Source organism: Spinacia oleracea, chromosome 3 (assembly GCF_020520425.1).
Source record: "Spinacia oleracea cultivar Varoflay chromosome 3, BTI_SOV_V1, whole genome shotgun sequence".
NCBI lineage: Eukaryota > Viridiplantae > Streptophyta > Magnoliopsida > Caryophyllales > Amaranthaceae > Spinacia > Spinacia oleracea.
In genome coordinates this window covers 14,882,275-15,000,500 of record NC_079489.1, presented here as the reverse complement: position 1 = coordinate 15,000,500, position 118,226 = coordinate 14,882,275, and the positions used below count along the sequence as shown (strand labels likewise).

The window sequence follows — 118,226 nt, the reverse complement described above, 5'->3', positions numbered from 1 at the left end:
GGAATCGGGTGACGTGGTAGGACCTTCAGATCTTGAGTGTGGAGGCGTTCCTGCAAGATGAAACTCGAATCCGGGGAGGTTCCCCGGATCGGGGCCTCCGACGCTTAACATTAGTACTGATATATTGAGGGTTACCCTTTTGCTAATATGCTTTAGATCTTTTACTTTGTGGATTATTCATGGGATATTCTGGCTTTTATACAACTGTTGGTTGTTTATTAATTTCATTTCATGTTACTTTTATTGTTTAGGTAAATTAGTTACTTAGGCTTTCGTGTTTATATCGCAAGGAATTGAAGTACATGTCTTAATATCTTTTAATATAGGGATTTGTTGAGGCCCTTCCTAAGAAAGATATCTTATGGTATTTATGCTAACTTGTATACACCCAGTAGGATGTTCATCACTTCATGTGTAACTTATATTGAACAGGATGCTTATACTCTAATTATTGATATACTAAGTTGTGTTGCTAAACTATTCAGTGTGCCAATCAAGTTCTAATTAATTTGTTTGTAGTACGTATGAGCTTAGTATTCTTAGTTTGTGCTTCTAACTCGTCTTTCAAGTTCTTAAGATATTTAATACTTCCTCCGTTCCACAATAGATATTTAACTTTTGGACTAAGCATATAGATTTATTATCATAACTGACAACTATGTTAAACAAGGGGGTGATGAGAGACTATTTTAAATTTTTGGAAAATGGTTTCAGTTATGAGATACTATTTTCTACAATTTTAGACAGCAAAATTTTGATTCATCTTTGGTGAAACTATTCTTTTGCGGGCTTAAATTGGCATTCTCTTGGTAAATATATACATTCGTAAGTAGATTGCCGTTATTATTTCATTGAAACATTATAATAGCAGCTTGTGCAATTGTTCATAATTTAACTTATCATTTGTTTGAAAAATTGTAGTTTCTCCCTAAAAAAAATAGTTTCAAGTATCAAGTGAGTAAAAACCTGTGCAAAGAACGGGCCCAAAAGCTAGTTTGATATTAAAAAAACAAGATCCTAAGGTCTTGTTAGGATTCGAAAACGGGTGATTAATGAAGATTATAATTAGACAGCATTCAAGTAACCAATGTGACAAAGGGTACACGTCAAAATCGCAATACAAATTTATATGTCTTTTACTTCAAATATTTATTCTTTTAAAAATAAATGATCCCATAAACTATGTACGGATTTTTAAAAACCATTTTTCTTATGTTAATGTCAGGATTCGAACATATGTTGCGCGCATACAGATAAAGCTCAAATAGTGTTGCAATGACCATCATGACAAGGGGGTATCAGCATGTCTATAATTGCAACATAATTTTTTTTTATCTATTTCTTTTAATCATATATATTTTTTAATTTTGATGGTATCAATTAACAAACCACCCTTTCGTATAATACAATAAAATAAGAAAATAACTTCATCACGAATGAATTAAGTCGTGAAAGCTTTCACTTAAAAAATGAATTAACTTCATCACGAGAGTCTTCACCACATCGAATTATGAACTCAAGTTGATTCCTGATGCACAAAGGATAATTCGGATAAATTTGTTTTATTTTTATTTTTTGGCGGATAAGTTCAACAAACACGAGTTTAGTTTTTGACGGAGTGTTTTAGTTGTGATATATCTTGTTATTAGTAAATTTTGCATTTGAGAAGATTGTGTTTAATTTTTGGAATCATTACATGTATATTGAAATCGGAATACATAGTGTTTGTTAACTTCATTAGCTATCGTGTCTTATATAAAATTTTAGGTAACGCATTATGATGTGCTGATACCCCCGTTAAATTGGTTACTTGATTACCCTTACACTAGCTAAACCCGTGTTCGAACCTACGTGGTTGTTGAAAAAGAATATATTTTTGCCCTATTCAATTTTTTTAAAAAAAATATTTAATGAGTATTTTTTATACAATTTCTACAACCAAAACACATTTAGGAGTATCGTCTATACAATTTCTAGAATCAAAAAACATAACTTAATCAAACAGGTTTATTGCTATACAAAAGCTTCAACATTGTCACTTCCAATTCATCATCTCCAGTTTCGTAGAAAGACAAATAATAGTTACATCCATTACAATATTAACTATCTTTTCCAGCCATTGCATTAGGTCCAACTTTTGTTACTTCCAATTCATCATTTCCAGTATGTCGCAACTGAAACACTATAATAAATATGTTTGAAACTCTCTTAGTAATTTCATCAAACAGGTTATATGCATCACTAAAATCATGGAAGCTCTTTTAATGGAAGACTTTTAAATGCTTCGGAAAAAAAAATTATAACTCATTTATATAGTTATGACATTCGAAAATGGCGGAAAATAGAATGAGAAATAGAAATTCAGAGGGTGGGAAAAATGAATCACATACTTTTGCAGTTGCTTTAGCAATATAAACCAGAAAAAATGGCTCTTCGTAGTTTCTCTTATTATTAGTGGAGGTGAAAGATGAAAATTTGAGGTGAAGGAATGTTTTGGCGCAAAGATGAAATTGGGAAATTTGGCGCAATTAAATCCCGCTCAAATGGTATGCATGGCGCAAATAGCTGAAAATATTTGCCGCCCAAAAAATATATTTCAGCAAGCTTTTTCCTCTATTTTTTTAGTGGGATTTGTGAAATGGCATTTTGTAGTTGGTGGTGTGCAAGATACCTTTGCACACCAAGTGTATCCCTAACCTTTTCCGATCTTTATCTAAGGATTATCCAATTTGATTACCCAATACTAGTCAACAGTTTTGTACCAGCCTAGACAAGAAGACTCGTCGTATTGTACATGATGGTAGGGAAAAGAATAGGAATTTCACCATATCTATGCATGTAAATGCTTTTCCAATTTCCGCAATTCCGCGCAAGGAGACAGTACATTTCCAATTTCCGCAATTCCGTGCAAGGAGACAATACATTTACAATGAGATTGAAGCTGTCTTCTATTCAACTTATTTAATCTGAACTTATCTTAACTTATCTGATCTGAATTTATTTAAATTTATATGAACTAATTAAAACTTATTAAAATTTATCTGAATTTATTGGAACTTATTAAAACTTATTAGACCAAAAACTTTTTTTTTTAAGGTAAACAGAACGTCCCCTGAGTTGAACGGCGTATGATATTACACCACCCCCATTCCATATCTCTTATCCAAACCAAGGACAATGGCTTCTCTCAGCGCAATCAATCTTTTATACAAGGTTGTTTTTATTTACTCCCATTGTCCAAATTTAATTACTCCATATCATTTTTGACTTTTTATTGTGCTTGAAGCAAAATTTGGATCATAATACTTCCTCGACACAATTTGACTTTTGGCACTATTTATTTAATTTACTTTAATTATTAATTGTGATATATTTATACTTAAGAAAAAATATAGTCATGTCGGATTTTTTAAAACCATCTCATTGTATATATTCATAATATCAACTTTTTATACTTTTACTCATTAATAACTAAAGATGTTAATTAATGAAATATACATTGACATACGTGATAAATGTATACTTCGTATATGTGTCAACTAAAAAAAAACGGAACAAATAATTTATTATGTATTGCTAAAAAAAATTTAAAAAAAAAAAAAAGTTAACGTTTCCAAAATACTACATAGACAATATCACAATTGACAATGTTTTTTTTATTGTATATCACTTTGAAAAAATCAAATACGACAGTTAATTAATTACGGACGAGAAATAGGCAAGGTTATCTTCTTCAATCGTAAATTTTTAATATTTTTATTGTAAAAGGGGTTTAAGAGATGTACTTTTACGCCGCGTTTACTAATCTTGTGTGATTTGGGGTAATTACTGATTCTGTATTGTAATTTCGAGTGCCTTGTATAGTAATTATCTTCGGTTGTTCTGTTGTTCATCGTAAAAACATAAGGGGCATTTGGTATTGGATAATTGGGAAAGGGAAAAAGAATGACAACAATTAGTTTCCTTTAATTTTATTTGTAATTGCATTTCAATCATTTCCTTTACCTCTAAAGCCCTCTACACTTTGGACGATATATGTGGAATTGATGAAATACAGTGACTTGAAAATTCTAACTTTCCACACAACCAACACATAAAGTTAAAGATGTCTTTTTGTTGAACTTCATTCAAAGAGGAAGATTCAAAGAGTAAGATATGGTTATTGTTTAAGCACATCTGTAAAAATGAATGTAGACCTCATTATTTAATTTCCAAGGCAAAGAAGAGACAAAGACTTAGACTTAAGTGACCTGGAGGCTAGCTGGAGGTAAAGACATTGACTTGAATCGTTTGTATAAGTCGAGTCAAGCAGAAATAGTTAAAGAACGTCTCTCTCACTCTCTCAGTGTTTAAGGACTCGGTCTTTAAAGATTCACAATTATTTTTACTTTATTTTTGGCAAGTAAAGATTCACATTGAATTTATTTATATAAGGTCGTCTTACATAAAAGACCACTTTCGTGTCATATAAGTTAATCAATGGAACCAATTAGTTAAGCAATTGAATCAATTAGTTAAGCACTGGAATCAATTAGTTAAGCACTGGAATCAATTAGTTAAGCACTGTAACCAATTAGTAAACAATGAAACCAATTAGTTAAGCAATGAAACCAATTAGTTAAGCAATGAAACCAATTAGTTAAGCAATCAAAGTGGTCTTTTCGGTAACACGGTCTTACACAAAAGTTACCGGAAAAAAAAACTTGCGTGTTAGACGTGGTACATAGGGAAAAAAAAGGTTTGCCATGTTACAAAATGGTACAATATAGTAGTAACAGCGCGTCTTCTGTGAGACCAGTCACACCATCAACTTGATGGTGTGACGAGCGCGAAACCAATAGCGTACCTACCCTAAAACTATATATATATATAAAAATAAAAAATAAAAAAAAGTAACTTATCTAAACTATAGAAGTAACATACCTAAACTAAAAAAAATACCTAAAGTTATATAAAAAAAAAAGTAACATGTCTAAACCATAGAAGTAACATACCTAAACTAAAAATGTAACTCCCCTAAAACTATTCCGTATAAAAAAAAAGTAACATGTCTAAACTATAGAAGTAACATACCTAAACTAAAAAAAATACCTCTAAAATTATTTTTAAAAAAAAGTAACATGTCTAAACTATAGAAGTAACATACCTAAACTAAGAAGTAAAACTACTCCGTATAAAAAAAGTAACATGTATATATAAACTATAGAAGTAACATACCTAAACTAAAAAAAAGTACTTCCTCTAAAATTATAAAAAAAAAAAGTAAAAAATGTCTAAACTATAGAAGTAACATACCTAAACTAAGAAGGTATCTCCCCTAAAACTACTCCGTATAAAAAAAAAAAAAAGTAACATGTATAAACTATAGAAGTAACATACCTAAACTAAAAAAAGTACCTCCTCTAAAATTATAAAAAAAAAGGAACATGTCTAAACTATAGAAATAACATACCTAAATTCGCAAGTGTGAACTGGTCTCACCATCATTTAATGGTGAGGACAGGTTCGTATAAGAATTTGGGTAGTAGTAATATAGTCTCGTATGATGTAAACTTATAACTGGTAGGTGTTTGAAAGTTCTTGCGGGGGTATACAACTTCCGTCTTAACCTACTTTGAAAATTCTTAACAATTAAATTTGTTTTACTTTATTTTTGGCATGCTATCTTTACTATATTACTCAGTATCACTCTTACCCCCAAAACATGTACTTCAAGGCCATGTACTTCTAAGTTTTATTTGGATGAACCGTATTGAATTGAATTGAATTGAATGGAATTGTACTGAACTGAACGAAATTGAATGAATAGTAAATAATACTTCGTAGATAATAAATAAAATACGAGTAATATATAATAATAACAATAATAATAAATTAATTATGAACATTATAATATAATAATAGTAATTTTTAACATTATAATAATAAGCAAAATAAGATTATTAAGGACGAAAAGGAAAACAACGTCGACGTCGTTCTTTTAAACTGAACTGAATGAAGCTGAATTGAACTGGACTGGATTTAATTAATTAAACGGAACTGAACTGAAATTAATTCCAAAAGAATATGCCCTAAGTCTATAGCTTTTAACCGTAAATCTTACTTATTCCATATTTTCTCTTACCCTCACTCACCAGAATCACAACATAGATCAACATTGTCTTAATATTTGTGCAAATAGTAAATATTTAAAACATATAAAAACTGATAGAAATTTGAAGGCGCACGCGGAAGTTTTGATGGACCTCAATTGTATAACAAAATTGTATTGATAAAATTGATTACATTAATAAGAATTGTACAACACTATTTGCTTTGGTAGAACACTTGTTTCTACCCCTCGTATTTTGTGGGAGCTCTCTTAATTGGCTCACCCCTCACTCATACACATATAACATATTTATAGTTGTACATAATTCTCTAGAATTTTCTAACTCTAGATTTTTCTAAAAACTTATCTAGATATTTCTTAGGTAAATTCTAGATATTATTTTATCTAGATTTTTCCACACACTAATATCCTTCATTTCCTCAATATTAAATATTACGGAGTAAAAGTCACTACATATATAAAAAAAAGAGTTACAGAGTATTGTAAGTCGATCGCAATTCGACAATAATAGCATTTTATCTTAGGTTAATGAGAATTTATGGTCAAAATTGTTAAAATCTTACCTAAACAACTGTTAATTAACTTAATTAAATTAGTAATATTACTAAGTATGACATAAATTATTCGCCAGATAATTTCTTAATACTTTTACAAGAACCCATTTCTTAGTACTCCAGTTTTTTTGACATAGACACTAGTTTACTATTCGTGTAGTTTATGGTCAAGGTTTTTAAAATCTACTCCTATATAAAGAAATGTGCATTGATGATAATTATCACCTCACAAAAAAAAAAAAAAACCTGCAATTATTACCAAGACGGAAAACAAAAAACACAAAAGCATACAAAATGAAGCCAAACAGCCCTCTGCTTTTCGTAGCCTCATCACTTTCCTTGTTGATTTTTGTATTATTAGCAACACAGATTCTTATTTACAATGGGTGTACAATAAATATTATAATTGGAGTAAAAGTTAACCCAAAATGCTTAAAAGTTAAGCATATATATGTAAAAGTTATCTATTTTTAAGTGATAAAATTTTTCATTTTAGTAAAACTTATTTCTTCAAAATCACTAATAATGTATAAAATTAATAATTTAACCTTTTAAAATATTAATCTATCAATTTTTTTTAATAATATAAAAGTTAAGCAAAACTAAGTTAAAGTTACAAAAAAAATAGTTAAAGTTATTTTGGTGTACAATAAATTTATTGTACACCTTGTGCGCGCAAGACCTTTTGTATTAGCAATGCAACCATTAAGAACTGTTGATTCCCTCGCTAGCATTCATTATCGAGGGAACGAAACCGACTATGTTGCATTGTTGGCCATCAAGAGTAAACTTATCGATAATCATCCTGATGGTGTTTTGAGCTCATGGAATCACTCCCTTCACCATTGTTCTTGGGAGGGTGTCATTTGTGGGCCCAAACATAACCGAGTGATTGTTTTAAATTTGTATTCGAGAGGTTTGGCAGGAACCATATCTCCCTTCATTGGAAACCTGAGCTTCTTGAGAACAATTTGGCTTGCCAATAATAATGGTGTGTATGGCCAAATACCACCTGAAATTGGTCGTTTGTCAAGGCTAAAAACACTCTAGCTATCTCCACAACAACTCTCTAATTGGGGAAATTCCGGCCAATATATCAGGTTGCATCAACCTCGGAAATCTTTCTCTTAGTTTAAACAATTTAGAGGGAGAACTTCCAATGGGGTTAGGAGCATTGTCCAACCTTGAATGGCTATGGCTGAACTCCAATAAACTTTCTGGACCTCTCTTCCAAGTCATACAAAATCTTACTTCCTTGAAAGACATAAATGCCAACTTTAATTCTTTTACGGGAAGTATTCCAGATAGCATTTCTAGGATGTCCAACCTCATTATTTTATGGATTTCCTCTTGTTCCGGGTACGGAACTGGGGGAATGGTCTAAATGTACCTTGCCCTGTCAAGCAGAGCAAACGTAAGCTAACCTCGGGGGTTTTACCGAGGAAACCCCCTCCGATGCTTAAGTCAGTATCATGTATTATTTAGAGAGAGAAAGTAGAGAAAAGGTGGAGCAAGTACCGAGAATAATGTCCCCTCTCATAAATGAGGTGGGGGTATTTATAGGCGTCCTATTCAGTACTTTGGCTTATTTAGATGTCGCCACGTGTATGACGATGATGTACAGATTTGGTCTGCCTGTGAGATTGGTCTGCCCTTATAGGTTTGGTCTGCCTGGAGATATGGGCATCCATGGTAGGTTTGCTCTGCCTCATGGTCTTTGTCTGCCCTGGTAGGTTTGGCCTTCCCGGAGATTGGTCTGCCCTTATAGGTTTGGTCTGCCTGGAGATTTGGCCAGCCATGGTAGGTTTGCTCTGCCTCATGGTCTTCGGTGTTCCCTGGTAGGTTTGGTCTGGACTCACTTATACGATCCCGTACAACTAGTTCCTCAAGAGTTGGCTTGACCTTAGGGTTAAGCCTGCTCTTTGGTGCTCTTCATCTTTTTCCTGCTGTTCATGCCTACTCTTGATGGTGATGCATATTAGACCACGTACAACTAGTCCCTCAAGAGTTGGCTTGACCTTAGGGTTAAGCCTGCTCTTTGATGCTCTTCATCTGTGTCCTGTCCTTCATGCCTACTCTTGATGGTGATGCATATTAGACCGCATACAACTAGTCCTTCAACAGTTGGCTTCACCTTAGGGTTAAGCCTGCTCTTTGATGCTCTTCATCTTTGCCATGTCGTTCATGCCTACTTTGGATGGTGATGCATATTAGACTATGTACAACTAGTCCCTCAAGAGTTGGCTTGACTTGAGGTTAAGCCCACTCTTCCCTTTCTTCCCAGTGCCCGTGTACTCGTAGGAGATGGCATGTCTTCTCTATTTTATTTTTTTTTGGTGGTCTTCTAGACTTGTGGGGGTAAGTTTTTCCATAAAAGGTGTGTCCTGGGGGCTCTTTTTGGTACTACTATATTGCCCTTTTGGTCTTTCCATAGTGCTCATTTTTTGACTCATTTGCCGCTTAGGTTTCAATTTTGCTCTCGGAGCAAATTTAGATATTTATTTGTCTCTGAACTTTTTGGTCGCTTACCTTTTTGTTTGCTCTGGGAGCAACATGGAAATTTATCTTCAACTACGACTTTTTTTTTTTTTTTGACCGCTTAGATTTTAATTTGCTCTGGAAGAAAATATATCTTCAACTCCGACCTTTTTGGTCGCTTAGATTTTAATTTGCTCTGGGAGAAAATATGGAAATCTATGTACAACTCCGACCTTTTTGATCACTTATATTTTAATTTTCTTTGGGAGCAAATCTATCTTCAACTTCGACCTTTTTTGCCGCTTAGATTTTAACTTGTTTAGAAATCTATCTTCAACTCCGACCTTTTTGGTCGCTTAGATTTTAATTTGCTCTGGGAGCAAATTTGAAATCTATCTTCAACTCCGACCTTTTTGGCCGCTTAGATTTTAATTTGCTTTGGGAGAAAATTTAGAAATCTATCTTCAACTCCGACCTTTTTGGCCGCTTAGATTTTAATTTGCTCTGGGAGCAAATTTAGAAATCTATCTTCCGCTCCGACCTTTTTGGCCGCTTAGATTTTAATTTGCTCCGGGAGCAAATCTATCTTCAATTCCGACCTTTTTGGCAGCTTAGATTTTAATTTGCTCCGGGAGAAAATCTATCTTCAATTCCGACCTTTTTGGCCGCTTAGATTTTAATTTGCTCCGGGAGCAAATTTGGAAATCTATGTTCAACTCCGACCTTTTTGGCCGCTTAGATTTTAATTTGCTTTGTGAGCAAATCTATCTTCAACTCCGACCTTTTTAGCCGCTTAGATTTTAATTTGCTCTGGGAGCAACTTTAGAAATCTATCTTCAACTCCGACCTTTTTGGCCGCTTAGATTTTAATTTGCTCTAGGAGCAAATTTAGAAATCTATCTCCAGCTCCGACCTTTTTGGCCGCTTAGATTTTAATTTGCCCTGGGAGCAAATATGGAAATCTATGTTCAACTCCGACCTTTTTGGTCGCTTATATTTTAATTTGCTCTGGGAGCAAATCTATCTTCAACTCCGACCTTTTTGGCCGCTTAGATTTTAATTTGCTTTGGAAGCAAATTTTGAAGTCTATCTTCCACTCCGACCTTTTTGGCCGCTTAGATTTTAATTTGCTCTGGGAGCAAATTTAGAAATTTATCTTCAACTCCGACCTTTTTGGCCGCTTAGATTTTAATTTGCTCTGGGTTTTCATAACCAGAGAAACTCATGATTATTTCTTCAGTTCCAACTTCTTCTTTTCTTTTCTTTTTTTTCCTTTTTTTTAAAAAAAAAAAATAAAATAAAATAAAATTTTGATACTTTGTCAAGATCATATCTGAATATAGGCTAGCTAGGCCTTTTATATTCATAATAATAAGTAATGACCAATCATATTGCTAGGTAATGTACATATAGATATGTATAACTCTGTAAAACAATAACATTAATATGCATTTCAACATTTTTTCTTTGTTCTGCTAATTTTAGCATTTAACATGCATGCTTACCAGTAAAATCTTCCTATTGGATTACTCTTGCTCTATCATGCTTCCATACTCCTTTTCATGTGTTCTTGTCTCGAGTCCTAACTTTGATACGTGTGTGTGTATTCCTCTTCGCACCACCTTATTCTGGCCTCAATTCAATTTCTCATTTTATCGCTATGAGCCTTGAGCTGACGTAATGTACGTGGTCTACCTCTGTAGTCTTGATCTGCCTCATGGTCTTCTGTCTACTAGGCCAACTTTGCCTAGCCTCAATGCTTTGACTCCTCTTGTCGCATTATCTTTGCTCTGGATTCATGGCCTTTGCTCTGCCACCTAAGGTCTGGTCAGAGTATGACCATGAAATTAGATACGCTAGGAACGATGTGATTCCACTTGGGAATTTGATCGAGCACATGGCATGCTCTGAGTCATTACTCATGATAAGAGTCACAGAGTACAGTGCACCTTTTAGAGCTCAATAGAATATGAAAAACCATATTCATATACAAAGACTAAATAATTGATTTAACTCCGTCATTTTTGTTTACTTATAAATCGTTGGTGAAGCATGCATTTGGTAGTTATCGCAACATGCTTAGTCAAATATGTAAATACTGATTGATTTCATTGATGCATTTTTACAAACAGTTGGTGTGCACAGATGATTTCAGCCGTTTGCAAAATCTATAAATTCACGACATCATCCACCAATTGTAGTCTATGTTTTGACACTTGAAAGAAATTTCAGACTGTATTATTAATAAGAAAAAGAGAGAGAAAGCTTAGCTTGGTGTGAATAAGTCCCTTGGAATTGCCTCCTTGTATAAATGCCAAGTTATTTGTCTTTTCCTATTTTCTTGAATTCTTTCATCTAGAAATCCATTTCGGTAGCCTGTTGAATTAATCATATTCATGGTGGTCGTTCACCATGGTTTAGGGGGTTTCACTCACATTTCACCCAGAGGTTCGGGGACAATGGTACGTTATTTGAAGTAAATTGTTCTGCTTGAACTGCTATCTTCGAGCACTGCCTTCCAGAGCAAGGTTTTAGAGATTCCCCCTCCTTCTAGCGCCACTTGTTCCGGGTACGGAACTGGGGGAATGGTCTAAATGTACCTTGCCCTGTCAAGCAGAGCAAACGTAAGCTAACCTCGGGGGTTTTACCGAGGAAACCCCCTCCGATGCTTAAGTCAGTATCATGTATTATTTAGAGAGAGAAAGTAGAGAGAAGGTGGAGCAAGTACCGAGAATAATGTCCCCTCTCATAAATGAGGTGGGGGTATTTATAGGCGTCCTATTCAGTACTTTGGCTTATTTAGATGTCGCCACGTGTATGACGATGATGTACAGATTTGGTCTGCCTGTGAGATTGGTCTGCCCTTATAGGTTTGGTCTGCCTGGAGATATGGGCATCCATGGTAGGTTTGCTCTGCCTCATGGTCTTTGTCTGCCCTGGTAGGTTTGGCCTTCCCGGAGATTGGTCTGCCCTTATAGGTTTGGTCTGCCTGGAGATTTGGCCAGCCATGGTAGGTTTGCTCTGCCTCATGGTCTTCGGTGTTCCCTGGTAGGTTTGGTCTGGACTCACTTATACGATCCCGTACACCTCTAATTTAATAAACTATCAGGTACTATTCCCCCTGAAATTGGTCATCTGTCAAGGCTACAATCACTGAATATGTACAACAATTTTCTAATTGGGGAAATTCCGGCCAATATATATATCAGGTTGCATCAACCTCCGAGATCTTTTCCTCGATTTCAACAATCTAGTGGGGGAACTTCCGAAGGGGTTAGGAGCATTGTCCAAGCTCGAAGGGTTTTGGTTTTCCTCCAATAAATTCTCTGGACCTCTTTTCCAAGTTATACAAAATCTTACATCCTTGAAATACATTAATGGGTTCTCCAATGCTTTTACTGGAACTATTCCTGACAGCATTTCTAGGTTGCAACACCTAACTGAAGTGGAAATCTCATCAAATAAGCTTTCAGGTATAATTCCCCCATCCATCTCTAACTGTTCCTCTCTTGAATATCTGGACTTGTTTAATAATCAACTACATGGTGAACTTCCAAGGACACTAGGAGCATTGTCCAACCTTCATCTCCTTTGGGTTCACATTAATGTACTCTCGGGTACGATTCCCCCATCCATCTCTAACCTTTCCTCACTTCAAAAATTGGTGTTGTCTAATAATCAACTACAAGGGGAACTTCCAAGGAGATTAGGAGCATTATACAACCTTCAATACCTTTGGGTTTCCGTAAATTTACTCTCGGGTACGATTCCCTCATCCATCTCTAACATCTCTTCTCTTCAAAGTGTGAACTTGGCTAGTAACCAACTACAAGGGGAACTTCCAAGGAGCTTAGGAACATTGTCCAACCTTCAATTCCTTTGGGTTCCCTCAAATGTACTCTCGGGTACGATTCCTCCATCCATCTCTAACCTCTCCTCTATTCAATCTTTGATCTTGATGGAAAACCAACTACATGGAGAACTTCCAGTGGAATTAGGGGCATTACGTAGCCTCGAGTGGCTTCAAGTTTCCTCTAATAGTTTAAGTGGTACAATTCCCCCATCCATCTTCAACCTCTCCTCCCTTCAAACATTGCAGTTGTCTTACAACCAATTACAAGGAAGTATTCCATCAGATATAGCCTTCACACTTCCTCAATTACAAGCTCTAATCCTTTATAATAATCATTTGTCCGGACTAGTACCAATATCCTTACTAAATCTCACAAACCTTCAAAATATTGAGTTGGAGAATAACAACTTCACAGGCAACATCCCAACTCATTTTGGACAACTCCATAACCTACAATACCTTGGACTTGAGCAAAATAATCTAGTGGGTGACATCAACGCTATAATATACTACTGGAAAACTTGAGCTTGGGAGGGAATTACTTTACAGGAATATTCCCCAAAGTTGTTGTCAATCTTTCCACCAATTTAAAACGTCTTTCTATTTTCGGAAATCGATTAAGCGGAGGAATTCCTGTGGGTATTAGTAATCTCGTCAACCTGGAGTATATATACATGGGTGGATGTGGATTTTCGGGATCCATCCCTCGAGATCTTGGGAAGCTTCAAAATCTAGGATTGCTATCCCTCGTCTCCAGTAGACTAACGGGAGAAATTCCTGATTCATTCGGAAATTTATCCCGTTTGACCTATCTTTATCTATATGATAATCAGTTGCATGGAAGAATACCTCCGAACCTTGGCAATTGTGTAAACTTGTTATACAACAGGTATGATGGGCTCCAAGGAGAAAGCAACAACCAACTTCTATCCGAAGCTCTCGATCTACTGGACGAAGCTCGGAACGATGCAAGGACACTCAACGCAGCCTATTTGCAGAGGGTCAACAAGCATTACAACCGAAGAGTCAACGCCAGACCCCTAAAAGTCGGTGATCTAGTACTCAGAAACGCCGCCTCGGTTCAGAAAGGACGGATCCATGGCAAACTCTCAGCCACTTGGGAGGGACCATACATCATCCATTCCGAAAAAAGGCCATGCACGTTTATGCTGAAACAGTTAGATGGAACAATTTTGAAGAACCATTGGAATACCGATGTTCTCAAGAAATATTTTGTATGATCTCTGTCTGTAAACCAAGTAAGTTGTTTAATGAGAAGAGGAAAGCCATTGGCACCATGAGTTTCATTAAACTTATCTCTATATTTATTGTCCCTTTATATATACATGCAGCCTCGGATCTGATCAATCCGAGACTAAAAACAGGATTGACTTTGCCCATTCCTTGATAAAATGCAAGAAATGACCAAATCATACACTTCAGAGAATCGTCCAGAATCCTCGGATTCGCGGTACCCTAATAAAATTTGTTCGCAACAAACAGTCGCTCGAATCAAGTTATAAAACTCCGGCTCAGATCCACGGATCGCCGAAGGCATAACTAAGAGGCAGACTAGCGATCTCCTTGCCCAGGTTTCCGAACCACAAGGGATCGGAAGAACAATCCAAACCTCTGAGCAGATCGACGGATTTGAAGAGTCTGGAAACTAAAGAGTCTCTTAGCAGATCTACGGATTTGAAGAACTCGCAAAATTAAAAAGTCTCTTAACAGATCTACGGATTTAAAGAGCTCGCAAGATCAAAAGGTTTTTAGCAAGTCTACAGAAAGAGGAGCTCGAGAAATCTACGGATTTAAGGACCTAAAATTGCGAAAGTACAAGTTGAAAAGAAGCAGCCAAGTAACAAACATTCATTTTTTATTCAATATTTGGGGGGAGTACAAATACATTGAAAACCTCAAAAATTGAAAACAAAATGAAACAGTTAAAATCGGCAGCCATCAACAGACAATACCGGCCTACCGAAGTACTAAAGAAAACAAAAAGAAATGAGTACAACGCAGCGCCGAGGCAAAAGGGGGGAAAGGCAAGCACATGTTCGGAAGTCCTCAACTGGAACCGACCGACTCTGAAGAAGACGACTGCCCGAATCCCTAACTCTTGGGGGTCTCGGGAGCAGCCCCTAGGGGAGCGTCCTTCGAAGAACCCCCAGCAGTAGTGTCACCTTCGGAAGACGCCTTCTGGGCCCGAGCCTCTGCAAGAGCAGCTTGACGTTCAGCTTCAGCTTCGTCTCGATCGGCCTGGCACTCCACCAAGTGATCCTGGGCCCTCATCCAGAGCGGAACCTTCTCATTCCAAGGGAAATGAGGCATGTGCTTCGCAAACATGCGCCGAGCGCCCAGGATGCCATTCCAATATTGCTCTCTACACTGATCAGCAGTGTAGAGGTCAACTCTCTCTTGCTCCAACTTCCGGATGGCCGCGTCCTTCTCTCGGATCTTCAGCTGGAGAACGGGCACCTTGTCAGCTTGATTCTGAACAATCTCCCGATGCTTGATAAACTGCTGAAGCCTCGCCTCCGCTTCCTGGCTCTGCTTAATGACCGCCTCAAATTTAGACGTCATCTCCTTGAGAAGACTGTCTTTTTCTTGTGTCCCGTTGCTTCGTAGACCCTCTTCTGGGGTTGCTCATGTTGTTTGCCACTGGCGGCTTTTTCTTTTTCCTCCCTTCGGTCTAACAAGTACTGTTTCAGGTAGCCTCGACGAACGAGATCCTCAATGTTGTCTTTCAGCGAGTTGCATTCCTCGGTGTGGTGACCGAAGTCATCATGAAACTCGCACCACTTGTTCTTGTTTCTCCGAGCTGGGTTGGACTTGAGCTTCCCCGGTAGTTTCCACTTTTCGTCATTTCTGTTGAGGCTAAAGATCTCTTTTCGGGGCAGAGCTAGTGGAGTGTAGTTAGTGTATTTGGGTTGAAGTTCACCCCTTCTCCCGTCTTTCTTCGGGCTCATCTCTCTAGCTCCTACTTTCTCCTTCCCCTTCCTTGAGCTGCCCTCGGGCTTGCTCTGGGTATTCTTTGTGTCTCTCGGATCCGACGATCCTTTCAATCTTGCAGCGGCCTTGTTGAACTCTTCGGTTCTGATGAACGCATCGGCCATTTGGAGCACGTCAGCTATTCTGGAGGGGTTCTTCATTGAGAGTTCGTCACGGAACTTCCCTTCCTGGAGCGCGTGCTTCAAAGCGAAGATGGCCACGTCTGGCTGCAAGTTTGGTATGTTTGTTGATTCCTTCATGAATCTGGCCATGAATTCTCTTAGACTTTCGTCTCTTTCTTGTTGGATTGAGGTCAGTTCTGCTGTGGTTCGCTCGGGGCGATTGTTGCTCACGAACTGTGTGCAGAATCTCTTTTTCAGCTTTTTCCAGCTCTTGATTGATCCCTTCGGCAGCGATCTGAACCACTCTCCCGCCACTCCGGTTAGCGTGGTTGGGAAATATTTACACCAACATGCTTCGGAGTAGGGACTCAAGAACATTTGCTGCTCGTAGGAGATGACATGATCCCTCGGATCTGTGATTCCGTTGTAGGTTAGGTGCGCTGGCAGTCTTACCTTCGGTATTTCTTCCATGATCAGCTCGTCCGAGAAAGGGGATGACGTGGGAGTCATGATTCTTTTCCCGAGTCTAGCCCTGATGCCTTCGTTTGCCGAGGTTCTGTGATTAGAACGTTCGGGCGTACGATGGGGGCTAGGGGTTCGATCATGCCTCCTGTCTCTTCTTCTTTCTCGGCTACTGACCTCGGGTCGTTCGCCAGATCTGCTCGACTCACCTACCCCGAGTCTCGTATGGATCGAAGGTCTTAACCTTGAGTGGACCGAGGGCCTCAACCTGCTGAGCACCGAGCTTCGGATCCGAGTGTTACGAGTAGTCGATTCGCTTTGGAGAGCTGTTGGAGTAGGCGATGGTCTCGCAAACCAATCTGGTTGCTGTTGTGCCCTTTTTTGGGTGTCCCACGTGCTTTCCATCCATCTCGACGTCAAGTGTGTACCTGTCAAGGGAAGGAGTTCTCGTTCGGGTCTGGACACTTCTACACTGGGTGGCTCGTTCAGCCTTCGCCTGGTCCTCCTCTCTTCTCTGCGGTCCTTTGCCAATCCTTGCTGCTTCTCATTGAAGAGGAAGTTTTGCATGATGGTCATGGCCGCAGTGAGCTCTTCCCTAGTCGGAATCGGAGGTCCTGCGTTTGTGGCGGTCGTTGCTCTGCTTGGCTGTGACCTCGCCATCGATTGAGGGTGCTCCTCTTGGTCAGATTCTGAATCTGACCGCACCATCATATCGTCGTCATTGTTGTTAACAACATCATTAACCATTTTCGCGGAAAGAGGTGATTGATGTCTTTCAAAGGCTTTGAAGTGTTCTTCCCCACAGACGGCGCCAAATTGTTCCGGTGTTGTAAAGATGGAAACAATGGGCTTCGAATGAAGGTCCTTTTGTATGTGTTGAAGATCTTGCTTGTTTGAATGAGTAGAGTCCGAATTCACCTGCACAAGAGCAAAGTCACTGGCCTCGGGGGTGTTTCCGAGGAAAGCCCCTCCGATGCCTAAGTAAGAACGATGCTCGGATTCTAGAGAGAAGTTCTCTAGAAGAGTAGTCTTAAGGCGATAAATTGGACGTCCCTTGAGGTGTGAGCCTTGGCGGCCTATTTATAGTGTTTGCATAGTAAATGCCCATAGGTCATTTATTGCTTTTGGGCCTTGCGCCTTGATAGATGGCTGACTAGCCATTGGTAGGTTTGATGCTGTTTGTTTAGAGCCATTGGGCTTTGGACTTAGTGGCCCAATTGAGAATCAATTGGGAGCCCAAACATCATCTAATAAATTCAATGGAACCTTGTCCAACGAGCTCTTTGGAAAAACTAATTTTCTTGAAATTCATTTGGCTCAAAATCATTTAGAAGGCCCGGTACCTATGGAGATTAGCAAACAAATACATTTGGTATATTTTAACGCGTGTCCAAGAATAAATTTTCTGGAAATATTCCAAATATCTTTAGCAGCTTAACCTCTCTTGAAGAAGTGTACATGAGTGATAATTATTTCAATGGTCCAAATCCTTCGTCTTTCGCCTCTTTGAAAAGCCTTTTAAAAGTTGATTTTTCCAAGAACAATCTTTTCGGCCTTGTTCCAGGATGTTTTTCTACCCTCCACTTGATATATCTTAACTTATCTTACAATGATTTTGAGGGAAGAATTTCAACAGAAGGAGTTTTTGCAAATGCGAGTGCAATATTCCTTATTGGAAATAAGAGGCTTTGTGGAGGAATCCGTGAGCTGCAATTGCCAATTGCCAAGATGTGTAGAAAGAAAAAAGAATGCCTCATGTTGTTAAGTTGACAATTATAATGTTCTGTGCATTTGTTGGGGTACTCGCCATGGCGACATGCATATGGTTGTACATGAAAGGTCATAGCAAGAAAAGGAAATCTACTCCATCAATCGCACTGGTGAACGAGTCATTTTTTAAAGTGTCCTATGGCATGCTACTAAAAGCAACTGACGGGTTTTCTTCGAGAAATCTACTCGGTTCGGGTTCTTTTGGTTCTGTATATAGAGCGGTCTTGGATGGAAAGATGGTTGCCGTAAAAGTACTCAACTTGCAACAACGAGGTGGGTCTAAGAGTTTTATGGCAGAGTGTGAGACATTGAAGAATATTCGTCATCGAAATTTGGTTGGGATACTAACTGCTTGCTCAAGTATGGATTTCAAAAGAGGCGAGTTCAAAGCTCTTGTTTATGAGTTCATGCCCAATGGAAGTGTTGAGCCTTCTCCAAAGGGTGGATTTAGCCATTGATGTGGCTCATGCACTCAACTATCTCCATCATGAGTGTGGTAACCTGATTGTGCACTGCGACCTTAAACCAAGCAACATATTATTGGATAATGACATGGTTGCCCGTGTAGCTGACTTTGGGTTATCAAAGATTCTTCCTCAGCCGCTACACCCAAATCAAAGCAGTTCGATTGGTGTTAGAGGAACGTACTATTGGCTATGTTGCTCCAGGTAACAACTTTACGTTGTCACTAACAATATCTCTTTTTAAAAGAAATTAAATAGTGTGTTAGATAAAAACTAATAATCACTTTATTATCTAGCAAGAAAATGAGCATTGATATCTGTATAAGATTTTTGTGTACATAATTAATTCCTGGATATAAAATGAAACTTAACTACAAATCAAACGAAGTAATATACATGAAGTATTAGATAAGCATGTAAATTAAGCATATAGGTAGGACACATAATATTATGTTGAGTTTAACTTTTTTTGTTGGACATTCTTTGTGGTCAAGAGTACGGCGTGGGAAATGGAGCATCTCCTGAGGCTGATATCTACAGTTACGGAATTCTACTGCTTGAGCTCATCACAAGAAAGAGACCCACCGACGATATGTTCAAGGAAGGCTTCAACCTCCATATGTATGCAAAGGCTGCATTACCAGACCAAGTGTTGCAGATTGTTGACTCGACACTTATGGAGGATGAAAGTGACGACGAAGCTGGTGAAACGGAACCAAGGACCCAAGCAATGCTTCGAAAAAGAGAAGAGTGCATGATGTTAATGGTAAAGATTGGAGTTGCTTGCTCAAGTCATTTAATTTGCCACACGACCGAATGAAGATAACTGAAGCTTTGAGTGAGCTACTCAAAGCTAGAAACATGCTTTGCAATCCCAGACATAGGCGTACCTTTCCAAGGGGTAAATAAATTTAAAAATCTCTATTAATTCTTATTAGTTTTGCAAATAACAATTATTGTCATTCTTCTCACTTCGTAATTTTCATATATGATCTGCAGGAGTATGATAGAATTGAGCATTACACAAGATAGCAAAGGGTGCTGAGGACACATATTTGCACTCTAGACTCTATCTAAAGTATCATTATAGATTTCGACAAGATTACATATAGGTTTTGCTAATTTCGATTTCATGTAGCTCTATAATTTCATGTATTTTAACATTACAGTATGTATTTCGAAAGTAATTGTTGTAATTGAAAAATAAGGTGAAATTTTACAAATTTGACTTTGAAAAGCCAAATGTTGCACTTGAAATGGGACGTTTGATTTTAAAACTCATGGTGCAAATCACGCATGCAAGTCACTTGTGTATCAGATTATCCGGTGAATATAGGAGTTGCATGCTCAAATCAAATTCTACGTAAATGAATGAATATGAGAAAGTATTGAATATAGTTGCCTGATCAAGTGTTGCAGATTGTTGACAAGACACTCGTAGTACATGACAGTGAAGAGGTAGATGATAGTGTACTTACCGAATCCACAGTTCAGCAACAAGTAGAGTGTATGTTGCCTGTAATGAAGATTGGAGTTTCTTGCTCAGGTCTATGCACACATGCATTATGTGAGCTATTTGACTAATTCCATTCAGCAATCAGCAAGTCATGAACTTTTTGTAACTAATGACCTGTTACAAGATTAACAAAAAATAAATGACATGTTACAAACATGCCAACTGAGAAGAACTTTAAAATGTACCAGACGTTTTTTCCTCTTTTATTTTTTCAAATAATAAACAAGTTGCAGATCATCTTCTACAGTTCTATTTCGAGTTCCAAAGACAGCATCGGAGCTCAATCAAAAGGTAAAAGTAGTCTTCATTATAATAAATAAACATCAATGTTGATTACAACATGTCATTAGTTTACCAAAATGCAAACTAGTGGTGGAGGGGAAGTTGGCCTCTAAAGACAACCTTATAAACAAGTATGAAATACAGTTGCAGAAAAATAAAAGTGTAAAATGTTCTGCTGACTGCAGATAATGACCTGAAAAGAACGGACAAACATGAGAGGAACTATACAACGTAGGATCCTTTTTCTTCTTTTTATCTTTGGGAAAAAATCTTACAGTTCCGGGAGTGGGATTCTAAAATTAATCCTATAAAATTAATCTTACAGTATGAATTTCACATTTTAGGTACAACACGACAACACCTACTGGGCATACCTGGTCACACCCCAACAAATCTTCTACCTTGATATTGTACTTCATCGATTCTGTCCTTAGACTCCTTACTGGGTTACACAGTCTGAAGCAGGAGAATTTCACTAAAATTAAAGACGTAGACAGATAAATACAATAGAAAGAAGATATCTGAATCTAGGACCAAACCTTACCAATACCGGAATCTTGTATGATTTCCTGCAATGCTAAAATGTAAATTCTCACAAAAGTCGTTTGGGACTTTGGGCACCCAACCAGGGGACTTTGCATCTGCCATCCCTACTGGTATCATGTATCTTCTAGTGCTATATCTTCAATACATGAGAACGTTTGTCAACACATAATTCTGAGAGTATTAATCAATAATCAGAAGAGCTCAATCTACTCACGAGTAAAATTCTTTGGCATAATAATCATATAGAGTTAACCCATTTGATAAATTGAAACTTCTACTTTGACAAGAAGTCCTAGCTAACAGGGTTTTTGCATCTGGCCTTTGTTCAGAAACTGTTGCAGCTGACTTATTCATAGATCATATTTTGTTATTTTCACCTGTATATGCTAAGTTAGGTAAGCAATACTGTCAAATGAAGTACTCTGCTTATTAAGACTACTCACAAGTAAACTACAAATATATTTGTTCTAATTGCTATATCAGAAAACCAATAATATATTAGACTTAACTGTTTGCTAACCAAAGATCGGGTATTAATCAATGAGATGGCCTTAAAGATTTTCTTGACTGGCATCCTTCCCTCTTGATGGTCTAGCCATATCAAGGCAAAGCTATTGAACCATGTCTCTGCATTATCAAGGGAGTAGTATCCAAGCTGAGGTAGATAAGTGGACTGCGCCAGATGAAAGGTTTCAGTCCCTGGTTAGCTGGACAGATCCTAGAGCAACTGCAGTGTTGGTACCTTCTGTATTTATACTTCTATACTACAGTATTTCATAGAATTCAGGGTCATTGCAGTTGTGCTCGGCTTTTACCTGCTCAGACACCCATGGCTCTACATTATCAAGTTTCATCAAGCAGTAATCAACTTCTTCACAAGGTTGCATCCTAAGGCTGACTACATGTTGAATAAGTATGCTGAACTGCTGATACAGCATTTTTCTTAAAAGTTCATTACGCAGGGTATTTCACTGCGATATAATACGTAGCAGGTGCACTGGTCTGATCTTCTCTTTCTATTATAGCTAAACGTAGCCTCGATTTCAATGTATGATTATATAACTTCTTCATCTTACTCAGTCCATCCCATATTTTAGAGTCCTAGGCTAGTTTTTATTTATAATGCACTTCGCCTCGTGTCTATCCTAATAATATTACTCCTATTAAATATGTTCTCTAAGAAACAAAGAGAGTATCACCACTCACAACTCCGCAAGTGTCCAGCAGGTACACCATACATAACAGGAAAAATCACTTTCCCTTCACTAGAATCCGTATTTAGTACGAGCTTAGACGCTCAGCCCAAGCCTTGTGGGCTGGTATCATACTCAACTTGACTTAGTCATTAACCCTAATTACAACTACCAGATAACAACATTGATGATTCACAAATGACAAGCTCGTGAGATTGATCTTTTGAGTAAACAAGCAATCAAAGAACTGGTCAAGGGTTATATAGGCTAACTAAAAACAACAATCTGAACAATTTCTATTTTTCGAATTTCTCAAAAACTGAAAACCCCAATTCGCTTCTGGTAAGACCAAAATTCTCAATGAGCAACGCTAAAATTGAACAATACTCCGTAATCCGTATATGCCAGAAACACCAAATTAGTATCTTTTACTTAATGTTCTGGTTTAAATATAATCATACTACAATGTAAGTTAATTGCAAAGATGATAATCAAGCAATTTAAGAGAAAACGAAATTGAAGTTTTACAGGAAAACAAACTCAAGATTTCAACCATTAAATAAAGAAAAAATAACTGAGCCAATTTAAATTGGTCTTGTAGAATTCTCGCCATATGATGTTAAGAAAAACGAGACTATGAGAGAGAAGAAAGAGCGCGATGACAACCAATTGTTACATAACAGGATTGATAAATTAGTGTCATAGCAAAGTTCGTAAACGGGTCATTCAGGTCGGGTAAAGCTCAGTTCATTTGGGTTGTGTCGAATCTGGGTCAATTTGTAATTTGATTAATCGGGGAAACTAATCTATTTTTACGGTTCCATTTCACACACACCCCTCACTTTTTTGTTCTTTTTTTTTTTGGTTAAACAGAGTTACTTCATTAATCTAGGGAGTTTCCAAAATACGGAGTATACATTATCATCACCATTAGAGTTGTTTGGATAGATGCTTCATCAGTTTTAGTTACTAGGATAAGAAGTTGGTTGTTTTAAAGACTATTGTTGACATCTCGAAAAGTACAGATTTTTTTTTGGACAGATTAGATCGGATCGGAGGAAGTATGATACTCCTTCCGTTTCACAATAAGTGCAATAATTTTTTTTTCATGAAGCTTTTTCACACACAGAGTAGAGAAATGAAATCTAAATGTAGTGGAGTAAGTGGGAGGAAAGAGAAATAATAAAAGAATAAGACGTGGGGTAAACAAGACAGAAAGAATAAATATTAGTTAAAAGTTGTCAAAAATGGAAAGTGTTGCACTTATTCTGAAACGCCTGGACAAGTGTTGCAATTATTATGAAACGGAGGGAATATAATATGGTATATAAAATAGATACATCAAGGCTACAAGCACGCAGTGTGTTGTGTTTGTGCTTTGTACTTCAAATGTTTTGCTATTCATAGCAGTCACTTGTAAACTTCTATTATCTTTCATTCGGCAACATGACATACCTTAAACAAGTATTCAAATTGCTGAGTTAATACCTTCCGTAAAACTTTTAAAAATAATATTTTAAAGGTTTCTTAACTATAATAACCCTTTAAGGAACGGCTCCGTAAAACTTTTAAAAATAATATTTTAAAGGTTTCTTAACTATAATAACCCTTTAAGGAACGGTAACATTTGTGTAAGACCGCCTTACCGGAAAGACCACTTTGATTGCTTAACTAATTGGTTCAATTTCTTAACTAATTGGTTACATTACTTAATTAATTGATTCAATTGCTTAACTAATTAATTCATTTGCTTAACTAATTGGTTTCAATACTTAACTTATTAGTTCAAGTGCTTAACTAATTGGTTCCATTGCTTAACTTATATGATACCAAGGTGGTCTTTTGTGTAAGACCGCCTTATAAAAAAGTTTGTATTTAAGGAATAACCTCATTAGACCTTTAATTAAGAGAAATTCTACATGGTGACCTCGTGTTTCAGGGTTTTCTACTTGACAAGTTGGCAGCAACTTATTTTTGACTTTCCAAATTGGCCCTCTGTTTTCCCTAAACAATACTCCGTATTTATGAGCTTTATTTTGTTAAAAAAATGATGAAACAATCCAAAAATAATTTTGAAAGAGGAAACACCATTGTTTGAAAAAATAACCCATCGACCCCACCCCCTCCTTTATCAAGAATATATATCCGACCGCCACCACGCACCCCTGCCCCACCTCTCCACCATCTCCAACTATCCTATTTGTCGTCCCCAACGGAAAATGCTTTTACTCCAACCTGCTCCCAAGTCCCAATAACACCTCCTGGGTTCCTAGCCTGAACTCGTCCAAAAACCGGCCAAACCCATAATTTGAAGCCGTATGGTGATTGGAGTTGCCAATTTTTAGCATAACCCTAAATACTATCATTAGACCAAAAAATAGAACACCATAAAAGGAACTCTATAATTGATTTCCACAAGTTCTACTTAAAAGGTGACTATTGAAAATGTTTGAATTTGTTAACAGGTTTTTCCGTCAAACTATTCAACACGTAAACAAAATAAACATGGTTTAAAGATGAATAATTTAAGGATACACAGTGAGCTTGTACGGATTTCCTATAAACTGCCAAATTGAAGAATGGGTTTGAAGTAAAATCTAAGGACTATTAGTTAACCCGTATGAACTCATTAGCCTATATGGCATATAAACTTGCAATACAACCTAGATCATATATGCAGTTAGAGATAAGGCTTTTTGATAAAAAATACTATCGGTGGAAAGTGTAGTAACCACTTGATACAAAATTTTCGGAGCCATGAGCAAAATTTTCATAGCATTGGCATAAGACGCAACAAAATATAGGTCTTGCACCAAATTTATGATATTATGAAGTACAAAATTAAAACAAATAGCAATTCCAAACAGGGACAGAGGACCGCAATACATACCTCGCCGTAGTAAGGATCTGTTCTTTTTGGCTTAATTTCAGTTTCATGACTTAGTTCGCAGTTCAGTTCAGTTAAGTTAAGTTCAGTTTAATTTAATTCAATTCAACTTAATAATAATAATAATATTATTATTAATATTTTTTTTTTTATTATTATTATCAGTATTATTATTTTTTATATTATTATTATTATTATATATAACTAATTATTTATTATTAATTAATATAATTTCATTTATTATTATTTTTATGTAGTTAATTAGTTATTAATTATTAATTATGAACTATTATTATTATTATTATTTATCATTTATTATAAATATTTAGTAATTAATTACAGATTATTTTTATTTATTTATTTAGTTACTAATTATTAATTATTCTTTAGTTACTACCTCCGTTCCTAAAAGTTCTTTACGCTTTCCGTTTTAGTCCGTTCCTGAAAGTTCTTTACACTCCTACTTTATTCCATTTTTACTCCTATTTGGCCCACCATAAATTACCCACTCACAATACTTTAATATTAGTTTCCACCCACTCACATTGTTGGACAATTTATAGCCACTCATTTTTCATTTGTTACCCCATCATCACATGTTCACCAAAATTCCTTAATTACCGTGTAAATAGTAACCGTAAAGATCATTTAGGAACGGAGGTAGTATTAATTAACAGTTTTTATTATTATTTTGTAATTAACTAGAGTTTATTATTATTAATAATTAATTATTTATTACTAATTATTAATTATTTATTATTAATTATAAATCATTTATTATTTTATTATTTGTTATTTTATTATTTATTATTTATTTCAGTAATATTCTGTTAAATTAAGTTCACTTAAGTTAAGTTCAGTTACCTTAGTGAGCATAGTCAATTCTTACCTCTGGTGGAGGATGTTTGGAGCTCTACTGAAGTTAGGGGTTCCTACATGTACAAGCTATGGTACAAATTGAAGATAGTCAAGTCAAAACTGAAATGTTTGCATAGAGAGGAATTTGCTGGTGTGAAAGAGAGAGTTGACAAGGCCAGAGTTCATCTTGATAATGTGCAAAATGCTTTACAAACTGCCCCAACTGCTGTTTTTTTGAGCATGAAAAAGTTTGCATTGCAAATCTGAAGAAATGGCTCAGAGTGGATGAGATTGCTTTGAGACAGAAATCTAGGATACAGCAAGTGGGTGATTCTAACCACCAATTTTTCTTTTCTGCTATGAAGGAGAGAAACAGGCAGAACAAGATTTCAGTGCTTTATGATGAGAACAATAATATTGATGAGAACTGGTGGAACCAGATGCATTTCAGGGTGAGATTGTAGGTTTCTACAAAACATTGTTGGGATCAGCTGCTAGCTCTCTTCCTGCTATCCACATCCCTACTGTAAGAAATGGCACTAAACTTAGTAACTCTGCCAAGAATTGGCTAACTAGAGAAGTTACTACTCTTGAAATTGATCAAGCTCTTAAGGGTATTGGTGATGATAAAGCACCTGGTCTAGATGGACTTAATGTTGTTTTCTTCAAAAAGACTTGGCACATTATCAAGATGGATGTCTACAAAGCAGTTTTGGAGGTGTTTACTACCAACACTATGCTGTCCCAGTATAATTGTACCTCTGTTACTCTTGTTCCAAAGGTGGCTAATCCTACTAAAGTCAAAGACTTTAGGCCTACTGCCTGTTGCAATGTAGTATACAAGCTTGTCTCTAAAATTCTCACTACAAGAATGCAGCATATAATTGGTGATGTTGTTAGTGATGCTCAATCTAGCTTCATTCCTGAGAGACAGATTTCTGACAACATCTTGCTTGCTACTGAATTGATTAAAGGCTACACCAGGGCCCATATCTCTCCTAGATGCCTTCTTAAAGTGGATCTAAAAAAGGCCTATGACTCTATTGAGTGGAGTTTTCTCAAAGAGGTGATGATTGAACTAGGCTTCCCTGACAGATTTGTGACTCGAGTGTTTAGCTGCATCACAACTGTTTCCTATAGCATTCTTATTAATGGCAAACCCACTAAGCCTTTCAGTGCAAAGAAAGGGCTAAGGCAGGGGGATCCTATGTCCCCTTTCCTTTTTGCAATTGGCATGGAATATCTTATTAGGCATCTTCAGCAGCTCCAAACAATTGGCATGGAATATCTTACTAGGCATCTTCAGCAGCTCCAAACTCAAACTCCTTTCAACTTTCACCCCAAGTGTAAAAAACTTGCTATTACTCATCTCATGTTTGCTGATGATCTGCTTATGTTCTCCAGAGCAGACATTCAATCTGTGCAGATGCTGCTTTCTGCTTTCCATCAGTTCTCTGTTGCTTCTGGCCTTGAGGCTAATCTTGATAAAAGTAACATCTATCTTGGTGGGATCTCTTCCACTGAGAAAGCTGCAATCTTATCTGCTATTCACATCCCTGAAGGGTCCTTCCCATTTAGGTATCTTGGTGTGCCCCTTGCTACAAAAAAGCTAGCTTATAATCAATGCAGGCCTTTGATTGAGAAAGTAGTTGCTAGAGCCAAAACTTGGACAGCTAGGAATCTCACTTATGCTAGTAGGCTGCAACTGGTGCAAACTATTTTTCATCTTGCCTAAGAAGGTAATTAAGGAGATCCAAAACTTCTGTAGAATTTTCTTGTGGACTGGTCACACTGGTCCATCAAGGAAGTCTTTAGTTGCTTGGTTCAATTTGTGCCTCCCTAAAACTGCAGGGGGATGGAATATTAAAGAAATGAGTCTTTGGAACAAAGCTGCAGTAGCTAAGCTATTATGGGCCTTGACACACAAAAAAGATAAGTTGTGGTGTAGGTGGGTGCACACCTACTATATTAAGGGAAGATCTCTTGATACTAAGTGCATGGCATGCTGCTATGTCTTGGCCACTTAAGAATATTCTATCTTCTGTTCGTATGATTGAAGATGTGGGAGGTTGGGTTACAGTTTGCAGGAATGGCAAATTTTCTATCAAAAAGGTGTATCAGTGTCTTCTTGGTGATCATGTGAAAGTTCCATGGAGAAGGATTGTGTGCAATAACAAAGAATCCCCTAAGAGCTTGTTTATTACTTGGCTTGCTCTTTGGAATAGAATCCCTACTAGGGACAGGTTGGTGGCTTGGAAGATCACTACTGTGGAGGATTGCCCCTTGTGTACCACAAAGAAAGAATCTGCAGCACATTTGTTCTTTGAGTAAGATTATTCTGCTGCAGTCTGGAATATATTCATATATTCTGCATAGCCTAAAATTTAGCAGGAAAGCTTCTTCTTTTGATCAAGAGTTAGCATGGATTCTGAAAGCTACCAAGAGAACTGGGGATAGATACAAGCTGCTTGTTATGTATTTTGCTGAGTGCCTTTACAGCATCTGGCTGCAAAGGAATGAAATGGTGTTTAACCACAAATGTAGAAGGCCTGCTGATATTGTTCCAGACATCATGTTTAGAGTGGCTTGTAGGGCAACCGCTAGCCAACATATGTTTCTGCTTAGTTAGCCTTTGTTGTAGTTGATTAGTTGTTGGTTGTTGCTTTGCTGTTGATAATGTTGTACTGGTGGTCTGGCTTAACTGCTTCCTAGTTTTGACTAGGTGTAATTCCCTCTTTTGGTAATAAAATATCTTTATTTGCCAAAAAAAAAAAAAAAAAAAAAATAAGTTCAGTTAATTTCAGTTCAGTTCATCTCTAAAGAACCGGGCCTAAACATCTAATGCCATTAACGTTTAAAAAAAACCATCAAACACATCTTAAGTACCTTGCAACAGAGAAAAGACAGCACCTCTCCCACAATCACAAGCCTTGCGGTAGTTGTCTAGGGCCAATATAGTTTCTACGACGTCTTGAGTTTCAATTAATACAATATGTTGCATTATTTCCTGCAATAAACAACAGTTTGAGAAGCTTTTCTTTAATAGTAAACAAAGATTTGAAAACATAAGTCCACTCAAACATGATTTACCACTGAGAGATTTCAGTAATAGGCCATCCAGTATTAACAAATCAATTCACAAAGCAATAAGCAGAGTAAGTAGATTGAGGAAAAAGTCCGGTCATGCAAAATATTAACAAAATTTGATGCTCATACATCATCTATACCTTTTGAATTCCTGCTTCATTCCAAGTATTAACAATGGCATCCATGTATAAATAGCTGATAAAAATACACACTACTCCATTCAGGAACAACAGAAACCATTTCTAGTAATAACCTTCAATAGTTCCTTGCACCACCCGGAACACTTCTCATATCATATTTCGTGCTAACTGGTTCACTAAAACAAACATACAAGTCATATAAGTAAACAGAAAAAGTAAAACTACACATGTCAACCAAAAACTACTGTAATGTCACTCAAATATAATTACAGAAATAAGGTCTTTAGACTTCACAAAACATTCAATCAGAAATTCAAATAAAAAGACAAGATGAAGATCCAAGATAAAACTTTTACCTTCCACAAGTTAGGACCATTGGATATATGCACTCCCTTGTCAAGGACATAATAAAACTTTGACTGACTACAGGATTGAAATCAGAAGGCGTGGGTAAAGATCGATAGGGCTCAGAGTTCCTGAGGTGATTACAGCTGATTGGAACCGTTCAAATAACGGCCTCGTAGCAAGCGAAGCATCATGACAACTCAGCTGAAAATCCAATTTTGAAGCACAAACATGTATTATTATGAGAAATCAAAGTAACAACATATAAAGGCAGATACAAAAAGTAAGCAATAAACTCTAAATGGAACGCCTGACTGAAATCTGGGATATTGAACAGTTACTTCATAACAAAATATGTTATTCTAAACCAACCTGCAGTATAGGCATATGTGCCCACCAGGCCACCAGTGTTGCAAAATCACAAATTGTCTGAATACTTAAGAACTCATCTGTATCGGTTATTTCAAGGGTCATCATAAGAAATTGGAGGCGGTCATAACAAATTTTCAAGGTTTTTTTGGTAAGTCCAACTTGTGCGTTTAGGGATTAGAAATAGGCTACTCCTTTTCAAAATTCTAACTTTGCAGCCTTTGATATATTGCACCAATCTACGCAAAACTAATAGAAAATGCTCTGCTCGGCGAATATTCCCCGGTACTGCCACTTCCAGAATATCTCAGGCAGAGCTGAGTGGGAAAGCTAAGTATCGCCAACTGAAAAAGAAAATTTTAATAGAAAAAGCATAAGAAAAGAATCAATGAAACTGAAAGAAACTGCCATCGCCAGAAAACATAGCAGAAATCTAAGAAAATCGCCTATATAGCAATGACGTACTAGGTAAATTTCCCCTATGGGCCAACCCTTCAAAAACGCGATTGTATTATGGGCATAGATTTCAAGCATCTGTGGCCTTGAACCTTCCTACCACATCAAATGAGTTAATATTAACTCAAACAATCCTTCCTTACATTACATCAAATAATTTCAAAGTCTAAAATTTTACTAATTATGAACTATAAAGCTAAATGAAAATACAGTAAAACATGGACACCATCGAATGTAAGTATGCCATTTCCAACAAGGCAGGTACATAAAGTTTCTGTTGCTATGGGAAAAACAGTTATCTTCAAAACAGCCTTGTGCAAATCATATCTCTAATTGATAAGGCCTAGGGAGATAGAATTGTTGAGATGAATGCAACAATATCCCTAACTGGTTGACTGGTTAGGCTGTATGGAAGGAAAAACCTTACATCTTCTAAAATATTACTCCACTAACTACAATGTGACCCCTTTTTGAGACAATTAGGGAGTTTCTACCATAAATATCACAGAACAGGAATACTAATAGCCTTCAATCAAAGTAGCATGTTTTTACACAGTAAGAAACATCACAATATTAACAAGTATCATGGTGGCTACTTACCCCAACAAAGAGAGTTAGAGAACAGATATTCATATAAGCTACATACACTGCTGAATTGCACAATTCACTAACTGGCCCGAAACAAATTTCACAGAGACTTAAAAACAAATTTCCAATTACTTTTCAATCTCTTGAGACATCCTAGAAATATTTCTGGTGGCCCTTTCAAGTGTTTTCCTTCACACACTAACAGTAAGAGGACAATGCACACATCAAAACAACCACACAGTCCCGCTGCATCTCTTTTGAAATTATCCCTGCAACTTTTGGATCAAGTAGATACTAGTAGCTGTAATTGTAAATCACAACATTTGCAAATTGCACCACATGTCGTGCCAAAAAATATGGGCACCATCCTTTCTGCTTGCCAAATTCTCTCAAATCCTATGTTACCCTGACTCGGATACCCATATCCGACACTGGTACGTGTCCAAGTGTTTGACACAGTTATTTTGTGGAAAAAATTGCATGATTTTGGTCCAAAATGAAGTGTCCAAGTGTCCATACCCATGTCAGAGTGTCGAGGATCCGACACAGATATTTGAGGTAAAATGAAGAGTCCGGTTAAAAGAGCTCAAATCGTGCAAAGTGTAAACACCTGGGGGGAAAACCGCCTCTGAACCAGACTTCTACTAACTATCTAAAACAAGAAAGTAGCATTATTATGATTTCCACTGCTAGAGCCCTAACCCAGCACACTGTGAGCTTCCGAGAGCCAGCATCAACAGTCTCTATTTCAGCAGACACAACAGCAGGGTTGATACAGAGGTTCTTACGGGAAGAAACCCCAACAGAAAGAAGCCCAGCTAAAGGACCCAAGTTGTGAACCTGATAGTCATGGAGTACTTTGAGCTCAGTTAGGGTCTTTTTCCATTTCATGAACCGTACCAGTGCAGTAGCTTGATAGGATTGAGGGTTTGGAAAGAGCATAACTGGTAATGAGAGATAGAATTTCAATTGTCTTCCCAGTGCCAGTGGACATCGAGTGCTCGTTTGAGTTCAAACATGTAGGAATGCTGCTATGACTGTATATGATCATGTAGGAATTTTACCGGGTTCCTCGATAGGCCCATCCCTGAGGCAGGGCAGGAGGGGCGCCTGCCCTGAGCCCGAGTAGAGATGAACGGTGATTGTCAGAAAAATCGAATCATATCAAAGAGGATTATACGAATTCCAGGTAGAATTATGAACTGGGTACATACTAATTAGACACAGAACAACACCAAAACAAACCCAACATAACACATTTAGCAATTTGAAACCCGTCATATCAGAAAAATTGAATCATATCAAAAAGAATAATACGAATTTCACAACACCAAAATAAATCTAACAAAAAACCTAACACAATATATTTAACAATTCAGAAAATTATATTTTTAAATCAATACAAATACAAATAAAATCAAAAGAAATCGATAAAAAAAATACTGATAAAAAATTACAAATTACCGAGAATAGAAGCAGACCAGCAGTAGAGAAAGAGAGGTGACAAGATGCTGCTTTTGTTTGAAGGAGATGAAGCTGCAACTGCAACAATGCGATTTGGATTTTGGAGTTTGAAGGGAGAGACCCAATTCTTTTGTTTATCTTTTCCATTTCTACTTCTGATTTCGGAGACGGTTAATATTGCCGGACTGGAGTAAGAGGAAACAGTATATCTGAGTCATGTACTCCGTAACTCATGTTCATTGATATTAATTAATAAACATTTACCGAGTTACGGAGTAAGATCCGACACGGGTATTTGAGGTAAAATGAAAGTCCAGGTGAAAGAGTTCAAACCGTGCAAAGTGTAAACTGGGGGGAAACCGCCTCTGAACCAGACTTCTACTAATTATCTAAAAAAACTTACTTCACGTATAAAACCAAACTTATCGTATAGGCCCTGTTTAGTAATTAGCGGTTAGCTGTAGCGGTTTGTCTTAATTAATTTGACTAGCTATTTTTATAAGCTGGTTTGACTAGATGATTGTATTAGCGGATTTAATAAAGTGTTTGGTAACAGTGGCGGAGTATTGCACTGGCCTGCCAGGGCCAGGCCCCCCTAACTTAAAAATTGGCCCATTAACTTTTTAATTGGCCCCCCAAGTTTTAGCGCAAATTTTTTGCTATACCCGGGTACAGTCAAAGCTGGCTGTACCCCCATCCAAAACGATGTCGTTTTGTGTTGTTTAAAATGAACATTAATATACTGATACAAAAATGAACATTTACTATTTCGGAAATGAACATTTATTTATTTATTTGGAATGGACATTTACTATTTTGGAAATGAACATTTATTTATTTATTTGGAAATAAACTACAAAAATGAACATTTATTTATTTATTTGGAATGAACATTTACTATTTTGGAAATGAACATTTATTTATTTATTTGGAAATAAACAATATAGGCGCTTGTAAAAACATAAAAGACTAATGAAGTGAACAATTTCATTATGAACATTAACCATATATTTATTGTGAACAAACAAATAAACAAGAAAGAACAAATAATTCAACAAAAAAGAACAAACAATATAAAAAAGAACATAAAATTCCAGAAAAAAGAACATACAATACAACAATTATGAACAATTTTATGATGAATTTTAAAGCCAACATGAAAGAACAAACAATACAACAAGAAAGAACAAACAATAAAGCAGATAATTATTATGAACAAACAAATAAACAAGAAAGAACAAATAATTCAACAAAAAAGAACAAACAATATAAAAAAGAACATAAAATTCCAGAAAAAAGAACAAACAATACAACAATTATGAACAATTTTATGATGAATTTTAAAGCCAACATGAAAGAACAAACGGTACAACAAGACAGAACAAACAATACAAAAAGAAAGAATAAAAGATTAATGAAGAGTTTAATTATGAACATTAACCATATGATTATTATAAACAAACAAATAAACAAGAAAGAACAAACAATATAAAAAAGAACATAAAATTCCAGAAGAAAGAACATAAAATACAACAATTATGAAAATTTGATGATGAATTTTAAAAACAACATGAAAGAACAGACAGTACAACAAGAAAGAACAAACAGTACAACAAGAAAGAACAAACAGTACAATAAGAAAGAACAAACAGTACAATAAGAATGAACAAACAGTACAATAAAAAAGAACAAACAGTCGACAAGAATGAACAAACAATATGAGCGCGTCGTTTTTGGAGGTACAGCCAGAGCTGGTTGTACCCGGATAGCAGTTAGCGATTGAAGTTTTAGTACTACTATACAAATTGGGCTCATACTGCAACATTTAGTCCAATAGAGTTAAAAAAGAGAAAGTAAAAATAAATACATTGGGCCCATACACAATTGAACATTTGGGGATCAGACATGGTATCAAACTCGTGATGTAAAACAAGCTTTGCAAATTGAGGATTTGTCATACACGTGATATTTAAAGTTTTTACGAAGTATTTTTATTATTTTAGATCTTTTTCTTTTTAAATTAATTAATCTATACACATTATGCAAATATGTAATGAAGTACTTTGTAGTAGGGGTGTTCATAAAAAACCGTAACCGCGTACCGTACCGAAAACCGAAAAAACCGACCTAAATGGGCGGTAAACCGAACCGAAAAAATAATATAAACGGTTACGGTAACCGAACCGGCAAAATTACGGTTAAACGGGTCGGTTACGGTTACAATTTTTGACAAAACGGTTAACCGAATAAACCGAAACTTATTTTTTCAAAAAAATTATTCAATTTGATTTAGTTGAAGGTGACAAAATCACAAAATTATAGGTGAAGTATTTTAGTAAAAAAATGTTTGTTTGTGCACAACTAGCCCAATTAGTGTACTTACTTCTTAGGCTCTTAGCCCATTAGTCCTTTCTTGAAACAATAAGTACGTTACTTCGTAATTTTGTTTGAATTTGATGAAATTGTGTAATTTTAGACGTTGTTTAGACTTATTTTTCTTTGACTTGATCTTCTATTTCAAATTGTTGTTTTTTGTAAAAAAAATAATACGATAAATGTGATCCAAAATAAAAATAAATAATTTAATAGCGGTTTATGGTTAACCGGGTAACCGTACCGAAACCGCGGTTAACCGTTTAAACGGTAACCGGTTTAAACGGTACGGTTACGGTTCATGAAAATGCCGAACCGAAATTTTCGGTTACCGAACCGAATCCAATTTCGGGACGGTTAACCACCCATGAACACCCCTACTTTGTAGGCAGTTTTTTTCTTCTTCTTTATATATAGAAACTTACGAAGTGACAAATTTCTAAGTGCATAAAACCTTTTCTATTATCACCATTATGATCCTATTTAGATGTCTGTAATTGTATTTGTAAAAGTGTTTTTTTTAGCAGTAGTACTTCATACGTTTTTTATTTATTTATGTTTACCCTTTTCATTTTTAGGGTTAAAATAAATAAACGTTGACCATAAATTCTCGCTATTATAAATTAATATGTTTGAAATATTCTTGGATTCTTATCAATATGTATCTTTTAAATATCAATTTTTATAAAAGAAATTTCTTACTTAATTGGATATATTAATTAGGGTCAAACATGTGCATTGAAGACCGTGAAAACATTAAAAAAAACACGGGAGTGCATTTAGTGATAGATTTTGAAAAGAAAAAAAATCTTGGCCCCCCTAGCCATTTTGTTCAAGATCGTCACTGTTTGGTAAATAGTTTGTTTATAATAGTTGTTTGATGGATAAAATGATCAATAAGTACATTGGGTCAATTTATTATTGGGTATTTTCATTAATAAGGAACTTTTTTCATTTAGATCTACTTTGTAATTATCATTTGAATAATTTTTGAAAAATTAATGTTTGAAGTCATTAAACCATTTAAACCATTCCCTCAAATAAAACAAAAACAAAAAAAAAAGACTATCAAACTTAACATGGGAGTAATAGTAATAACCCGCCATTGCCAAGAATCATGCATGATAAGAACAAGTTTCTGGTTATTTATTCAAACTAGCTACCCTGAACAATGTAAGACTTTATCTTAGAAATGAGTTAAATTCTTGATATAACAATATATTGCTAAGTATGAGTCATTTATTTTACACAAATTCTTATTTACAAGGAGTGTACAATAAATATTATACACCGAATTAAAAGTTAACTCAAAATGCTTAAGAGTTAAGCTTATATATGTAAAAGTTATCTATTTTTTAGTGATACATTTTTTAATTTTAGTAAAACTTATTTCTTCAAAATGACTAATAATGTATAAAATTAATCATTTAACCCTTTAAAATGTTTATCCATCAACTTTTTTTATTACTAATATAAAAGTTAATCAAAACTAGGTTAAAGTTACAAAAAATTGGGTAAAAGTTATCTTGGTGTACAATAAATTTATTGTACACCTTGTGCGCACAAGACCTTTTGTTTATTTTATTAGTACTAATATACTCTTTGTTGGTACAAATATTGTACAGAGTATTGAGTAACTTGTGTCAAATTCGTGCCACCAGCCACGTTTAGAAAACCTCGGGTAGTGACTAGTGACTAGTAGGGATGGCAATCACATCCGAATCCGAATCCGAACCGAGTCCGATCCAATCCGAAGGAAAAAATCCGATCCGATCCGATTCTGAGAAAAAAGTCCGAATCCGAATCCGATTAAAAACATCCGAATCCGAATGGATATGGATCGGATATGGAGTCTGCAGAGACTCCGACCCGAATCCGACCCGAGTTCGAATCCGAGTGCGAATCCAACCTGAAATTATTTCAATGTGTATTATTTACGTACATAACATTTTTTTTAAAAGGAAGTTCCCAATTTAATCTATTATATTTGATTAAAGCGCATATATTTGTAATTTTTTATTAATTGATTAGAAACTCATTAGATTTTGGTAAATGAGAAATAGGATTTCTAAATTAGTTTAAAATTAAAAAATACAAGTTCTAGGTAAGTAAAGTTAACGCATGATTCGGATTTAGATATGGATATGATTCGGATTTGGATATGGATATGGATATGGATACAGTTTTGGAGTCCGACATTTAATTGGATATGAATATGGATGCAATTTTAGAGTCCGAATTGTAAATGGATTTGGATATGGATGCAATTTTAGAGTCCGGATTTTAAATGGATTGGATATGGAGTTTACTACATCCGACCCAAATCCGATCCATTACCATTCCCAGTGACTAGTGAGACATTATTACTAGTGAGTAGTCGCAAATTTTTGGCTATACCCGGGTACAGCCAAAGTTGGCTGTACCCCCATCCAAAACGATGTCGTTTTGTGTTGTTTAAAATGAACATTAATATACTGGTACAAAAATGAACATTTAATATTTCAAAAATGAACATTTATTTATTTATTTGGAATGAACATTTACTATTTTGGAAATGAACATTTATTTATTTATTTGGAAATAAACTTCAAAAATGAACATTTACTATTTCTGAAATGAACATTTATTTATTTATTTGGAATGAACATTTACTATTTTGGAAATGAACATTTATTTATTTATTGGGAAATAAACAATATAGGCGCTTGTAAAAACATAAAAGACCAATGAAGTGAACAATTTCATTATGAACATTAACCATATATTTATTATGAACAAACCAATAAACAAGAAAGAACAAATAATTCAACAAAAAAGAACAAACAATATAAAAAAGAACATAAAATTCCAGAAAAAAGAACAGCCAATACTAAAATTATGAACAATTTTATGATGAATTTTAAAGCCAACATGAAAGAACAAACAATACAACAAGAAAGAAAAAATACTGGTACAAAAATGAACATTTACTATTTCGGAAATGAACATATATTTATTTATTTGGAATGAACATTTACTATTTTGGAAATGAACATTTATTTATTTATTTGGAAATAAACTACAAAAATGAACATTTACTATTTCGGAAATGAACATTTACTATTTCGGAATTGAACATTTATTTATTTATTTTGAATGAACATTTACTATTTTGAAAATGAACATTTATTTATTTGGAAATAAACAATATAGGCGCTTGTAAAACCATAAAAGACCAATGAAGTGAAAAATTTCATTATGAACATTAACCATATATTTATTGTGAACAAACAAATAAACAAGAAAGAACAAATAATTCAACAAAAAAGAACAAACAATATAAAAAAGAACATAAAATTCCAGAAAAAAGAACAAACAATACAACAATTATGAACAATTTTATGATGAATTTTAAAGCCAACATGAAAGAACAAACAATACAACAATAAGTGTGATGAATGAATTTAAAAAACAACAAGAAAGAACAAACAGTACAACAAGAAAGAACAAACAATACAAGAAGAAAGAGTAAAAGATTAATGAAGAGTTTAATTATGAACATTAACGTACCATATGATTATTATTATAAACAAACAAATAAACAAGAAAGAACAAACAATATAAAAAAGAACATAAAATTCAAAGAACAAACAATACAAAAAGAAAGAATAAAAGATTAATGAAGAGTTTAATTATGAACATTAACCATATGATTATTATAAACAAACAAATAAACAAGAAAGAACAAACAATATAAAAAAGAACATAAAATTCCAGAAGAAAGAACAAAAAATACAACAATTATGAAAATTTGATGATGAATTTAAAAAACAACATGAAAGAACAAACAGTACAACAAGAAAGAACAAACAGTACAATAAGAATGAACAAACAGTACAATAAAAAAGAACAAACAGTCGACAAGAATGAACAAACAATATGAGCGTGTCGTTTTTGGGGTACAGCCAGAGCTGGCTGTACCCGGATACAGCAGTTAGCGATTGCTGAGTAGTGACGCACACTTAGCTCCCGCCAAAAAGTATTATGCCGTCTTCTTACAATCCAGAAAACTGCTCAACCATGACAAATCCCATCAATTTTACTACCGGCGACAAAGTTGAAGTCATCAAAACCAACTCAACAAATTCTACTGTCTCATTTTACCCAGCAACAATTATTCTCCAAGAAATCAGCCAACCCAACAAACGAAAGAAAAGAAAGAAGATTAACAAACACAATTATGGTGATTATGACGATGATAATGATGAATTTGAAGAAGAAGATGTTGTTACGGTGCAGTATCAAACACAATTGAATGACATTGTTTCGTACGTAGACCGCGGCGATATTCGACCTTTGCCACCTGAAAGCGGCGTTTCCGGTGGTGGGGAGTTGATGGGGTTTGGAGTGGGGGATAATGTGGATGTTTGGCGTGGTGGGTGTTGGATGAAAGGTAGGATTTTTGGAGTTTTGTATGAGGGTATGAGTTATTTGGTGGAAATTGAAGGTAATTTTGATGTTCCTATTGAGGTTAGAAGGTCTTGTTTGAGGGTTCATCGAGATTGGTGTAATGGGTCTTGGATTCCTCCTCTTCATTTTCAGGTATTATTGATTTTTTGCTTGATTTATGATCTGATTTTATGTATTGATTAAGGTATAATTATGGAACTATGAGCTGAATTAATGTGTATAGTTAGTGATCAAATTTCTGTATTTCTTCTAAATTTGCTAGTTTTGTGGGTGAAATTTTGGATTAATGGCTAGGGTTTTGTTGTATATTTTTGTGGCTATGTGCTAATTTTGTTTAGTAATTGGAAATTCTCTTCTTCCATGATTTTTGTTTTTATGGGGGAATTAGGGTTTGAGAGTTCAATGTGACATAAATTTTTTGGGTCGAGCTGATTTTTTATGCATATGATTTGGTATGATACCTTTTTTTTTTACTGTTTTGGATGAAGTAGTACTACTTTTTTGGGATGTTACATGATATTGATTTTTGAATTTCAGAAAGACTTAATCAAGATGAAAAGTGATACTATTTCTAAGCCAGAGAGAGTTGCTGCAGGCAGAACCGATGTCAATGGCAAGCGAGTGAAGATCGTCTTTAGACGTGACAAAACACCAATGCAGGTGAAGTTTAGCCCTGGGACAGTTGTTGAGGTTAGAAGTGATGAGGATGGATATGAAGGTGCTTGGTACGGTGCTATTGTTGTTGGCTCAGCTAGAGTTGACAAGTTTGTAGTGGAATACCAGACCCTTAAGACTGAGGATGAGAAGGAGTTTCTCAAAGAAGTTGCAAATGAACAGGATATCAGGCCTTGCCCCCCGGAAATTCCTCAAAGTAATAGATACAAGGCGTTTGAAGAAGTAGATGCTTGGTATAATGATGGATGGTGGGAATGTGTGATTTATGAGGTTCTTGATGACTGGAAATACATTGTCTATTTTGCTTCAACAACTGAGAAGTTAATCTATCATCATCCCAACCTGAGACCTCGCCAGAATTGGGTTGATGGTAAATGGGTTCCAGCTTTTCTGGTATGCATGATTTCTTCATTTGGTAAATGATTTCCATTTTATCTTACTCTCTAGGTGTAGGAGATTACCTGTATAAGATGAAACTACTATCTTCCATGACCATGAGCCATACTTCTCTAACTTTTGTATACTAGAAGAACAAGGTCTGGTTGTCTTGATCTTCATTAAAACAGTTACTGATAGAAACTGCTTCTTTTCCTTTCTTAACAGAAATCAAGAAAGGAAAAGAAGATAGATGCGGAAAATCCACTGCAAGAAACTTTCAGAGAAGGTATGTTGGTAGAGGTCAAAAGTGATGAAGATGGTTACCATAGATCCTGGTACGGAGCCACTATTATCAGATTGTTAGGAATGGATAAGTTCCTGGTAGAATATGACAGTCTGAAAACTAATGATGAGAACCAGCCTTTAAGAGAAGAAGTGTCTGCTACTGATGTTAGACCTTTGCCTCCTTGTAATCTGCACCATGGTCATTATAAGCGTCTTGAGGAAGTAGATGTGTGGTGTGCTGGTGGGTGGTGGATAGGTGAAATCTACAAAGTTCTGAACAGAAAGAAGTACATTGTTCAATTTGCTTTTACAGGTAATAAACGAGAAGTTGATCATTCGAGTTTGAGATCTCACCAAGATTGGATTCACGGAAAATGGATAACCTCCAAGGTAGTAAGTAGTTCTCTTTCTTTTTCTTGTTTGACGAATCTTAGTTTTCTTCAGATCAGATTGCTTAGATGTACCAAACATGTTCACTTATTGCCCAGAAATAGAAAACCATTATTCTTCAGTCATGCTTACACTGACCTGTATCGTTTTGAGAAATAGAAAACCATTATAGGCAACCTAGAAATTGTCAGTTTCATTGAAGCTGCTTCCATTTTCTGCAAAAAGGGTTGTAGTATTCAGAAGTCTCACCAATCATAGGAGCCACATCAAAACAACACCATTAGGCTAGATTTCTCATTTCTGTAGCTTCTGCTGTGATACAGGAACATGCTTGAAAAGCATTTAGCTCTGCTACTGCTAACTAGAATCTGTGACCAAAATTATTCTTTAACCAACCTTTTGAAGTTATCCAAAATCTATCACTACTGTTCATCATGCGATGGAAGATCAGTTCTGTGTTGGCCAGAAATTACATGAAACATTTGAGAATTATTTATAGTTAAAGTAACTTTTGGGCCAAAGTAAGCTCTATAGATGAGCAGCCACGAAAGCATCAACATTGCCATTTTTCTGCTGGAACACTGATCATCCCTAGCCAACTACGGACCATGTCACAAGTGTTGCACTTCTGCTGATTTAATGAAGAATATTCCTACTAAATTCGTTATTATATCACAAACTTTTTCTTTACCTTGGACCGTAGAAATTGGCACAGTTTTCTGTTTTCTCCATTATGACATTATCTCACTGAAGAATGAAATATGTAGTTCTGTGCAATGTTCCTTTATCTGGTGTGGAAATTCATTAGAATTTGGTTATTACGTTTATGAGTCCTTTTGACCACTCTGTTGTTCAATTTCCAGATGTGTTTCTCTATCTGCAAATCCTTATGCATGAAAACTTGGTTTGAATCTAAAATCTAAATCATACTATTATTCTGAAAATTTACATCAGAAAAACAAGGGAACAACAAAAAGAGTGGATTTGAATGGGTGAAATTGCTGACTTCAGGCATTCCAGCCAGTACCATCATACTTGGCTCTAATATGATTTACCGAGACTATGTCAATTCTTTTTCTTCTCCTATGGTCAATGGAAAGAGAATGGCCTAATATTCACGCACAAATCTTTTTATTCAGTTATTCTTAATGTTTTAAGACTGCATATACCGAACTTTCCACATGTGCTGAATCCTGAGCTTTTACTTTCATGCAGCATAGGTCATCTGACTCAAACTTGAGAAATTCATCATCTGAAAGGAAATACAATTCAAGTGAAGGTGGTAGAAGTTTTGGCAAGGGTGAAGTGGTTGAAGTTAGAAGCGATGAGCCAGGCTATGAAGGATCTTGGTATTCTGCAGTTGTTGTTAGTTCAACAAGAAAGGGCAGATTTTTGGTAAAGTATCTGACACTCAAATCAGAGGATGGAAGAAATTCTCTTAGAGAAGAGGTTGATGCTCAAAATATTAGACCTTGTCCTCCCAAAATAGAAGCAGATGGCTGCTATTTTCTACTTGAAAAAGTCGATGCTTGGCATAATGATGGGTGGTGGACAGGAGTGATATCTAAGCTTCTAGTTGACTCGAAATACATGGTGTACTTTGAGACAACCAAAGAGGATTTGGAATTTGATCGTATAAATTTGAGGACTCATCAGGAATGGATCAATGGGAAATGGATCACTGCAAATAAGGTAATGTATTCTAAACTTGAGCAGCTAAATCAAATCATAGGTTTTCCTACTCCTACTTCTATGCTAACTATATGCTCATCAACTTTGACATGGCAGGACACTGGTTTTTAACCTTGAATTTATTTTAAGAGCAGTAGAGCAGGCTGCAAAATCTGCTCAGACTAACTATCTCCAGCATATACTTAATTTTGATGAGTGTCAATTTCTTCCAGCAATTTTCTAGAAATTTGGTCAGTCTGATATTGTTGTCACTAAACAATTCTGTGTCCACTCACCTAAATTCTTGAGCGTGGCGCCAGGGTATCCAGATTTCTCTAGTTTTGTGGTTGTAAATCCTGTTTTACCCATTTTCATGCAACTCTTGTACAATTCAGCATGAACTTTTGTAAATATCTGTTGGAACTGATATCCATCCTCTCTTTTGTAGAAGTTGACACAGACGGATGGTAATCTTACTGTTATGATTTATGAAGTGCCTGTGTTACCCCCCTACACCCCCAAATATTTTCTGTGTATTTCCTTTACCTTAATGCCACAGGGTAACAGAATATCAGCTTTCCAGTTTTTACCATTAAAGCCACAGGGTAACAGAATATCAGTTTTCCAGTTTTTACTAATGAAGCGCTAAATTTGATTAGTGTGAATTTCGATACTGCCTACAGTACTACATCATTTGACAACAATTCAACTCTTCCACAAATGAAAAGAGGTCATGTTATTTCACCATTGCGCCTCAGAAGGTTGAAACTAAGCAATATTCTACATTCAGTCAGGAATATGTAGATCACTGGATATTCATGAAATTTGACAGCAATAAAAACAATCCTTCAAATGCAATAACCGAGACTGTCAGATGCCGATTACATGATAGTACATTTAGTAGCATATCATCACAGCCTTCAAATACTTGATGGCAAACAGGCACTCTATTGAACTATACAAGAACATCCTGCTTATTTCAGAGCAATCCTACTGAAATTATATCTTTTTGAATCGGGAGGAGTAGAAGTTCACATATTCAGTAGAATTATCTTGATAGGGAAAGAAGTAAACCTGCACTTGAGGATAGTGCTAGTCTGCTAGAATAGTGAATGTACGAGAATTGAGAAAGATAGAAATCAGAACAGAAGCAACAGATAGCAGCAGGGGAATAGATACAGTTGCAGAAGCCTATCTGAATTCTGAACTGGAGACTTAGTCTACTCTCTTAACTATCAAGTGGAATTTAGGTACCTTTTTCTTGGAAATTCTGTGAGAAATATGTTGACAACGACAAGCCGAACAAAATCCAATCAGACATAGAGGCTATTTTGACTCCAAAAGTCCAAATTGAAAACTCACAAAGTCACAATGCACATAGAAGAATTTTGCAATACACCTAACCGCAAAAGAAATCATGAAAATGACAAAAACGTAACATTAAGATAATAAAACCAAACTTACAAGAAAACTGTTGCAACTATCCTGTTTAAATTATATTCACACAGGTACAATACAAACAACAAGGAGACTACTACCAAATTTATCTATATGCATAATAATACATGAGTTATACAAGTAGTTTTTATGTACAGATATTCACCTGATCTTGCTCCCTTATTGAAAAGAAAATATTGTACTCCGAAATGCATATGCAGAGAACCACAGAGGAAGTGTTGAGTTGCTCTTCACCGAATACATTTCTTTCCAAACAGCAGTGCTCCTATTGTAGACCAGCACCTGTTTGTGGGTAGCTAGGAAAACACAATCACCCGTCTGACTTATAGGGAAAACTCCCGGAGCCAATCCTCTAATACATCTAAGACTCACCTTATCAACCATTCTCCATATTTGTTTCTCATAGTTCTCCATCACCCATACATCCATTGAAGCCTCAGAAATCTGAACCACAGACAAACAACCATATGATTCCAACAAATACATCCTATTTCCTTTCCCATGATTCATTTCATCAGGCAAATAAATCTTTCTCCAAACATCACTCTCCAAATCTAATACTAGTATACATGAATAACTCACTGTCAACCAATGTAGCATTCCATTCACAAATACAACCTGATTTCTGTTCATTTGGGTGAAATGTTCCTCCTGTAAAGTCACAAACTTCCTCCATTTGTTTGTCTTCGAATTATATACCATACATATGAACGTCTTAGTAGGACTATAACCAAACGGCCGATGATACCCGGCCAACACAACACTGAATTTGCTACTATCATACAAATCACATGCTATACCAACCAGAGTCGCCTCGCCGTCTGGATAAAACCTAGTGATTGGCCTCTCCCTACTTTTGGGGAGCAATTTATACTCCCTAGTTATAGGATTACACACATAAAACACACCCTTATCAGGAATACTTGAACAGCATAACAACCCGTTACATGAGGCTCTAACTTTAACCCTATCTTTCAGAAAATCCAATGGAAATTCAGACACACCCCTTGAATAATCAACACAAATCAAGCTAGTTTTAGGCTCTGAAATCTCATTGATTTCAACCAAAATCATTGAACTTTTAGCTGACATTTCATTATATATATGAACAAAGTACCTTTCAGATAGCAATTGGTACCAATATTTACACACAGTCCTGAATCTGAACACGGATTTTATGGGCAATCTTGCTAGAATCTGAAGAATTACTTCATCGGGGAAAAACCCATTTCTTGAATGGCTTGAATTCATCTTCTAATTGCAAAAATAAATCAAATAATTGGGGGAAATATCAACAATTATACCCAGAAAAATTATTCTTTTCCCCCAATATGTAAAAAAGGGAGAAAATTGCTTACCAATGAAGAAAAGTTGTGAGCTGGGATTTGATGATGGGGTTTTTAATATTCATCAAAATGTCAAATGGGGTTTGAGTGAATTTGATTTTGGAAACTTTAATGAGAAGAATGATGATCAAAGAAAGCGTCTTCTAAGAAGAACAGGAAGAGTTCAGGTTCTATCTATCTGAGAGAATATGTTGCACGTTGACTGGATTTGCTTGCCCTTTACTTTATTTTGTCCTCATAAGCACACCACATTCATTTTGGGCCCATGGCACTGGGTTAATAATTTAATATCCGTTTTCACATTTTATGGTACAATTAGGAGTGTTAATGAGACGAGACAACTTGCGACTTCGAATTATTTGTGCTCAATTAGATCGTCAATTACGATTTGGATTGAGTTTACTCGACTCAGTCTCGAGATCAACTTAAGATAAGGGACTTGAAATTTTTAATTGAGTCGAGATCAACTTAAGATAAGAGACTTGAAATCTAATATATATATAAAGGAGGAAAATTTGCTGAACTATTAGAGCGCCACCTAAGATTACTAATGGTTTCGGCCAATAAAAAATGAGATTTCTAATTTATTTTTGAATTAAAAAAATCGAGTGTCACGTAGATATTTTAATTAATTAATTACTAATATATACAATTCCATCCAAAATCAAACACTCTAAAAATTAAAAATTAAATCTAAAATAAAATTCATCCAAAATCAAACATTAATCTAAAATAAAAGTTATCCAAAATCAAACACTAATCTAAAATAAAATTCAATCTAAAATCAAACACATCCAATATTAGAGCGCCACGTAGGAAATCTAATGCTTTCGGCCAATGGAAAATAATACTTTGAAATTATTTTTGAATTAAAAAAAGTCGAGTGTCACACTATCACGTAGATAAATAATTAGGTGTCACGTAGATATTTTTATTAAATTAATTATTAATATTACACATATACAATTTCATCCAAAATCAAACACTCTCATAATTTGAAATAAATCTAAAATGAAAATCCAAAATAAAAATTAATCTAATATAATATGTAAATATATCGGTTAGTATATAATTTTTATTTTAACTTAACAATTTATTAGAATTTGTGCATCTTGCTGAAATAATAGAGCGCCACCTAGGATTACTATTGGTTTCGGCCAATGAAAAATAACATTTCTAATTTAATTTTAAATTAATAAATTTGAATCCACATAGATAATTAATTATGTGCCATATACATATTTTAATTAATTAATTACTAATATATATAACTCCATCCAAAATCAAATACTCTAATAATATAAAAAAAAATCCAAAATCAAATTCAATCTTAAATGAAACACTAATCTAAAATAAAAATTCAATCTTAAATCAAACACTAATTTAATATTAAAGCACTGTGTAGGAAATCTAATGGTTTTGACAAATGAAAAATAAGATTTCAAAATTATTTATGAATTAAAAATGTTGAGTGCCGCGTATGGTTTTGACAAATGAAAAATAAGATTTCGAAATTATTTATGAATTAAAGAAATTGAGTGCCACGTAGATGAATGATTAGGTGCCACATAAATATTTTTATTAATTAATTATTAATACTACGTCGATACAACTCTTTCCAAAATCAAACACTTTAATAATTAAAAAATAAATCTAATGAAATTCAATCCAAATCAAACACTAATCTAATCTAATTATAAAATATAGCAGTTGGTGTGTATAGGAGTTTTATTTTAACTTAACAATTTTATAGAATCCGTGCATCGCACGGGCTAAAATCTAGTTTTTAATAATACGAAGTATATATTTTTAAAAGTTTAACTTAGTTTTGACCTTTTGTTGAACTTTTTATAGTGGTGTATTTAGAGTATGATGTTTTTTAAGAGGTTTTAAATTATAAAAAGAAATGATATGTGATTTAATTAAGTCTATGATGATTTACGTTCAAGTAGAGCTCGTATTTAAGCTCGTGTGTCCAACAAGGAGTCATATGACATCATTGTGCACATGACATATACGTTGTACGAAGACCCTGTTTAGTTCACCTTTAGGACCTTATTACTTATTTCATATTTAATCAGATCAGACCAAATCAAATCAATCAGATCAGATCAGATCAAAAAAAATAAGTTCAGATCAGAAAAAATAAGCTCAGATCAGATCAGATCAGATCAGATTACTATTATTATTATTATTTTTATTATTATTATTATTATAATAATTATTGGTATATGTTTATATCATTGTTATTATATTTAATATTTTATTACTATTATTGCTTTAATAAAAAAATAATGTTGTTGTCGGTGCAATTAAAATCTATTATTTAAGGCATAAAAAAACATTAACAAAACATTCAAATTCATCATGTCCAAATTAAAACCATTAAGTCCAGATCATAAACGATATGATCAGGTCATGTCCATATCAGACCTGATTTTATACATCAGAACCATTATATATCCAGACCAAAACTGATAAGATCAGATAATATCCAGATCATAACTGATCTGTACATATCATATCCAGATAATGTTCAAATCTGCAAAGATCTTGTCTACATCAGAACCGATCCTTATAGAACCAATATGTTCATATCAAAACCGATTTGCTTAGATCATGTCCAAATTATAACTAGTCTAGATATCGACTCTGTACAGATTATGTTCAGATCAGAATTGATCTGCAAAGATCATGTCCATATCAGAATTGATTTGTACAGAATATGACCAGATAAGAACTGATCTGTACAGATCATGACCAGATCAGAACTGATCTGTACAGATTATGTCCAAATTGGCCACATATATATTTTTATTAATTAATTACTAATACTACGTCGATACAACTCTTTCCAAAATCAAACACTTTAATAATTAAAAAATAAATCTAATGAAATTCAATCCAAATCAAACACTAATCTAATCTAATTATAAAATATAGCAGTTGGTGTATATAGGAGTTTTATTTTAACTTAACAATTTTATAGAATCCGTGCATCGCACGGGCTAAAATCTAGTTTTTAATAATAATAAGTATATATTTTTAAAAGTTTAACTTAGTTTTGACCTTTTGTTTAACTTTTTATAGTGGCGTATTTAGAGTATGATGTTTTTTAAGAGGTTTTAAATTATAAAAAGAAATGATATGTGATTTAATTAAGTCTATGATGATTTACGTTCAAGTAGAGCTCGTATTTAAGCTCGTGTGTCCAACAAGGAGTCAAATGACATCATTGTGCACATGACATATACGTTGTACGAAGACCCTGTTTAGTTCACCTTTAGGACCTTATTACTTATTTCATACTTAATCAGATCAGACTAAACCAAACCAATCAGATCAGATCAGATCAGAAAAAATAAGTTCAGATCAGAAAAAATAAGCTCAGATCAGATCAGATCAGATTACTATTATTATTATTATTATTATTATTATTATTATTATTATTGTTATTATTATAATAATAATTGGTATATGTTTATAACATTGTTATTATATTTAATATTTTATTACTATTATTGCTTTAATAAAAAAATAATGTTGTTGTCGGTGCAATTAAAATCTATTATTTAAGGCATAAAAAAACATTAACAAAACATTCAAATTCATCATGTCCAAATTAAAACCATTAAGTCCATATCATAAACGATATGATCAGGTCATGTCCATATCAGAACTGATTTTATACATCAGAACCATTATATATCCAGACCAAAACTGATAAGATCAGATAATATCCAGATCATAACTGATCTGTACATATCATATCCAGATAATGTTCAAATCTGCAAAGATCTTGTCTACATCAGAACCGATCCTTACAGAACCAATATGTTCATATCAAAACCGATTTGCTTAGATCATTTCCAAATTATAACTAGTCAAGATATCGACTCTGTACAGATTATGTTCAGATCAGAATTGATCTGCAAAGATCATGTCCATATCAGAATTGATTTGTACAGAATATGACCAGATAAGAACTGGTCTGTACAGATCATGACCAGATCAGAACTGATCTGTACAGATTATGTCCAGATTGAAACTGATATGTATAGATCATGTCCAGATCAGAACTGAATTGTACAGATCATGTCCATATCAGAACTGATCTGTACATTTCATGTCCAGATCAGAACTGATCATGTCCATATCATAACTGATCTGTACAAATTATGTCTAGATCAGAACCGATCTGTACAGATCATATCCAGATCATAACTTATATGTCTAGATCATAACCGATATATCTAGATCATATATAGGTCTATCTAATATAAGGATCATAGTTAAATCATGAGCAAAGTCAAATAAATAATAACACAATATTATAAATTTGTGTAACATTTATTTTACACGTAAGTCGTTTAATATTAATAATTGTAGATTTTTGTTTAAACTTAATTCTGAAGAATCATATCAGATCAAATCAGATCGGAAAAAATAAGTTCAGATCAGATCAGATCAGATCATAAAAAATAAGTTCAGATAAGATCAGACCAGATTAGATCAGATCAGGAAAAATAAGGTGAATTAAACAAGGCCTAAGTACTAGGTTAGATTCTTAGATTTGTGTAATGCACATGACATAACAATAAGAAAAAAAGTCATAACACGTGTCTTTTCTGGTGTGTCTTTTATTTATTGATATAAGATGTTGCAATAAATTGTGGTATAATGGATACATATTGTTATTTGATACCCAACAGATACAGATCACGAAAAGTACAAATGAAGAACGAATAGTTTCAGGTGTCTTTAATGAATTGGTATACATTGGTATATGATACCATCAGATATGGAACACGTTATCTACACAAAGTATCCATAACATAATTAAATTTAAGAAATTTGAAACGAACCAGTGTTACAATTGATACATATTGGAATTTAATACGCATCAGATAATAACACATAGGGTATCCAATTGTCCTCAACGCGGTAATACTTTGAGATGTATGCATGATTTTATTTTCACTAGGTAAGAAGAAAAGACCCTACTAAACCAATACCTATCCTAGTTTAGTCAACCTGTGATGAAATGGGTACACGACATTTGATACAGCTCTAATACATACATAATGTCCATGTCGAATAAATAATTGAAATGTATGAAATGAATCAAAGGTACAATTTGTTGTTTGATTCGCATTAGATACAAATCATACCAGCTACACATAATATAATATAATTCAGGTAAGAATCAACAATCATATGATTAACATAATGTTCTTGTAAAAATGAATACTTCGTCCAACTTGATATTGTTGTCACATTGATTACAAATCACACCAAGCCACCCGCTACACACAGTATAACACAATCCAGGTAAGAATCAACAAGCATACGATTAAAGTATAAAAATGTTCTTTAAAAAACGAGACACTCCGTACAACTTGATATTGGATTCATGTCGGAAACACCACCTGTACAAGGTATAATACGGAGTAGAATCTAAGCAATAATAATCACACCATTAGTAAGTTATAAAAAAGATTTTTAACCGAAAGATTTATTTCTAACCGAAAGATTTATTTCTATCTAACACAATGCGACAACTAATTCCGAAGATCGCACTAGTAAATAACGAGTCCAAAAAAAAGCTCATTTTCCAGGGCAAAGACAGGAGAATACGAAACGAAATGAAAGGTCACAAGTTGCCAGCATCCCCCCATGCTCATCGACAAAAACTAAGAGAGAGAAAGACTCGAACTTCCTGAAGTCGTAGTTACGCATTTTCGCAGTGGATACTACTCTCTTATTTTTCTTGATTATTTTTGTTTTTCTCTCTCAAATTCTCACCCGAAAAACTTTGTTAGGAGGAATCAATTGCTGCTAATCCTACTTACTTCGACGCGATCTTTGATGCTTCATAGTACTTCACTAGATTTCTGATTGCGCTGTAAACCCTAATTGTTTAGCAGGTAACTCTATGAATTGAATGAACTGTTTCCATTTGTTTGCATGAATTGTTCTCGGGGTTTATTGAATTTTGCTGGGGTTTTCTGTTTTCGTGATGGGGCGAGGTTGAATTGCTTCGATTTTGCATGTTGGGAATTTACTGTTCTTGATTTTGTGGATTTTTGTTTTAGTAATCAATTGGGCATTGCATCAATTTTTTGTTTTCTGGTTGAGAATTATGGCTTGAAGTTGATCTAAGTTGCAATTGTTAATTTATTTTTGCCATTTTTGTTTTTGATTGAGTAGATGGCTTTCGAATATATGATCAAAATGTTGGGGAAGGGGGGAAAGAAGCAAAGAAATAGTTATTAGAAGGAGCCCCGGAAATTTAAAATGTGGGAAGATGAAAAGTTAGGCGGGTCTTGTACAGACCTAGGTTTTGGAAAAATTTGGTACAGTACACATAGATGGAAATCTAATCTTATGAGCTCAAGGGAGTTAACATGTGGGCGATATGGTAGGAAGAATGAAGATAAATTGATGCCTATGATGAAAAGTAAATGAATAGACCAAAATGATGGAATGGAGTTGACTCAGTTCATCAGTTGAGGAAGGTAATGAGTGAATGAAGAGACAGTTTCCCTCCTTTTATAGTCAATGGTATTGCACTGTGCTTTACCTAATTATCTGTTCAGTTGTTCGCTTCTAAGTGCTTGATGAGGGAGTTTGCAAAGATTGAACATACAAAGGGATAAAATCTTTGAGGATGTTTGGAGAGTAAGTAGGAAGTTCATCACAAAATTGAGTACCTAGGCTCATGCTGCCAATAAACTAGCTTGGTTATGGCTTTGAGGGAGGAGGGGGAAAAGCACATTTGTGTAAGATCTGTACTCTCTGATCAATTTTCTACACAGTAAATTGTAGTGTTTAATCTGGAATGGGAAGTCTGAGATAATATGTGTTGTTATTCTGAATATTTCCCCTCGAAATATTGAATAGGTAGGTACAGACCTTCTGCTTTCTGTGTTTCTGTTTGGGGGAAAACCATTGTGAACTAGTTGACACTTGAGAGTATTGTAGAACGAGAATACTGTTAGCAATGAGGTGACTAATGAAGTATTGATTTTATTTTAACTGAAATTGTACTGGAAGTTTTAGGTTCTTATGTCTTTGGTGTTTGATGAGGTTCTGGATTTGAATTTTTCGGGGCTTTGGTTGTGGATTCCTTTTATTTTTTTGCTGCTCTCCTGTATTATACTTGTAGTGCTCTTCGGCATCTCCTCTTTGGTGAATTTTGTTAATCTTTTTTCACCTTCAACTGCAAAAATCATAAATGATTGAATAAGAGATTAAGATTCAACTATATTAGTGAAAAACGGAAGTCAATACACCAAGCACTACACTGATATATATATATATAGCTTTTGTAAAGTCAAAACTATTGGAATAGAGTTAATGATTAGGTACTAGTTTTGGAGGGATTTTCTACTATTCAGTTAGTATAGAATTCATTGATTCTATAAAATACTTTGTATGCCATATCTTCACTTTAATTTCCACGTTATTAAAATATACAAGTACGTAGTAGAATAGTAGGTTACTTTTAATTATCAATTAAATATTAAGTGGACATGATATCATAAATCTATTTATTACATACAGATAAATGGATCACCGTATAAATATAGATCTAATTATCTCTTCAAAAAAAGGCGATAGTAATGTGGATTTTGTAATATAGTTTTGTAATGTAGCTTACTATTTCCTTACGATATAAGATTTTGTTATTTTAACTCATATATACAGATAAGCACGTTACCCTACCAGCATTTCATCAATACATATCTCTTTTTTTATTATTATTGGGAAGATTGAGATTTCTGCTGTGGAAAGTCGAGTCCTCAACCATACATAATTATTAGCCGAATGTATCTAACAAGGTTCGCCTACTCATAGGTGAGAGGGGGAGGAAGTCATCAAAAAGGCCCTCCAGAAGAAGCTCTCTGCCTAGGCTTTCTTCATCTTTTGAGTGATGGAAGATGAACACATTTTAGCTTATGCCCTCTGTGTTTTTGTTTATGATTACTGGAACTGTTTGAAGTATTCAGAATTTGATCTTTTTTATTTGCATTACTTAAATTCTTTAATTCACCTCAAGTACTTGTGTCAGACTTTCCACTCTTTGATATGTGCATATAACTATAAACACTTGGCACTTCATTTCAATCCAAAATTTGAAAGGAAATTTGTAAAATAGCCGAGTATGGTACTTGCACATTTACCCATTTTTGACATGAGTGACAGTTGTTTATACCCTTTTTTTTTCCTGGTGTGTGTGTGCAACTACACATTTATTACTGGAATCTTCTCAAGTTAGATTCTTATAATTGCAGATTGGAATATTGTACAAGATTTTGCATAAATGGTGTCTAATTATTAGATTGGTGTAAAGTGTAAACATCCTTCAAATTGTTATTCATGGCCCGGAAAGGAAATCAGCCTAAAAGAGGAAATGATCAAACTTCTTCAAAGAGTAAAAAGAAGGAGCCAGATGTGAAAGGTGTTGCTGATGAAATTCTGGGTGGAGAACATCTTAAATCTCCTCTGACAGAAGGGGCTAGCAAGACCTCTGTTACAGGGGATGGTAGGAAAAAGAACAAGAAATCCAGAAATGCACCCAAAAAGGATGAGCCAAAGGTGAATGATGTGAGAGTTGAGCCTCCATTCCCTGACAGTAGCGTCTCAGGGGAGTGTATGGAAAATGTTCCCAGGGACTTTGATAGGGACTTTGATATGTCTCGTGTCAGTAGCCATAGCTCAGGAAATCATGATACTGCTTTTAATCACACAGTAAATGGATCATCTACTGCTGGTAGGAATAATAAATTGGAGTTTTCTCATGTTGTGGTACTCGAAAGCCTGAGACATTATGCCCTATCTATCTTAAGGACATCTCGTGGATGGCTGGAAAGGCAAAAACCAGTTTTCACTGCTGTAGTGAGAAATGTTTACAAAGTTCGTGATTATATACAAGTGAAACTTGTTCAGGCATACCCCATTGTTCTGAAGTGGCTTTTTCATCTGGGCAACATTATGCTCCTTGTGTCAATGGTTTGGTTGGATTCTGCTGTTCGTGGCATGGACTCCTTTCTGCGGATGGGAGCAACTTCCTTTTTCTCTATCTTGTGGTTCAGCATACTTTCAGTTATTGCAATGATCGGGATATTTAAATTTCTGTTGGTGTTGGTAAGCCCTGTGTTCACTTATGTCATTATCTGAAATTGGTTCCTTTTCATTCTACCATTGAGAAGTTATTTGTTTCTTTTATTTTTACATAAATGCTTGCACTTTCTTTTGCCCAAGTGGTTTGTTCAAGTGTGTGTTTCATGAGGCCAAGCTAGATGTAACATGTAAATATGAGGTGGCTTGTCCCCCAATTTTGAAGCAAACAAGGGAAAGTAATGCATGTTGATTATTAGAAAAGATTTCAGGCAAAAAATTCACCTGTTGTCTTTTTACAACAATTTATTTACTCCCTATGTTTGTTTTTTATGTACCCATTTTACTATACACTATTGTTTCCAGGAGAGTGAATGTAAGAAAAAGGTGGCTATAGTAAGAGAGATGTAGTGAAAGGTGGTTGGGAATAAGAAAGAGGTGGATAGAATCATAAAAGGGAGAGTGAGTGTGAAGGTGTAAATATTGTGGGGTAAAGGGGGTAAGAATTAAGATGGTAAAATGTGTTTGCTTAAAGTAGCATAAAGCAGAAGTGGGTACATAAAAGAAAAGTCAAAAGTGGGAGTATTTTAAAATGACTGAAATATTAATATTCATATTTGTTTGAAGGATCAATTTTCAGTTTGTTTCCAAACAGGAAGTGCAACTACAGAGTGTATGCATGTTTATGTTATAGGATGTGGCGCTTCCTTACTGTCAAATTTCTATGCAGGCTTTTGCTGCATTAATTGGAGTTATGGTGGGCTACATCATTTCATTGCTGATAGTTGCTATTACTGGAGGAGTTTTTCTGTGGATTTACGGAAGTTTTTGGACCACCTCTATTGTCATCGTTCTGGCCGGTGATGCCTCTAAATCTTTTCACGCGTTTTAGTTGTCTTGATATCTTCGAATATTCAACTATTTTTTTTTCCAGAATTTGACATTATTTGGTTTTATGTGAACTATGCAGGATTGGCATTTATATTGAGTCGCGAGCGCATTTCCTTGTTGGTCCTTACTCTGTATTCAGTATATTGTGCTTGGGCATATGTTGGATGGCTTGGGATGCTTTTGGGTCTCAACCTGTCATTCATTTCAAGTGATGCCCTGATATACTTCCTGAAAAATAACATAGATGAACAGAGAAGCAAGCCTTTTGAGCGAACAGATGGAGTTCAAGGTGATCGAAGTTTTTTCAATGGCGAAGGACATTTTCAGTACTCGGATACTGGTTCGGGCCAGTCAATGGATCGTAGTGCTGGGGTTGCTTCCACCAGTGGGGCTGACTCTGAGATTACATCTGAAGATGAAGTTGTTCGTTTGTTGAATTGTACTGATCATTACTCAGCATTGGGCCTGTCTCGATACCAGCAAGTAGATGTATCTGTACTGAAGAGAGAGTATAGGAAAAAGGTAAGATTTGTTCTACGCTTGCATTTGGGTGATGGGTTTATTTATGCCTCTGTTTGAAATATTTTTTGTGGATGGCTGGAAAAAGTTGTCCTCTTTCCTAAAATTATTTATCTTATGGTAGGATTTCCAAGTGTTACCTTAAACTAAGTGGTGGAAAATGATATTTCGTAGATACGAAGTATAACACAACCAGGGCTTTTATTTTGATTGTGTATAAGCCTTTGATTGGCTATTGTTTTTTGACCTATTTTTTGTTTTCTCAGCTAATAGATCAACCTTTTGTTTTATCATCAGGCTATGCTTGTTCATCCTGATAAAAACATGGGAAATGAAAAGGCTGCGGAAGCATTTAAGAAACTTCAAAATGCATATGAGGTATTCTTTCTTGGCCTTGGTTTTGTATTGTGACGAGTTATGTGTCTCTTCTTATGTATTGTTGTAAAGGTTTACTGAAGTTTGTAGTTCTTATAGGTTTTGCTAGATTCTTTGAAACGAAAAGCATACGACGATGTACTTAGGAAGGAAGAGTTGCTGAATTATTTCTGCCGGTTTCAGAGTACTTCTCAAAAGGTTTAGTTTTTTTTCAATTGTGATATGCTTTTTTACATATTTTGCTTAGTTATTGTTACTCTATGATTTGTTATCTTAGAACAAAGCAAAAAAAATGATTTTGATCTCAGCAGTTGGGCATGGGAGGTCCAAATTTTTGCAAGCCCTATCCATATCACCTCCATATAATCGGAATCAGTAGGGTACTAGACTACTAGGTGACTCTTTTCTAAAGACCTTTAAAAAAAATTTAGACTGCAGTGGCTGGAAAATTAATAGAAATGGAAATGCGTGTAACTGTAAAAGTAAACATATTGAAAATTTTAGAATAAGTGCTCTGAACTTATTGCAAGTAAAATTGTACAGTATTCTCACGGAAAGGGGAAAAACTCTAATACAAAATAAAACTGCTGTCACTAATAGAAAAAAAATGGGGAAAATTTCTCTGATAATCCCTATACTAAAGACCGTTTCCAGAATGACCCTCTTTTATGTGACATTTTTAATAAAACCCTGAAGTCCTGAATATCAATAAACATAGTGAGCATATGGTAACCCTGAAGAGAGTTCTCTGTTCATTTTCGAAAATGACCTTGCAGGATTACTTAGATCATTTCCAAAAGGGAATATTAACCGGTGAATTGAATGTATGAATATTGAGGAGTGCAAATTACCGGAAAATAATAAAAGGAACCTACAACAGACAATTACCAGGCAAAAGGAGTAGGGAAGAGCAGAGCCACCCCCCTGTCCTTGAGTTCCTGTCACGTTGGGTGCTCAGAAATAAGCTAAGTTCTTACCTGAATGGCTATACGAATCCTGGAGTGCTCAAAACCTTGTCAGGTTAATGTCTTTGATGTTCTCTAAATAAATCTAGTAATTTCTGATGACCTTGACGTGTTTTTTTCCGGCTCTACCTCTCATCTCTGTGTCATCTCACAATGTTAACTTCTTTCATCTCCTCACTCTAGTTTACAGATATGGTATCCTGATGTTGACATATTCTCTGAGACGTGCCTTATGTATTTTACTGTTCATTGAGATGATGTCCTTCTTGTCCATTGAGATCATATCCTTCTTGTCCACTATCACTCTATTCTAGTGTTATCCCTTACAGTTAGTTTTTACGTCAATGAAACATCCTCATCTTGGCACCCTGTGAACTTGGGCTTGTTTGTCAGAGTAACTTTCATCCCCCTTAAACTCTTTAAAAGAAGAGCTAGTTAATAGCTAGTTTGTTGGAATTTCCCTTGAATTTTAACATATCTCTTGTTGCATAAGACTCTATGCACTTTTCTGCTTTGGCCGTCCGGGTGTTTTTACTTGGAATTTTCATTTATATTTCATCGTCATAAATTTAACGTTTCAAGAAGAAATGAATTCATTGTTTCCCTCAAAAAAGAAATGAATTAATTGTTTCCCCTCAAAAAAAAAATGAATTAATTGTTTCCCTCAAAAAAGAAATGAATTAATTGTCCTTTCATATGAACGTACTACATCCATCAAATTGAGATACTTGTGTTCAGTCCTGACATGATCTGGTTTGCAAACAAACATAAATCGAGTATATAATAACTTGGTTTTTGGTCTTGAATTTTTAAATGATTTTGATTTGCAGAATGGACGGCATGGCTTCTTCCCTAATGGTTTTGCACGCTCAGAGGGTGATGGAGAAGATTTTGTAGGAGAGGCTAGAAGAATTGCATGCAAGAAGTGTGGGGGATTTCATATATGGTTCCAAACAAAGAAATCTAAATTAAAAGCAAGATGGTGCCAGGTTTGTGCTGTTTAATAAAGTTATCCTACCACAAACAGAAGAAGATCTTTTGTTTATAGTTAGAGAAGATCATACCTCTGTATTTTATAAATGTATTTACTGATTGTGTATATAAAATGTTGAAGGATTGTGGGGAATTTCATCAAGCTAAAGATGGAGACGGATGGGTTGAACAGTCTTCTCAGCCTTTGCTCTTCGGAATACTACGGAAGGTATTACAGATTTTTTTTTAGAACAATATGATATGGTGCTGATTTATATTTGTAGTTCACCTTATTCTCAGCCTCCTCTACCTCTCAAAAACAACCAAAACTAAAAGATGAGGAACTCTGAAAGTTTATGGTGGAATATCGTGTAGAATAAACGCTGAGGGTAGATTTTCTTTGCTTTCCAAGTGCTACTTCCTCCATTCCAAATTAGTTGACATGTTTCATTTTCGCACACATATTAAGGAGAAGATAGAGAGAAAGGCAAAAGACTAAAAAACCCTTATTTACCCTTCTCCTTGGCCCTTCTCTTTCTGTCAAGAATCAACCACCACAACCCCACCTGTCAAAAATCAGCCACCCAAGCCACCTTCGTCCCTATCCAGAGCGGGAATTTGGTAGGAAAGTATGAATCTGCGCTCCCCTACCATCATCTTCATGACCACCAGACCCCAACTTCCCCAACCCCCTTTTCCACCACAACCTCTTCGGCACCGTCAAATCACCACCTTCTTCCGAACACGTGAGTCGAAGAATAATTAGTGGACAGATTAGCAATAATAAGTAGGCGTTGGAGAAATAGTGATGCACGTAGTAAATCTTGATGAGATAAAACTAAGAATTTTAAAGAGGAAATCTTGCGAGATATATTCCTAGTTAGTTCTTGGGTCACTTCGTACGGTGGTGGGGTATAGTAATGGGAATGGTGGTGGAGTAGGTGGAAGATGGTGGAGCCAGTGGTTAGGGTTTACCAGAATTTTAAAGCGGAAATCGTGCGAGATTTATTCCTATAATTTCATATTTTTATCCCTCAAGTTTTTTGGGCCAAGCTTGCAATTACCATATTTCCCCTATTTTTCTTCTATTAATTAATGACAAGCGGATCCGATGGGGATGAGAGGAGAGAGAAGAGGAGTAAGAGAAATGAGTCATATGAGTGAGGGTAAAATTGACAATTTAACACACAAACATATCCAAAGTAGAAACGTGTCAACTAAAAAAGAAATTTCCGAAAAAGGAATACATGTCAACTAAGTTGAAACAGAGGAAGTATATCTTAGGTTCTCACTTGATCACTTCTCAAAATGAAAAAGCCGCAGAGACTTTTTATCTGGACCTGAGGTTTTCATTTCTGAATTTCCTGGTTGGTGTAAATGGCCTGCAGGTTGATGTCCCTGTTGCATATGTTTGCGCCGATGGAAAAGTATATGATGCTACAGAGTGGTATATTTGTCAGGTATTTACGTCAGCCCTTGTATGGAAGCTCGTTAGGATCATTGAAATATGGCCTATATTGGAATCATTATCTTGATTCCGGAAATTCAGAAGAAATTTCAATTTTGTCTCCAATGTACGAGTGACTTGTTTGCATATTTCATGAGCTGGACTTCTTACTGCTGCAAATTTTGCATTGTAGGGAATGAGATGCCCAGCTAACTCACACAAAACAAGTTTTCATGTCAACACTAGCATAACAAAAACCAATTTTGGGAAAGGATCATCTTCATCACATAGTGGTGGTGCAGCAGCAGCAGCAGCAGCATCAAATATGGAAGAAAACATGAGTGAGGAAGAGTTCTTTGAGTGGTTACAGAATGCTATGCAATCTGGAATGTTTGAGAACTTTAATGGGGTTAATCCCAATGAACCTAGCACCAAAAACGACACAAAAACTGGTAATGCAAATACTAGTGGTGGTGGTGGTGGTGGTGGTAGCACTAGCAGCAGCAGGAGAAAGAAAAAGGGTAAGAAACAGTGGTGAACTTGCCATAATAGGACTAATACTCATCTTGATTCCTGTAAGTGAGGAGGAGAGAAGAGATTTGACGCGTTGAATACCAGGTCTTGTAATGTGGTGTTAAAATGTGCTCTGCAATTGAAATAGCCTTGCGCAGGTTGTATAGTTTCTGTTGTTTTGACAGTCTTTTGATGGTCGTTTATACTTCCAACAGAATGTAATACCCTGAAAGAAATGGCGATTCAGTTTTCCGCAGAATCAAAGATTTAGGAGGAATTAACCCGCTGTGCACATGAATTCTAATTACAAATCTATTGCAACTTTTAGGCTCCGTTTAGTAAGGCATAAAACGTTTTTATTGTAAAATAATTTTTCACGGAAAACAATTTTAAAGGGAAAATTCAATTTCAAATTAGTTTTCCTTTGGTTGGTACCTTAAAGGAAAATGGGAGAAGATGGTGAAGATTGAGGGGAAGAAAGGAGAGGGAGGTAATGAGGAAAAGGAAAAGTGGTTTCCCTCCTTTTCGAATGGAAAAGAGTTTTTCGTCCTTTGAGGGATTCATGGAAAATGGTTTTTCATCCCTTACCGAACCAAACAACGTCAAATGATTGAAAAGGGGAAAATAGTTTTTCATGAAAACGTTTTACGCCCTACCAAACGGAGCCTTAAAAATTTATGTGACTTCAGCTAATTCTAAGTAAACACATTTAATTTTCAATCTTTTCAACAACATCCTCCATGTACTTTAAAAATTAAGATGAGGTTTCACACAACCTCTTAAACAAAAACAACCTTGTATCTCCAACGACCTCTAACTATTAGCGAAAAATAACCACTTGAGCTATATTTCACATGTGATTTAATATTACATACTCCGTATTTAATTGTTAAACATATCATGGGGGACATGATACTAACACAAGGTCACAAGAACATGTTGTCTAGCTCATTTAATCCAAGACAAAAGCAATTTGAATATGCCGTTAAGCAACCAACCTCACTTGACAAGATTAAAAACCGGATAATTAAAATCCGAGGTAAGAATCCTACCAAGTGAGCCACTATATCATGCTCATAAATTCGGGTAGTGCTTGTTAGTTCTAGACCTGATCATGGACAGGGTTCGGGTTGGGACACGATTTAAAATTCTGCTTACTAGGTCGTGCCGAGCCCATCTTCATGTGAAAATTACAAAACCTGCTATTTCGGGCCAAAAATAGCGAGTTTTCGGACTATTTTTCAGACCAGGTCAATTTATAATTAAAATTGCACTTTTTGAGTTGCCCAAAATCCACCCAAAAATTAAAAATTTTGGTCCTGATCGGCCCAAAAACGAGCTTACAAATTCTGCCCAAAACCTGCTATTTTCGGGCCGGGCACATGATAATCGGGTATCTAGTTAGTTCAAATTCTAAAACCCTTACCCTTTTGGTATTATCCCAATTCCCAAGTTTTACACAAGGCGCGCGCCCTGTGTTATCCATATTCCACAGGCAACTCCCCCAATTTCCCAGTAGCTTACCTCTAATGGAGACCCTTATGAGTTCATCCTCCAAAGCAGCAACCCCTTTTCTGTCTCCTCCCTCTAAAAATTTATCTGGGTTTTCTTCACCTATAAACTATTGCTTGAAATTTCGAAATGGGCATTCATCTTTTGGACCAATTTCATCAAATAAGCTACAATTTAAAAGCTCCAGGAGGTCATTCATGGTGGAAGCTAAAAAGGGTAACGAGAAAAACAGCAAGAACAACAAAATTGATTCTCATAGTTTTGCTCCTAAACCTGATGAAGGAATTGGCCCTTTCCCTGAATCTGTTCTACTTAGAGAGGTTTAATTTTATCTCTTTTGATTGATTTTACTTCATTCTGTAATTTCTATTGAAATTGTGTTTTGAATTGTTTGTGTTTTAATTTGGGGCATATTTTAAAGATTTCTGAGGTTTGTTTTGTGTTAATTTGCTGGGTTTTCTGTTGAATTGAGTAGCCCTTGTAATTGTTATTTGAATTTCTTTTATCTGGGTCCTAATTACTGCGGAATGAAGTTGGAAATTTCTATTATTATTGATACTATCTGCAACAGTTTTATTTTGTGGTGTTGTAGCTATTTCTACTTTTTGTTTTTTATCAGGTGAAATCATTTTTGGGGTTGATTGTAGTACCAAGTTAGTATGGACTTTGGTACTCAAGTGTTAGACTTGGCTATTTTGTGGAAAATTTTCCACAATTTTGTCCCAAAATGAAGTGTCGAAGTGTCCATACCCTTCATGGAGTGTCAATAATCTGACATGGGTACTTAAGGGGTTTACATAACTACATAAGTTTTCAGCTCAAACTTTAGCTGGATTTCATTTGGCATGACTGGAATTTCCTAGGTTGTTCACTGATAGAGTGACAGCAATGATAATGCTTCCAATGTTCATGACTCTATCATGAGTCAATTCTCTTATATGTTCTGTTTTTTCTAAAGCTACTATGTTTTCTATGTATTTATTTTTCTTTGTGTTCTTCAGAAAAAGGTTCAGGATGATGGTAGCGTTCTGCCTGAATTTGCAGACGACGAAGAACGTAAGTGATCTTAGTGCGAGACATGTGTATTAGTTTTTCTATGACTGAATCTATCTGTTTCTTTTGCAGAAGAATTATTTGAGTTTCTAAACCTTCAGCTGGAAAGTGATTTGAATGTTGAGCAGAGTAAGCACATTAACTTTTATGTTAAAGTACTTTTTTAGATTTATTTAGCTATTAATAATTCAGTATCATATTAGTTTCCCACAACTAAAAGGCTGCAAGTGATATGAGAAACTATACATGTACTCTTCTGCTGCTAACACATCTTCCCAGAGAAAAGGACACCATAGACAAATGACTTTGCTTAACTGGTATTATTGTTACTAAGAAGTACTGTTCTTTTTTCTTTTCCTCCCGCGCTTCTTTTTAATTCACATTGCTTTTTCACTTGCCATGTAGTTTGTTTTATAGTTACAAGTTTTTGATGCTAATAATGGTAAGTAACAGTCAAGACTAATCAACTGATCATTCTGTTAATATGTGATGCAACTGATCAATCTGGAAAAAGAACAGCTACCTAGCTCGAAAACAAATTTACTGAAATAAGAGAGTTCACTTGTACCATATATATGTCCTTTTTTTCCAGGTACTGTCCAGACTCCAGATAATTGCAAGAAGTCCGTGTAGTAAAATCATGCACATTTTTGTTTGCTTGAATTTGTTGTGTTGCTGATGCATGCGTTTATTTTCATAGACTGTTATCCCCAAATTTCATAGAGAAATAGTTCAACTGTAAGGTTTATGGTCTCTAGTTATAGAATGTAATTCTTCTCTGAAGAACTGTTCTCCAGTTCCATACAAGTGGGCTAATGTCTGTATGAGATTGGGATTGGAGTGGAGTCGAAAAATGGCTGATTTTTCTCAATAATGCCTATGATTTTCCCCCTTTTCTATACCATTCGAGCTTGAGTTAATCTAAATACATTAACCTTGGAGCCCTTATTGTCTACATCATAGAAATTTCTGGAATGGGTAAGTGACTTCAACTTATGTAGGGGTTGGCTCTATGTTTGCCATGTTGTACAACTTTAGCTACTCCGGGAGATTTTTTTTAAAAAAGGAAAGATGAAGGAAGGGTAATAGAAAATAACGAAGTAACAAAGAAAGTTTTGATTTGTACAGACATTTTTTTTGGCAAATATGTACAGACATTTTATTTTGCTGTTTATTGGATGATTGACCGGGAATCTAAGTTACTAGCCTCTGTTTGGTTGCTGACTTAGTAGTAGCCTGATAAGTCTAGATCTAAAATTACTTTTCTTTAGATGCCCTTAACAAGCTATATCATCATGTATGTTTTCTCTTTTCTGATACAGTGCGTCACTATGAAGTGGTTTATTTGATCCATCAAGATTATAAGGACAAGATTGAAGATGTGAATTCCAAGATTCAAGGTAATTGATTGTATGCATTTCTTTTTTTACATCAACATTGATTTTAGTGTTTGATGAATTTCTTATGTCATTATTGATATCAATGCCTTGCTGTTGCAATGTAGTTAAGTGGATCATGCCTAATTGCCTATTCAATTTCCTACTTCGCGGGAACTTGAAGCGTTTCATAGAAGCTGGTCAATGATGATGTCCAAAATTATGTGTGGAGTTTGTGTCTAACTAATTAACCTTTGAGGCTTTCACTAGACCCTTCAAATGATTTGAAAAGCCAAATCATGAATCTGTGGTGAGGTACCTTAAGAGAGAAAAAGTCCACTAAGGTGAAAGAAGTTGTTTCCAAGGAAGGAAAAGAATTACAAATCCATTATTTTAGTTTGATTAGCTATTTGGCTTTGGGATTGAAGTTCCCAAATGGAAATGGCATGAATTGTTTTTGAAGGAAACAAGTTTGTGATCATTTTATTTCACAAATTGAAGTCACTTGCCCATTCCGAACAAGACTATATGACCAATAAACCGAAATGGCATTGGTAATTTTTCATACACCTCACTTACAGGAGCCCAAGTATTATATACAAACCCAAAATAAAGAGCCTTAAATACTACAAGAAAAGCCCCTATACGGCTATGCCGAACAAGACTATATGACCAATATTGTGATCATTTTATTTCTCAATTTCCACACGTAACCGGTGAATGGAAAAGATGTAACACATCGTTGTTTCTAACATGATATTTCTCAGACTTCACTCGGAATCACTCCCTCATTCATATTCAACCACCATTTTTTTTTTAAAAATCTAGCAAAAGCATTAGGGTTTAGTGTATGTTACTTGTGGTTGTTCTCTTGTACTCTCTTAGGCCTGAAATGATTTGAGAGCTTGACAGTGTTTACTCGTTGCATGTAATTTTTGCAGAATTTTTAAAGGAAAAGAAAGGCCGAGTTTGGAGGTTTAGTGATTGGGGTATGCGAAGACTTGCTTACAAGATACAGAAAACAACACATGCCCACTATATTTTGATGAACTTTGAGTTAGGAGGCCAGTGGATAAATGACTTCAAACAGATGTTAGACCAGGATGAGAGAGTTATTCGCCATCTTTTAATAAAAAGAGACAAGGCAATCACAGAAAACTGTCCACCCCCTCCGGAGTTTCATACACTGCGAGCTGACATGGTAGATGAGTATGAAGTAGACGACGATGATGAAGATGATGATGAGTGGTATGACGAGGATGAAGAGGACCTAGAAGGCAATGGAGATGATGCTGTTGATAATGGAGATGTCAACAATACAAAAACTGTCACGGGAACTGATAATAAGGGCATAGAGAATCTAAAACGTGAGGAGGCAATTAGATAAGTTGTCCGTGTGCATTCTTTTAGGATTGTTCTGTTAGAAAAGCTCAGAGCAAATCATTTTTGGCGCTGGTAACTGCCTCTACGTGGGTCGCTTTTGTAGTGAGATCGATGAATATGAGTATACATCCTTGAGGTTGAAATGCATGAAGCTTAGTATGCTTCATCTGTATTTGAATATGATAATGTAAAGCTGTAAGAGTAGCTAGTTTGTTTCTGGACTACTTTGTAACAAAGGTTGTGTTTGTCATCTGTTATGTGCCTATATTATTTCCTGCATATCTATTCAATATTTTGTAAGTATGGTTGTTAGTTTCTTCTGGCAAAGCAAGTTTGGCAGTCTGGCCATAATGCTATCTACATTGATGAGATATTATCAAAACTCTTAAAGAGTGATTTTGAAATGCCGTCTCAACCAGTAGTTTGAGTACTTGAGAATTATGAAATATACATATTAATTTATTCACGGCAGAATTCTTGTACACATACGAGTTGATTCATAATATAAGATAAGAATATGTAATGTCCTTGGCATTGAGTTTTATTTTATGGTCCAGAAGAACCATAAATTACATTTTTAGTTATATACCCTAAGTTGGACATTGACATATTATTTATCATTTATTGTCATGAAAGTATGACTAGAGAAATTTTGATCAACATTAATGATTACTAATACTTATGACCTCCAGAAGAAGGTTTACATATGTCCAATATGAAAGGATACATTTTGTAATATTATATGCAAGAATATATATTTATTTCAGGTATTATTTTCAAAAGTTTGGTGATATAAATACTCACCTAGTGCATACAAGTGAAGATTTGAAAATTCAAGTCCAATGGTGGAGAATCAAATTTCAAGGAGCTACATGTTGATACATTTGAAAAGTTATCAACAATATTATATTCATTGAACTTGAAGATCTCAAGTGATGTATTCATCAGGGGGAGAAAATACGCGTTGCACTTTTTTTCCCTTAACCATGGTTTTGTCCCATTGGGTTTTCCTGGTAAGGTTTTTAACGAGGCAACATCCCAAGCGTATTATGATGAGTGTTGTACTCTTTTCCTTCACTAAGTTTTTATCCCACAGGGTTTTCTTAGTAAGGTTTTTAATGAGGCATCATTTCATGTATATTACAGGGTCATTGTATTATTTTAGATAATGGACATCCAAGGGGGAGTGTTATAAATGTATTGTATTGTGGATGCCCATTATACCCCTAGCATCCTTATCCTATATAATACATGTATATGTACATATTATATTGATGGAATAAGATTATAACCGCCCGTTTTTTCTCTTCCTCTCTCTCCCTTTCTCTCTACTTTCATAACACTTTCCGATTTTTTGTTGTCAGTTTTCAAAATTAACATGATTACAATGGATATGACTATTTTTTAGTTGATAATTCAATCTAAATCATATGACTTACAAAGCCAAAAAACCAAAAACTGAAAACGAACGGTGATACCTAACGGGCCCTAAGGATACAAATGAATTCTAAAAGTGGCCAATACGTTGGGTGAAATATTTGAAGTTCTAAACCTGTAAAGTTTACCAGTTTGGAAAACATACTCCCTCAGTCCCTCTTCCGATATCAGCCATATGGAAGGATACCAGTTGACTAAAGCAGTCAAGTCAACGCCAAACTTAATTAAGAGAGTACTCACAATAAGTATAGTACATAACAATGAAGAAGGTTTATGGTACAATTGCGAAGCTCAAGCCAAAAAAAAACCTTTTATATTAGTACCATATTAGGAGCAGTTGCTCTCAAAGCCAGAATTAACAGAAACAAAACTAATTGTTGTGTTCCGAACATGATTAGCAAGAGGAAGCACTGCGTGAAATGCCTTTCCTAATTTCTTCCTTCGCCTAAAGATTATGCTTTAGCTTCTACAATCATCGGCTACACTAGACATCAGAATCTGTTATTTGTTGTCCTTGTTCTCAGCCGAGTTCACCTTACCAACAGTATCTTCAACAAATCATCATTTCAGATTTGCATAACCAAGCATCTTCAACACAGCCATTATCTTTCTGCACAGACGTCACTTTTAATAAACAACTAGAGTTATCATTTTTCTACATATTATCAACAGTATCTTCGACATGGCCATCACTTTTAGTAAACAAGTTCAGTCATCTGACCTCATGAAACACAAACTATAGCTCAAATATGTAGCAAGATTGTCAAGAATTTGGTGCTTCTCGGATGATAAGTCATACCGGTAGGGTTAAACTGTCACTCTTCAGTTAAATTTTTGTTGATAGCTGCTTCTTCTCTTCACTTGACTTTTCTGAAAGGACAAAAGAAAATCAAACATTTGTTTAGATCCCCTTTCTCATAGTAACAATAAAGAGAAAGATTAGATTCATTAGAAAAATAGCCTACCTTCTATTCCGTTTCATTCCATCTGTAAACATCGAATACAGAGCCGACAACAGTCCCCAGGATTGGGTTCGGATGGCAACATATTCACAGCATATTAAGGAAGGCAGTTTCCATATACACAATAATTAAACACCCTGTCATAATATGTTATAAATTCCCTAAAAGGAATATGTTGCTAGAAAAGGTTACTCCATTGTCATAATACTAAACCCCAATATACCTTATCACAGAAGGACAAAGAACACAAGACTTCTGAGTTATTATCCTGTGACCATATCCAGTTCATTTATCAATTCTTGGTAGAAACATCCAGATTTGCTGAATGATGTTCGAACTAAAATATCCCATGTGGTAATATTTGGAACAAATCCTTCATCCATCATCCTTTGAAGAAACTTGGTTGTATTATCTGTATCATTCCGTTTACAAAAGCCACGTATAAGACTAGTATAAGAAACAAAGTCTGGACGCCACTCTCCTGTCTTCTTCATTCCATCCATTAGTTGAATGGCTCTTTTGATGTCTCCATGCTGACAGTAAGCATCAATCAAAGTGTTGAAAGTAATAATATCAGGTTCCGTTCCTTTTCTCAACATTCTGCCTAACACCAGCATTGCCTCCTTAAACCTCCCCAGTTGACAAAATCCATACATAGTCGTATTGCACGTTGTTAGATTCCACTTGATCTCCACTTTTTCCATCTCCCTAAATATCCCAAAAGCCTCTTCGAAGCAATTTGATTTGAAAAGGCCATCCAAAATCTCATTAAACGTAGTTGTGTCAGGTAAGCAACCATATCTTCCCATTGAATTAAAAGCCTTCATAGCCCAATCAACTCGTCCACCATGGCATAGTCCTTTTATAAATGTGTTAAATGTAAAAGTATTAGGAGTGCACTTTTCCTGCATCATACTCTCAATAAGATCTTGAGCCTGATCAAACATTTCAACTCTACAAAGGGCATCCACCATGCATGTATATGCGACAACATTGGGTTGACATCCATTTCTTATCATCCGATTCCATATTTCAGATGCACCAATCAAATCCTTCAACTTTGCAAAACCATCTATAAGGGTACTATAGGTTGTTACATTTGGTAAGCGCCGCCTTTTCTCCATTTCTTGGAGAAGAGATACAGCTTCTACCATGGAACTATTTGAGCATAAACCATGTATTAAAATGTTATAAGCAACAGTATTTGGCACAACTCCCTTACTTACCATTCTGTTCCACACATCACAACCTTCATGAAGTCTCCCTCTAGAGAAAAAGCCCTTAATTAACGAAGAAAATGTATAAATGTTTGGTTCACATCCTCTTAAAAACATCTTCCCTAAAACAGCCATCGACAACTCGACCATCCCAGCATCAGATAGAGCGTTAATTACTATTGTATACGAAATATCATTAGCATCAACACCTTTTTCCACCATTTCATTCAACAAAGAAAATACCTCCACAAAGTTGCAATCTCTACAATATCCACTAATCAAAGCATTATATACCGGTACAACCGGTGCAAAAGAGTCAGCAAGCTCCTTAGCTTCCCTGACCTTCCCATTCTTACAAAGGGAGGATACAATCGTTGTATAGCTCACGTCATCCGGGGCACAACCCTTATTAGACATTTCCTTAAGCAATTTACGCGCACCATCTACTCGGCCATTTTTACACAATGCTTTCAAAAGCACATTATAAGTAAACACATTGGGCTCAACCCCATCTTTCTTCATATTGCTATACAGGGGATTAATCATCCTAAACCTATTCTCAGCAAGCAAAGCATCCAACACATGATTATAAATCTTAACCGTTGGCTTACAATCGAAATCCCGAATCCTATAAAACATTTTCAAAGCCTGCTCAGCTAAACCCATGACTTTATAATAATTAATCAAATCAACAAACAATTCCTCTGAGCAATTAACACCCTCTAATTTCATCTGTTGCATCAAATACTGAACCCCGTCTAAATCCCCATGTTTCCCAAGTTTTTGAACCATGATTCTGTAAGTTACAGGGGTGTGTCTGAAAGAATTTGAATTTGAAATATGCTTAAAATAGCTCAAAGCTGAGCTAATATCCGATTCTTTTCTCAAATTCTTCACTACTACATGTTCATCTAGATTGTTTTTGTTGGTTTCAAGGTAAGGTTTAAGATCAGGAATTGGGTTTCTTTTATTGAGAAGAAATGGGATTGAGGGTTTTTGAACTTTCAATAATAATGAACACCCATCTTTCAAATACATGGTTCTAATCAAATAATTGAATTCGGAAAAACAATTAAACAGAAATTTACAGGTGCCCAGAAATTGGTAAGAAGAAAAGTGAAAGATTGTTACCTCAAATTGATGGAAGTCGACAATGTTGGGTTTTCAATTGCTGGAAACTGGAGGAGGAGAGAAGGGGTAGGAATAAAAAAAAAACAAATTGATCACTTCACTCACTGGTTGTTTTGTTTCCTCAAAGGGTGAGGACTGAGGAGAAAACAAGTTCTATTCAATTAGCCAAATTGGTTTTAAAAAAAATGTAACCAAAAGGTGTTACATGTACACTAAATTTATTGTACATCAAAATAACTTTATTTTGTCTAATTTGTTTTTGTAACGCTTATCTAATTTTTGGAACTTTAACCTAACTTTTATATTATATAAAAAAGTTGATAGGTAAATATTTTAAAGGGTTAAATGATTAATTTTATACATTATTAGTGATTCTGAAGAAATAAAATTTATTAAAATAAAAAATTTACCACAAAAAAATTGATAACTTTTTAGTATATTGATAACTTTTTAGTATTTGAAGTTAACTTTTACTCCGTTATACAGTATTTATTGTTAGTGGGTGTACGAGACATTTTACTTTAGGAGGGGGGGGGGGGGGGGGGGCAATCGTGTAAGACTTATTTATCTCAAAATTAATTATACATTTCATTGCACATAATATTTCAAATAGTTAAGTACTACGGAGTATTCCTTATCTCAAAATTAATTATATCGCACATAATATTCAAAAACTTAAGTAATACGGAGTATTACTTTTCATTACTTTTAAAACTATTTTTTAACTGTAATCAAACGAGGGTCATGGCCTCTGCCAGCCCCCGGCCCCTTGGTTCCGCCTGTTGTAAATATTGGGTTTTCAAGAAAAGATACTAGAATATGAATACGAACGAGTTTAGGAAATCGTTTGTAATAGCCACCCCGAAATCTTACTTTCAGCCTGATTTAATTAATCTAAATGAGCTTAGTACATAATACATGTTAATATTGCACCTAATTTATTTAGTTTGTTTATTTATTTATTTATTTTTACTTCTCTTCTATAAACACAAGTTTAGTGGGGACTCATTAGAGGATGATCATTAAAAAAATTGGGGTTAATCATTTGAGATTATATAGATATAAGTATATTATTTTCTTAATTATATTTTGTTCTTTTATGTTTAGAATGGGTAATTTAGGAGTTTTATGAAAGGGGACAAATATATTCTAGGAAATAGAGTTATCATCAATTTAAGTCAATAAAAAAAAAATATGATTTTTGGATTGGAGAATTATGTAAATAGCTTTGGATTAAGTAATCATATGACCAAGGGGCAAGCTTGGGATTTAACTAAGTTGGTCACCCCACCAACTACCCCAAAAATAAAATCATATGACCAAGGGCCATTCCACTACTCTCTTCCTCTCATTCCCGTAAAACCCTCAAGGAACAAAAAAAAAAATGAAGAACACCATTCTCTAATAGTGTACTCCTCCTCTTCTCTCTAATTTTTCTTCCATTTTCCTTCACCCAATTTAACATGCAATTTAATATTTATACTCACTGATATTTATACTAGGGTTAGGAAGCAAGAAAATCGGAAAAGAAGTGCTAGAGCAGCCCCGAATTGGTGAAGAATCTAAGCAATTGGTAAGTCAGATTTTTTTTTTTTTGGGTTTTTTTTTTGGGTTTTTATTGGATTTTTATTGAAGGAATGAAATGGTATTAACTTGAACATTTTTGGGTAATGATAGGGCCATCAAATTGAAGTATAGGAGAAGATCTATTGAAGTCAACTAGGGATTAAGGTACACAAGAGCTACTACTAATGTTTTCATGTTTTAATTGGTGTGAGATCATGAGATGAGTAATTTTTTGTTACATGCATGTGTGATTTGATGACTTAAACTATGTTTTTCTCAAGTTTGTTGAACAATCTATTGGTGATTTGAATTTATGGAATGAGTTATGATGTTGTAATGAGATTGATGGAGTTGTTGATTGTTGGGTAGATTGTTAAATGTTTTAATTCGTTTTTTTTGGTTCTAATTCCAATCCCGTAACTTGCTGGACCAGTTATTTTAAATCGCAATTTACTTAATTTCTGAGCGTTTTTAGCCAAAATGCTATTTCACAAAAGTTGTTCAGATTGAAATTTTCTTGAGGATAGGCTTAAGAAATTCACGATTTGGATTTAATATGAAGAAGTTATGTCTCAAAAATGTTTCTGCTCATACATTTTATTTTGTCTTCCAAAATTAACTTTTGAAAATTGATTATTAATTAAGCTACTGATTTCCATGTTTGGAAATGAAACCAACCAGGTTTTATTCTATTTACTAGACAAAATAAAAGTAATTTGACCTAAGGTTTTAAAATAAATATTTACTTATCTACTTTTGAATTCTTAACTATATGAACACCAAGGAGGATGGTTTAATTTTATTTTATTTTATCTTTTACTTGAAATTCTCTAGTCTATTTTTGAAAGAAAGAAAAAAAATATAAATATGAGACTATATCTTACCTATGGGACTTCAAAAAAAGAAAAAGAAAAAGGGAGAATAATAAATATTCGTTGGAAAGAGAGTGCAAGTTCTTTTCATATACACTAATTAATTGTTTTATTTTTCCCATTTTAAATATTGTGATACCTTAGGTGTGTTCCCGTTTTCGATCTTACTATATATATATATATATATATATATATATATATACTTTGTTTACATAATCATTTTGGGGGAAAGTAGCTATGTATGTGTTGCGTGGTGCTCACATACATTAGTGACGAACAACATTTGTATTGAGCGTGGTGCTCATTTATATTAGGGCGTGGTACCCTTAGGACGCGTCCTAAAGTCTTGCAAGCACATAGTAATAGGAGGGTGACGACCCCCACCGTTTAGAGACAGTCGGTTGTGGTAACCCCTCTCTAATCGTGTTCACTTTCCCCAAATAAAGCTAAATAAAAGTGTTTATGTTTATATTGAGAGTTATTGTCTTAAGATGTAAATTCAATCTTATGTTCAGACACCTATTATTGTTTTATTAAAACCTTGTGTACTCAGCTTATGTTGATCCGTGATTTTTTTTTTTTTCCTTGAATCTGTCCCGGTGGGGCAGTTGGCTGTGATTATGCAGGTGATTACTGATGTCATAAAACACTAATGTTGGGTGAATGAAGTGTAGATAACTTTTGCTACTAATATGTGTAACATGACTTGTATTTGTGGTAGTATCTATTTCCGGCTTGGTAGTGTTTTGGAAGATCCTTGACTTACTTTTGGACTTATTTGTATAATATTAGTTTATATCTGTTAAGTTGTATTTAAATTTTCCAACAACACTTTAAATTTGCATTTATTCCCACCCCTAAGCCCTCGCTTAGGGTCAAATCCAAGTAATAGCTCGTCTGATCCTCCCGGGCTTCCGCGTTAGACTATTATTCCAATTTTTAAGCAGGTGTTTTGAGCGGGCTATTACATCGTTGTGCCATGGTAAGCAAACCACTGCCTTGAAAACGAGATTCGGTGCAACCGGGGTGCATAATTGTATTCACCGATTCGTTCACACACACACACACACACAAATGAGAAGGGAGCTTAAAATGAGAAGAATGAGAAGCAATCTTGTGCGTTCGATGTGATCAGATCTAACAGCTCGCAAACGTTTACCTACCGCGTTTAGTAATGGCAAAATTGTAAATATTTCCAAAAAAAAAGAACCCTTTCTCTCGTTTCTCTCTCCTCGTGCTTCAGTCTCATAGTCTCATGAACTCCTTATTCTCTGCTCTCCTTCGTGATTCTCTCTCCTCACCGCTACCACTCCTCACCTGCTACAACCACTGCACCGCCACCATCTCCACACTGCCATAATTACGCGTCATCTCCTCTGCTACAATTGGTAAGTTTAATTCTTTGTTGATTTATGTAAATAGGTTTTGCAGTTGATTAGTGATTCCTAATGGTATATAGTGATTTTCAGCTTTGATTTGATCGATGTTCTTCATGCGGAAAATACTGCAATACTCAATTAATCACTTGAATCTACAATAATTGAGCTTAAAATTGAAGGTAAACGTTCCTAATTGTCCAATTAGTTTCTAGGTTTTCAATTTCCTTAATGTTCATTGCCTTTTTAATTTGATTTTCGCATACTGCTTGAATTTAATGGTTTTTCATGATTCATTTCTACGTCTCCAAGTTTTTGTATGTTATTATATGTACTTGTTATTTGTGATTAGGAAGGAATTGAAGAAATTGTGAAAAGTTTCATTCGTATTTGTTGTCCTTTAGGTTATCATTCATAATTGTTATTTGTGATTCAGGAGGAATTGAAGAAATTATAGTCGAACATTAGTTTAATCAAACTGAGTAGTTGCATTAATAAAAAAAACCAACCAGTAATTTTTCACATTATGATTTTTAAATGAACATAATTATAATCAATAATCTGCTGATCAAGATGACTGGAAACGAGGAAAGAAAGACAGCTGGTGATTATTAATTCTTAAGTATAATTGACAGACTTCCATAGTTGATCACTTGATCCCTTAATGGTCAATTATTGGATATTCTTGCAGGATCACCTTTGTAAACAACTATAAGAATCCCCTGTCATATAGAAGAGTGAATCCTTTTTAACACAACTAAAAGATTGGAGTAATAGTCGAATCCTCGAACCTTGGTGTTTTTTAGTTAGAAAGTTCGTTGAATACACCTACGATACTTTAAATAACAATGAATTTCCGCACTGTAGGTGGAATACCTCAATTTTGCCTGTATTAATAAATATATTGTATTATATTTATAAAACATTTTTATGATTTTTAGAATTTAAATCGCATTCAAATATTATTTAAATGTATTTTTAATTAATTAGAATATTTATTATTTTAATTAATTATGAAACAAATTTATTATTTTAAACGGGGAATTTATTGGGTTTCGATTTGAATTAATTCTAAACCCAACTCGTTTTAACAGTTGAGCCTAACTAAAAATTCTAATTGCAATTCCTAATTCAAACTCGATCATCAAAGCAAGCCCAATATCTAATTTCCTAAGCCTAGCCCATTAGGGATTGGGGGAAGCCTATAAATACTCCACTTGAATTCAATTTATCCCCACTTCATTAAACCCTCATTAATTTTCTCTCTCTCTCTCTCTCTCTCTCTCTCTCTCCCCCTCACACCCGACTCTCCCTCTCTCTCTCTCTTTGCTCTCGTCCGCACAACCCCAGCCGAGTGTTGCCCTCGTCGCTGTCTTGTGCCCAGCGCCCACGAGCACTCCTTGCTCCTCCTCCTCTTCGTTGCTGCACTCTCGTGCCCAGCCACACGGGAGCATCTCTCGTTGTCTCTCTCTCACCCGCATACTCGTGCACGACTAAAATTATACGAGTATTAAAAATATATATTACGTATAAATTTAAATATGATACGATTTTCACTATCGTTTTATTTTATTTTTCAAAAGGAAAGATACACAAAAGTTAGGATAGTCTTCTCTAAAAATTATATCCTTACTTATCTAAGGAAATAAAATAAGAAAATGTCACTAGTAGAAAAATATTGATTTGCTGCCATGACTTAGCGGCGTTAATTTTAGAACGCCTCTAACTAAATGACAAAATAGATGAATTAGGTGAAAAAAACTTGCTTTGCAGCGTTATCTTGAATTATGACGCCTCAAACCATTTTAGTTTGCGGCGTCATCACGTTTAACGTCGCAAAGTGTTGTCCCCATACTTCTCTTATTCACCCGCGTTTAGCTTCTTTCTTTTGCTTCTCGTCCTTTCACAAAACCACATTGTTCTTCCTTCAACCTCATCTCCAGCATCGCCGTCTGTCCTTCGCCTCATCTCCACCACCGAATTCACCGAGAAAGTGAAGCTCATATTCATCTCCACCGTCACTGTCTGTCCTTCGACCTCATCTCCACCACTGCCGTTCTTACTTAAGGTAAATTATGCTTCCACTGACTCCTCCTCATCCTTGCCGTTTTTTTTGGTTCAATTACTCTATTCCCCTCGTTTCAGTCTCTCAATTAACATGAATTGTGTATGAGTTATCGAATCTCTCTTGCTCTCTCCTCTCCTCTCCTCTCTCCACCGAAAATGTAAACCCTAATTATCAAATTCAAATTTTGTCTTAGAAGAACCTTAAAATTGCTTTGAATTTGAGGTAAGCTAATGTCGTATGTCTAATTTATTTTGCAAATTTGATGTTTAGATGAGGTGCTTCGAAGAAAGAAGTTCACAAATTTGAGAAAAACACAAGTTTTATTACAGTAAGACATATTTTTTCTTGCTGAAATTCTACTTAATTTTGTGAGTTTTACTTTAATTGTTGAATTGTCAATTTCAAATCCCTAATTTCACAATCAAAAACTCAAAATTCCGTAATCACAACCAACCAATGTCTTGAATTATGGATGTGAATATTGTTGAATTGAGAAGCAATTGTAGAAAAAGTAATCGAATTTCAATTGATGAGCTGTTCGATGAAATTCCTGTTTCAGAAGTAATCGAATTTCTCGAATTTATTCCAAATTGCATTCACTCACTTATTTTAATACTTGATTCTTCTTTATTTTGAGTATTGAGGGTGTAAATTATATATATATATATATATATATATATATATATATATATATATATATATATATATATATATATATATATATATATATATATATATATATATATATATATATATATATATATATATATATATATATATATATATATATATTGAAGGGGCTGAGGCCTTGGAGGTATGAATTGAAGAGTAGGCCAGAAGAGTGCAGCATTTTTCTAGGTTTGTTTGGAAATCCCTGCTTGAATTATGTATTGAGTGATAACTAATTACTTACTGTTTCGCTGGTAAATTTGTTCCCCTAAGGTGATTTGTTAGCGGTAAGATTTTCAGCATTGAGTAAAACTGATATGTTAGTGGGAAAAGATGGGAGATAGATTCTCGGTTATCTATTCTAGGAGTAAGGCTTTGGTTTGGTTGTTGTAGTCTTAATTGCAAGACAAGTCTCAGTTGAGTGTTGATGTAACCTGATAATGTCTACAAGTTGAGAGCTTGTAACATTCTCATATCCTTTAATTGAAATGGAACTCTGAGTCCGATCTCTGTTGCTTTCTGCTACCAACTAGCATGTTTGATTGACCTTAGTATGAATCTGTTCTAAGCAACTTTAATTTGGTGGAGCTTATATCATATGGTGTCTTTCCAAATTTCATTTGTTCACTTATGAGCTATTTGTTCACTTTAATTTCTGTTTTGCAGGGCTTTGATGATAATGTTCAGCAGGCTGATGTTTGTATAAACAATGATTCCCTCTTTTTTTTTTGTTTCTCTACACCCCCAGCAGGCTGTAGGCTGTTATGATTACATTGAATGAGATAAAATGCAACATTCCTCCAGGACAGTGTAGAACAGTTTCATTTCACATGGAAATTTGAAATTATCTTGTTTCTGGTTGTATCCACTTGAGGAAGCACTAGAACAAACACCTCTAATAATATATGGCTTGAGCCCTTTACCTGAGAGGTTAGTTATTTTGTAACCTTATTTTCTTTTGCTGATATATTTTCCACATTTTATGGGAAAGCTTGCGAAGTTAACTTCTCGTTCCGTTAATTTCTTATACACAAACTTGCAACTGAATATTTCGACTTCTTTTTTACAAGGTTTTTTTTACTTATTACTGTCACATTTGGTCACTTGGGATTTGATTATTTCTTTGCCATAAGAGAAAGAGTGCAATAAGACGACAAAAGAAAGTGAAGGGATATGACCTATCCCACCCAAATGAGTTCTTGCCTGAGCTGAAAGAAGAACAACAGCTTGCTCTTCCACCTAACGAAAGTGAACTGCAAATCCAGACAAAACCTATTGTAAGGGCTACTTTAAAATTTTCATATTTCATCTTCGTCTTTTTAATTTTAGTTGATAAACTTGATTGTTGATGTTTCAAATGTGGGGTTTACATGTCGTACCAGTTTGTGATATGTTACACGGGGATGCTGCTGTTTTATGGTGTTGATTTGTGTGTTGGTATGTATATGCTGGTATGCAGTTAGGTGTTATGCATAATGGTTGATGTGTGTTCTGTTTGTATAGTCCAATTTTGTATAGTTCAGTTCTATTTCGTGAATTTCAGTTAAGCATATAAACAACCTGTCATATAAATTTGGTTATGTTTTGGTTTTGTCTGTTCTGTTTGCTTTTGTTCTGTTTTGGTTCAGTTACTTTGCTTATAAATTTATTCTGCTTTTGGAACTCTAGCATGACTTTAATACATTTGCAAGTGTTGTTATAAGTGCCTGCATTGCTTTCATATCAAAATCACTATTATAAGGTAGACACCACTTGAAGTAACCTGATCAAGGCTCTGGTTTTGCATGCTGGTAGTCCATGCCAAAGCTGTCTAAAACTGCAGTTTTGATGAGGTGGAGACTTCAGATTATCAAATTGGTAGCAACTCGCTTTGGGTATTGGCATTAGAACTGGGAAGCTATGTGATATCCTATTGAGTCCCTTTTTCTTTTTCATGCTTTCCAGTATTTACGGAGCTTTGTACCATTTTCTGCAGGTACAAATGGAAGTGTTTCTTTTGACCCATCTCTTGATATAAGAAGACAGAAGAACGACACCACGCTGTCAAACTTAGGATCTGTGAAGGATAACAAAAGACAAGATCTTAACTGTGCTGTGAAGGAATACTTACTCTTGGCAGGGTATCGTCTGACTGCAATGACATTCTATGAAGAGGTAATGTAAAATTCAAGATATTTCTTCGTGATTTCTTCAAGAAAAGAAGTAGTTGGCCAAATATATTTCTTCTTGATTTCCAGTATAGCATAAGATGAATATATTTTCTTTTGCGTCACAAGAACCTAAAATTTTATCCTACAGATTCGTAAAAATCCTACAAAATTATCTTGAATTTTCCCCTATGAATGTAACAGATGCCTATTGTAGAGGGAGGGTTGTGGTTTTGACACTGAACTGAAGTACTGAACTTAACTTAATTGTAGCTGACCCTTTAGATATTATAATTGACCGACTTTGAATTGTCATTATAAGTTTGGCTTAAGCAATATTGTCCTCAAAACTGCAGGTTATGGATCAGGAAAATAGATACACCATGTAACTTTGTTGCCTTGTTTCATGGAATGCATATGTATGATTGTGTGATGCTATCACTGCCTTACTTGGTAGCTTCAACTTGCCACTCAGTACTTCGGATCTTGCCGCCGCCAAACTAATAAGGTAAAACCCTTGCCTTTCCTTTCCTATCCTTCAGTTGTCTTCTTCGATCTTGCCTTTCTTTTGAGTGCTTGTATCCTTCTCCCTTCTCCATTCTCCCTTCTACCTTCTTCTTTCATTCTTATTTCACCACCGAGTATCTCCTCTTTAATAGATTTTGGGACTGATCTCCACCGTCGTCGTCTCACTAAAGGCTACAGATCGACTCATCTCGACCGCGAATCACAAAACTCTTCAGACTCGTATCCACCGTGTCGTCTCACTAAAGGCTACGTGTACTTGAAAAATTAGTATGTGTCACTCCTCCTTCGTCCTCCTTGTCGTTTTGTCTATTTGAATTACGGTCATATTTTGACTGTTATAGTCGTTTTGTCTATATGTGCTTGCTATTTGCTAGTATCATAGTTGAGTAATTCTGTAGTAAATATAGTTGTCGTTTGATCGAATAGATCCTATATTGTTATAAGTGAAATAAACCCTTATCAATTGTCAAATCTGTGGCACATATCCATTTGTTGCTATGACTAGTGCAGAATTCTGCACCATTCTTGGATGAGTTACTGGTCACATAATATCGAGGGTGTCAGCTTTTTGAGATGATCCTAATTATCCTATAGAGTACAGACTGAAGCTAGTATATCAATGGGTACGGTGATCTGATTCCTTTTAGTATACACTGCTATAATTTTAAGTGTTTGACCTTGATGCAATCAGATTGGTTGCTTTGTTTTTTGGTAACTTCTGTTTTGGACTTTAATAGAAAAGCTCCCTTTGCCTTTTGACTTAGCGGGCTGGTTCTGATTGAAGTTGTTGCATAACTGTTGTGCATGCTCTGCCTTGATTGCTTAGCTTGATTAGGAATTGCAGGCTTGTGGGCTGATGTGGCATGTTGAATTGTTGCATATACTCCAACACTAATGCTGCATCACTCAGTGTGTGTTCTACCCTTGTTTTAGGAAATATTCTCTCCGTGGATTAATAAGGATCCACAGAATACAGAAGTTGGAGGTGAATTATTTTCGACGCCATTGACCTGAAACACCATCTAGGGGATCATACTTATGTCTCAGTAACTGATAGTGGTTACTGGCAGGTCAGTAAAGCTTTTAATTTACGAACTTGATATCTCCTTTTTGTAGCTTCCAATACATGAAACTTGAATCATGCATGATCTTGCTGTTGTGTTAACAGATAGAGCTAGAAGGTCTTGACATTGCAAACAGTTCAACAGGTAAAGTCCCTGACTGCACATTCTCTATATATGTTGAAAGTATTTTTCATACTATTACAATGATAAGTGGAAAGCAGGATTCAAATTTCCTTACAATTTACAGGTCACTGTTCGGCAGAATACTGCATCATGTGAAGAGATGGCTACAACAATGTCTACGGCAGAATCTGTAGCTCTTAAAGGACTACCTCAATGCATTGTTACTGTGATAGCTGAGGTCTGATACCTGATCCATGATTAAAATTCTATTTTCAAACTTTAAGGGGGGCTTTACTTCATGAACTTGATAGATTTAAATACATACTTATTTCGTAGTTCAAATGTTCAATGTGGCTTTATTTTCTAGTTTGCCAGATTCAGCAAGACTTTGATATTATACTGGAGCCATGTCCCATGTTTGCTGAAGCCATCCTTCAAGTAAGAATCAGTACCCTGGGGTGCTCCTAATAAGCTTCTTGGAGCTGATGGCAGCTGGATAAGGTATGGATGACTTCATGCTATATTTTAGAGCATTTTTTCTCTCTGAACAAGACATTCACTTAGATTAATTTTTTGAAACTCATTATTATGGTGACCTTTAATTTGTCAGGCGTACATTAAAAAAATTACAAAATATATTTATCAGCCGTAAGAAATGTTACTGGTGTATAACCTTGAATTATATCTGTTAAACACACAACATACATCTGATTGGATGCATCCCATTGTAACTTTATATGGTATTGTGACTAACTGATTTCAAGTTGTTGGCCCTCTTGTATTTTTTTAGTTATGGCTTTCAGGCAAACATCTTTCCGAGTTGCCTTCCTTCTTCTACCTGTGTTTAGTTAGTGTCCTTTTCCAGTCCGTTTCCTGTCTACCTCCCCTCATTCTCTCCCCTCCCCCATGTTACTTGTCATCTACTATGTACTATGCTACTTTAAGAAATACGAAATCTATATGCAATAACAAGCATTTTCACACGCTCCTTGGATTAACAGGCACTGTGTCATGTTCCTGAGTGGCTGACCTCATGAGATAATAAAATCAACCTTCAGAAGTGACAGAGATGCCAGCTGCTCCTGTACACCCTTTCCACTCCAAGATGAACATTCGAAGAGGGGTACTAGAAGAAGAATGTGCAGACATAATGCAGCACTTCTCCCGACTCAAAAGGAGGAAGGCAAAGGAAAAGGAAAAGGAAAAGGATATATCGTCATCTGATGAATCAGGCCAACGGTTTAGGTTTGCTTGAAAGGTTGAACCTGATTTATATTCTTGTCTGAAGATATTGGGATTATGTGTGTCTGCTATATAAGTTGTCAAATGTTTTCGGTTTCGCGTGGAAAATATCAAATGTCTGCTATATAAGGTAGCTTATTGAATGTTTGGCACGGCAGTTAACCTGTCCTATCACTATTTAGGTGGTTTGTTTTTGTAAACATATGATGGTTGATTTATATGTGAAAATCAAAGTTTCTTGGAAGTTATTGGTGGTTGATGATATTTTTGGACATTGTATAAATATGGCGTGAGTACAGGTTCTATATTTTTTGGGATTGTAGAATATAAAAAAATAAAATTATTTATAAAAAAAATTACACATTATTCGCGGCGTTTAAACTCACGCAATTTTACAATGTTTGAGGCGTTTAGGTAGAAAACGCCGCTTTACAATATTATTCATTTGAGGCGTTTTTTCTACCTGACGCCGCAAATGAATGATTAATTTGAGGCGTTTTTTAACGCCGCAAATCAATCCTATTCATTTGCTGCCACTCTATTTGCTGCTACGCCAAAAACGCCGCAAATGAATATAAAAGTGACGCCTCAAATGAATGTTTTTCTACTAGTGTGTGTTATCTATAAAAGGATCAACGTCTAAGTGGCTTGTAATGTGATGGCGAAGGGATGCTACGTAATCAGCAACTCGATTAGCTTCTCGGTGTACATGTCTTGAATTATGGTTGTCGAAATTAGAGAGCAGTTGTTGAATGTCGTCCATAAGCAGTTGAATTTTCCCTGGACAATGAGCTCGTCGTTGCAAAATCTGAATTATAAGCAAATTATCTCCCTCAATGAAAATATGGCGTATACTCTTTTCCATTGCCAATAATAAGCCATTGCGGAGTGCGATCCACCAGATTGAAAGAGCGACTAGCAATATTGTTTCCCAGATGATCCCTAATTACGACACCTGCTGCATCTGAGTTATGGCGAACAGAGCCATCAAAATTGAGTTAGAGGGTTCCTGGGGCAGGTGGTGTCCAAGAAACTTGTATAGAACGATATGAATTTTTAGGAGCGTCTTTCAATAAACGTGATTTCAAAGAGTCGAAACAAGTGCAAGTGTTCCATTCATTAAAAATTTTAAAAGCTCTAGTATAGATACCAATAGCAGAGAATAAAGCGTGTTTAAAAATAACTGCATTTCTCATTTTCCAGATGCTCCATAAGGAAGTTATTATTTTCTTAATTGGGAGGCGGACATTATTTCGAATATTTCGGAAAAAACAAAATATAGAATCTTGTTTAAAGTTAGTACCTAGCCAACGGATAGTTGTAGCAGATGATTCATATATATTTAAATCACCATAAAATATTGATACAATATGACCTGATATTTTATCACCTCTAATCAAACTTGTGTTGTGTTACACACTTCCCCTCAAATATCACCTCTAATCAACTTGTGTTGCATTGCACAAAAAATTGTGTTAACAAAATATCACCTCTAATCAACTTGTGTTGCATTGCACAAAAAATTGTGTTTCTCATATACTTCATACTACGTTGCGTAGTTAGTATAAGAAACTATGATCAACAATGACACAATATAAGACTAAGCAATGGCAAGTACCTAGATGAATGCCTAAACACATTAGATCGATCTAACTATGACCAACAATAATCACACAAAATTAAATCAAAAACCTTAGTAGCATAAACCTTGGATCTTGACTAAGCACAAAAATAACAACCTCAACTCTTGTAATTTTTACACGTACGTTTTCTTAAAATAATGAATATATTCCCATGAACATATATAAATAGTCCCAACTATTCTCATTTCTCAAATATCAACTAAAAAAGTTTGTATTTACATTACAAAACTATTAATTTTAGAGCTAATTAAGGTTAATAATTATCAATTAACCTAAAAATTATGGCATTTCCCTTCACCTTAAAGTTCTTGGTAATACCATTTTTACTCTTAATTAATGTATTAAGCTCGGTGGAGAGTGATAGTAATTCGATCCCAAAATGGGATATAGATTTTTTGGAGTTTCCATTGAATTTGGAATACTTAGAAGCTGAGTTCTTTTTGTGGGGTTCTACTGGAAGTGGATTAGACCAAATTGCCCCTGATCTTGCTGTGGGAGGTCCTCCTCCAATCGGGGTTCGAAAAGCTTTACTTGACCCTCTCACTAAGGATATTATCAACCAATTTGCTCTACATGAAGTTGGTCATTTGAGGTTAGTTTCGTCATTTTATTTTTACCTAAATTACTCAGTAATATTTCATTAATATTCCCGAAGTAATTAAACTTCATCCATTTTGTTAAATGAACTTCAAGTTTTGATATGATTATAATTGCAATATAAATTGATTTTCACTACTTAATTGTGATGATGTTTTACCCTACAAATCAATTATCGATCAGATTATACTTATTTAATAACACAATCCATCAGTATGGTCGGCGATAGTTTAAGTTATCATAAGTTAAGATTATCTCTATTATATAAGTTAACTCTTGAGAAATTTGGTGTTCACCAAAATACCATTACTTTTTATGCATTCTTTAAATTTTGATATAATATAATTTGTCGTACACTTGTACATGTTTCTTAAAATATAAAACACGTATCACGTGCATATAAATCTAATTCCAACAAAAGTCCGCTCATGAAATTTTCTAATCAAATACTCCGTATAATAATTTGTTTTTATGCAGGGCAATCCAGGCACGAGTGAAGGGGTTCCCTAGACCAACATTGAATCTAAGCATAGCACAATTTAGTGATATGATGAACTCTGCATTTGAACGTCCACTAATTCCCCCCTTTGATCCTTACAAAAATTCAGTGAATTACCTTCTTGCCTCTTATTTAATTCCCTATGTTGGCCTTAATGGTTACGTTGGTACCCTTCCCAAACTTCTTTCTGTAGAATCGAGAAAGGTAAGTAATCTTACTCCCTCCTTCAATTCGCTATATAATCGACTATGTTTGATTTGAGGTCATTTTAATCGACCACATTTAAATTGAGATTTTGAGGACATTTATTTGGGACAAATGTGTAACATGATTGATGCGTTGTGATTAGACCTGGTTATTGGACATAGTAGTCCATTGATCGAGTAAATGATTAGGGTTAATGTAAAAGGAATTTTATTGGGCATAGTCATTATGTGAACATGACTTTTATTTGGACACGGTCGATACATGTCAAAACATTAGCTCAAAAATTAAGTAAAAGAAAATAGATAACGTAAAAATTTATACAATGGATTATTGAATGCATTTGTATTCAAATTAGTATTTACATGGGGTGTGTATTGACTATGTTTTCCAGCCTAGTGCTTGTTAGTTTATTGACCCGTCCGTTACCCATGGAGAATCTTTCACATGGGCCATTTGGGGTCAGGTCTCTGATAAGTTTTGTGAAATTATTAATTATACAAGCTAACTTATGATGTTGGCATATGGATTGAATGCATTTGTATTAAGTAATTAAGATGTTGAATTTTCAAACCATGGTGATCCCCCATAACTTTCTGACTAAGATTCGTCATTGTTGTATCAACTCGCTATAGACCCTTAACTCATATTAACCCGACCTGCTAATGACCACACCGACTCTAATCTCACCCGTCTGTCAACCACGTCTAGTTATGATTAACGTGGATGCATGCTTAGTGAGTTAGTGGCTTACCTTTTACTCTGTACTTGGTATTTGCTGGTTTTAATTTTAATTTCTATTGTACATGTCGTACAACTCCTTTATTAATGAATTAATATTACTTTTCGTCACCTTAAATTCAGCTAGTAGCAGGATTATTAGCAATGAAATCAGGCCAAGATGCAGTGATCCGAACAATGCTCTATCAACGACGACTCCAAAGAGTGACTCCTTACAAAATAACCGTACAAGAGTTCACAACCCGAATTTCGAACCTAAGGAACAAGCTTGGGGCGATGAGTGACATTAGTTCAAAGGATGAAGGCATATTTGTCGACTCGAAAGACGGTGCAGAAGGCAAGATTCAGGGCAATGTACTTTCCGGCGACCCGAACTCTTTAGGGTTCCCTAGAACTCCTGAGGAAATATTAAACATTTTGTATGGAAGTGGTGATGCCAAAAAGGTTGGTGGGTTTTTCCCTAAAGGTGCTGGTGGATTCATAGCCCAAAATTATCTTCAACCAAAATAGGCTACTTCTAATAGATTAGTTTGATAGTTTTTAAAGATTTTTTGCTAGGTTTTTAGAAGTTTAATTAGTTTAGTTGCATATTATAAAAATAGTTTAAGTAGGAGAAAATAGTTTGGATTTTTGTTTAGAATAATAGATGGATTTATAAGGAGCATTTTAATTTAACCTTTGTTTTCACAAGAGAACATAAAAAAGTCAACTTCATGCATTTCCTTATATAATACTCCGTAACAATCTTTTTTTTTTTGTTCTCCTATTTTGGTTTCGCCATTTTCTTACTTAATAGCACCACTTCCTTCGTTCTTCACTGAACTCCCTCTCGGTCTTCTTTACTTAATCTAGGTTTTTAATTTTTTTGTTCGGATTTGATTTGTTGCAGCTTCTTGTTTATGAATTCTAATTATAAACAAGATTTCTTGGTTGTTATTGGTATCCATGAACATGGTGTTTTCTAGCGAGTTTATGAAGGAGATGCATTTTGGACGCTATTCCAGTTTATGGAGACGAGGATTATTGTATTTTTTATATCCCCGTTTGTAATACGGGGTTGTTGAATTTTTGAAACTTTTGTTTGGTGTGTATTTGTGATTTCATAATTCTACCTCACTTGGATGTCAACCTATAAATTTTTCCCTAAGATTCTCGTTTCTCCCTCAAATTTTGGGTTAAATTTGACGACAAAATTGAGAAGATCGAAAAAGGAAGTGGTACGATTAAGTATGAAAAAGTTAATATCATAAAAAATACAATAATGGTAACGTCATTAGCCAATAAATGAATTTTACAAAACATTAAGGGGGCGTTTGTTTTGGGGGTTTCAAGAAAGGGAAAAAGAATGAACTACCTTCACTCCCTTAATTTGTTGTTGTTTGTTAGGCCAATTTAATCATTCTCTTTACCCAGTGGATTCCCCCACTTTCCACTACCCCCATTCACACCCTCCCCAAAAGAATCATCATAACCCCCAAATTCTTCATCACCCAACCAACTTAACTACAACTTTGATCATCCTTAACCACCACCTGTCAGAGGTCCCCACCACCAGCGATAAACCCACCAAAACCCAAACAACCTCCTTAAACCACTGAACTGCCACCAAGCCACCACCCAACAACGAACTAAACCACCTTACAACCTCCGTGAACACCTTAACCACAATCAAAAAAACCAACTACCATCGAATCATTTTACCCACCATAAAAACCAAGTATCCAACCCCCAAAATCCACCCCAATCACCCAAAACAAACCCTAATCTCGTCGGTAAACACTCACTCTCCAAAAACAAACTTTAATTTGTTCGGAAATATACCCCACTCACTCCAATAACAATTCTAATTACTTGAAATTCACATACTTACCCAAAAACAACCACAATCATGATAAAAAAAATTCCACAAAATAATTAGATCTAAAAGGCACATGAAAATAAAGGAGGGGGGGGGGGGGCAGCGACGCGTAGGACAAAAGAGGCAACCCCTCAGAGGGGAACGACGATTCTCGTAGAGGAGTGGGGAGGCAGAAAAGGTAAATTCCGGTGGTGGAGTTGGGGTTGTAGATTGAGGGAAGGGGTGGTGGGGGTTGAAATATATTTCCTTTTGATTTTTATAAAATAAAAAACATATGACGAAGTAGGGCTTTGCTTCACCTTCTTTCCCTTTCTTCATGTCATTCCATTTTCCCTTGCGAACCAACCATCTCCTAAGGATATTTGGTGAATTTTTTAATACATGAGGGGTTTCCGTTGCATTTTTTAAATCCTTACAATTATCTGGTGAAAAAACATAATATATGCAATGTAACGGAATCGGCATGTCAAATAGGAAAATTTCTTTAAATATCATGGATATCTGGTGAATATATATATATATATTTCGTTGCAATTTTTAAATCCTTAGAAATGTCTGGTGAAAAAACATACTCCTTCCGTCTCTTTTTGTTCTTTACGTTTGATATTTTTCACGCGTTTTAACGATTAATTAATGTGTATTGAGATTCCTTTATTTTTTTATTTAAACAAGACAAATTACGTTTATTTATAATGTTTTCACTTTTATCAACATTCTGATATTGGGAATATGAGAAATATTTAATGTCCCAATGGAAATGTGAGAGATTAAATTATTCAATGAATTTAATTGGTTAAAATAATTATTAGACGCAGATTTTGATAGAATGTTATGACATTTATGTGATAATATAAAAGAAAATGTAAAAAATATTTTGAAATACCCAAAAAAAAAAAACGTAAAAAAAAAAAAAAAAAAAAAAAAAATCGGAGGGAGTAATATATGCAATGTAACGGAATCGGCATGTCAAATAGGAAAATTTCTTTAAATATCATGGATATCTGGTGAATATATATATATATTTCGTTGCAATTTTTAAATCCTTAGAAATGTCTGGTGAAAAAACATACTCCTTCCGTCTCTTTTTGTTCTTTACGTTTGATATTTTTCACGCGTTTTAACGATTAATTAATGTGTATTGAGATTCCTTTGTTTTTTTATTTAAACAAGACAAATTACGTTTATTTATAATGTTTTCACTTTTATCAACATTCTGATATTGGGAATATGAGAAATATTTAATGTCCCAATGGAAAAGTGTGAGAGATTAAATTACTCAATGAATTTAATTGGTTAAAATAATTATTAGACGCATATTTTGATATAATGTTATGACATTTATGTGATAATATAAAAGAAAATGTAAAAAACATTTTGAAATACCCAAAAAAAAAACGTAAAAAAAAAAACAAAAAAAAAACGGAGGGAGTAATAGAGGTTGGCGAGGCGCATGTCTGACATGCACCCCAAATACATATCCGGGGGTAATATCGTCATTTCACAGGATTTTAAAAATTGCTGAGGTAGTAAGTGGAGTCCCTGTAGGATTTTGGAATGGCAAAGACTTATTCCAGTGTGGCTTAAACTCTCACTTTCTCGCCTTGTGTTCTCCGCCATCCTCTCTCTCATCCTCCTTCTTCCTGGTGTAAATTGTTCGTTCAACTTGGTCAAGTTTGGTTCGATTTCGGCTTCGAGAGTTACTTGGATCTTCCATACGAGTCATGTATTTTTGTTAATTCGAAATATGTATTGTTTTTATTCTAGTTTGGAAGTGATTTATGTTTTGTAAGCCTAATTCCTTGGATCGGAAGTTCAAGAAATCAAAATTGTATATAAAATTAGTTAATTTGGTGAAATCTATGGCAAATTAGTTATATATTTTCGTGTTTAATGTCTCGGCATATAATTGTTTAATGTTAGATGTGTTGGTTTCTTCCCAAAAATACCGTAATTTGAATGGTAGTTTCTTAATAAGAAATGGTATTTTCTTTACTCGAAATGGTTCTTTCTTAATTAGAAATGGTACTTCGTAAATAAGAATGGTACTTGTCTAATGGCTTGTTAAAAAAGGGGTCAGTATTAAATGCCATCATATTACCTTGTTCAGATCTTCTTCATCATCAAAAGATAGAGGTTCCCACCTCCATTCGAACTCCCCCTAGCCTCTTGCTCGTTTAGTAATCGTCCAGTTTCAACATCTATTTCCTCGAACTCATCGCAAAAACATTAATCTGTCTACAAATCGGAAGATAATTTGATTGTGTTCGTGGTTGAACTTAATTCGTTTGTTTTTGTTCATCAGTATGTTTGAATTGAAGAAGAAGAGGTGAATTGGGGAAGAAGAAGACGAATTGGGGGAAAGCATAATTTGTTTTGGGGTGAAGCTCCCTTCTTTCCACGTGACATGGTCCAATTTGGCAGAGATACCATATGTGTTACACTACTCATTTTCATCTCCCCCCCCAAATCACTTTACTTTTTAATTTATCTTTTCTTTTGGGTCTGATATGTGTTGGGTTACACATATCAGACTAGTCTTACATGCACGCGATGCGTGCGAATATAAAAAAGAAAATTTGATCCCCTTAAGCAAACATACTTTAAAATCAAGATTAAATCATCAATATTAATAAATAGCACAAAAGTTTCATAATTCTTGTGTTTTAACTTAAAAGAATTTTAAAAGGGAAAATATGTGAGCTTAAAGAAATAACATTTTAAAGACACTGCGTCCAGACCCTTTTCTTTGTCACATATCCTTAGATAAGAACCTCCTAAAAATCACCTAATTTATAATGTTAATAGGATAACTATAATTATGCGTTATACTGCTATCGCAAATTCGCAATCTCTTAAAATGAAAAAACCATTGTTACCTTTCTTTTCGCCCATTAATCCTTGTGAAACACAACTAACAACCAAAAGGCAAATATATACTCCTAATCTATGTTGAATTACATTCTCCTAATCAGGCAAATATAGCTAATTGCAAAAGTGGTCTACCTTTCCAAACTCCAAAACATCTTACACCATTCTCAATTTCTCAATTGAAAATGAAAAGTCAATTTGATTATTTGAGAACATAAATTTTGAAATTAATGACAACAATTACCCACCACGCTGTAAGAGCTAGTTTCAGCTACACTTCTTCTTCTCTTTCCATCAATGGAATGAGCCAACCCAAAACCGCAATCAATAAATCAATAATGTGTTGTTCTTGACGTCGACGTCGACGCCGTCGGGATCTCCAATCCTGCCATTGACAATCAAATCCCCAACTTTTTCGATCAAGACGATGTCTAAATAAATTAACTGGAAAAAATCAACGAAATTTGAAGAATCGAATTCGAACAAATTAAGAAATGTAAATTAGGGTTTTGGATCAACCTTGTTGGTGGGTGTGGAGGAGAGAGAGAGAGAGATTGAGGGTTTTCTGTGAGAGGGTTTACTGAAGAGACAGAGGGATAGGGTTTGCTGAGGTTAAGGTTTTGGGTCACGATATTGCCTAAATGAATAAGTCAGCTTTGTAATTGTGATCAACTATTATAGGGGGAGGGTATTATTGTATTTTTGTAAGTGGACACGAAAAGTAATGTTACTAAAATGTCCTCAGGAGCTGGCTTATATAATAGAGATATGTGTAAATACTTCCTCGGGAGTAATATATGTTAATGTAACGGACTCGGCATGTCAAATAGGAAAATATTTTTAAATATCATGAATATCCGGTGAATATATCCCAAACCTTTAAAATGCATGAACTCAAAACACTATGCTTAACAATAGTGTATTGAGTCACATTTAGGTGAAATTCACTATTTATAAGGAAAGTTTTTATTTTCCTTCCCTTTAAAAGCTCTATCAGCCTTGCTCAATCAACCAAGGTTCGATTCTTGGTCCTTGCATATTTCCAAAATATTTTGCTATCCCTTTTCTCCTTTCCTTTCTTTCTTCTGATCCACCTCCTGGATCGTTTTCAATTTCTAACCTAAGCTCCTCTCTCCTCTCACCTCCGCCCCCTCTCCTCAAATCAAACTCCACAACGAGCCACCAAATTCCGATCTTCCCACCACCATTCATGTGCCGTTCGTCACAGACTCAACCAGGTGGTGGCGGTGCTGCGTTCGAGCTGAATCGTTTCTTCGACGGCGGATTTTTTTTCCTGTTGGAACACCAAGACGCAACTCAATTTCAGTTGGAGTTGAAGCTTTGATTTTTTGGGTAATTTGTTCTTGTTCTTTTATAATAATCATCTGGATGTATTTGGTTTAATTTTTCGCGGATTTGTTGATTTGTTCAATTTTTTTTCCAATTGTTAATATGATTATCGTTCTTCGTTTATGATTTTACTAGACTTGCGTTTTTTTTTGTTGTTTCATTAAATTTTTGCTGATGATTTCTATCTATTTTTAATGGGATTTTGATTTCAGTTGGAGTTGAAGCTTTGGTAATTCTACAGGAACTCAAATGGCCATTTGTATCAGTGTTTAGAGTTTGTCTTGCCTTTAAGAAGGATTAGGGGAAGACGACGTTGACTGAACGAGTTCTGTTTTACACTGGACGAATTACCATTCAGTGATGCTACTTACTGCAGCTGGAAGGGGTATCAGGTATTCATGAATTGTTCAATCCCAATTATGTTTTTTTTTTTTTTCATTTTTTGCTTTCAGACTTTCAGTTGAGATTAATTAAGTATTTTGGTAGACTTGCGATATAGTTTGCTGTTGCAATTTGATTTGATTTGTTTGGGAAAGTCTATTTGATTTGTTAATGAAATGTCATTTCTGATCGAAGAACTGCCGTGAAACCTTTAGTTGTTTGTTGAAGTGGGTTAAGTTTGTCATCATTAATTTCTGGAACTACGAGCTTACCGAAATAGGAGCATTGGAATGAGCTTCCCGAATTGCGGGTTATCTCATTCCCAACTTTGAATGTAGGCAAAGGCAACCTTCAAATAAATGAAAAAGCAAAAAATGTGAACTTTTGTGCTCTTGTTTTTATAGTGGGTTAAAATTTGGCCATTTCATGGGTTTAAATAGCTGATTCCATCGGGTTACAATTGGGAACATTTCACTAAATTTCTATTTTTTTGGACTTGGGCCAATGCCTTTGAAATGGGATTCTTGCTAATTTAGTAATTTTTGATCCCAAAATCTGCAATTTAGGTTGAAATGTTGAATAATCTTTAATTTGTACATTTTAATTAGATTGATTTTTAGTTAGGGTTAGCAGTTTAACATAGTACATGTTAGCTATTTAGCCTTATTCTATATCATTTAGAAGCAAAATTTATATGGATCAAATTGTTTTTGAAGCTCTCTCTGTTAAGCTTAGCTACCCTAAAAGCCTAAATGCCTATTTTTCAAACACATACTACCACCACCATCACCTCAACTCAGTATAGATTCTTCCATAAGCTACGTAAATTGAATCTACCAGTATAATTGAAGACATCTTTAAGCAATTAAGCATGCCAAGTTGCCAACTGCCAATAAAAAAAAGTCTACAGAATCACCAGAGTTGATGGAAGCACCTTTCTTACTACTAATTTGAATCAAAATTTTCAAATGCATGTTTAAGTTTCAGAGTTTTCGAAACTTGCCTTAGCAATATACTAATTGCCTACAAGTACATAAACAAAAGCCTGCCAAGAATTGTCTTCCTGTTGTCCAGGTGAATTTACCCAAATTTCTGTATAGACCTGGCAACGAAATTTAGGAAATTCAATCGACTTGTATTTGTAGTGTGAGCTGTGAGCACAAGAAACCTCACCGTGGATATGTAGCACCGACCATCTCCTTTGAGTTTTAAGGCTATTGAGTCGTATGAATCCAAATCAGTGAAGCCGTTAAACTGGAATGAAAAAATGTACAAATGAGATTAGATATCATGTCATTGGATGTTCTTTAGATTATCTCATAAAAAGGTGATCAGCCCATCATTTTTTTCTCTTTTAAACTTCACTATATAAGTCATATTGTACAGGGCATGACAGACTCTGCAATGAGTCATATTGTACAGGGCATGACAGATTCTGTAATGAGTCCATTAAACATGTGTACACAAGTTCTATAGTTTTTCTGTCACTGACTTTCAGTTGAGCCTTAACCAAAGCTTCCGAGTGCTCAAAAGCAAACCAAAGGAAAAGCTATGGATTCATATATCAGTTATATCTGATATGGGGGGAAGATGGAGTCTTGCTACTGTTTACTTGGTTGGACACTCTTATGTAGAGGGTGCAGTCTGGTGAATAGCTGGGACTAGCATCAGCTTTGTAATTATTAGAGAAAACAACTTTAGTTAATCATGATGGTTATTCAGAGAAATGTTGTATTGTGTAGTTACAAACCTGAAGCCTACTATAGTTAATCCTTAATCCGCCCAGAATATCCTCATGTACTTTAACTGCAGCTCTGCTGCTTTCCTCCATTTCTAAGTTCATATCTGTTTATTTTGGTGGAAGTGTATCACAGTGTTGAGTTTTTATCCTGATGCTTCAATCTTGCATGTTTTTCCCATTTTCGTTCAACTCGGTTTTCTTGGTTGAATCATGGTGGTTATTGCAGGTTTGAAAAATTATGGCTGAAGGAGAGGAAGACATGCCCAGGGATGCAAAGATTGTGAAGTCATTATTAAAATCTATGGGTGTTGAGGAGCATGAGCCCCGCGTTGTGCACCAGTTTCTGGAGCTATGGTACAGATATGTCGTCGATGTCTTGACGGATGCACAAGGTTACTCAGAACATGCAGGCAAAGGCACAATTGACTGTGATGATATTAAGCTTGCTATCCAATCAAAAGTGAATTTCAGATTCTCACAACCGCCACCTCGGGAGGTACTTTTAGCTTTCCGTTTACCCCTTCTTTCTTTAAATAAATAAAACTATGTTACATGTACATTTTATTGGAATTGCTTTTGTTATGATCTCATTTTCCTATATAGGGAAATAAATGCCCCCTTTCTTTAAATTTCCTGACATCTTGATTCCCTACTTGTATGATTGATTAGTAATCAAAACTAACAAATAATGGCTGCAAAAAACTACTAGGATTGAACGATCCTGAAGAGAAGATGAGATTACTTCAGTTAGAGCAAGAGGAGGCTGCGAGAATGGAGAGGGAGCGGCTAAAGGTTAAGGAGCGAGAAAGGTAGTTTCTGCAAGCGTTGGAGATGGAGAAGAAGAGGAAGAACAACGCAAATTCGAAGAAGAAGAATCTTAGAGAAGGCTGGTTAGTATTCTTTGCAGTTTTGTTATATTAAGTTGTTGATTTAGTTGCTCTTGAATTTGAGATTGAGTAGAGAGTAATATTGAATAAAAGTGACTGAATTTTCTGGTATCATCGTAGTTTAATGAGATCTCGGCTTTGATCTTTTGCTTGTACTTGAGAGACGATTAACAAATGTTTTGATTGCCATATTAATTGGAGAAAATATTAAGGTGTTAGCTGGATGTGTTCAATATACAAATGATAGGGTGACGAAAAATGTTTTATATGTTAACATTTCAAGTGTGTTAAAAGAGCAGGAAAGTTGTCATTGATTTAGGTGGTAATGTTGGTCTTACTTGTGTAATTTTAAGGAGGTTAATGAACTGATCTAATAATATGTAATTTTAATTTGCCTTGCTTCTTCTTGATTTGCTGATATCATTTATTTGTACAGGCTAGGGTTGATTCTCAAGAGATTCACTTTCTACCTTTCAACCCCACCGACAAAAGAACATCATGATAAGGATGGTAAAATGCATAAGGTCAGCAAAGGTGCTCCAGAACAGGTATATTATCGAAGTCTTACTTACATGTCTTTAATGCATTTTTTGTGTGAAACATCATAAAGAGTGTCTTTTATTACTTCACAGATATTGATTTTGTCTCACAAGTCACAATAAGTCAGACATAGAACGAAGAGTTATTATTTTATTGACAAGTTTACTGAACAAGGCTTGCGTTACTTGCTGTTGCATATCAGGTTATTTTCTATCCATAGAGAAAGTAACATGTTGTAAATAGGAGACCTATATTACATTAAAAATGGTTGACTACTATAATAATCTATACACGTAATTTCTGGAAGCTCTAGAGTGGAGGAAAGAAATTCTTGGAGGTCCATGGCAATTCATAGGCCTCGTGCCTCTCTTTAGTGCAGATACTTTTAAGAGGGATTTAAATCACGGAGTAAGTGTGACAATTACAAACGAAGTCCTAACAGTAATGCCTTTGTCTTAGCCTAGATCCAAACCCTTTAATTATGTTACTTTATTAGGCTAAAAACTTCTACTTAAATTCCCTGTAGTGAACTTTTGCTTTCTGTAAGGTCTTAACTGAGATAGGCATGTTCGTGAATGATTTCCTTATGTGTACTTTATTAGGCTAAAAACCTACAAATGGTTTACATAGTTAGATGCTTACAAATTCATTGTATCATTTGTATTGGAATATGTTAAAAGAAGAAAGCAAAAGAGGAATTAAGAATCACAGAGGAAAATCACTAGCTTAGGTACTGTTCCAAGGAAGGGGAAGCCTAGAAGAAAAGGTGACAACCGTTTGCGAAATTGTAAAGATGTGAGGAGGTAGGGAAAGAGTTGGGTAGGGGAGGGTAGCAAGTACCATTCTAACCATTCTAAAGTTATATTTTCCTGTAAGCTTGATTATTCTTTGGTTTTAAGTGGGTTTTGTAAAGTTGACTAGGAGTTAAAATGGTTCTAATTAACTTGGCAAGAAATGTTGCTTTATGAAAGCTTCAATAAATGATCAAGACAAAAGGTTCTAACTCACATGTTGGGAAGAGGGAGGAAGGAGAAGGAAAAGGAAGAGAGATCAAGGGAGGGAGAGAGAGATTATTAAAGAAAACCAAATTACATCAACTTATGGGAAATATGCCGGCAAGAATAAAAAGTAGGTGGATTGAAAAATAATGTTAGGAGATGGGAAGATAGGGAGGGTAGAGAGTTAAAAACTTTGGAAATGTTATGTTGGTGGGAAAATTGGTAAGGAGGAGAGGTTGTCAGTATTTGATAAGCTTATTTAATTTTATAGACTATACCAATATAGAGGCAAACATTAATGATTTGATTTGACAAGTTTTGTGTACATGTATTGTTTGTGGCTTAACATTTTGATAAAGGGTTAAGTAACTACAAAGAAATTTATGCTTAATTTCTGTATGGTGAACTGATAGGAGGGCAATATTATAATATTATGAGGTATAATGTACTCCGTATTTATTACTGATTATATGTCAAAGCTCATCTTGAACTCTTTAAATTGTATATTGGGTCTGAAAATTGTCAATAATACGCATCATAAACTATCTATGCCTTATCCTAATTTTTGCCAAGAAATGTCAATTATCATGCCCTACTATTTTATTTTATTTCATTTTTTTTAAGCTGAAAGATATAGTTAGGAGGTTATTTCTTTTGAGATCCCTATACAAAAAACATTCATGTTGTTGTAATTTGGATGAAAATGACAGGTTTACATGGCTGCAACTGATACGGCTCTTCCCATGGGTTAGAACTAAAGCTACAAGCTAGAAAGATAGGGTGAATGATGGAAGATTGGTGTGCTACGAAAAGCGGAGTTTTTGGGTTCACTCCCTCTACTCTATGCGATATGTATGTGATTTCATTCCTGCCCCCAAAAACAGAGGTTAAAAGATTACTACATATTTAATAAGCATCAAATCTACCGGGAGGGTCTGAACATAAGTCTTCAAACTCCTAGGGTCCAAGCTCTTAACTGAGAAGAACCTTCAAAATGACGTGCGAAAAAGTGGTATTTAGAACAATTATGGAAAAATATAATCATGTAATTGATGTACTCATTCAATTTGTTTATTGAGTTTTATTTTATTGCAGACACGTAGCATAATTTACTACAGATCGTGTCAAGGAAGAACAAGGAATGTTAGACTAAAAGAGAAGAAATTATAGCTTTTCATGATTTATTTGTTCTTGTCTATTATTCGACCAATTATATCGGTTTCATAAATATATGATTCCATCAAACAAGTTGGCCCTAACTTCAGAAATTTAAAACAGAATTGATCAACATTGGACGTGTAATTGTTATTTACGTAAATGGTTAGACGAGGTAAAAATAGAAGAGAATTCAACAAAATATATGGATGAAATACTGCAGAGAAATTGTTATTTAAATAGATGGATTCAAACATAATATATTCACATACATATTAATGAATCATGAATATTTTTGTCTAATTGTTTTTTTTTCCCGCTAAGGTCCTTTAACATGGGTTCTTTTCCCTAATCGCTTTGCTTATTTGCTAATTTCGTTCTGATAATTGATTTTAATATCTTGGAGGACCGCGCGCGTTAGCGCGCGGTCCAACAACTAGTATTTTAAAATACAAGGATATCTGGTACATCTTTTAAAACCTCGGGGTATCTAAATAAACCGTGTCAATAAATACAGATTAATTAATACTCTCTCTCTTAAAAGTTAAAACTCAAAATTTGGCAAATCGCAAAGTCGCGTCTCCTTTGCACCTCCTTCCTCCACTTCCCGCAATCGCAAAAGCAGCATCTTGCAGTTGTATCTTTAGTCGGCGGCGCCTCTGCCAACCCCCTTTCCTTCTCTGCTACTGCTATTCTCGGTAATTATCTACCAGCATTCTGTATCGATTTTTCTGTTGATTTTATTTGTACTCTTATTGATCAATACTGTAATTGTGAATTGTCTGTTAAATATATTCTGTTGGGTTTCTTGTTAGCTTTGTTTTGGTGTTGTGAAATTGGTATTATCCCTTTTGATATGATTCGATTTTTCTGATACGATAGTTTTGAAATTGTTAAAGATATTCAATTGAGTTTGTTTTGGTGGTGTTGTATGTCTAATTGTCAATACGCAGTTCATAATTCTACCTGAGATTCGTAAAATCCTCTTTGATACAACTCGATTTTTCTGACAATCAACGTTCATCTACCCTTGGGGCCCAGGGCGGGCGCCCCTCCTGTCCTGGCTCAAGGACAGGCCTGAATGTGGGTTGGGAATTTATGGGGCTTTTGTGATTCAGTCAGTTCTATTGCAATTCAGTCAGTTCTATTGCAAACATAATCAATTGAAATTGAAATTGAAATTGAAATTGAAAGACTACAACTGCAAGATGCTAGAAATCCCTTTGTCTAAGTTAGATGGAAGATCTTTTTAGCACTGTTATCATTTGGAGCTGCACATGTTTAAGTCTAATTTCTTAACTTTAGGTATCTTCTTAATTGGATAATAATACTGATTGACATAGTTTCGAAGAAAACATATGGAATTATTATTTTTTGCTTCCTTTCCATTGAAATCCCAGCAAATTTGAAGAAACGAAAATAGAATGTTTGTCCTTCACTTTTTTGTATTACACTATTACTATTTCTTGATTACCTAAGATCTGTCATCATAAACTTTAGAGTTTTACGTTAAATTTTTTTCAGGCAACGGTATTCATTTTGGCATAAGAGAAGACATGGCAGCAGACGGTAATTCTGGTGTATTTTCCCAGAAACTTAAAGGGGACTTTGATGCGCAATACATCAATGCCAAAAACGCGCTGAATAACTCGAAAGTCATATATTACAGGTACATCTTTACATAAGCTGGCAGGTTTTGTTTCAGTTGCAGCCTCTTAGAAATTTCACAACTGATATCACTTTGATGGAAAAGGAATTTTGAGGTATATAGAGGATGTGAAGCTTGTGTGGTGCAGGACTTATTTGTAAGGGGAATAAATTGTGATTTTTGGCATATTAGGAAGATTTTCTGTTTCTGTTGAATAATTGATACTAGTAAAAAATTTGGAAAGTGCCCTTTGGATTTATATTGTTCGTGTTGGTCAAGCCATCATACTCTATGCTCTACCAAAATGCTACCAGAATACAGGCTTATGTGATTATGGAGGGTAAATTGGATGATCTCTGTCTTCTGGTTTTCTACTCTGCATTTTTTGTATTGATTAATCCTCTCGCGTCCTAACTCCTACCTCCTAAGTCCTAAACTGTGCCTTTACCCCCCTTCACCGTTTTCTCCTAGTTTGGTTTGACAAGTGTTCTTGCTTCAACTGTTAAACTGATGATGTGGACAAGCTGCACAATCATTTCATAACCTATCCTTTATGCAAATCTCCAAATCTGTCTGTCTTCTACGGAATATTTTGTATTTTGGATCATCGCCCAAATAAAAAGTTAAAAACAAAATTAAAAGGAAGAGATGCAAGTGTGTACCCTATTTGAGACAGACTAGTTGAAGCAATCACCTCATAAGCTCAAAAGAATTTCCTTTTTTCCTTTTCAACTTGGCTATGAGAGCTTAAAAATGTGCACTACTGGGTACTTTTGGGGAGATGTAGAAATTTAACATAAATTTTTACTGGTTTATCATATGTTTCGATGTTAGTTTGTGAAATTTTACTTGCTGTTGTCTAAGTAAAAACAATGATCTGATGAAGCTTTGACCAATTTGTTTTTCCAATTGCAGCCGGACATTTATGTTAATAGTTGGAGGCATCATTGCAGGGATTCTTGGATTTACAGGACTTACTGGGTTTATCTTCTACTTTTTGGTGTTCGCTGTCACTACGGTGGGACTTACAGCCAAGGCAAAATTCTCAATTCATTCATACTTTGATGGCTGGAATAGCGTTTTATTTGATGGCTTCTTGGGCGGCCTTATGGTATGGTTCTCAATTGTTTACTTCTTGTTTCTTTGATCTTAATAAATTTTCAAAAAGTTCTCATAGGATTAATTTAAGAAAATTTCACCTGTACATTTAGGCACTTGGGATAGACAAAGAACGCAAAAATTGTACAGGGAGTTATATTAACTTTAGAATCATACTCCATTAAATTAATAACACCGCCGATACTGTAAATGAAATGCAATTTGGGTGAGGGTTGATCATATAAATCAAAGGAAGGAAATGAATTAGGGTCTGCACAAAGAAAATATCATGTATGTAACAAAAAGGGTTTGTTTCTGTTTGTTTACTTTCCTCTTGCCAATCAGACATCAAGATACCGTGGTCACTATTTCAGTGCAATGTTTCCTTTAAGCTGTCAAATTTTGCTGTTTCTTATTATTTCAATCATTTAAGACAAATGGACCTTTTGTATCTAGCATTTTAGCTTTCCATCAGCTCCTACCAACTGTTTTCTGTAAACCTTGTTTATATATATGCTCAAATTATAATGCTACTAACATTTTCTTTTGGAATTCTTTATATTAACGAGCTTCTTTTGGTCTTATGCAGTCGTTCGTGCTGTTTTGGACGTATCCTTCCCACAACTTTGATTTACATCTTCCACTTGGTTAAGAGATCTGTTTTTGTTTTCTACTTATCTTTTGCATGCATAAATCTGTTGGATTGCAGAATTAAGAGTTTGTTTCCTGTGTCCTTTGCTCTCCATCTTATTGCGAGTCTTGCGACATTCTATCTTAATACATCCATGATCCATGTCTATCCCACTACTTTTAATACAGACATTCCAACAACTGCTAACAATCTATATGCCACTTAGTTCAACAGGTATAGTTTAAGAAAACTTATTTTGACAACATAAATATCAGTGCATTGTAGACAAGGTGATACGTAGTATCTCTTGTAATAAATCTGAATAGATTCAGTTAATACTGAGTAAGATCTCTCACACTATGTTTGGATGGGAAAGTGAGGGACACATTTTCTCGTATTTGGATTAGATATACGGTAAGAGAAGGAAAGGGAAGGGAGTTGGAGAGATACATTTTCCTTCCTCTGTTAATAAATCAAATCCCTCCATTGTTACCCTCCCTTACCTTCCATAAATGATAACCAGACAAAGTGTGTTAATCATTTCTCTCCTACCTGTGGGAGCTGTCAGCCTGTGTAATCATGTCTTGATTGTCTTGCCTTAATGAATTTAGTATGTCAAATTTCATGCAAGTATGTTATATTTTGGTGGTCAATATTTAGCAAGATGCTATTCCGTAGTTAGTATTTCTTTTAGATCACAAATGCTAGTCTTAATGCACAGTCCGCAAACTCTTAAATTTCTTCGATTGCTGTACTTGCTTATGCATTCAAAGTTACTAACTTTTGGAAATATGTTAGCTTATAGTTATTGCACTATTGCTTTTGTTCCTCTTGTTTGTTTCCTTGACAGTATTAAATAGATTTGCCTATGACTCTGTGCACATTTTTTGATGGGTTATATCTGCAAGAACGTAAGTGCTACTGTACTGCTCCATTAGCAGTCCGAGTCTGCATTGCAGTTTCCATATTCAGAAATTATAATGGGGCTCACACTTGCATTCAGCAGATTTTCCAGTTTCTATTGAAACCCTAGGTCAATTTTGATTTTGCTATAGTATTTTTTTTTGAGGAACTTCCAGCTGATGGTGTTTGTCAGTTGTAATTTCTTCCAGCTAGTGTAGACAGATAACTTGAACAGAAAAGCTATATGTTTCACTTGAACAGACAAATGTTACATTATATTCCATTCTTCATACTATTAGTTATGCATGTATATAATATTTTGAGAGGAAATATAAGTGCCAGTTTCTTTCCATTTCCTCTGAATATCCAAAACTTTCATCTGGAATCCGGCATGGCCACACAGTGGTCATATCTTCTGCATTTCGAATGTAAAAATGCAACCTGCATCTCCCAAATGATTCCCGGTATTTTAATTGGCGTTTTTATTGTTCGAGAAAGATATCAAAGAAAAACTTTGATACCTAAACTTAAAATTAAGCTGTTCCTCAACAGCCAAAAATGTTTTTTGCAAAATTTCCCATCTACCACAGTTCATTTTTCCTGTTGTGTAATTTTACCTACTTCTCTCAGTTTCTGGCATTGTTCCTATTAAAGTAATTACTTCTCCAAGGATACTGTCAAGTCCCCCATTCACTAATAATTTGCTCTCAGTTTCTGGCATTGTTCCTATTAAAGTAATTACTTCTCCAAGGATACTAATAATTTACAGTTTGGCAGAGATCGCTGGTTAACCTTGTGAATTCTTTCTCTAGTCACAACTATGTAATGTCTGAGATGAAATGTAGATGACAATACAGGCATACAGCTGATGTTAAAAACGCACAAGTAACAACACCTTACTGTCATAACTCATATGGTAAACAGGGCACGGTTAATTTACCCCAACAAAAGGTCTTGCGCGCACAAGGTGTACAATAAATTTATTGTACACCAAGATAACTTTTACCCATTTTTTTGTAACTTTAATCTAGTTTTGATTAACTTTTATATTAACAAAAAAAAGTTGATAGATAAATATTTTAAAGGGTTAGATGATTAATTTCATACATTATTAGTGATTTTGAAGAAATAAATTTTACTAAAATAAAAAAATTTATCACCAAAAAATAGATAACTTTAACATATATATGCTTAACTTTTAGGCATTTTGAGTTAACTTTTACTCTGGTGTACAATAATATTTATTGTATACCCATTGTAAATAAGAATTTGTGTTACCCCAAAGGCCACAACAAAATATCTTCACAATATCTAACATACGATAACTTTCTATCCAAAATTGTTTGGTATTACATGATCAACTGCTTGGCTAATGTTTAAGCAATTTTACATCATCTGGGTTTAAGAGTTACGGGAGTATATAGAAAGAATGACTAAAAAAATTAACGAAACATGATTTGTTGCACGCACGTGTTTCCCAGCCTTCCTGCTTTCTCCTGTACACAGATCAGAAAGACTTGGCCACAATTCCAGTGGGGTTTTGTACGACTATAGTATTTTCTGAATCATCTTTTTTCAGATATGTTGTCTCCTGATAAATGATAACATATCAATGTGGTCTAAGCACTTGAGAAACTTGGATTATGCAGGCTTCTACACTACTTTTACATCTCTAAAATCACACCTGTTGACAAACAAACATTTACACCGTATGAGCTCCACCACAAACAATAACAAAATGAATAGGCAGAAGAGTAACCAAAAACAGGCAGAAGAGTAACTTTAACCTGTTTCTAGCAATGAAAACTATTAAACCAAGCAAGACATTTAATATGCAATAATCGCGAACAAATGAGCCTGTGAAGAATGCAAAGCCATAACAAATAGGAGTATCTTCTACGATTCTACGAAGCTATTCTCACCATTATCTGAGGGACTTTCAGTAGCATCAGTGACAGTGTGTAGAGAATACAGGAGATAGCCAAAGCTCCAACTATGTTGTTTATCAACCTTTTGTTGTCTTTGCTTGGAACAAATGCCACTTTTAAAGTGTTTGTTAATTCAAATAGCCTATATGAAACCTGCACACAGTTGGAATCTACAATCAAAAGAGCTGAAAAGACAAAAATCAAGACAAATAATTTAAAAATGTGAAAATTAATATACTTACAGCCACATATATGCTAGTTATGAGCATGAAGTTCAGCAATGGGTAATCTGGGATAAATGACAACAACAACTTGGGTTGTCCATCGGGTACACTAGATCTGAAAACGAAAATGGACATTAGATTTTATTTAGCTGAGTTGCAGAATGAACTCCGAGACTTGACAGAAGGGGTTAACAGGATTGGATAAAAGGGGGGGGGGGGGGGGGGGGGGAACTTCTTTCAAGGTCAAAAAGATTGAGAAATTAAGTGTGAACAGCGTTGCATAAATTTGATCTCAAGCAAGTCTTCAACTACATACTGTAATATATTATCAGCATGAATTATCACAGTACCAACCTTAGCCATATGTGAAACTGTGAGATATAAGTCTCCAATGTGATCTTGCCAAGCCATCTGCAAAACCAAATTTTAACCACAAAACAGAAGTATTAAGACAACAAACACCAACAGACATCATCCACATTGTATGCCAAATGGAAACGTGCATAGGTGTTCTTGAAGGCTACTTACGCAAAAAGTGTTAACGAGTAGCTTCGTAAGTGCTGGGTAACATTCCTCAAGCATATGTAGACACTAGTGATCGGAGAACATAAAGGAATCAGAATATCAAAATTATGATTATAGCAATTAAGCTTACAGATAGGGTAAGTGATACTTACGTAATTGGGATCCATGAGGTGTAAGGATGAAACTTATTGTACGTAATTTTATCTAGCTTGTATATGTATTCAAACCAGAGATACCCTACCTAAAGATCAGAATGAAATTATGTCATCATCTCTGCATTTATCTAACATAAGTTTATTCACAAGAGAGAGCTAAGGAAACAAATAAGCAATATTACCGATAAAGCGCTCATCACGACAGCTGCTTTAACAGCTATTTTTCTTTTCACTTCTGCTTCTTCCAGTTTCTCCATCCACCTCTCAACCTGTTGCCACCATTTTCAGAACTTTAGCCATGAAGCGAAACGACACAAAAGACCTACGAAGAGTATGAACATATAAAACTATCCAAGACATTTTCATACAACAAGACCAGTTAAGTGCTGGGGATAAAGAGGGGGGGGGGGATAAAAAGAAATGAAGACAGGCATTTGAACTTCACCGTGGGATGATAATAGGCATATATCATTCCAATTATCCATATGTAGCGATCAAGGCCTGAGCGAAAGTGCCATTCATTCAAGACAGGGCGATTTGGTTTTGCAGGATCAACATAACCTTCAGTTTAGAGCATTTGTTAGATCTAGAAAAGCCAATATGCAGAAATTTTCCAATTGAAGCATGACAGAGAAATTTACCAATAAGAAAAGTGAATGGGCTCCAAATCAATTCAAAAACCCCGGGTATTTCCCAAATCAGTATAACAGTTAGAAAACAAGCACCAAATTTTACAGCCATGATCCATCCAATCTCATTATACTTGTGCAGGATGCCAAGAGCGCCATAAACCATTAGAGTGAAAAGAGTATGCATTGGGCATATGTAATACAACATATAACTGTTGTTTAGGACAATGCAGCAAAATATCACCAGGAAATTAAGACGCCACATCATCTGTTTGTGAAGAAATACAAATTAGAAGCAAATCAACAAGTCATTATTGCGGCAACAACATACCAGTTTAAGCATGTCATACCTGAGCAAATCTCACAACACTAAAATCCTTGCGGATATAATAGTAGGAGAAGTTCCCGAATCCAGTCATCCATACGTATGCAGCAATGAAAATCCGGATAGCATTATAAACCTCAGTAGCAGCAAAATAATGGTACATCAGAAAGAGCACCTGTCAACGATAATTAAAAATGGACTGAGAATTGAAGAAAGAACCATGATATGAGACAACACGTCACAAGTCATTCTCTATTGAAAAACGTGCATCAAAGTTAAAAAGTCCAATTTTGTGACACGAGCAGGGTGTGAAGGACTGAGGTAAAGAGTACAGAATATTTAACATATAAGACTATAAGCTCATAACATATATACCTTGTAAAACATTAATCACACAAGTGGGCACAGAATTGTTTGATATAATCAGCTTGAACATCAATCATTGTTAAAGGAACAAACCTGCATCCAACCTTTCCATTCTTCAGTTTGATGCCTATTCAAATAAAGAATTGATTTTCCAGAGAACGGTGATCTATCCGTATGTATTGTAAATGATGTTATAGCGGCGACAATGATAAGTAGAAAGTAGAGAAACAAGAATAGATCTCGATTGTAATCCTGCATCCCAAAATGGCAACAAAATATTAAGAAGCTGAGAGGAGGTCAGGTCAAGAAACTGAAAGTAGGAAAGAACTAAAGAAGTAAACGAAAAAAAAGGAAAGGCTACATGTAAATCAAGACTTTAAAGATAAGACTCTATGCATATAAAGATTAACCACTCCACCATCTCAAATAATTTACATTTCCACTTCCACATAAATCAAGGCCATAACAGAATGTTGACAGTATGTATGCATAATGAATACCAGAGTCCAATGTATGCATGTCCAAAAACATCAAGGTACATATACAGATAAGATAATGTGAAGACTTTCTAAGTTTCATACTTTCATATACTTTATTGTGTACAATCCTTATAGAATAAGTCAGATGCATCCTAAAACAAGGTGAAGGGAGAGTACCTTTTTAGATTCACCAAAAAGATTTGTGCGGTCACAGAAGTAGAAGTAAGCCAAAAACGCACCAAACTCAGACCTGAAGAGAACTCGAGCGAAAGCATTCAGTATCCATCTCTACAATGAAAACCTGAACAAAACAAGTCTGAATACAAGATTACAAGTAGCATTATGAGAATACAGATACTCACATCGCTCTCAAAGTCAACCGGTTGTCAAGCAAGAAAGTCTCATCCATTAAGAGAAACCTGGACATATAAAACAGTGGCTCATCAGAACATAGTAGAAATACAAAATTCTGAAAAAACTCTTTAATTGAAAACAAAGCCAGTCTCTGAACCTTGAGATATGATGCATGAGAGATTCATTCCGAGCCCCTGAAGGCACTGATTGTGTTCCTCCACCTTCCAGTAAAACAGCATTCTCACCTTCCTCTGTTGCACCATTTCTAACCTCGACCAAGCTGACCTCGGAATTCCTCCTGAAGGGAAAATAGCAGGAAGCATTGGAGCAAAATTATATTCAGATCCCGTGATGATAAACCAAAAAATAGCATTCAACCTTACAATTGCTACAGTAAAAAAGCCCACATGAGATGTTCACTATACTAACTGGGGGCTGATATGCGACACATACATCCATACAGGTTAACACTAATACAAGATACAACAGGACAGATGAACTCAGGCAATAGCACTTTTTCCCGTGCGTATGGAGAATCATTTCACACATTAGGTGAAATCACAAAATCCCCAACAAACTAATTACTTGTGCAATTTTTGTATATCCAGAAAGATAAAAGGAGTTTTGGGTGGGATAAGTGTAATAAATGTCACAGCCTGATAGAGACCAGGTTTCTCTATTTCTTGCTGCTTGCCTGCTTCTATAAACATGAAAATACCAGAAAAGAACACCGTTGGCTAACAAGCTATCCTTGTCATATATATATAACCAAATTATTGGATATTGTCACTAGTTTTCATTTTAAAAAATCACGTACAACAAGACATGGATTACAATGTCAAGAAACTAATTTTTTTTCCTTTGTCACTAATTTGACAATACATGAAATTGTCACCTTTAACAAGTCCAACAGTTCTATAAATTTCAAGAAAAAAGTTGGTAGTAACTGGTGTTTGAGGAGTTTAATCACCTTGCTCCTCCTTACCTTCCATTTAAAAACCACCACATGGTTGTACAGAAAAAATGATAATACAACAAGTATGCAATGCATTAATATCCATAGAAACACACGGATAAGAGACATATATCAATTCAGTAGCTACTAACAATATTTATTTATAGTTGAAGGTACAACACCGATATCTGTGCCCAAAAGTAAATAACATAAAGCCAAGAATTTGAACTCACGCTCTGGAGATGGTAGGCCTTTTTCTGTAATTCAAAAATTCAGAATATAACCATGACACGAAAACTGGAACAAATCCAAGGAGAAATGCTACCTGCAAGATGTTTTTTAGAAAACAACAATTAAAACAGGAAACTGAAAAGACAGAATATAGCAGGGCTGTCACAGGAAGTAGAGGGGAAAAAAAAGTGAACTTGGTCTCATTCTCATATGACGCAATCTTATTAGTGTTTGTTCCACTAGATTAACAATTTACTGTTGAAACCAGTACGTTACATGAAACTAAAATCAGGTACATCCCCAGGCCCAACCGACCTTAAAACAATCCAAGTAGAGCATGAGGCTTGCCACAAAAACACCAGTTTCTAAAGACAAATTTGGAGATTATTATCTATGACCACCAACAACAACCCCCCCCCCCCCCCCCCCACCCCCCACCCCCATTCGCCGACAGGGACAACATGACTTGTGTAGCCACAAAATTATTTTAGGCATTACTAACATCATTTAGACAAGTACGCATAAGTCAATTTGTAATGTTATACTCAGTAGTTATTCTTCTAACTCACATATTTCTCCTAAAATCTGGTACCACTACTCTTCTACATCACATACTCAGTAGCTATTCTTCTAAATCACTATTTGCAGGAAAAATAAAAATTGGCATGACCATACGTCAATAATGTGGTACTGCTGGTACTTCCAGACCTACAGAGCAGTAAAATTCCAAAGCTAACTAGTAGCAAACAAGTCCTTTGTATTTGAGACTTAGGCATACTGGATGGAGCCTAAACTTATGATCGAAAAAGGTCTTATGGTTGCTTCTTTTCCCTGCTAAATGCTAATCACCATCCACAACCAGCTATACTCCTTAATGTGAAATATATACTGTTTCCTTATTTGCTCCATGTAGTAACAATCAGCAATTTCAAATTCCAATCACACAGTTACCAACTTACCATGGTGGACTGATTCACAGCGTAGCTAAGATACATTGTTGTAACCTTTTATTATGAAAATCTGGATTTCAAATATAAGCAGTTGTTGTAATGGGTTTTATTCTAGCTATACCACTGATATTATGTTCCTCCGGCGAACATCAACCAAATACAATTTCGTCCCAAATTCGAATCGAACTTCGGCCTCATCACGCTGACATATTCTACCGAGAGATAGGAACATATATTATGCTACCTTATCACAATAACATTAATGAAACACGCTTTCCTCGCAAATCATCACACTAGGATATCACACTAACAACAATGAGCTACGCCTAATCCTTATTACTAAACCTCAGTCGCGTCACTCAAATTCATCAATACACTAAGATCGAAATGTCAACTTACTGAACAACAACATTGCAGCGATCAAATCAAATTTAGCATAAATTTTAAATCAGGCATCATAAATCAACTCCTGATCAAGAAAATTATTCAAGATTGAAATTAATTGTACCTGGCCAGGTGAAGCAGGACTATGAGTCGCCATTGTTGAACACTTTCTTCAACAAACTCGATCGAAATCGAGTTATCGATTAAAAAAAAACTATACGAGAAATGTCTTGAATGAATGAGAGACAGGAAGAAAATGAAGTTGCATTCAAAGCAACGCGAGCTAAAAATTGATCGGAGAATGCATTGAAGGGGAAGATCTGACGAGATTTGGGGGAAATGGAGTGAGAAAACCCTAGAAATCTGTGTCGGTAGTCAGCTTGAGAAATCGCCGGGAAGGAGAAGAAGAGAGAGAAAGATTGAGATTAGAGACGCGGATACAGAGGAGGGAGAAGCAGAGTGGAAATGCCAAGTTGGCAGTTGATCACATTCTCTAATATCTTCCCCGCTAATTCTTCCTTTTTATTTTTTCCTTTTTCAGCTTTACACTAGGTTTTATTTTAGAGAAAGGTTTACACTATCGTGACATCGTCCATATTTGAAGGTTTGTAAGCTTAAGTAGGGGCTTGGTTCATTAATTAGTCAGCCATAAATTAATACTTCATCTATTCCATATTTTCATTTGAATCATAACCATTAATACTTATCTATTCCATTTTAATAGCAATATTTGGACTTTTGTAAGACTACACATGTACATGCTTTTTTACCATTATCATAATTTAATATGTAACGGTAAGTATAATCATGTGCAATCTTGTTAGATTTGTTTAGATATACTTTTCAAACATTAACTTTAATATTCTTACTTGTAGATTTACTAAAAGATTTGATAGATAAAATTGTGTATTCGAGGTATGAAACTGTAACTGTTACATTAAATATGAAACGAATGAAATATGTTGTTCTTTCAAAGGTCGTCGACTATGAATTTGTATGACATATACGAAGTACAATTTATTTGGATTGTTGGTTGAATTGTTGCTTGTAATTATTCATTTATCTAAACATATATTCTTGACATAGTATTACGTGTTGCATCATGTTAGTAGATAATTTAAGATTTTTTAGGTTTATTTTAATGTATATTTTTAAAATATTAATAATTTTAGTTTAAAATAATAGACGTTGCAATTATTGATGGTCATAATTGTTCATTAACTAGCGCGTCCATCTCAAAATAATGCAATTAACCTGAGATAAAGGAAATAATTTTTTACGACTGTAAAGAGTCATTTTTCTTATTACTCTATCCATCCACAAAAAGGTAAAAACTAGGACATTACCACATACAAAACCCACAAAATAATTATGCAATTTGACTGAATTTCTGAAAATAACTCCCAAAATAAGTATACTACATTACTACGTCCAATTTGACATGTACTCTCTACTCCCTAGTGCGGAGTACTTGATAGACTGACTAAAATTATACGGAGTAACAGGTGTGTTGTTCATAAGGAATTTAATTTTGGAGGATAGACCTCCCTAAATAATCTTGTAAACTGTTTTATCTTTAAATTTACTTCCTAGTTTGCATCAAAAATGCTGAGCTTAGTAACGTGAGCTTGTGACCCAAGTGGGAGCATTAAGGTGATGGAACAAGATTTCAGCTCTATGGGTCCGGCCTGTGGTTGGCAACATGCAAGCTAGCCCTCTCCAAGTTGAGAGTTGGTCCATGTGGGTTGGGCGAAGGCCTGATCTTCATGGGCCTTAGAGTGAAGGAGACCGCGTGAGGCTGGTTTCATAGAGCAACGAAAAATTTCTCCCGCTCTTGTCAGTGGAAGGATTACGAGCGTGCGCCTCCAGGGCCCATTAGCACTCAGTTGGCTCATTCTCCAATGGACCATCACTTTTATCATAAAAACAAGATATGTTGGTGGATCACTTTTGCAAGTCACATGGTCGAGCCCCATCAACTGCAAAATGCTTGAAAGTCACATTGTTAGCAAACTCAGCCAGTCCACCAACCAGGAGGCCCGGAATTAACTTTCGCCCAAAACATTATGAGAGGATCACTTTTGCAACACTTTTACGCGGATCGTCTGTCCACAAATTCAAATAAACCAAAACAAATCATTAGTACAAAACACACACCATTAATAAAATAAAATAAAATAAATAACACGATAAAAAAATAATTAATCAATAAATAAAAGCTGAGGAAAAATAGGGAATCAGGTTTTTGGATACTTGAAATTGGGAAATGCCTATTTAAAATTAATTAAAACAATAATGTTAGTTCGTCTTATCCCAAACATGGGGACCCACATTATTCATTTTATTCACCGAAAAGCCATGCTACAAACACATCAATCCAGCAAAAGACATTTCCCCAGAACCAAAAGGTCAGTACACGTGTCCTTCAGAATCCCACGTTTCTCTCTCATCACTCAAAACTTTCGTTGAAAATACTTTGGTAAATTAATTAGTAAAATTCAATCTAATTAATTAATCATACATATCAAAATAAATTGGTCAATAAAATAGCGGTTGATGGCTGGTTCAGGGGTAGACCCAAGCCCAACATAAACAGGCTAGGTTAGATTGAATGGCTTAAGCCCATGGCGTAATGGTTTGTAACTAATTTGATCCATAACGTAATGGGTCATATACATTGGGCTGTGACCAATCCATTAAAGGTATAAGTTGTGAGTCCTTGTGACCAGCTAATGGTAAATGGCATTGGGCGTAATATATTAGTGGCCCATTCTCTTTCACTTATGGTGAGTTGTTGAATACTGTAACAAAACCACCACATTACCCACCGCAGTACAGCGGACAGACCACCAAAAGACAGGTATTTAGATGTTACATGACATTAAGCAACCACCGATAATGGTGCAGAATTATGGAATAACGAAGGTAAACTACAGTTGTATAAAAGTTAAGAACAGACCATTGGAACATAAAAAGCCTAACTTACACCTCTAAATCTAAAAAACGCCTAAAACTACAGAAACTAAACAGAGTTCATAACATGTATCAGATCTGAAGCTGAGAACAGTTCAAAGTTCAAACAGCCATTTTCGTATGCACTTTTTTTTTCCGAATTCTAAACAAAGATAATATGGCACCATGATGATCATAATACAAGGACTACAGATAGGATAAAGAGAGAGGGATTGACTTACATGCCGATGGGTCAAGCCTCCATCGGCATTCTTCCAGAGTATAACAGAGGCCAAACCCCACCCCTACCGCTTGGATGGTCTTTCATCATCATCATCATCTCCATCGTCATCTCCAGAATCATCATCATCATCACCTGCTCTTTTCCGCTTTGAAGGGGCCTCGGCTTTCCCACCATCATCGTCATCATCATCGTCGTCATCATCATCTTCATCAGTATCTTCATCATCGCCATTCTCTTCAGGCTCAAAATCAGAGGCATCCACCTCATCTTCAGCAGGAGCAACAGGGCGGACAAGATACCCGGTATCAGGCTCCTATACAATCAGATTTCAAGGGTCCATGAGGAGTTGGAGATTTAACCCAAAGATCGAGCAAATCAAGAAAAGTCTTTCTTAGCAATTTCTAAGTGTTTTATGTAAACTTGAGAATCATTTTTAAGCTCAAAACAAGCTTCACACAAGTTGGTTCAAGGACTAAAATCTAAATACACTAGTAGGGTCATCAGTGTGTTCTTAAAAAGGAACCAGACTGCCACGACACCCCAATTTACTAATCCTATAGCCCAATCCACGGCAGTGAAAACTGGATGCCATGGACCAAAAATGCTGCAACATCTCTACGATTAAACTATGGCAAACTCAAGGATGATATGCTCTGTTAGCCACATTAATATTCAAATATGATCAAATCACAACCAAAACAGCCACATCAGACTACATCTTATCATCAATACTTAGTCCAAAATAAAATGTAGAGTATTATTACAAGTCCAAAAATTTACTGGGACTCCATGGTCATGGTATTGGTGACACAGTTTTTTGTGCTCTGCGCACAAAGGGTCATGGTAGAGTAGTAAGTACGAGTTCTTTACCTACTATATACTTCATATTAGACCATAGAGAGTACTTCGTATATAGTTTTTCATGAAGATCGTAATACTTGTGAAGTTAAGAATCCAAAGTTCCGATATCATGGTAAAACTACAGAGTTACAGCTGTTTTTTCACTTTTATGGCCACAATTGAGATCTGTGTCAGAGACAACACCATTAGCCAGATCCCAATCACTATAAGTAAAAAAGATATCTTTTCTTAACAAGACCACTAGATCAAAACTCAACCCATAAATTCATCTGATGGAATTTTTTAAAAACAATGGCTCAAAATCAAACAATTCATTTACTAGATACAGGGGTGTCACATAAAATCTCAAATAATTAATAAAATAAAATAAGAATTCACGTACTAAAAGAAACTTTTCAAGAACTATTTTGATCATAAAACTACTCAAATTCCACACACAAATTTCTTTTTTGAAAAAAAACAATTCATTCAACAAAAGGATAACATTTCAAGACCTTTTTCCCCCTTTAAAACACAAAGTGAAATGATTTTGTGAACCAAAAATTACACGTATCTTCGAAAAAGGTTTTGAACAAAATTCAGATCTACAATGGAAATAATAAAATATACACTCCTTGTGCCCCAGATTTAGGAATCATTCTTCAGAAACACAACTAACAAAAACAAAACGAAAAGAAATACGGAGTAGGCAGTAAAATACGCATTTTGACCACTACCAACCTCAAAATTTACCAAAATACCCTCCCCGTAGCCATATATGCATAGATCTACACTACAAACCAGTAGATCTAATAAAATAAGCGTCAGTTAACCAGAACAACAAGCTCAAAAACACTGAAAACACAGAAACACTATACACACAGCAGAAATTTAAGGATTAACATGGAGAAAAATCCCAGACAACGAAGTATCTAAGTATGATATCAATAGATCTACTGGAAAAACGTAGCACGGAAACAGATCTGCAAATATGAACTACGGTTAAAGCTGAATTTAAGCTAAAAACAACAAAATCAATAGCAATTAGTAAATAAAGCATAAAATCAACAAATATTTAACGTAATACGAATTTAATTACCTCATCGTCGCCGTCATCGTCGTCGTCGTCATCATCATCGTCGTCTTCGTCGTCATCATCGTCAGCGTCATCATCCTCATCATCAACTGACGTTACAGCGGGACCATCAGAAGACGGTAGGCCTTCCGGCACTGCATTCTCATCAGCGTCGTCATCATCATCCTCATCGTCATCACCACCTTCATCATCATCATCGTCGTCATCTTCAGTGTCGTCACCGTCTTCTTCCTCGCCGTCAACTTCCTCCTCTAGAACTTCCTCAAACTCCTCCTTCTTCTTTCCGTTCATGGCAGCAACTTCCTTCTTCACCGACTCAATTTCTCTCTCCTCCTCCATCATCATCTTCATATTTGCAGAGAATTTTTAGGGAATTTTCCTTTTTTTTTGGAAATTATTTTTGGGGAAGAAAAGGGTTTAGTGAAGGGAGGGAGAGAAAGGGGGAGAAACAGGGGAGCGTCTTGGTTCGTTAGTTCGAACCAGTAGCAACCCTTAGCAAAGCGTGATCTCAGCCGTTGAAACAAGCGGAAATTGGGATTGATGACGTGTAGGAAGATCGGACGGTTTTGGGTTGGTGATTATTGATTAGAAGGATCTTTTTGTGTTTTCTGAAACTCACGTGTGATGCGCGTGCGTGGAAGTTTAGGGTTTTTTGATAATTTTAAGAGGGGATCTGATCTTCTTACGTGGTTTTACTATCGGGAATATTCCATTGGAAATATTACAGCGGTTAAACTTGTTGTCCTAGGTTTATCCATATTTGCGTACTTTGTCAGTACTGTTGTTTTCGGGCTGTAGGACTTATTGAGTCTGTTGGTTGGGCCTTTTCCAAAGGAACCCGTATTCTAATTTTCCCAAGTATGTATGACAGAATCACAGTGTACTTTTTGTATCTGTAATAATAAGAGGACTGATTAAAGACTTAGAGTTGGGCATTTGTCGGCTGCGTATATTTACGCGTGAATACTGCGACTCTTGTGCCTTACAGGGGCGGAGCCAGAAAATTTTAATTGGGGGGGCCAAATATAGTGCGGTATATGATATACAAAATTTATTCATACTCCTTCGAGAATAAAAAAATAGCGCGGTTTCAAAATATACTCCTTAATCCTTTTTTAACATTTAAAATACTTTGTTAAAGTTGGCCATTAAAATAAAGTTGTCAAAGCAAAGAATTGGAACAAAAAAAACATAACAAACAATAAATGAAAGTAGAAACAAAAAGCAAAGAATAGGCAAACTAAAATTGCATTTGTTAGGTCTCGAACCTGTGATATGCTGACATATTATGTTATGAGTTAAGGATTACCATCTCTACTACTGCTAGCTTGTGTTAATAATAGCGGAATTTAATACTTATTCTAGTCATAGGGGGGGGCATGGCCTACCCTAGCCCCCCCTTGGCTTCGCCCTGGTGCCTTAAACAGGCTAAGGAAAACAATTGTGGTATCAAACTCGTACGTCTCAATGCACGACCCGTCTCATGTGTGGTGCCAATGGGGCAGCTTATTATGTTTAAGATCTTTTGTTAATTGGTTAAAAATAAGTGTGTCAACATAAGAAACATTGTTTCTCGTGAAGATGAAAGATTTGTGTTGCGGGCCAAGAGGAATGATGTACAAGAAGTTGTCCAACCGGTCGTCGTTCTCGTACCAAGTTTCTAAAATGATGTCTATAAACAACCCATGGTCCATCGTTGTGCTTCTTGTGTCGTGTCGTTCTTACAGCGTGATCTGACGTGTCATACAACTTTTGTGTGGGGCTCGGACAACCTGATTGTCGACCTGGCCCATACCCACTCTAGGTCTCGTATTTACGAGCAGAATATTTTTCATCCTAGAATTAGGCCCTGTAACAGTGTTTTTTGAAGGAAATAATGCCCTTGGTCCAAGTATGCATTCTATGTTAAGTCTAATAAATGCGGTTCAGTATTAATTAACAAGTTAATAATTCAGTGAGATCAAGTGAGCTGAATGCCTAGCTAGAGGCCGCTTCAGTTCAAGTGGAATTAATGATATTAATCCACAGCTTACTCTTGACTGAACCCGTAGGGTCACACAAATAGTACGTAAACGGATCAAGTATTTAATGGCATTAAATACTCCATCTATGAATATTCGGAACCGACGGATCTTGGTTTCAGTGGGAGCTAAGATCGTCACAGGCAAGAAATGAATACTCCGGAAACGATGATATTGCCGGAAACGGAAATATGGATCGTATCGGAAATATAAATATTATCCAAGTCGTAGATGTTGCCGGAAACGGAAACATGGTACGTATCGGAAAATATTATCGGAAATGGAAATATTGCCAGAATCGGAAATATTGCCGGAAACGGAAATATTGTCAGAATCGGAAATATTACCGGAATCGGAAAATAATTCCGGAAACGGAAATATTAAATATTTGTTCGAAACGGAAATTAATTCCGGAATCGGAAATATTAAATATTGTTCGTATCGGAAATGAATTCCGGAATCGGAAAATTTAATCGGAAGCGCATCGTACGAATAAGCATCGGGCGAGGCCTGCCGGACGAGGCCCAGCACGAAGCCAGGCCATCGCCCAGCAAGCCAAGCGCGCCGCACAAACAGCCACGCCAGGCCCAGCGCAAGGCCAGGCCCAGCAGGCTGCGCAGCGCGCACAGCGCGCACAGCACGCGCAGCGCGCAGCGCGCGCGGGCGCTGCGTGGGCTGCTGCTCGCGCGCACGCATGGGGGCCCATCGTGGCTGCCGTGCGTGTGTGTGCAAGTGTTTGTGTTCGTGCACGTTTCCTAAAACATGCAGAGTTCGGTTAATGATTAAATTCCTAATTCTATTTGATAAATTAATTAAATTAGAGTTCTTGTAGGATTCTAGGTTTAATTAATTTGTATCTGAATAGGATTTCGATTCCCTTTCCATACCCCTATAAATATGAGGCTAGGGCTCACAATTTATAACAAGTTTCAAAGTATTCAAAGTGAGTTTTTGAGAGAAAAATTCAGTCACACATTTGCCTATAAAGTGCCGAAAATAATAGTACCCTAAGGGCGATTCTAGTTGGTCAATCTTAAGGCGGATCTGGACGTGCTGTGGACTATCTACGGAGGGACGACACTTGGAGTCCTAAAGACTTGTTCTTGTTCGGTTCGGGCGCAGCTAGGGAAGGCACGCAACAAAGAGTATGCATCTAAACTATGCTAAATGATTATGTGTAAATAATATGTTTTCCTGGCTTTATGGTTTTTCCGCATGATTTATGAATTGTCATATGAATCATAACCTAACAGTGGTATCACGAGCCCCTTATTATTTTCATAATCTAAATTGCATGAACATGGTTAAATATTACAAATTTGCAAGAATTAAAAGGGGTGATTAATTTTCGTAATTGTTAATTAATTGCAAATTGCGTTTATTTAATTATACGTACGCAGTTTTTCGGCAGTTTCTTCGTTACTCATCCGAATTGAGTAATTTTTGTGTCAATTCCGCATGTAAAAGGCATTCTAAAATTTTGACAAAAAAAGTATTTTTCTGCCGAACCCAAAATTCTCAAATTCGAAGCCTAACTATGACTTTTCGAAGGTTTTAGTTTTTCGAATGCAAAATTTCGTAAATTTAAGATGTTAAATTAAATATTTGCGATTCTTGTTGATAAATCTTGAATTTTTGATTGACCTACTGCATATGTTTAACAAGTTTGAATGCCTAGTCTTGTTAATTATGCAATCCAATTTGTAATTATGATTAATTTGTTGAAAATTAGA

General features: G+C 35.3%; 10 protein-coding genes, 2 long non-coding RNA genes and 1 pseudogene across 20 annotated transcripts; 8 read left to right on the top strand and 5 right to left on the bottom strand.

Moving 5' to 3' along the window:
- The first annotated feature begins 12,521 nt into the window (after positions 1-12,521).
- Positions 12,522-13,522, top strand: LOC130469498 (probable leucine-rich repeat receptor-like protein kinase At1g35710). The gene is made up of 2 exons (XM_056838841.1): positions 12,522-12,570; positions 12,618-13,522. The coding sequence occupies exons 1-2, from the start codon at positions 12,522-12,524 to the stop codon at positions 13,520-13,522; spliced, it is 954 nt and encodes a 317-aa protein (XP_056694819.1).
- A 5,762-nt stretch (positions 13,523-19,284) lies between these two features.
- Positions 19,285-32,684, bottom strand: LOC110797462 (general transcription and DNA repair factor IIH helicase subunit XPD-like; annotated as a pseudogene).
- A 6,266-nt stretch (positions 32,685-38,950) lies between these two features.
- On the top strand, positions 38,951-43,208 carry LOC110797461 (protein AGENET DOMAIN (AGD)-CONTAINING P1). Its single transcript, XM_056838770.1, has 5 exons — positions 38,951-39,491; positions 39,897-40,427; positions 40,638-41,087; positions 42,303-42,779; positions 42,876-43,208. The coding sequence occupies exons 1-5, from the start codon at positions 38,970-38,972 to the stop codon at positions 42,888-42,890; spliced, it is 1,995 nt and encodes a 664-aa protein (XP_056694748.1). The 5' UTR covers positions 38,951-38,969; the 3' UTR covers positions 42,891-43,208.
- A 965-nt stretch (positions 43,209-44,173) lies between these two features.
- LOC110797437 (F-box protein At5g49610) lies at positions 44,174-45,769 on the bottom strand. Its single transcript, XM_022002552.2, has one exon. It carries the CDS (start codon positions 45,465-45,467, stop codon positions 44,376-44,378), a length of 1,092 nt encoding a protein of 363 aa, XP_021858244.1. The 5' UTR covers positions 45,468-45,769; the 3' UTR covers positions 44,174-44,375.
- Positions 45,770-51,183: 5,414 nt separating this feature from the next.
- LOC110797451 (uncharacterized) lies at positions 51,184-60,631 on the top strand. The gene is made up of 10 exons (XM_022002567.2): positions 51,184-51,489; positions 53,860-54,712; positions 55,416-55,545; positions 55,656-56,098; positions 56,393-56,473; positions 56,570-56,668; positions 58,266-58,424; positions 58,550-58,636; positions 59,796-59,867; positions 60,048-60,631. Exons 2-10 carry the CDS (start codon positions 53,945-53,947, stop codon positions 60,390-60,392), a joined length of 2,184 nt encoding a protein of 727 aa, XP_021858259.2. The 5' UTR covers positions 51,184-51,489; positions 53,860-53,944; the 3' UTR covers positions 60,393-60,631.
- Positions 60,632-61,798: 1,167 nt separating this feature from the next.
- On the top strand, positions 61,799-65,941 carry LOC110797450 (protein REGULATOR OF FATTY ACID COMPOSITION 3, chloroplastic). Its single transcript, XM_022002566.2, has 5 exons — positions 61,799-62,199; positions 62,881-62,935; positions 63,005-63,061; positions 64,255-64,332; positions 65,250-65,941. The coding sequence occupies exons 1-5, from the start codon at positions 61,897-61,899 to the stop codon at positions 65,693-65,695; spliced, it is 939 nt and encodes a 312-aa protein (XP_021858258.2). The 5' UTR covers positions 61,799-61,896; the 3' UTR covers positions 65,696-65,941.
- Positions 65,942-67,331: 1,390 nt separating this feature from the next.
- Positions 67,332-70,579, bottom strand: LOC110797449 (pentatricopeptide repeat-containing protein At3g48810). Of its 3 annotated transcripts, none has more exons than XM_022002564.2 (3): positions 68,094-70,579; positions 67,850-67,998; positions 67,332-67,738 (listed from the first exon to the last, which is right to left on the bottom strand). In XM_022002564.2, the coding sequence occupies exon 1, from the start codon at positions 70,343-70,345 to the stop codon at positions 68,354-68,356; it is 1,992 nt and encodes a 663-aa protein (XP_021858256.2). In that variant the 5' UTR covers positions 70,346-70,579; the 3' UTR covers positions 67,332-67,738; positions 67,850-67,998; positions 68,094-68,353. The 3 variants fall into 3 exon arrangements, with proteins under 3 accessions (XP_021858256.2, XP_021858257.2, XP_021858255.2); XM_022002565.2 differs by having other exon boundaries at positions 67,928-67,998; XM_022002563.2 differs by having other exon boundaries at positions 67,332-67,998.
- A 1,176-nt stretch (positions 70,580-71,755) lies between these two features.
- On the top strand, positions 71,756-82,337 carry LOC110783849 (uncharacterized). 6 transcript variants are annotated; one of them, XR_008929992.1, is made up of 15 exons: positions 71,756-71,847; positions 71,941-72,011; positions 72,116-72,169; positions 73,485-74,264; positions 74,346-74,434; positions 76,591-76,648; positions 77,656-78,266; positions 78,965-79,143; positions 79,493-79,644; positions 79,796-79,931; positions 80,598-80,734; positions 80,833-80,872; positions 80,976-81,089; positions 81,219-81,352; positions 81,853-82,337. It is a non-coding gene; the product is annotated as an uncharacterized lncRNA (long non-coding RNA). The 6 variants fall into 6 exon arrangements; XR_008929987.1 differs by lacking the exon at positions 76,591-76,648 and having other exon boundaries at positions 71,757-71,847; positions 77,656-77,919; positions 78,060-78,266; XR_008929989.1 differs by lacking the exon at positions 76,591-76,648 and having other exon boundaries at positions 73,503-74,264.
- Positions 82,338-83,937: 1,600 nt separating this feature from the next.
- LOC110797460 (desiccation-related protein PCC13-62) lies at positions 83,938-86,508 on the top strand. Its single transcript, XM_022002573.2, has 3 exons — positions 83,938-84,328; positions 84,811-85,036; positions 85,901-86,508. The coding sequence occupies exons 1-3, from the start codon at positions 84,018-84,020 to the stop codon at positions 86,285-86,287; spliced, it is 924 nt and encodes a 307-aa protein (XP_021858265.2). The 5' UTR covers positions 83,938-84,017; the 3' UTR covers positions 86,288-86,508.
- Positions 86,509-91,471: 4,963 nt separating this feature from the next.
- LOC110796572 (uncharacterized) lies at positions 91,472-97,560 on the top strand. The gene is made up of 6 exons (XR_002535626.2): positions 91,472-91,856; positions 92,066-92,245; positions 94,202-94,471; positions 94,685-94,865; positions 95,299-95,410; positions 97,111-97,560. It is a non-coding gene; the product is annotated as an uncharacterized lncRNA (long non-coding RNA).
- A 521-nt stretch (positions 97,561-98,081) lies between these two features.
- LOC110797446 (uncharacterized) lies at positions 98,082-102,187 on the top strand. Its single transcript, XM_022002562.2, has 5 exons — positions 98,082-98,253; positions 99,080-99,224; positions 100,119-100,314; positions 100,891-100,910; positions 101,793-102,187. The coding sequence occupies exons 2-5, from the start codon at positions 99,112-99,114 to the stop codon at positions 101,821-101,823; spliced, it is 360 nt and encodes a 119-aa protein (XP_021858254.1). The 5' UTR covers positions 98,082-98,253; positions 99,080-99,111; the 3' UTR covers positions 101,824-102,187.
- A 947-nt stretch (positions 102,188-103,134) lies between these two features.
- Positions 103,135-109,925, bottom strand: LOC110797444 (protein REDUCED WALL ACETYLATION 2). Its single transcript, XM_022002559.2, has 16 exons — positions 109,465-109,925; positions 108,009-108,100; positions 106,978-107,118; positions 106,829-106,885; positions 106,644-106,716; positions 106,081-106,239; positions 105,647-105,796; positions 105,309-105,564; positions 105,113-105,228; positions 104,850-104,936; positions 104,665-104,753; positions 104,516-104,578; positions 104,342-104,398; positions 104,006-104,102; positions 103,758-103,916; positions 103,135-103,519 (listed from the first exon to the last, which is right to left on the bottom strand). Exons 1-16 carry the CDS (start codon positions 109,495-109,497, stop codon positions 103,514-103,516), a joined length of 1,635 nt encoding a protein of 544 aa, XP_021858251.2. The 5' UTR covers positions 109,498-109,925; the 3' UTR covers positions 103,135-103,513.
- Positions 109,926-110,706: 781 nt separating this feature from the next.
- LOC110797445 (uncharacterized) lies at positions 110,707-114,934 on the bottom strand. 2 transcript variants are annotated; one of them, XR_002535835.2, is made up of 3 exons: positions 114,476-114,934; positions 112,535-112,849; positions 110,707-111,445 (listed from the first exon to the last, which is right to left on the bottom strand). XR_002535835.2 is itself a non-coding variant. In XM_022002560.2 (2 exons), exons 1-2 carry the CDS (start codon positions 114,821-114,823, stop codon positions 112,598-112,600), a joined length of 600 nt encoding a protein of 199 aa, XP_021858252.2. In that variant the 5' UTR covers positions 114,824-114,933; the 3' UTR covers positions 112,204-112,597. The 2 variants fall into 2 exon arrangements, 1 of the variants encoding a protein (XP_021858252.2); XM_022002560.2 differs by lacking the exon at positions 110,707-111,445 and having other exon boundaries at positions 112,204-112,849; positions 114,476-114,933.
- Between the last annotated feature and the right edge of the window lie 3,292 nt (positions 114,935-118,226).

Excerpts from the sequence above, each read along its gene's own strand:
- LOC130469498 (XM_056838841.1), top strand. The coding sequence starts at position 12,522 with ATGGGTTCTCCAATGCTTTTACTGGAACTATTCCTGACAGCATTTCTA. Across the intron at positions 12,571-12,617 it reads ATTCCTGACAGCATTTCTAG|GTATAATTCCCCCATCCATC; the intron begins GTTGCAACACCT and ends ATAAGCTTTCAG.
- LOC110797461 (XM_056838770.1), top strand. The coding sequence starts at position 38,970 with ATGACAAATCCCATCAATTTTACTACCGGCGACAAAGTTGAAGTCATC. Across the intron at positions 40,428-40,637 it reads AATGGGTTCCAGCTTTTCTG|AAATCAAGAAAGGAAAAGAA; the intron begins GTATGCATGATT and ends CTTTCTTAACAG. Across the intron at positions 41,088-42,302 it reads GAAAATGGATAACCTCCAAG|CATAGGTCATCTGACTCAAA; the intron begins GTAGTAAGTAGT and ends ACTTTCATGCAG.
- LOC110797437 (XM_022002552.2), bottom strand. The coding sequence starts at position 45,467 with ATGAATTCAAGCCATTCAAGAAATGGGTTTTTCCCCGATGAAGTAATT.
- LOC110797451 (XM_022002567.2), top strand. The coding sequence starts at position 53,945 with ATGGCCCGGAAAGGAAATCAGCCTAAAAGAGGAAATGATCAAACTTCT. Across the intron at positions 55,546-55,655 it reads TATTGTCATCGTTCTGGCCG|GATTGGCATTTATATTGAGT; the intron begins GTGATGCCTCTA and ends TGAACTATGCAG. Across the intron at positions 58,637-59,795 it reads TCTTCGGAATACTACGGAAG|GTTGATGTCCCTGTTGCATA; the intron begins GTATTACAGATT and ends AATGGCCTGCAG.
- LOC110797450 (XM_022002566.2), top strand. The coding sequence starts at position 61,897 with ATGGAGACCCTTATGAGTTCATCCTCCAAAGCAGCAACCCCTTTTCTG. Across the intron at positions 63,062-64,254 it reads TGATTTGAATGTTGAGCAGA|TGCGTCACTATGAAGTGGTT; the intron begins GTAAGCACATTA and ends TTTCTGATACAG. Across the intron at positions 64,333-65,249 it reads TGTGAATTCCAAGATTCAAG|AATTTTTAAAGGAAAAGAAA; the intron begins GTAATTGATTGT and ends TAATTTTTGCAG.
- LOC110797449 (XM_022002563.2), bottom strand. The coding sequence starts at position 70,345 with ATGTATTTGAAAGATGGGTGTTCATTATTATTGAAAGTTCAAAAACCC.
- LOC110797460 (XM_022002573.2), top strand. The coding sequence starts at position 84,018 with ATGGCATTTCCCTTCACCTTAAAGTTCTTGGTAATACCATTTTTACTC. Across the intron at positions 84,329-84,810 it reads CATGAAGTTGGTCATTTGAG|GGCAATCCAGGCACGAGTGA; the intron begins GTTAGTTTCGTC and ends GTTTTTATGCAG. Across the intron at positions 85,037-85,900 it reads TTTCTGTAGAATCGAGAAAG|CTAGTAGCAGGATTATTAGC; the intron begins GTAAGTAATCTT and ends CCTTAAATTCAG.
- LOC110797446 (XM_022002562.2), top strand. The coding sequence starts at position 99,112 with ATGGCAGCAGACGGTAATTCTGGTGTATTTTCCCAGAAACTTAAAGGG. Across the intron at positions 99,225-100,118 it reads TCGAAAGTCATATATTACAG|CCGGACATTTATGTTAATAG; the intron begins GTACATCTTTAC and ends TTCCAATTGCAG. Across the intron at positions 100,911-101,792 it reads TCGTTCGTGCTGTTTTGGAC|ATTTGCCTATGACTCTGTGC; the intron begins GTATCCTTCCCA and ends AGTATTAAATAG.
- LOC110797444 (XM_022002559.2), bottom strand. The coding sequence starts at position 109,497 with ATGGCGACTCATAGTCCTGCTTCACCTGGCCAG. Across the intron at positions 104,937-105,112 it reads ATGCCTATTATCATCCCACG|GTTGAGAGGTGGATGGAGAA; the intron begins GTGAAGTTCAAA and ends TGGTGGCAACAG. Across the intron at positions 104,754-104,849 it reads TCGTGATGAGCGCTTTATCG|GTAGGGTATCTCTGGTTTGA; the intron begins GTAATATTGCTT and ends TCTGATCTTTAG.
- LOC110797445 (XM_022002560.2), bottom strand. The coding sequence starts at position 114,823 with ATGAAGATGATGATGGAGGAGGAGAGAGAAATTGAGTCGGTGAAGAAG. Across the intron at positions 112,850-114,475 it reads ACGATGACGGCGACGATGAG|GAGCCTGATACCGGGTATCT; the intron begins GTAATTAAATTC and ends CTGATTGTATAG.